Raw genomic sequence first — 124352 nt, 5'->3', positions numbered from 1 at the left:
CATGGGTCATAACGTGCATAACATTGAATATTTTACTTGTGAACGATGAGTCACTTCTAGATAATGACTATGGCAATAAGACCTTAAACCTATGAGATGGTTCCAGGACAATTAGTAGTTATATCAATTTCTCTCCTTGACCACACATTGGCTACATGTGTGCACGTGATGTCATTCGCTATTGTATTTGTGTGGGACATTGCATGTCAAACCATCCTCATTCGATGATAGTTATAGTTAGCAATTGTAGATGGTTTCAGGGCAATTAGTAGTTATATCAATTTCTCTCCTTAACCACACATTGGATCAATGTGTGCACGTGATGTCATTCACAACTGTATTTGTGTTGGACATTGCATGTCAATCCATGCTCATTCGATGATAGTTATAATTGTTAGCATTTGTATGTGATATTGCAGTGTTATATTTATTATTATGTGAGATGTATATATAGTTTAGAACTAGAATTCAAACCATTGTGCAATTTTTAATTAAAATTTTCAGGTTCTTACACAGTAGATTTTAACCCATGTGATATGTAAACAACTCTATATATTAAAATAATATTTTAAAATAGTTAGATGGAAGTTGGCATCTGAAACTACTATTAGTTAAAATTTCAAAATATGAAAATCTTTAGAAGTTTTTAAGATATATATGTATATAGGTGTCATATCTATATTTGCTCTTAATTATCTCATTAAAAATTATGCCATGCAAAAATATTTAAATGCAAAATCAAATACTTCATCATTTTTTAAATTTTTAATTCACCTAAACAATAAACATTAAAGATTAAACCAATTCAAATGCTCTTCATGCTGAATTAATTATTATTTCTAATATTTATTGATTTTTTCCAACATTTATTATCAATAGTTTATGCAAATTATTTATTTCAATATGTTGCAACCAAATTGCTATTTGATTTTAACATTTAAATAGATGTTCAGTCTAGTGGGTATAGATTTTGCATGCATCCGTCTAAATTTTTTTCATGTTAAAGTTGCACTTTATCATTTTTTTTATCTCACCCTTGTTGACTCCCCTGCTTTATCATTCTTTTATTGTTGTTTTTTGCTTAGCAGTTGCCTAAGAGATTGTCACATTGTCATTGTTGGAACCATGCCATAAGGGCCAGGAAGGAGAATATTTAGGATAGAAGTATTACTATACAATTTTATTTAGAGTAAGATATAATTATTAACTAAAGAATCCAAGAGATGCTCCTTTCGATTTGCTTACATAGTGCAAGGAAAAATATTTGTTGTTTTGACTGTAACACAATTTTGATAAATACTAATGGTTTGTGATGCTTTAATATGAAAAAGTATCAAATTGTTGTTATTTTCATTCTTAAGGTATTATTTATACATTCTCAGCGCACAGAGTTTAATGAAGGCATGCAAAATATATAGCCAATCCAAAATAGTTGGGACACATACAGCTTACTGAAGATGATGATGAACCAATCTAGGATTATCCATTTCCAAGCGTATTAAAACTTTTTAAAGATCATGAGTTGTTTAGGAGGTAGATGATATCTATTCCTTGATAGTTTGTCTAGAAACTTAACCAAATATTGGGGTTATATGTCTATGAAAATCATGATATTTTGGTTCATTGAAAGCATTATGATTGCTTCATAATATTTTATCAATACAATTTAGTGTGAATAACATCATCATATTAGGGACCAATTTTAAAACTCAGTCACTAATAATATAGTAGAAAATTAAAAATAAAACAAAATTCCCATGTTCGAGCATTATCTAATAACAACCCATCATTATCTAATAACTTCATTCAATCGTTAATTAAAATTTGATTAGTTACAAATTCCCATGTTTCTGGGAGAGTTAAAACTATTGATAACCAACCCCTTATATTATGTCATCTAAATTTTGAGCCAAAGTAAATTCATAAAGAATTTTCACAAAACAATTTAAGATCTTTATATGAACATTTTCTTTTTCATATTTCTAATTACTTTCTTAATCCATTATATCCACTCACTTTCTAAATTCACAGTCAACTTTTTCCCAACTGCCATATATATACAAGTAATCCTTTGAGGCTTATAATCTGTTGTAATTAACAGTTTAATAAATTAATTAATCTAGCAAACCAAACGCATCCTAATTAAATCACTCTTTTACTTTAGTTTGTTAAAGAGTTAACAAAATTCTTAAATTTAACAAATAACTCATAACAAAATGCCTCTATACTCAATGGAAAAGACCATTGATGGAAACACAAGAAAACACAAATTCATAAGTTTTGCTTTTCTACTTCCTTTTAGACAATCTTTTTGCATTATTTTCCCCCTTAATTGCTCTTCTAATTCGATAGCTCGCAAGCATCAAGATGGACCCTGATATAGGACGTATTTTACTCATTCTATTTGGAATACTAGGTAATTAATTAAATACGAATCATCCACTTAATCTTGGTTTTCAATATTTTCTTTATTTCTTTTATCATGGATTTCTTTTAAATGCTCCCTATTATTACGGGCAACATCACCTCTTTCTTGGTTTATCTTTCCCCAATGTAAGTACACACCAAATTTTCTCAACTAATTAATTAATTAGTTAATTATGACAATTATATAAGTTAATCACTAATTAATGACTGCAGCCCTACTTTTATCAAAATCTACTGCACCAAATCAGCATGAGGAGTCCAGTCGTTGCCTTGAAAAGAAGGAAAGTCATTTATAAATAGATAGAAGAAAACCTGAAAAACTTACAAAAACGTTTCTTCCGGAGTATTTGGATCCTCTACATAAGGAACCTGTAAAAACAATGAACTGTCAAAATCAAAACAAAACAAAAAAAAAATCAGCATACTCGCAACAAAATAGCAGGGCCAGGCCGTGCAGGGCCACGTGCGGCCCATTGCACACCAGAACGTGCAGGGTAACGGCCCATCGCACAAAGGAACGGGCAAGGACCGCACCCCATAGGGCTACGAAGACCAGGCCGCCAGATCTCCCCGGCTGCACCAGGCTGCACACGGCAGATCCAGTGGCCCGCCGGATCTGCACGACCACATAGGGCTGCGTAGGCCACACATCCGGCGGCTGGGCCGCTGGATCTGCTCGGCTGGACCAAGCTGCGAAAGGTAGACCGCCGGATCTGCCCTCTAGCACGCCGGAGCTGTGCAGGCTACAGATCCGGCGGCTGGGCCGCCGGATCTGCCCGGCTGGACCAGGCTGCGCGCCGGATCTGCCCACTAGCAGACACCGGAGCGAGAGATCTGGCCTCTAGGTCATAGATCCGGCGGCCCAGCCGTCGGATCTACAATCACCGGAGAGAGAAAGAGAAATACCCTTCCCACCCAACCTTCCTTCGCACCCGAGCCGCCGGATCTACAACCACCGGAGAGAGAGAGAAAGAGAAATACCCTTGGCACCCAACCTTCCTTCGCACCCGAGCCGCCGGATCTTCAACCACCGGAGAGAGACCCTTCGCACCGGCCTTCCTTCGGACACGGCAACAAAACCCTTGCCACCCAGCCTACCTTCGCACACGGCAACCCTAAACATAGGATTATTCGCGGTCGTCGCGGAATTCGTGGCAACATTGCAACGGATACATTTAGCAACGAAAATTCGTGAACTTAACAATTTTATTATTAATTTTGTGATGAATTTATCTAATTTTGTTATTGATTTTTGATTATTTACTAATTTTATTATAGATTTATAATGAATTTTTTTCGTGGTTAAATGGATTTTTTTATGAATTTTTTTGTTATGGATTTTTTTTATTATTTTCTTATTTTTCATTATTGCTCTATGAAATAATTTAGATGAAAGAAAAATTCTTAATCACAATGTTAATCCTCATGTTCACAACACTTTGGTTCCACTTATTTGCTTCAACTCCTTCATGCAAATATCATTACCTAATTATTCCTCAGATTTTTTTAGGTACAAAAAGTCTAAAAATAAGTATATTTTCTCTTAAATTCAGCATTTTAAATTAGAATCGAGTATATTTTCTATTAAAATTTGCCCTCATATTTTTTAGATTAAAAAAGTTTAAAAATTGATATAATTCCGATTAAATTCAGCACTTTAAATTAGAGTCGAGTATATTTTCAATCAAATTGAGCACGACTTTCTAATTGCCCCTCAGATTTTTTAGGTATAAAAAATATAAAAATGAGTATAATTACTCTTAAATTTAACACTTTAAATTAGAATCGAGTATATCAAAATTGCCCCTCATATTTTTTAAGTACAAAGAGTCTAAAAATGAGTATAATTCCTATTAAATTCAGCACTTTAAACTAGAATCTAGTATATTTTCTATCAAATTGAGTACGACTTTTTCCTACTTACTATAATTTTTCCTAAATTCAAGATCATTTAAATAAGATCTAGTATATTTTTATCAAATCGAGCATCATTTAAAAAAAATCTAGTATATTTTACATCCAATTGAGGTGGAAAAAAACTCATGCTCATTTTTTTAGAAAATATATTAAAATCTAGTTTGATGTACCAAATTTAAGAATAAATATACTTATTTTTTACTTTTTATACCTAAAAATATCAGGGGTAGTTAGGTAAATTAGTATCCACTATATTTGACTGGGGAGTGAAAATAAAAATTTTTATCAATGGGGACTGCATGCAAAATTTTGTTTCTGATTAAGGGCTGCATGTAAATTTTCCCAAATAAGAGCACAATGTCAAAATCTAAAAGAATATTTTTCTTAGGAAGTTGCATTAATGGTAGCGATAGTTTTTGAACATACCTCTTGAAGGTAGGTTAGTGCACAATAATCATCTTCTCGATAACACTCAAAATTTGCATCTGCTTTGGTAACATGGGATCTTATATCATCAAGTTGTTCAGTGAGTCTTCTTAATATCTACATCAGTTCTCTTCCTTTATAAACATTCTCATGCCTCATTTCCTTCATGTCATTTTCGAGTTTCTGTATCTACATTTTGAGCTGCTCGACATCAATTTGAATCCAGAAGTACCCTAAAACTCCATCCCAAACGATTTTTTTTCATGTTTCGTATTTAGGACTAGTTTGCTCGAGCCATGCTGGTCCTCATGGAAATTGTTAGCTTTGGTCTTCCATTGGGTTTCTAAATGAAACTCCAGTAAATTTGTTTGTTTCAAAATACTGTTATTAAAAGTTCACTCAAAGATAATACTTTAAAAGTATTGTCGTTTTTTTGTAAAGATAATATTTTTGTAACACTTTAAAAATATTGTTATTTTTGATAAAGACAATACTTTTGTAATATTTTGAAAGCGTTATTTTTTTTTAAATAAAAAAATCATATTTAATTTCCTATTTACAAAATCATTCTTTTTATATTTACAAAATCATTATTTTTATTTGACCTTGCTATAGAAACAAAATTATGATCAACCTAAACTACTATTATTTTCTATTTACATAATTCCTAAAAGGATGGTACTACTGTCAACATGATTAAAAAAATCGAAGATAATTGATATGTCTATATTCAAATTTGACATAATAATAGTTAATCAGCTAAGCTAAATTCATACAAAAATGATAGAATTCAGTTACAAAGTAGATATTCGTATATAATCATACGATGCAAGAGAAAACAAAGTAAAAATCAAAGACTAGACTAGTCTATAAGAATAAATCAACAGATGATGGAAATAGATTTTTTGGGTTACGACGAGATCCATTAGATGTATCTGATTTTCGGGGTTGGAACATTACAATTTACTTGAAAGAAGTGCAGTGTAGCATAGCTTCTAATATTCCTTGTAGGATATTTTGCATCCAGGGTCTAGTAGATGGCAGACGAGTACTTGGTGTTGATGGGAATCTGCAAGAATATCAAAAGAATTGTAGTTTTTTTATAAAAAAATTGATATACTCAATGAATAAATGAGTTATAACTACAACTGAGAACAAGGGTCATTAACAAAAAGTTAAATAGATAAAGTTAATCATATTCATAAGAAAATATAATTCAAAGAAAATTTACAATCACATAATGATAAAAGAGCCTTAGATACTGACAATTAAATAATTAAATAACTATGATGATTTGAAATCTCAGATTTAAAAAGTTAGTTTAAAAAACTCAAATCTCACATAATGATAAAGTTGGGTTTTTTTTAAAAAAAATGTCATCCCATGTCATGCCAATGCATACATAAAGTTAAGCTAATATTTTTTAAAAAAAGAAGGATGTCACCCATGAGTGCTCTCTTCAAAGTCCATATTGCATCAAGAAAATCAAACTTCAATTTAAACAAGGATGGTAATCTGTCAACATAGCTTACGACATCATGCAACAACTTCATATCACAAGCATGCCATGGAACCTCCTTGACAAGATTCCTAAGATACTTTAGCATTCTCAGGCTAAAAGACAGTTTCAAAGTAAATTTCACATTATTCTTCTGTTGATCTCAGGAAGTTGGTGGGTAAAACAACCTTTCACACAGTGTGAGGAGGCAAAGTAGCCTCTCACACACTTCAAGTAAACACAATGAAGTGTTTTAATTTGCTATAGAGATAATGTTGTCTGGAGTTCGCAAGTCAACTATTGAAGTGAACAGAGTGGCAACACAATCTGGTTGAACAGATTATGAAAATAAAGATCACCTCCTATGAAAATAAAGGTAAGCTATTGAAGTGAACAGAGTGGCAACACAATCTGGTTTCACATTATTCCCTTCCTTATTCTTCGTTCCAAATCCATAACTCCCATGTATTCTCTCATATTCCTCATTTTTCACTCCGACATGTTCATTTAGATCACCTCCTATTAAAATCATTTCATTTGATGGAATATTTTGTAATATTTTATCTAAGTCCTCCTAAAATCTTAATTTGGTAGCTTCATCTAATCCTACTTGTAGTGCATATATGCTAATTATGTTCATAGTTTATTTTGCCACTATTATTTTAAGGGATATAATTCTATCTCCTTTTTTAACTACTTCTACAACTTTATCTTTTAACAAACTATCTACAATAATACCTACTCCATTTCTTGCTTTACTCTTTCCAGTATATCATAACTTAAAACCCGAGTTCTCTATCATCTTTGCCTTCTCACCTGTCCATTTTGTCTCTTGTACACACAAAATACTAATTTTTCTCCTAATCATCATATCTACTACCTCCATTGATTTACCAGTGAGAATTCCTATGTTCCATGTTCCAAATCTTAGATTATTAGTTTTCTTATCATATTTGTTCTTATCTAACTTATGGTGTGAGAACTCTTGCCTATTTAACACTACACCCAAGTTCTCATAGAGATGTAGCGGTCCTTGCTGAGACGTTACAGTCGGACCCTGTAACGCGAACTCTTGCATATTTATCACAACACCCAAGTTCTAAAGATGTAGCGGTCATTGCCAAGACGTTACAGTCGGACCCTGCAACACGTTCCTTCCGGGGAACAACCTAACATTAGCACAATAGTTTAATGAATTCATTCATTAAACATTTGTCATAGTTTAACGTTGGCTAGCAACCTAATGCAACCCTCCTCTTTTATCCGGGCTTGGGACCGGCCATGACCGGTCATCATGGGCGGCCATGACCGGTCATCATGGGCTTGGGTCGCTGCCTATATATCAACTCTGATAGTTCTCAATACTCTCAAACTTTTTTTGTTTGAACTATATGTGATTATGGACCCCTATTATGATTCTTATCTTTAATCTTTCAGAAATTAGAAGAGCTACAAAAACTGGGACTGAAAATTAAACATCATGAGGACAACCTGAAATTTCTCAAGGCTCAGATTGATGGAATTGATGAATCGATTCTAGATTTGCAAGGTGGAATATCTATCTTCCTTTAGCACTAGAACCAAATAAAATAACAATGTTTCTTATTCTATGTCCATCGATAAAACTTCTTCTCTTTGATGATTGCACTCTGATAGTTGAATTGTTCTTTTTTGATACTGTTGCATAATGTTTTGTTGTAGTCCTGTAGTCCTGTGCCCTGATAAAGGAATTTTCCACAGTTGAACTTGGCCAATATCATTCTAGAGCTCTGGAAACTGAAAACAGCATTGTATCTCTTGAGAAATCTGAAAATCGTACTGTTGAAAACATACTAAGCAAGATCGAAGTGTGGCTGCACTACAAGAAAAAAGCTAATAGACAACGCTTTAAAAGCGTTGTCTATGTGGCTGAAAAAGCGTTGTTAAAAGTACTGTTGTTAAAAGTCTGCTCAAAGACAACGCTTTAAAAGCGTTGTCGTTTGTAGCAAAGACAACGTTTTTGCAACGCTTTAAAAGCGTTGTGTATTTTTTGCAAAAACATCATTATTGCAACGCTTTAAAAGCGTTGTTGTTTTTGGCAAAGACAACACTTGTGCAACGCTTTAAAAGCGTTGTCTTTTTAAAATAAAAAAAAAATCTATTTACAAAATTATTTTTTTATATTTACAAGACTATTAATTTTCTTTTACCATGTCTAGATTCAAATTTGACATATAAAATAACATTAATTAGCGCGGCTAATGATTTCAAACTCGTACCAAAACAATAGAATTCAATTACAAAGTATTAGTATTTACAGGAGAATTCAACTATACACAAAGACTAAATAGTTATGCGATATGCATGCTTACTTCTACTAGATATACTGATCAAAAAGGATTGTCGGCTTGAGACTGGGACAAAACACCTACCACTGTGTATCTGCCACAGAAAATAATACCATCAGTATTATGCAAAAGAAATTTTCACTCTTAAAGTTGAAAACAAAGGTCACAGTTCACATCATACAGTAATGAGAAAATTTGGATTGAGAAAGAACAAAGAAATGGATCTTTGGCAGGTAAATTAGTGCACCTAGTGCCCACAAAGGTACTTCGCTAGTTTTTTGTCGTCTTAACAAATGGAATAACTTATCATAATGAACAAATCTGCAAAAGATAACTAGACAATAGGGTTCATTGTTCGCATGCATGGGATCTTTATGCTTTTCAAGAATAAGATATTGGCCAAGTTCAACTGTGGAAAATTCCTTTATCAGGGCACAGGACTACAACAAAACATTATGCAACAGAAACAAAAAAGAACAATTCAACTATCAGAGTACAATCATCAAAGAGAAGAAGTTTTATCGATGGACATAGAATAAGAAACATTGTTATTTTATTTGGTTCTATTTCTTTAGGAAGATAGATATTAACTTGTAAATCTAGAATATTCTTCATTCCATTAATCTGATCCTTGAGAAATTTCATTGTCAAGATAATAAGTAGTTCTCGTCTATTGAAAAAACAACAGTAAGATATATCTACAAATTGTATTATTTGTCATTCATTGCATATCATTCTTTGTTTGGCAAATCATATAGCATAAAACACATTAACTCCGCCCATGATGGGATTGGTCATGGCCGGTCCCAAGCCCGGATAAAAGAGGAGGGTTGCATTAGGTTGCTAGCCAACGTTAAACTATGACAAATGTTTAATGAATGAATTCATTAAACTATTGTGCTAATGTTAGGTTGTTCCCCGGAAGGAACGTGTTGCAGGGTCCGACTGTAACGTCTTGGCAATGACCGCTACATCTTTAGAACTTGGGTGTTGTGATAAATATGCAAGAGTTCGCGTTACAGGGTCCGACTGTAACGTCTCAGCAAGGACCGCTACATCTCTATGAGAACTTGGGTGTAGTGTTAAATAGGCAAGAGTTCTCACACCATAAGTTAGATAAGAACAAATATGATAAGAAAACTAATAATCTAAGATTTGGAACATGGAACATAGGAATTCTCACTGGTAAATCAATGGAGGTAGTAGATATGATGATTAGGAGAAAAATTAGTATTTTGTGTGTACAAGAGACAAAATGGACAGGTGAGAAGGCAAAGATGATAGAGAACTCGGGTTTTAAGTTATGATATACTGGAAAGAGTAAAGCAAGAAATGGAGTAGGTATTATTGTAGATAGTTTGTTAAAAGATAAAGTTGTAGAAGTAGTTAAAAAAGGAGATAGAATTATATCCCTTAAAATAATAGTGGCAAAATAAACTATGAACATAATTAGCATATATGCACTACAAGTAGGATTAGATGAAGCTACCAAATTAAGATTTTAGGAGGACTTAGATAAAATATTACAAAATATTCCATCAAATGAAATGATTTTAATAGGAGGTGATCTAAATGAACATGTCGGAGTGAAAAATGAGGAATATGAGAGAATACATGGGAGTTATGGATTTGGAACGAAGAATAAGGAAGGGAATAATGTGAAACCAGATTGTGTTGCCACTCTGTTCACTTCAATAGTTTACCTTTATTTTCATAGGAGGTGATCTTTATTTTCATAATCTGTTCAACCAGATTGTGTTGCCACTCTGTTCACTTCAATAGTTGACTTGCGAACTCCAGACAACATTATCTCTATAGCAAATTAAAACACTTCATTGTGTTTACTTGAAGTGTGTGAGAGGCTACTTTGCCTCCTCACACTGTGTGAAAGGTTGTTTTACCCACCAACTTCCTGAGATCAACAGAAGAATAATGTGAAATTTACTTTGAAACTGTCTTTTAGCCTGAGAATGCTAAAGTATCTTAGGAATCTTGTCAAGGAGGTTCCATGGCATGCTTGTGATATGAAGTTGTTGCATGATGTCGTAAGCTATGTTGACAGATTACCATCCTTGTTTAAATTGAAGTTTGATTTTCTTGATGCAATATGGACTTTGAAGAGAGCACTCATGGGTGACATCCTTCTTTTTTTTTAAAAAAAATATTAGCTTAACTTTATGTATGCATTGGCATGACATGGGATGACATTTTTTTAAAAAAAAACCCAACTTTATCATTATGTGAGATTTGAGTTTTTTAAACTAACTTTTTAAATCTGAGATTTCAAATCATCATAGTTATTTAATTATTTAATTGTCAGTATCTAAGGCTCTTTTATCATTATGTGATTGTAAATTTTCTTTGAATTATATTTTCTTATGAATATGATTAACTTTATCTATTTAACTTTTTGTTAATGACCCTTGTTCTCAGTTGTAGTTATAACTCATTTATTCATTGAGTATATCAATTTTTTTATAAAAAAACTACAATTCTTTTGATATTCTTGCAGATTCCCATCAACACCAAGTACTCGTCTGCCATCTACTAGACCCTGGATGCAAAATATCCTACAAGGAATATTAGAAGCTATGCTACACTGCACTTCTTTCAAGTAAATTGTAATGTTCCAACCCCGAAAATCAGATACATCTAATGGATCTCGTCGTAACCCAAAAAATCTATTTCCATCATCTGTTGATTTATTCTTATAGACTAGTCTAGTCTTTGATTTTTTACTTTGTTTTCTCTTGCATCGTATGATTATATACGAATATCTACTTTGTAACTGAATTCTATCATTTTTGTATGAATTTAGCTTAGCTGATTAACTATTATTATGTCAAATTTGAATATAGACATATCAATTATCTTCGATTTTTTTAATCATGTTGACAGTAGTACCATCCTTTTAGGAATTATGTAAATAGAAAATAATAGTAGTTTAGGTTGATCATAATTTTGTTTCTATAGCAAGGTCAAATAAAAATAATGATTTTGTAAATATAAAAAGAATGATTTTGTAAATAGGAAATTAAATATGATTTTTTTTATTTAAAAAAAAATAACGCTTTCAAAATATTACAAAAGTATTGTCTTTATCAAAAATAACAATATTTTTAAAGTGTTACAAAAATATTATCTTTACAAAAAAACGACAATACTTTTAAAGTATTATCTTTGAGTGAACTTTTAATAACAGTATTTTGAAACAAACAAATTTACTGGAGTTTCATTTAGAAACCCAATGGAAGACCAAAGCTAACAATTTCCATGAGGACCAGCATGGCTCGAGCAAACTAGTCCTAAATACGAAACATGAAAAAAAATCGTTTGGGATGGAGTTTTAGGGTACTTCTGGATTCAAATTGATGTCGAGCAGCTCAAAATGTAGATACAGAAACTCGAAAATGACATGAAGGAAATGAGGCATGAGAATGTTTATAAAGGAAGAGAACTGATGTAGATGTTAAGAAGACTCACTGAACAACTTGATGATATAAGATCCCATGTTACCAAAGCATATGCAAATTTTGAGTGTTATCGAGAAGATGATTATTGTGCACTAACCTACCTTCAAGAGGTATGTTCAAAAACTATCGCTACCATTAATGCAACTTCCTAAGAAAAATATTCTTTTAGATTTTGACATTGTGCTCTTATTTGGGAAAATTTACATGCAGCCCTTAATCAGAAACAAAATTTTGCATGCAGTCCCCATTGATAAAAATTTTTATTTTCACTCCCCAGTCAAATATAGTGGATACTAATTTACCTAACTACCCCTGATATTTTTAGGTATAAAAAGTAAAAAATAAGTATATTTATTCTTAAATTTGGTACATCAAACTAGATTTTAATATATTTTCTAAAAAAATGAGCATGAGTTTTTTTCCACCTCAATTGGATGTAAAATATACTAGATTTTTTTTTAAATGATGCTCAATTTGATAAAAAATATACTAGATCTTATTTAAATGATACTGAATTTAGGAAAAATTATAGTAAGTAGGAAAAAAGTCGTACTCAATTTGATAGAAAATATACTAGATTCTAGTTTAAAGTGCTGAATTTAATAGGAATTATACTCATTTTTAGACTCTTTGTACTTAAAAAATATGAGGGGCAATTTTGATATACTCGATTCTAATTTAAAGTGTTAAATTTAAGAGTAATTATACTCATTTTTATATTTTTTATACCTAAAAAATCTGAGGGGCAATTAGAAAGTCGTGCTCAATTTGATTGAAAATATACTCGACTCTAATTTAAAGTGCTGAATTTAATCGGAATTATATCAATTTTTAAACTTTTTGAATCTAAAAAATATGAGGGCAAATTTTAATAGAAAATATACTCGATTCTAATTTAAAATGCTGAATTTAAGAGAAAATATACTTATTTTTAGACTTTTTGTACCTAAAAAAATCTGAGGAATAATTAGGTAATGATATTTGCATGAAGGAGTTGAAGCAAATAAGTGGAACCAAAGTGTTGTGAACATGAGGATTAACATTGTGATTAAGAATTTTTCTTTCATCTAAATTATTTCATAGAGCAATAATGAAAAATAAGAAAATAATAAAAAAAATCCATAACAAAAAAATTCATAAAAAAATCCATTTAACCACGAAAAAAATTCATTATAAATCTATAATAAAATTAGTAAATAATCAAAAATCAATAACAAAATTAGATAAATTCATCACAAAATTAATAATAAAATTGTTAAGTTCACGAATTTTCGTTGCTAAATGTATCCGTTGCAATGTTGCCACGAATTCCGCGACGACCGCGAATAATCCTATGTTTAGGGTTGCCGTGTGCGAAGGTAGGCTGGGTGGCAAGGGTTTTGTTGCCGTGTCCGAAGGAAGGCCGGTGCGAAGGGTCTCTCTCCGGTGGTTGAAGATCCGGCGGCTCGGGTGCGAAGGAAGGTTGGGTGCCAAGGGTATTTCTCTTTCTCTCTCTCTCCGGTGGTTGTAGATCCGGCGGCTCGGGTGCGAAGGAAGGTTGGGTGCCAAGGGTATTTCTCTTTCTCTCTCCGGTGATTGTAGATCCGATGGCTGGGCCGCCGGATCTATGACCTAGAGGCCAGATCTCTCGCTCCGGTGTCTGCTAGTGGGCAGATCCGGCGCGCAGCCTGGTCCAGCCGGGCAGATCCGGCGGCCCAGCCGCCGGATCTGTAGCCTGCACAGCTCCGGCGTGCTAGAGGGCAGATCCGGCGGTCTACCTTTCGCAGCTTGGTCCAGCCGAGCAGATCCAGCGGCCCAGCCGCCGGATGTGTGGCCTGCGCAGCCCTATGTGGTCGTGCAGATCCGGCGGGCCACTGGATCTGCCGTGTGCAGCCTGGTGCAGCCGGGGAGATCTGGCGGCCTGGTCTTCGTAGCCCTATGGGGTGCGGTCCTTGCCCGTTCCTTTGTGCGATGGGCCGTTACCCTGCACGTTCTGGTGTGCAATGGGCCGCACGTGGCCCTGCACGGCCTGGCCCTGCTATTTTGTTGCGAGTATGCTGATTTTTTTTTTTGTTTTGTTTTGATTTTGACAGTTCATTGTTTTTACAGGTTCCTTATGTAGAGGATCCAAATACTCCGGAAGAAACGTTTTTGTAAGTTTTTCAGGTTTTCTTCTATCTATTTATAAATGACTTTCCTTCTTTTCAAGGCAACGACTGGACTCCTCATGCTGATTTGGTGCAGTAGATTTTGATAAAAGTAGGGCTGCAGTCATTAATTAGTGATTAACTTATATAATTGTCATAATTAACTAATTAATTAATTAGTTGAGAAAATTTGGTGTGTACTTACATTGGGGAAAGATAAACCAAGAAAGAGGTGATGTTGCCCGTAATAATAGGGAGCATTTAAAAGAAATCCATGATAAAAGAAATAAAGAAAATATTGAAAACCAAGATTAAGTGGATGATTCGTATTTAATTAATTACCTAGTATTCCAAATAGAATGAGTAAAATACGTCCTATATCAGGGTCCATCTTGATGCTTGCGAGCTATCGAATTAGAAGAGCAATTAAGGGGGAAAATAATGCAAAAAGATTGTCTAAAAGGAAGTAGAAAAGCAAAACTTATGAATTTGTGTTTTCTTGTGTTTCCATCAATGGTCTTTTCCATTGAGTATAGAGGCATTTTGTTATGAGTTATTTGTTAAATTTAAGAATTTTGTTAACTCTTTAACAAACTAAAGTAAAAGAGTGATTTAATTAGGATGCGTTTGGTTTGCTAGATTAATTAATTTATTAAACTGTTAATTACAACAGATTATAAGCCTCAAAGGATTACTTGTATATATATGGCAGTTGGAAAAAAGTTGACTGTGAATTTAGAAAGTGAGTGGATATAATGGATTAAGAAAGTAATTAGAAATATGAAAAAGAAAATGTTCATATAAAGATCTTAAATTGTTTTGTGAAAATTCTTTATGAATTTACTTTGGCTCAAAATTTAGATGACATAATATAAGGGGTTGGTTATCAATAGTTTTAACTCTCCCAGAAACATGGGAATTTGTAACTAATCAAATTTTAATTAACGATTGAATGAAGTTATTAGATAATGATGGGTTGTTATTAGATAATGCTCGAACATGGGAATTTTGTTTTATTTTTAATTTTCTACTATATTATTAGTGACTGAGTTTTAAAATTGGTCCCTAATATGATGATGTTATTCACACTAAATTGTATTGATAAAATATTATGAAGCAATCATAATGCTTTCAATGAACCAAAATATCATGATTTTCATAGACATATAACCCCAATATTTGGTTAAGTTTCTAGACAAACTATCAAGGAATAGATATCATCTACATCCTAAACAACTCATGATCTTTAAAAAGTTTTAATACGCTTGGAAATGGATAATCCTAGATTGGTTCATCATCATCTTCAGTAAGCTGTATGTGTCCCAACTATTTTGGATTGGCTATATATTTTGCATGCCTTCATTAAACTCTGTGCGCTGAGAATGTATAAATAATACCTTAAGAATGAAAATAACAACAATTTGATACTTTTTCATATTAAAGCATCACAAACCATTAGTATTTATCAAAATTGTGTTACAGTCAAAACAACAAATATTTTTCCTTGCACTATGTAAGCAAATCGAAAGGAGCATCTCTTGGATTCTTTAGTTAATAATTATATCTTACTCTAAATAAAATTGTATAGTAATACTTCTATCCTAAATATTCTCCTTCCTGGCCCTTATGGCATGGTTCCAACAATGACAATGTGACAATCTCTTAGGCAACTGCTAAGCAAAAAACAACAATAAAAGAATGATAAAGCAGGGGAGTCAACAAGGGTGAGATAAAAAAAATGATAAAGTGCAACTTTAACATGAAAAAAATTTAGACGGATGCATGCAAAATCTATACCCACTAGACTGAACATCTATTTAAATGTTAAAATCAAATAGCAATTTGGTTGCAACATATTGAAATAAATAATTTGCATAAACTATTGATAATAAATGTTGGAAAAAATCAATAAATATTAGAAATAATAATTAATTCAGCATGAAGAGCATTTGAATTGGTTTAATCTTTAATGTTTATTGTTTAGGTGAATTAAAAATTTAAAAAATGATGAAGTATTTGATTTTGCATTTAAATATTTTTGCATGGCATAATTTTTAATGAGATAATTAAGAGCAAATATAGATATGACACCTATATACATATATATCTTAAAAACTTCTAAAGATTTTCATATTTTGAAATTTTAACTAATAGTAGTTTCAGATGCCAACTTCCATCTAACTATTTTAAAATATTATTTTAATATATAGAGTTGTTTACATATCACATGGGTTAAAATCTACTGTGTAAGAACCTGAAAATTTTAATTAAAAATTGCACAATGGTTTGAATTCTAGTTCTAAACTATATATACATCTCACATAATAATAAATATAACACTACAATATCACATACAAATGCTAACAATTATAACTATCATCGAATGAGCATGGATTGACATGCAATGTCCAACACAAATACAGTTGTGAATGACATCACGTGCACACATTGATCCAATGTGTGGTTAAGGAGAGAAATTGATATAACTACTAATTGCCCTGAAACCATCTACAATTGCTAACTATAACTATCATCGAATGAGGATGGTTTGACATGCAATGTCCCACACAAATACAATAGCGAATGACATCACGTGCACACATGTAGCCAATGTGTGGTCAAGGAGAGAAATTGATATAACTACTAATTGTCCTGGAACCATCTCATAGGTTTAAGGTCTTATTGCCATAGTCATTATCTAGAAGTGACTCATCGTTCACAAGTAAAATATTCAATGTTATGCACGTTATGACCCATGTTCATCATATCCTAATCTGAGAATGAGTTTAACTTTCTATCATAGTAAAAGTGTGCCAACATTAATGATAATAAAAAGACTTAATCATTTCATATGTCAAAAACAATTGGATCATACTGTATTATTGTCTATCAATCCAATGAAATGATATCTACTTATAAAATTGTGCATCTGTGTTTCAGGAATCAGCTTTTATGTAATACATAAAGCATAAGAAAAATTTAAAATCTATCCTAGTAAACTAGAGTGGTCAAATTAACAATGAGCGCCACTTGTAAGAATGAATTTGCATAGAGAATTCATGTAACGACCACCCTTCTTACTACTACTACTACTCTCTAAGAGTGACCGTTACTTAACTACTAACTCTACTTAACCGGTATAATTAAAAACCACGAGGAATTCCTACCGAAAAATTTCGACAGAATCTCCCCTGTACCGGTGACCAAACCAACAATACAAACAAACTATACTCAGCCACAGGCGGCTGGAACATATATTTCACAACCACGCAGTATACTATCACAAATAAAAGAAGGAAACTACTCTAGCAATAGCAAACAACTATATCACTCCATCAATAGAACTCAACTACAAGTGCGGAATAAACTTAATTACAATCTCAACTCATAATAACATTTAAAGAAAACTAAAAGAACTCAATACAGAAAAGTCTTGACAATTCCTTAGTAAACTCTTGATCTCCCCATAGTCCAGCCATCACACACCTTCATCACCACCATCTTGTCGCCTTCCTTGCTAAATCTTTTCCTTTCCTTTATCTGCAGTAGGAGGAAGTGCAGTCTATAAGCATAAAGCTTAGTGAGCGCTATCTACTCACAAAAACTCGATATGCATGTATATAAATAAAAACATGCAAAACTGAATGCTAACATATAAAACTACTCATGCTCATATATAGCAAAGGAATTATGCTATCTGAAATACTAAACATGTATAGCTAATCATGCTCATAAACCAATAAAAGAAGCATACTAAACATGTAAAGCTACTAAACATGTAAAACTACTAAACATGCTGAACAATCTAGTAGCAAGAAACAAATAAAACTACTACTGCATGCTTCAAATAACAAGAAACTAAACTTTCTAATTCTAAACAGATTTGAAGCTCGTTTCATTTGTTTAAAAAAAACTTATACTTTAATACTTCAAAATAATAATAAACTTCTTTTGGGCCCGGCATTGTACCACTTAGCGCGCATTCTTAATAAGAATCGAGGTAGCTAATCCCGAAACTACTAAGATACTTCTAGGCCTTGTGCCTAGGGGCATCTTGGAGCCCATCCCTTGGACCTTGTGTCCGGTACATGCCCTTTAAAAGTAAAATACTTTCTTTTTAACTATAACTTCTTTATACTTGCCCTTACTTGGCATTTAAGCAAACACCTTGTGTGCGCTTTTGATATTCAATATTCTGGAATTGAAATCAAGTCTAAACCTTAGTCTTTCTTGCTTATAGTTCTTAAAGATAGAAACTCAGGCTTATGTAATAGCAAAGAAACTAATAACTGCATGCTCAAGATATTCTAATAGCAAAAGAGACTAAAAAGTATCACCGTGCACATCTAGTGGCAAAGGGAACTGATCATGCTTAATTAATAGCAAATGAATTCTACTGATGTTCAACTAATAGCAATGAAGACTGTTAAGGCTACTGGTGTTCACACAAAGCTACTATTAAGATTGTCCATGTTCACTTGATAACAAACAAAGCTACTGTTATTTAGTAATAGCATGGAAGGGCTGTACACATAAATGTGATAACAAATAAAAGCTACTGTTAAAAGGCTTAAACTACAATGCTATATATGTGATCCAACCTCACAAGCTACTTGATATACAGAAGTGCACATCAAAGGCTCACGCTTTAAGAGATACAACGTTTACAATTTCATGCCCTCATTAAACCCGAATCCATCTATACTTCCTTGAACATGACAAACAAAAATCACTTGTTTCAGACCCAAGCTAAGAATAAATTCCAAAGCTCCATTCCGTGGGGACATAATAATACCAGAAAAAGTAATAAAAGAAGTAGATCTAAGCAAAGGTCTAAACAACATGCCTACCCATTCAAATTCCTACTCCTCTTCTTTAACAAACTCATGACATCAAAGGTAAGAGAATTATCATTGATAACCTAGATTCGAATCTGTTCTTCATGCCTAACCTAAACTATCCTTCTGTTCTTTCTTTTTGGATTCACGGCAGCAACAAAGAAAAAATACAAGCTTCATGAAACATGCTCCGAAATCAACACAAGGACTAGCATAAATCCGAAACAAAAAGACATGCTGTGGATGATAAGGAATGAAATCGAATTCCGAAATCAAAAGGAAAAGAAGATCAATGTCGCGGAACTACTCCTACTGCAGGTGAGAAGCAACTCACCCCTTGTTCTTGCACTTACAACCGACGGAGACGACCTCTAGGGCTTCGGAGGTGTGGCTGTTTCGGCGAGCCCTTGACACCCGTGTACTCTCCTCGACGACGTGACCACCACCGTGTGAAGATCTCACAAAAAGATGCTCGGCCGATCGTCGAAATCGATGCCCTAGGCTCGGCGTTGTTTCCGCCCGAGCACAGGAACGCCGTCGCGCGTGAAGGATCGGGAATTATGAAAGAAAATTTTAGGTTTTCGAAATAAGATTTAAATCTTATACTTTAGGTTATTTTCGTTTCTAACTTTACCTTATATACTTGTCGTTGCATATCTGATCAGCAAAGACCGCTGGCGCAGTTGGTCCGTTGAGTTTTGCTCGAAGCCACAGGTCTGGGCTTCGATTCTCAGCCGCGCCCCTTTTATTTCCAATTTATTTTACTGTTCCTAACTACTAGTTAAATATATATCGCTCCATATATGATTAACAAAAATCGTGTAGCTCAGCTGGTTGGGCTGGTTTTGCTTGGGTCAGTCCGACCCGAGATCGTGGGTTCGAATCTCACCTTCAACATTTTTTTTTAAAAAACTTCTTTCTTTTTGTAACCCTACTAAACGAAAATAGGGAAAATTGGGTCGTTACAATTCCCCATACCTTATAAAAAGTTCGTCCTCGAACTTAGAATAGCTCTGGATACTTCTGTCTCATACTGTCCTCCCGCTCCCAAGTGACTTCCTCGTGCTTCTGGTTCTGCCAGATAACCTTCACTAGTGGCACTTCTTTATTTCTTAGTCTCTTGACCGCTCTGTCCACTATCTGTGTAGGTCTGCTCTCATAACTAAGATCCTCTTGGATCTGCACTGACTGAGGCTGAATCATTTGACTCGGGTCATGGAGACACTTCTTTAGCATGGAGACATGAAATACATTGTGTATTGCTGACATGTCTTGTGGTAAATCCAGCTTGTAAACTACTTTCCCAATCCTTTCTATGATCAGGTAAGGTCCTACATAACGAGGACTTAATTTGCCCTTCTTGCCAAATCTCATCACTCCCTTCATAGGAGCGACCTTGAGAAAGACTGAATTCTCTACTTGGAATTCAAGTGGCCTACGACGTGTGTCAGCATAACTCTTCTGTCTACTCTGGGCAGTCTCAATTCTCTGTCTGATCTTCACTTTGCTCTGTCTGTATGCCCAGTTCCACTTCCATCTCTCTTCTTTCACCTACTTCTTGTCAGCAAATGGGTGATCTGCACTTCCTGCCATACAACGCTTCATATGGTGCCATTTTGATGGTGGCATGATAGCTATTGTTGTAGGCAAATTCAGCTAAGCACAGATACTTGCACCAACTTCCCTTGAAATCTAGTGCACAAGCTCTGAGCATATCTTCTAGAATCTGATTTACTCGCTCTGTCTGTCCATCAGTCTGTGGATGGAAAGCTGTGCTGAACTTGAGTTTGGTGCCTAGTGCATTCTGAACACACTCCCAACAGTGAGAGGTGAAGCGCCCATCTCTATCAGAAACAATAGATTTAGGAACTCCGTGAAGTCTGATCACCTCTAAGTCTTAGAGATGAGTGTCTCATAGAGGAAGATGTATTTCCCTTCTCGACTTGTGTAGGCCTAGCATGTGAATTAGAGGTCATGGATGCAATGTTTTTTCCTCTAGTACAATATGCAGGCTCTTCATCTCCACTAGCCCTAGCAACGACATCCCATGTCAAGTCATCACCTTCAAAAACCAACTCATCTTCTTCATTATCACTTTCTCCATCCATTTTATCCATTAACCATTCATTACTATCATTAATATCTGTCAAATAGATGAGGTCAATCTTATCACGTGCATCATACCGAAGTTTTAAGGCACGATTGTATTTCTCAAATACCAAATCATTTAAACACTGCTGAGCTAGCCTATTCCTTTTTTTTGCTGTGAATCTACAAAATGTCAAAAATCATAATAAGTATAATAAAATAGCAAAAAATATTTTCTACTTATAAAAGTAACATACTAATAGTATTATACATTTATATTTATTACATACCTGCTCAAATACACTCCAATTGCGCTCACAGCCGGAAACACTACAAGTGAGGCTAAGCACTTTAATAGCAAACTTTTACAATTCTGGGGTATTTACTTTGTAGCATTCACACCATTCTGTTGGAGATAATGCTCTTCTATGTCTAATTGTCACATTCCTCTCAAATAGCCCTTTTGCATTTCGATATATAGAGAGCTGAGTAGTGATTTTATCTTGCTCAATAGCGCTTGAAACCAATCTCTCCATAGTTTCAAACAAACCATTCACCGCTTCTCCATAGATATTTGAATCTGTGTATGAATAAAAATATTCTGGATTCAAATAATGTCCTGCAACAAGCAGAGACCGATGAAGTTGACATTTCCATCTTTTATCAATGATCTCAAACACTTCTTTGTATTTCTCTTCTTTCTCCTTAAAGACCTTCATAATTGTTTCTTTTGTCCTATCCATAGCCTCATAAATATAACCCATTGTAGGTTTTCTTTCACCATCAACTAGTCTCAGAACACGGACTAAAGGGCCATATACATTTAAAATATGCACAACACTGCTCCAAAATCTAAATGTTATGATGATTTTAGTTACCTTCTTCCCCGCCGCTTCTTTTGCCCATTTACTCTCTGTCCAATCCTTTGAAATGAATGTTTTTCTTAAATTTTACTTGTGTGGGTGCATCCTTTCAAGAGTGAGAAAAGAAATAGCAAATCTTGTGACACCCGCCCGACAAAGCTCTTTTTGTCTTGTGTATTGCCTCAACATATTTACCATGCCTAGGCAAACATAAATGTAAGCATTCACACTTATTGTCTTCTTTTGTTTTAAAATCAGGCAATTTCCCAATATCTTCTAAGATCAAGTCAACGTAGTGAACAGCACAAGGAGTCCAATATAGGTGTCGCCTTTTTGCTTCTAATAATTTTCCTACAAAAAAAATTAGAAAACTAGATAAGTTTAACATAAATAAGAAAAAACATATTGATAAAAAAGAATTAAATAGATTCTTACCAGCAAGTACATTGTTACTTGCACTATCCATAACAACTTGAACAATATTTGCTTCTCCTACACGCTCCACAAATCGATCAAGCAACTGAAATATTTTCTCTCCAGTCTTTGCATAATTAGAAGCATCAACCGATTCGATGAAAACTGAACATTTAGGAGAATTCGTTAAAAAATTAATCAATGTCCTCTGCCTTTTGTTTGTCCACCATCTGCCATCAAACTACAACCATACTTGGCGCATTCTGTTTTGCACGACTTAATGTAATCATTTGTCACACTATCAATAGTTTTTTTTAGAAAAGGAACCCGCACCTTATGATAACTAGGTCTTTTTTATTCCTACACCATATAAGCCAACCAGGTCCAACATCCTTTTCAAGCTTGAATAGTTAATGACATTAAATGAAATTGTCGTATCATACATCCACTTAGTTATGACCATACAAGTTTTTTCCCTCAATTCTTTTTGTATGCCTCATTTATTGTAATTTGCCTCTACTTTCAACATTAGGAGCAAAATACATATCAGACCTATTTGTCTTGGCCTTTTTTTGCATATTCACTGATCTAGAACTTGTACTTGTACTTATAGGTAACACAACATTAGCTCCAATATCATCCATATTAATATCATCACCAAGAGGGTCTACATCCTCAAAGTCCAATGTCCCAAGTTTAGAAAGATTACTTTTCTCCGTCTTTTTCTCCATGAAATTTTTTATTTCTTCACGTACATGAGGCGGACATTTTTTACAAGTTGTAGTATTTCGAAACCCCCAACAAGATGTTGTTTTGCACGATAGATACTCCTTTTGTAACTTTTTGACAAAAGTTACAAATTAAACCATTTTTATTATTCGGATTAACTCTTTGAAAATAATTTCATGTCAGATCTTTTGATATATATGTTGAAGTATCGCTACTATCTTCCATGATAATTGAACAAGAAAATAACTTGAAAAATTAAAAACAAAATAAAATTAACACTGTACCAGCAGGCAACAATAGAAAAATACTGTACCAGCAATAGAAAAACATGACAAAAACAAAAAAGGAAAACAGAAAAAAAAATGGAAAAATAGGACAAAAAAAAAGTAAAATCAGACAGCAACAAGAACACTGAACACGAAACAACAAATTATGCTTTTGATTGAAAAATCTTTAGTTCACAAAATATGCTTCTATAAGTGAAAATAAAGAAACATTATTTTTCTGTATAAATGGTAAACTAAAAAAGGATGGATTAGTAAAACAATTTGTACATAGGGAAAATTTTCAGTTGCAGCCCAAACAATGTGAAAACAAAGAAACATTACTTTCCAGTATGAGCAAATAATAACCAAGTAAAATAGACAAATTTTTCATACCTCTCGCTTATCAACAGATGCTCTTTAAAATAATCAAGAACCAACCTTACCTCCATGCATAAATTCTATGATTTCTTATGTAGATTTTGAAGTTTCACGTTGTTACCTTATTCTATAATTTTATTTTATTTTTTTTGTGGCATCTGCAATCCTAAGGAAAATTGAACCTTCTACCACATACGACAATAGGCCTTCACATCCTTCTTTTAAAAGTCCTTCATTTCTGTTTTTCTTTTATCTTTCAACATATCCCATCGCTACAAGATCCAGAGTTCTTGAAAGATAAAGGTCTTTCTCTTGATATATATATTATATATATATATATATATATATAATTCTGATTATTGAAGATGGGCTCCAAATATTGAGACAAATTCAGCATACTCTTATTCCCATTTTTGGCTATGCGTACAACTTCAGCTCCACATGATCCACTTTCGTCAGTAGCAACCTCATCTTAGCTCTCATACCACAATGTTGGTATGAAAAATATATGGGAAAAGAATAATACAATTTGAAATAAGATGAAGTAGCAAAGAAGAGACAAAACCAGTTCAGTTTCCTGCTAAGTATATATATATATATATATATATATATATATATATAGGTAAAAGGATGAAAGCGGGGACTACATGGACCCACTTTCTCCAAAAGAGGCTACTCACTTTAATTGTGGTGAGTACATCTTGACCAAGTAACACTACATTTACTGCTAAAAAATAGACACTACTCCTTTATCCACATAATCAAGTGGAGTGGATAGGTTAGTTAGCAACCACTAAATATTTTTGCATCAATTGTTTGCAAGTTACAATAAGTTTCTTTATAAATTTCATTGATTTCGACATTAGGGATGCTAATTGCGCACCGATTGACCTTACTCAAACTTCTAAGGTTTAGTTTGACTAATGATAATTGAGCATGAACTAAAATTTGATACAATTCAAGCCCAAATTTGGGTCATTTATATTCATTGGGCTTGAGCTTTGTTGAGGGTCTTTTACTCAGGAAATGAGCTTCACTTTAGGCTGAGCTTATTCTTGATTTATTTTGAAATTTAACTCGATCAAGCTTGCACCCGACCTTACAATCCCAACTTTGATACTCTATCGAAATCGTACATGTTAGTACAGAGGTTCGCATATGTCCATCGAGCTTGTAGGCTTATAATATTGATAGTGAGTGCAAAGGGCTATTTATAACCATACATCTGAGATTATTTGAGTTATATACGAGCTTACATATGAGTTTGTTCGAATGAATGTATTCACTGTCTTATAAAGAAGCTGGTTTATCATTTTCTTTGTGGATAGTAATATAAGAGATTTGTCCACCAACTTAAATGATTAATTTTCAAGTTCTGCTCGTTTAGAATAGTAAGATAAGAAGCTCTAATTTAGCCACTGCAGTACTAAATGAGCTTGAACAAGCATTGTCAGATTATTCAACGACACATTCAAGGAGCTTCATACATCTCCTGCATTAGTCAACACTCAGCAACTGAAACGTATTGTTCCATTTTGTTCGAGAAATTGTTTTCGTTGTCTGCATGCTTCTCTCCTTTAAACAAATTTTCCTGAATGTCTATCCTTATCGTATTTCTGGAACCAATAAATTACAGTCTACTTCTAAAAAAAAAAAAAAAAAAGACAGAAAATTTACGCATATCATACACCATAATCTGATTAACAAGTAAAAATTAAAATTCCATTCATAAAATTGCATGTAAAAAATAAGTGTTAGTAAAACTTGCCATTTGGATTTTGATCGTGCCTATTTTCTAAATGCTGGCAACATAATTTTCAAAATTGTGAAGTTTTGCAAAATGGTAATTTATCAATTTTATGTCTAATTTATATGATCTGCACTAATGGCTAAATTATCATTTTGTAGTGACTTTATATTCGTGCTAAAATCTCGCAATGGAAACACAAAAACCACCATCCGAAAAGCCACGTTCAGTTGATCCAGCCATGACTTCATGCAGAAAGAAGAAATCAGATGATGCTGGCTTTTTAGAGGATCTGAGAGATCATATTGATGAATTCATTCACGCATCGATGGATGAGCACAAGAATTGCTTTCAGAAGACGATTAAAAAGGTCAGTGGAGAAAACACATCACACAACTTGTATTTTGGATTGGTAGTACTCTGAGCTTCTTCTGTTGCATGTTTCAGATGTTCGGAATGTCGAGGGCAGTCACACAGAGAAACGAAGAAATTAAAGAAGCCGACAGCCTTTTGCCTCTTCAGACAACCGTCAGCCAGGAGTCGTCCTAGTTGCAGCTAAGTACTACTGCAACTGATGTTGAACAAATAAATAGCAAGACTTTAATTTAAACACTGTTGTTTCTTTCGTGCTACAGGCCATGATATTTGAATGCTGAGTCCAAACACTTATCGTTTAATGTTTTCTTATTTCTTTTGCGTTCACTGTTGTTGATATGGTTTTGTTTGTGGAGTCGAAGAATTCTAGATACGAAAGTGTTGAATTTTGGTGATCCGGATGACTCCGCTGTATGAATTCACTGGTAATGAAGTTTTGTCGATCGATCAAATAAGATTAGCCATTTCACTCGGAGATGAGTCGCTTAGGAGAATCAGGATCATGAACTTCATCGTGGTGGACGTCCTCTTAGCTTACAACATCATCCTAGGATGATTGACCCTTAACGAGTTCAGGGCAGCAATCTCTATCTATTGTCAGAAAATTAAGTTCCTGATAGATGACCGGGTTGGAAAAGTCAAGGGCAACCAGTTTGCCGCTCGGTGTTATTACATCGAGATGGTCAAAACCGATGCCAAAGCCGCTCGGAAGAATCCGCGACTCGAGGTAAACACTATTTTGAAAAACTTCCTACCCTCGTGTACGAGGAAAAAGAGGAAGTCCAGAACCATCCTTGCCGAGCGAAGGCCACTACTTCCGTGGCTGCCGACTTAGAGGCTAAGCAGAAGACAGAATTGGTTGCTTGCCTCCAGCGGAACCATGACGTGTTTGCATGGTCAACTCATGAGTTGCCCGACATCTCTCCAAGTGTAGCTCAGCATGAGCTACATGTCCGATCGGACGCTCGTCTAGTAAAGCAACACAAAAGGGTTTTCAGCGTCGAGCAGAACTTGATTATCCGGGCGGAGGTAGAAAAGCTGTCGCAAGCCAGACACGTGAGGGAAGTTCAGTTCCCAAGCTGGCTCGCCAATGTTGTCCTCGTCTCCAAATTGGACAACAAGTGGCGAGTCTGTATCGACTTTCGTGACCTGAACAAGGCATGTCCGAAGGACTCTTACCCGCTACCTCGGATCGACCAGATGGTGGACTCCACTACGGGATGTGAGCTGATCTACATGCTAGATGTCTACCAGGGTTATCATCAAGTGTCGCTCGCCCGCGAAGATCAAGAAAAGGTCAGCTTCATTACGACCGACGGTACGTACTGCTATAACGTCATGCCGTTCAGACTCAAGAATGTTGGAGCCACTTATCAAAGATTAATGAACAAAGTATTCCGACGGTAAATCGACCGTAACATGGAGATATACGTAGATGATATCCTGATAAAATTCCTCCGAGTGGCTGACCTATGTGCGGATATTTAGGAGACCTGCCGGACACTCAGGACTTATGGGATAAAGCTGAACCCAAACAAGTATCTGTTCGGTGTAAAGAGTGGGTGCTTCCTCGGCTACATCGTAACCCGAGTGGGGCATCGAGGCAAACCCAGTCAAAGTGAAAGCCTTGGAAGACATGCCCCCGCCCCGCAACTTGAAGGAAGCTCAGCGATTGTCGGTCGAATCACAACACTATCCAGATTCATTTCCAAGTCATCCGATCGGAGCTTGCCATTCTTCAAAGTACTAGCCGGACGACAAAATTTCAATGGGACGAGGAGTGCAACAAGGCATTCGAAGAGCTCAAAGAATACCTCAACTCCCTGCCTGTCCTAGCCAAGCCATGTGTTGACGAGCCGCTCTGGATCTACTTGTCGTCTACAGAGCATGCGGTCGGTTTGACATTAATTAGACAAAGCCGCGAGGAACAACAAGTGTACTTTTTAAGCCACATATTAAAAGATGCTGAGTCTCGCTACACTATTCTTGAGAAGTTGGCTTATGCTTTAGTGCTCACCTCTCGGAGGTTTCGTCCGTACTTCCTCGCTCATTCTATAATCGTGATAACTAACAACCCCTTGGGGAGAGTACTTCTCAATTCTGAGGCGTCCAAAAGGCTAATCAAATGGACAACGAAGTTCAGCAAGTCGACATCCAGTATCAACCCCGAACTGCCATCAAAGCACAGTCCTTGGCGGATTTCATCACCGAGGTATAGAGCCCAGAGCCAGAGGCCATTTGGAGGATATACGTGGATGATTCGTCCACTCGACAGGGGAGCGACATCGACATACTTCTCATCTCCCTGTAAAAAGATCGAATGCAGTTGACTGTTCGGCTAGACTACAAGGCAACCAACAACGAGGCCGAGTACGAGGTGCTAATAGCCGGCTTACAAGCCGCTCGGCACGTCGGAGCAGTCAAAGTCTTGATCCATTCGGATTCTCAGTTGACCGCTCAGCAGCTGTCCGGAGCGTTCGAGATAAGCAACGTCCGACTCAAGCTCTATGCAAAGGCCTTTGAAAAACTGAAGTCCAACTTTCAAGAGGTCGTCATACAGAAAATCTCCCGATCGGAAAGTCAGGTTGCAGATGAATTGGCCAAGTTAGCTAGTTCACTGTCGTCGATTGTCATAGCACAACCGATCGAGAAACCCTCTTTGGTGGCACACATCGATCAAATGGAAGGGCTCACTTTCCTAAACGATTGGAGGGCAGCAATGATAGAATTCTTGCGGTCGGGAGTTATCCCGTCTGATCAGGAGGAAGCTTGGTTATTCAGAAAAAGAGTCGGGCGATTCACTCTGATCAGGGATCAGTTGTATAAGAAAGTCATCTCCCGACCTTTGCTCAAGTGCGTCGGGTCAGAAGACGCCGACTACATACTACTAGAAGTGCATCAGGGATCCTGCGGAGGACATCCGGGCGGTCGATCATTGGCAAGGAAGATAGTACTGGCCAGATATTTTTGGGCAACCCTCCAGCAGGACGCCGCTTGGACGGTGGCCATGTGCCCGTCTTATCAAAAGTATCACAACATCTCACACTGACCCACCGAGGAGATGAAAGCGTCCACAGTCTCTTGTCCGTTCGACCAATGGGGCATGAACATCGTCGGACCTTTCCCTATGGCAACTGGTCAGCGGAAGTTCCTGCTCGTCGCGGTGGACTACTTCTCTAAATGAGTCGAAGTCGAGTCCCTAGCCAAGATAACTGAGCAAATGGTCATGAAGTTCGTATAGCAGAACATCATTTGTCGGGCGACGACATTAAACGTGTGTCTCTACCAACGGTGGAGCTACGACCTTAAACTCGGGTCTTCACCAAATCGTCGAGCGGCGACGTTAAACGCGTGTCTCCACCAACGGTTGAGTGACGACCATAAACTTGAGTCTTCACCAAATCGTCGAGCGGTGACGTTAAACGTGTGTCTCCACCAACGGTCGAACGACGACCTTAAACTCGAGTCTTCACCAAATCATCGAACGGCGCCGTTAAACGTGTGTCTCCACCAATGATCGAGCAACGACCTTAAACTCTCTTTTGATGAAGGGTAAATTATATCATCAAAGAAAATATACAATCTACATGTCCTAAGATATCCAGTCGGCTCTGACGAAGTGTCAGATCCGGGTGGCTATCCAAGGTATGGCCTCTAAGAAGTCCATGTACATGCGATGTACTCTCACTGTACCATCCTCTCAAAATACATCCAGGCACACATGCGCTCACTATACCATCCACCAAGATACAATCAATGTCCTGCACTCCATGGCGCTAGTCTCTGAAGATACCATGAAGACTCCAATAACGTAGTGCTCAACCTCCATGTATCTGGTCTCGTCAGTCTCAGCACTATGCAAAAGGTGTCCCAGCATTGGCCGCATCCTGCATCTCAATCATACAAGGCCCACTAGTGGCTGCATCAAGAGTGTATCCGACCCTAGACACAGCTCATCCTCCACCTCATCCACTGGCATCCTCCCATCTGCAACAACCACCCGTAATTGCATCCGTCTGCTATAGTGTGCAGTCCATCCCCTGTAATGACTCTACTAGCCCCACAAGCTCACCATACCAAGGATGTCATCCTGCAAAGTGTCGTCGCCCCACTTTTAGCAAGTGGTCAGCTATCAACAGATTTGGCGTGTCTTTACCGCGAGCCATTTGCTGCGAACTAAATAGATCTTTCTGGTCGATCTATGAATCCTCTTGGGCTTTTTGGCAAAGCCCCAGCCATCAACGGATTTGATATTATCCTTACCGCGAGTCGTTTGTTGCGGACTAGATAGATCATTATGATGGATCTATTCACCATCCTCGCCCTCACCCCATACCCCGCTCAATGACCAATATACGATTACACTGCCCTCATTCTCATTGGCCCCTCTCTGTACAACCTCCCTAAATGCCCATATGATATCTCTCACACTCATACATAAATGGTCTCACCTCACTTTCTCAATTTATAAGGTCCTCACCATCTCATACTTGCACTGTCATCCACTACTTTGCTCACTTGTTGCATCTCCACCACCCGCCACCTCCAGCACTGTCGTCAACTGCACGTGTCCAAGAAAGATCTCTAGCAAGGCACCATGCGGCGGCAGGGATGAGCTTCAATTTGCCAACAATCGGAAGTGGATCACCATGTGGTGGCTCCAAATCTGGACGTAGCCAATAGCAATCACAAGTGAGGCTCCTTATGGTGGCAAGGATGAAGCTTCAATCTGCCAACAACTCAAGTGGGGTTCCATGTGGTGGCTAGGAGGAAACTTCAAATCTGCACATGCCCAAGAGCACAAATCTGCACATGGCTGATAACCATGATTTTGGCTATATTATCTTGATTCATAATGCATGTTTTAATGATATTTTTATAGCTTAATCTCACATTTTACATCATATCTCAATATTGCATTTGATTTTGGACCTAATTACAAATTAGCTAATTTTCATGGTATTTGATGCTAATATTTGATTCTTATTTTGTAGGCATCAAAAGGGTCATGGACCCAATCAAATCAGACCGTATTTGGGCTTAAATCAAGGGCTTAATGAGGATCTCTAGCTTACGACGATCTCTAGCTTACGACGATCTCTAATATTTCTTCACCAACGACGATCTCTAGCTTACGACGTCCATCTTCCGAGTTCGGAGAGTGCCAGAGGGAGGTTTCTCTGCGCGATTTTAGTTCTGTTTCACTGCCGCGATACTCTTCAAGGGAGTTTTCTTGAACGGCGATCTTCGTGCCCAACTGAGCCCAGAGGGAGGTTTCTCTGAGTCTCAGATCTTCTTCCGATTCTTATTCTGCAGCTAAATTGGTGTGATCTGATCAATCGCATGAGTTTGGGAATTAACAGATCCATGCTCTGTTCTTCGACTGTTTGGGGTTACCAGATGATTGTGAGTTTGAGGGGAGGTTTCCAAGAGCTGTGAGCGATCCCTGGTAATAGAAGGAAGCTTGGTGATCGTTGTTGAATGCTTGAGGAGAGGTTTCCGATGACATTTCTGTTGCACAGCAGATTGATGAGATTTGTTCCCGGATTGGGTTTGTGGAATGCTTAGGGTTTATGTTTTCTTTACCTTTGTCTTTGAATTGTCTCAAACTTGCTCAGATCTAATGATCTGATGTCTTTGTGTTGCAATTTCAATTCTGATTTCCTACTTGCAATTTTGATTTTGATTAATTTCTGCAATCAAACCATGTTTAGCTTTAACTTAGTTTGCAATTCTTTTTGTTCTGTTTTGAATTAGAAAGATCTGATTACGACATGTTTATTTAGTTTTGGTTATGTATCTAGCTAATCTTTGCTCTCGGAATTTGATTGGTATTGATTGAGATGGAGTTTAAATGTGGAATGCTTACTTAAGCTTTTAATTGTTACCCAAATTGTATGTTGATGGACATGTATGAGATTGGATAATTTGTTCGTTGAAGAGCTTGAGTGAATGATGATAGTTTGATGAAATGAAGGAGATCATCTTTTGAGAAGAACCATACTTCTTGAATCTGTTTTTGATTTTATCAGATGAGATTAATTTGAATTGCAAATTAAAGGGAAGTGCTAGGTTGACATTGTTGATGTAATAACTCAATTTGAATTAATTCTAAGATATGCACACATTTATTAGTTACCCTTGGAAAAATACGACTTGGGACTCCTTACTACACGTGTTTCATTTAGTTTATTTGAGTTCCTGATTTTTTTTAATTTGATGTGCCACGTGACATGAAAATGGCCAACACTAAATTTTGGCGCCGTTACCGAGGAACAACTAACTAGTAGTGTGTGTTTAATTTTAGATTATGCATTGAACATTGATTGATTTATTTTGTTAGCATGTTGATTGATTTGATTGTCTATTCTTTTTGTATTTTCATGTTGATTTGTTCTTGAATTATTAAATGCTTTTACTGTTCATGTTTTCATGTGATTGAAACTTTATGCTCTTGAGTCTTCTAACATTGATTTCTAGTGTTCTAGTGAAGAACAGGAGATTTCTTTAGCATGGATCCATATTTTCAGAATTTTGGAGGTAGAATGGAGAATTCTCAGTGTTTTCAACCTGAGTATCAGTTTTACCCTAGCATGGATCAATAAAATAGGTATGAGTCATTTTCAAATGATTTTAATGCTAATTGGGTGGATAATTTATGTTTCAGGTATGAAAGTGCACAAGGACCATTTATTGAGCCATATCCTACCTACCAGAGATCATATGGGTTCCAAGAAGTTTCAACATATTTTATGCCACAATCTTTTCAACAAAATGACCCTCAGTTGGATGAGTCAACATGGAAACTCAAGGAGATCATGCAACAAATGAATGAACATCAAGAGGAGCAATTCTCAAGGATACAGAACATACAGATTCAGATAGATCAGATTGCATCATCCATCAATCAGTTGCAAGCACAAAACTCCAGTGGAGAGATGGAAAGTAGCGATTCTGTCAGGCCTGACCCTACTCCCATTAATTCACATGATTTTTCTAATATTTTTTGTGATGATTATATAATTATGCAAATTTCTGATCCTAATGATTTTGTTGTTGAAGATGTTGTTAGTGATTCAGGTTTTGAACATGTTTTTGAAGATGATTTAAGTGTAGGAGAGTGCTTACTGGAAGCATTCTTCAAGAATCACCAAGAGTTAAAGATGTAAGTGTAGGGACTTGTGCTATGGAGCCAAGCACCCAAGAATCACTACATGAGGATGAACATTCACAAGAACAAGAGCTTGAGTCATATCATGATGAAGAAGAGGTAACAATCACCACTCCAGGTACCGTTCAAAATGATAAGGTGAGTATTTTTTGTGATTCATCAGAAAATTCAATAGAGGTATCATTTGTTGATTTCATTAGTTGTGATTCATTCCTTGCTAAATTTTCTACCCACACTAATATTCACCTATTTTCTTACCCTACATACGTGTGGGAGGGATTCTCCTTTATTGATGTGGTAGGAGAACATAAGCTTCCGGAGTGGATGCTTACACTGAACCGCCTCAGACCTCCAGAAAGAATTTGCAATGGAAAAATGGTCAATAAAAAGAAATTGGTTGCAACCAAAAGTACTCCATTCCCGGTGTGGATTTTGTTACTAAATCTTCTTCGACCACCGGAATTAAAGGGGAGTTGGTTCTAATTTCACTTTCTTTTGCATTTTAATTCATGCTTTGTTAATAAATTCTTTTTATACATTCCTTTAGTTTCATTTTCCTATATTTGCATTTTACTTCACACTTTACTTTCATACTTTTCATTTTGTTTAGTATATAGCATGTTAGTTGAATAAAAGTCTTCATGGGAATTTTCTAAGTAATATCTTTAAGATGGTAAAATCTTCTTAATTTTATCAACAATTTAGATCATTTGACATGATTGGATGCTTTTCTCACATGATATTGGTTAATTTAGTAGTGGATTCCAATTTGATTAGTTGAGCTTGTTGCATGAATATTACCTAGTGAGGGCCACTTTAAGCCTTTACCTAATTATTTTCTCTTGTGTGGCATGCACTCATAGCAAATTAAACTCTAGAACTTGCTTAGTTTCTTTTCAAAGTCACAATAGCATATGTGTGCATGAAAATTGAGGATTTTGTCAATTTTATTTCCCTTCATTCTTTCCAATTCCTTTCCTCACAATTTTCTTTATACATTCTCATCTAGCATTCTAAATTTTGATTGCCTTCGCTTGAAATTTTTTTTTTCATGGAGAGTTTGGATGAATTGCGTGATGAGGAAGGATGGCCAATATTTTAAGTGTGGGGGAGGGAGTTTTCTTGATAAGTTGATTTGAGATGATTTGGCGAGTTATTGGTGCTGGAATTGAGGTGTAAAAATAGTGAAGAAGTTTTGGAATCAAAATACTTGCTATGTGCCAATATTTAAAAGTTGATAAGGATCAGTGATACATTCTGGAACAAAAGCAGCAAGAGCAGAATTCACTTTTGTGATAACTTTTGGAAAAGTTTCTGAGCAACATTGTGTAGAATTCGATCTCCTGTTTATTTAGGGCTAAATGAAGTGCACTTACAGGCTTAATTCTTTAATCCGCAAGCCAAGATTATTTTGAATTCCCAAGTTGATACTGAAATCTGGAAATCAAATTTCAGAATTCAGAATCAGCATTAATACTTTGTTTAGTTTTGATTTGCATCTGTTGTGAATAAAAGGACGTCCTGATTTTCTGAGCATTTGTGATACACATCAAGCTAGGAAATGTAGAGTTTTGATCCACTGATTTGGTTGTAAACTTGTGGGACTGACACAGAATGTATATCAAGTTGAAACTGAACACTGATATTCTGTCTTCGCCTGTAGCTGCTGTTGAGGAAGTTGTTTCAGTTCTAAGTGCTCTTACAAGTTCCTGGATTTGAAGCTGTTATTTGAAGCTGAGTTAATGGAGGTTGTTCTTCAGAGCAACTACTTCAATTGAGCAGAAAGTTGAATGTTCTATTTAATCAAATAGTTGGCTCATAATTTTGTGAGAGGCAATTGGTGTTCTATCAATGTAATAGGAATGCAAATCTCAAGTTAAATGGAAAGGAGTATCAATTGAATAAAAAGCAAAATCAGAACATCAAACTTATCATAATCTGAATTCCGAAAAGCTATTCTATGGAGTTGAATTATGAAATCTAGAGAAGATGGTACTGCAGAATTTAGGAACTGATGTAGAAGCAGGCCATAAAAGATGTGAAGAGTTTTGAAGATTAACAAAATGTTGAGATGCTGGAATACAGAACAGAGAAAGAAAAGGAAGGAAATCTACAGAACATAGAAGTGCAAAACAGTTTGGTGCCATAGGAATGTTTAGTTTTGTTTGTTGAGTTGCTGCACGTGTGAACTTAGGGAAATCACATTTCAGTACCAAGATTCCATTTCCTTCACAGTTGATTCTTGATACTACACCTGTAATAGTAGTGGCTTTTGATACTTTCTAATTTAGAAGTTGGAAACTTCTTAAGAGGGCATAATTTAGATACTGCATAATTTAGATCTTCGTGTCCAACTGAGCCCAGAGGGAGGTTTCTCTGAGTCTCAGATCTTCTTCTGATTCTTATTCCGCAGCTAAATTGGTGTGATCTGATCAATCGCATGAGTTTGGGAATTAACATATCCATGCTCTATTCTTCGACTGTTTGGGGTTACCAGATGATTGTGAGTTTGAGGGGAGGTTTCCAAGAGCTGTGAGCGATCCCTGGTAATAGAAGGAAGCTTGGTGATCGTTGTTGAATGCTTGAGGGGAGGTTTCCGATGGCATTTCTGTTGCACAGCAGATTGATGAGATTTGTTCCCGGATTGGGTTTGTGGGGGTGCTTGGATGCCCAAAGAAAACTCCAACATAAGCTATATATGCGCTCCACAACTTCGATCGGCAAAGGCAATATCGACATCCAATAGCACTCCACCCCCTGCAAGACAGACTAAATCAACTATGCTCTCCCTACATAGGACAACGTGAGCTTCGGCCATGCTGTGAGCCTCCTCCGCAGAGCATCAATCAGGGGGTTATAATCTGCTATCTTCAACTTCTCTGAGGCCAAGGGAATTCCTAGGTATCTGTACGGCATTTGTCCCTCTCAGAATCCCGTGATAGCAAGTAAGTCCTGTCTCACATCCTCCGCTAACCCGACCATGTAGATATAGGATTTGCTGAGGTTCGGCCGCAAGCCTGCCATCATCCCAAAATTCTCCAAACAACCCATGAGAATGCTGGCGGAGGACTGGTCGCCCCTAGAAAATAATAAGAGGTCATCAGCATATGCAAGGTGGGCTATGCGGAGTTCGTGACATTTAGGGTGAAAATGAAAGTCCGCACACCGTGTCTGCTGACTGAGCATCCGAGCTAAGTATTTCATGCAAATCTCAAAAAGCTATGGGGAGAGAGGATCCCCCTACCATAACCCTCTAGCGCCTTGAAAATGGCCATATATACCACCATAAAGGGATAAGGAGAAACTGGTAGTAGTGATGTACTCCCGTATCCAATCAACATAAGGTGGGAACTGCAGTCCTGCTAGTGCCTTTAATAAAAAGTCCCAATGCACTGTATCAAATTCCTTCTGAAGGTCTACTTTCATGATGGTTCTGGGAGATATCCGCTTCCTTGTGTAGTTATGCATAAGTTCCTGTGCTAAATGTATATTATCCATGATGGTTCGCCCTTTAACAAATGCAGCTTGTGCTAGATGAAGAATGTGGCCCGCAACTTCAGCAAGTCGGGAGGCTAGTAGCTTCGAAATGATTTTGTAAAAAACCGTGCAACATGATATGAGTCAGAAATCCGCAAGTCTACTAGCCAGGGATACCTTTGGCACCAAGGATATAAGTGTATGATTTCATTGCTTGAGAAGTTTCCCATGTCTAAGGAACTCATGTACCACAGCCACCAAGTCTCCTTTGATAGTGTCCCAAGAGTGCTTGAAGAACTTCGATCCATACCCATCCGACCCCGGGCTTTTTGGTCTTCAATGCTAAATAAGGTTCTCTTGACGTCCTCTTCCGTAGGCATGAATATCAAAGTTGCTTACTATTCAGAATTCAAAGTTTTTCCAAATGTAAGGCACTTAGCTTGAAGTGGTGTCCTTGTGATGCTAGTGCCAAGAAGCCCCTTGTATGTATCCAAAAATTTAGTTACAATCTCATCCAAACTAGTAGTGGTACCCCCATCACTTTTCTCTAGCACTACTATTTCCCTCCTCCTATTAGTTCTTTTGACTAAGGCATGGAAGTATGTTGTATTCCGGTCCACTTCATGAAAATATCGACACTTAGCCTTTTGGACATAGAATAGAAACTTGGCTCGGCTTAGTTGGTCTGCATGCCTGCGTGTTGCTTGGTAATTCTCTTCAAAAGCTCCAATAGTATAGCCTAATTGTTACATTTGTTGAAGCTCCTCTTGTGCCCGCTGTGATCTTTCTTTGATGTGCTGGAAGTGGAGCTTGTTGAATTGTTTAAATGTGGCCTTCAACCTTTGCAACTTTTGTTTGAGCCGGAACTGCGTTGTACCTTCCCTCGGACTCGAACCTAGACTATTCCATTGCTCCTCTACCACACTATTATAGGTGTCATGGGCGGTCCACATGTTGAAATATTTTAAAGGCTTGTTGATGTGGTCCATGATGCCCATGAAGGTGACCAAACAGGGTGTATGATCAGAAATGTAATCGGGTGGGGGAAATTTAGGTATCCCTCTTGTGTCCTTCTCTAACCACTTCTTGTTGACCAAGCATCTGTCCAACTTACAAAAGACCTCATTATTGGTCCACGTGTATGTGCAACCCACATGATGAAGATCCTCTATTCCATTTTGCATGACACAATTTTGGAAATCTACGACTTGATAAGATGTGATTGGCATATCACCTCTTTTGTCCTCAACTGTTAAAGGTGAGTTAAAGTCCCCAAACAATATCCAAGGTGCATCCATGTCACAACCAAGCATATTGAGTCCCTTTCATAACCTCCTTCTTTTCCGGATGTTAAGCTGTCCATATACGAAGGTAAGAATAAAAAATTTCTGTGTAGCTAGACAAGTGATCCTCCCATGTATGTATTGTTCATGCCATTCCAATATGTCAAAGGTAATCTTGCCCGGATCCTAAAGGACCAGTATTCTGCTTCTTTGAGAGCCCTCCTCAATGTGATGTACCAATTCAAGATTCCGAAACCTTCTTAATTTCATCCCTTGGAACACTGCCTCTGTCAGTTTTGTCTCCAAGATGCCCATTATCGCTAATCTGTGCTTCAGAAAGAAGTTCTGTACTTCCCTCTGTTTGGAGGCATGGTTGAAGCCCCTCACATTCCATGATGCAATCTTCATGTGGAGGTAGACGTCCTGAGCCGCCTTGCCGCTTGATTTCTAGTTTGTAATCTATCATCCATACCATCCGCTGCACTACTTATCAAAAGGCCAACCTTTTTGTTTGTTGCAGTCTCTTGCTATTTGCCAAGCAAAAATCTATTTTTCCTCTGCTCAGTGTGCCCCTTTGCCCTCTGATGGGGAGCAGATTGTTGTTTGTTACTGCGTTGTTGCCTGCTATCCTTTCCCTTGGTGGAAGCATACTGTTGTTTGTCTGCAGTTTACTGAATTGTAGTTTCTGTGTGCTGTGTATGCAGATTTTGATGATATCCAGCTGCTGGTAATGCTGAAACCAACTCTATTTCCTACTCGGATACCACACTAACATGTACTTGGTTTGCATACATCTGTCTTTTTGTTGATTTGACTATAGTTTGCACTGCCCACTGTGTCTCTGGAGGTGTATCCATTTTTGTGCCAGTTTCTGTGCCACCAGAATTACTGCTGCCATAACTGGTATCCGGTGATTCCTGCCTTGGTGATGAGCAATCACTGTCTTCAACTCAAGTTTATGGTCGTCACTCAACCGTTGGTGGAGACACGCGTTTAACGTCGCCGCTCGACGATTTGGTGAAGACCCGAGTTTAAGGTCGTAGCTCGACCGTTGGTAGAGACACGCGTTTAATGTCTTCGCTTGACGATTTGGTGAAGACTCGAGTTTAAGGTCGCCACTTGACCGTTGGTGGAGACACGCGTTTAATGTCGTCGCTCGACAATTTGGTGAAGACTCGAGTTTAAGGTAGTCGCTCGACTATTGGTGGAGACACGCGTTTAACGTCGCCGCTCGACGATTTGGTGAAGACTCGAGTTTAAGGTCATCGCTCGACCGTTGGTGGAGACACACGTTTAACGTCGTCGTTCGAAGATTTGATGTGTCGTTCGGCATATAGTTTAGAAATATTTTATTTTGACCCTGCATTCAGAGAGGACATATAAAAATGTATAAATACACTTCTACACCACCTCTCATCCGACCCGATAGGGTTGGAGATGGTTTGCGCTCTATGGTCGTTCGAGTCGCCTTCCATGCCAATGGTCGTTCGAGTCCCCGATAGGGTCCAAGCGGCGTCCTGCTGGAGGGTTGCCCAAAAATATCTGGCCAGTACTATCTTCCTTGCCAATGATCGACCGCCCGGATGTCCTCCGCAGGATCCCTGATGCAGTTCTTGTAGTATGTAGTCGAAGTCTTCTGACCCGACGCCCTTGAGCAAAGGTCGGGAGAAGACTTTCTTATACAACTGATTCCTGATCAGAGTGAATCGCCCGACTCTTTTTCTGAATAACCAAGCTTCCTCCTGATCAGACGGGATAACTCCCGACCGCAAGAATTCTATCATTGCTGCCCTCCAATCGTTTAGGAAAGTGAGCCCTTCCATTTGATCGATGTGTGCCACCAAAGAGGGTTTCTCGATCGATTGTGCTATGACAATCGACGACAGTGAACTAGCCAACTTGGCCAATTCATCTGCAACCTGACTTTTCGATCGGGAGATTTTCTGTATGACGACCTCTTGAAAGTTGGACCTCAGTTTTTTAAAGGCCTTTGCATAGAGCTTGAGTCGGACGTTGCTTATCTCGAACGCTCCGGACAGCTGCTGAGCGATCAACTGAGAATCTGAATGGATCAAGACTTTGACTGCTCCGACGTGCCGAGCGGCTTGTAAGCCGGCTATTAACACCTCGTACTCGGCCTCGTTGTTGGTGGCCTTGTAGTCTAGCCGAATAGTCAACTGCATTCGATCTTTTTACAGGTAGAAGAGTAGTATGTCGATGTCGCTCCCCTGTCGAGTGGACGAATCATCCACGTATATCCTCCAAATGGCCTCTGGCTCTGGGCTCTATACCTCGGTGATGAAATCCGCCAAGTACTGTGCTTTGATGGCAGTTCGGGGTTGATACTGGATGTCGACTTGCTGAACTTCGTTGTCCATTTGATTAGCCTTTTGGACGCCTCAGAATTGAGAAGTACTCTCCCCAAGAGGCTGTTGGTTATCACGATTATAGAATGAGCGAGGAAGTACGGGCGAAACCTCCGAGAGGTGAGCACTAAAGCATAAGCCAACTTCTCAAGAATAGTATAGCGAGACTCAGCATCGTTTAATATGTGGCTTAAAAAGTACACTGGTTGTTCCTCGCGGCTTTGTCTAATTAATGTCAAACCGACTGCATGCTCTGTAGACGACAAGTAGATCCAGAGCGGCTCGTCAACACATGGCTTGGCTAGGACAGACAGGGAGTTGAGATATTCTTTGAGCTCTTCGAATGCTTTGTTGCACTCCTCGTCCCATTGAAATTTTTTCATCCGGCTAGTATTTTGAAGAATGGCAAGCTCCGATCGGATGACTTGGAGATGAATCTGGATAGTGTTGTGATTCGACCGACAATCGCTGAGCTTCCTTCAAGTTGCGGGGCGGGGGCATGTCTTCCAACGCTTTCACTTTGACTGGGTTTGCCTCGATGCCCCACTCGGGTTACGATGTAGCCGAGGAAGCACCCACTCTTTACACCGAACAGATACTTGTTTGGGTTCAGCTTTATCCCATAAGTCCTGAGTGTCCGGCAGGTCTCCTAAATATCCACACATAGGTCAGCCACTCGGAGGAATTTTATCAGGATATCATCTACGTATACCTCCAAGTTACGGTCGATTTGCCGGCGGAATACTTTGTTCATTAATCTTTGATAAGTGGCTCCAACATTCTTGAGTCTGAACGGCATGACTTTATAGCAGTACGTACCGTCGGTCGTAATGAAGCTGACCTTTTCTTGATCTTCGCGGGCGAGCCACACTTGATGATAACCCTGGTAGACATCTAGCATGTAGATCAGCTCACATCCCGTAGTGGAGTCCACCATCTGGTCGATCCGAGGTAGCGGGTAGGAGTCCTTCGGACATGCCTTGTTCAGGTCACGAAAGTCGATACAGACTCGCCACTTGTTGTCCAATTTGGAGACGAGGACAACATTGGCGAGCCAGCTTGGGAACTGAACTTCCCTCACGTGTCTGGCTTGCGACAGCTTTTCTACCTCCGCCCGGATAATCAAGTTCTGCTCGACGCTGAAAACCCTTTTGCGTTGCTTTACTAGACGAGCGTCCGATCGGACATGTAGCTCATGCTGAGCTACACTTGGAGAGATGTCGGGCAACTCATGTGTTGACCATGCAAACACGTCATGGTTCCGCTGGAGGCAAGCAACCAATTCTGTCTTCTGCTTAGCCTCTAAGTCGGCAACCACGGAAGTAGTGGCCTTCGCTCGGCAAGGATGGATCTGGACTTCCTCTTTTTCCTCGTACACAAGGGCAGGAAGTTTTTCAATAATAGTGTTTACCTCGAGTCGCGGATTCTTCCGAGCGGCTTTGGCATCGGTTTTGACCATCTCGATGTAATAACACCGAGCGGCAAACTGATTGCCCTTGACTTTTCCAACCCGGTCATCTATCAGGAACTTAATTTTCTGACAATAGATAGAGATTGCTGCCCTGAACTCGTTAAGGGTCAATCATCCTAGGATGATGTTGTAAGCTGAGAGGACGTCCACCACGATGAAGTTCATGATCCTGATTCTCCTAAGCGACTCATCTCCGAGTGAAATGGCTAATCTTATTTGATCGATCGACAAAACTTCATTACCAGTGAATTCATACAGCGGAGTCATCCGGATCACCTAAATTCAACACTTTCGTATCTAGAATTCTTCGACTCCACAAACAAAACCATATCAACAACAGTGAACGCAAAAGAAATAAGAAAACATTAAACGATAAGTGTTTGGACTCAGCATTCAAATATCATGGCCTGTAGCACGAAAGAAACAACAGTGTTTAAATTAAAGTCTTGCTATTTATTTGTTCAACATCAGTTGCAGTAGTACTTAGCTGCAACTAGGACGACTCCTGACTGACGATTGTCTGAAGAGGCAAAAGGCTGTCGGCTTCTTTAATTTCTTCGTTTCTCTGTGCGACTGCCCTCGACATTCCGAACATCTGAAACATGCAACAGAAGAAGCTCAGAGTACTATCAATCCAAAATACAAGTTGTGTGATGTGTTTTCTCCACTGACCTTTTTAATCGTCTTCTGAAAGCAATTCTTGTGCTCATCCATCGATGCGTGAATGAATTCATCAATATGATCTCTCAGATCCTCTAAAAAGTCAGCATCATCTGATTTCTTCTTTCTGCATGAAGTCATGGCTGGATCAACTGAACGTGGCTTTTCGGATGGTGATTTTTGTGTTTCCATTGCGAGATTTTAGCACGAATATAAAGTCACTACAAAATGATAATTTAGCCATTAGTGCAGATCATATAAATTAGACATAAAATTGATAAATTACCATTTTGCAAAACTTCACAATTTTGAAAATTATATTGCCAGCATTTAGAAAATAGGCACGATCAAAATCCAAATGGCAAGTTTTACTAATACTTATTTTTTACATGCTATTTTATGAATGGAACTTTAATTTTTACTTGTTAATCAGATTATGGTGTATGATATGCGTAAATTTTCTGTCTTTTTTTTTTTTTTTTTGCAAGTAGACTGTAATTTATTGGTTCCAGAAATACGATAAGGATAGACATTCAGGAAAATTTGTTTAAAGGAGAGAAGCATGCAGACAACGAAAACAATTACCAGAACAAAATGGAACAATACGTTTCAGTTGCTGAGTGTTGACTAATGCAGAAGATGTATGAAGCTCCTTGAATGTGTCGTTGAATAATCTGACAAAGCTTGTTCAAGCTCATTTAGTACTGCAGTGGCTAAATTAGAGCTTCTTATCTTACTATTCTAAACGAGCAGAACTTGAAAATTAATCATTTAAGTTGGTGGACAAATCTCTTATATTACTATCCACAAAGAAAATGGTAAACCAGCTTCTTTATAAGACAGTGAATACATTCATTCGAATAAACTAATATGTAAGCTCGTATATAACTCAAATAATCTCAGATGTATTGTTATAAATAGCCCTTTGAACTCACTATCAATATTATAAGCCTACAAGCTCGATGGACATATGCAAACCTCTGTACTAACATGTACGATTTCGATAGAGTATCAAAGTTGGGATTGTAAGGTCGGGTGCAAGCTTGATCGAGTTAAATTTCAAAATAAATCAAGAATAAGCTCAGCCTAAAGTGAAGCTCATTTCCTGAGTAAAAGACCCTCAACAAAGCTCAAGCCCAATGAATATAAATGACCCAAATTTGGGCTTGAATTGTATCAAATTTTAGCTCATGCTCAATTATCATTAGTCAAACTAAACCTTAGAAGTTTGAGTAAGGTCAATCGGTGCGCAATTAGCATCCCTAATGTCGAAATCAATGAAATTTATAAAAAAACTTATTGTAACTTGCAAACAATTGATGCAAAAATATTTAGTGGTTGCTAACTAACCTATCCACTCCACTTGATTATGTGGATAAAGGAGTAGTGTCTATTTTTTAGCAGTAAATGTAGTGTTACTTGGTCAAGATGTACTCACCACAATTAAAGTGAGTAGCCACTTTTGGAGAAAGTGGGTCCATGTAGTCCCCGCTTTCATCCTTTTACCTATAAATATATATATATACTTGAGCAGGAAACTGAACTGGTTTTGTCTCTTCTTTGCTACTTCATCTTATTTCAAATTGTATTATTCTTTTCCCATATATTTTTCATACCAACATTGTGGTATGAGAGCTAAGATGAGGTTGCTACTGACGAAAGTGGATCATGTGGAGCTGAAGTTGTACGCATAGCCAAAAATGGGAATAAGAGTATGCTGAATTTGTCTCAATATTTGGAGCCCATCTTCAATAATCAGAATTATATATATATATATATATATATATATATATATATAGTATATATCAAGATGAAGACCTTTATCTTTCAAGAGCTCTGGATCTTGTAGCGATGGGATATGTTGAAAGATAGAAGAAAAACAGAAATGAAGGACTTTTAAAAGAAGGATGTGAAGGCCTATTGTCGTATGTGGTAGAAGGTTCAATTTTCCTTAGGATTGCAGATGCCACAAAAAAAATAAAATAAAATTATAGAACAAGGTAACAGCGTGAAACTTCAAACTCTACATAAGAAATCATAGAATTTATGCATGGAGGTAAGGTTGGTTCTTGATTATTTTAAAGAGCATCTGTTGATAAGCGAGAGGTATGAAAAATTTGTCTATTTTACTTGGTTATTACTTGCTCATACTGGAAAGTAATGTTTCTTTGTTTTCACATTGTTTGGGCTGCAACTGAAAATTTTCCCTATGTACAAATTGTTTTACTAATCCATCCTTTTTTAGTTTACCATTTATACAGAAAAGTAATGTTTCTTTATTTTCACTTATAGAAGCATATTTTGCGAACTAAAGATTTTTCAATCAAAAGCATAATTTGTTGTTTCGTGTTCAGTGTTCTTGTTGCTGTCCGATTTTACTTTTTTTTTGTCCTATTTTTCCATTTTTTTCTGTTTTCCTTTTTTGTTTTTGTCAAGTTTTTCTATTGATGGTACAGTATTTTTCTATTGCTGCCTGCTAGTATAGTGTTAATTTTATTTTGTTTTTAATTTTTCAAGTTATTTCCTTGTTCAATTATCATGGAAGATAGTAGCGATACTTCAACATATATATCAAAAGATCTGACATGAAATTATTTTCAAAGAGTTAATCCGAATAATAAAAATGGTTTAATTTGTAACTTTTGTCAAAAAGTTACAAAAGGAGTATCTATCGTGCAAAACAACATCTTGTTGGGAGTTTCGAAATACTACAACTTGTAAAAAATGCCCGCCTCATGTACGTGAAGAAATAAAAAATTTCATGGAGAAAAAGACGGAGAAAAGTAATCTTTCTAAACTTGGGACATTGGACTTTGAGGATGTAGACCCTCTTGGTGATGATATTAATATGGATGATATTGGAGCTAAAGTTGTGTTGCCTATAAGTACAAGTACAAGTTCTGGATCAGTGAATATGCAAAAAAAGGCCAAGTCAAATAGGTCTGATATGTATTTTGCTCCTAATGTTGAAAGTAGAGGCAAACTACAATAAATGAGGCATACAAAAAGAATTGAGGGAAAAAACTTGTATGGTCATAACTAAGTGGATGTATGATACGGCAATTCCTTTTAATGTCATTAACTATTCAAGCTTGAAAAGGATGTTGGACTTGGTTGGCTTTTATGGTGTACTAATAAAAAAGACCTAGTTATCATAAGATGCGGGTTCCTTTTCTAAAAAAAACTGTTGATAGTGTGACAAATGATTACATTAAGTCGTGCAAAACAGAATGCGCCAAGTATGGTTGTAGTTTGATGGCAGATGGTGGACAAACAAAAGGCAGAGGACATTGATTAATTTTTTAGCGAATTCTCCTAAATGTTCAATTTTCATCGAATCGGTTGATGCTTCAAATTATGCAAAGACTGGAGAGAAAATATTTCAGTTGCTTGATCGATTTGTGGAGCGTGTAGGAGAAGCAAATATTGTTCAAGTTGTTATGGATAGTGCAAGTAACAATGTACTTGCTGGTAAGAATCTATTTAATTCTTTTTTATCAATATGTTTTTTCTTATTTATGTTAAACTTATCTAGTTTTCTAACTTTTTTTGTAGGAAAATTATTAGAAGCAAAAAGGCCACACCTATATTGGACTCCTTGTGCTGTTCACTACGTTGACTTGATCTTAGAAGATATTGGGATATTGCCTGATTTTAAAACAAAAGAAGACAATAAGTGTGAATGCTTACATTTATGTTTGCCTAGGCATGGTAAAAATGTTGAGGCAATACACAAGACAAAAAGAGCTTTGTCGGGCGGGTGTCACAAGATTTGCTATTTCTTTTCTCACTCTTGAAAGGATGCACCTACACAAGTAAAATTTAAGAAAAACATTCATTTCAAAGGATTGGACAGAGAGTAACTGGACAAAAGAAGCGGCGGGGAAGAAGGTAACTAAAATCATCATAACATTTAGATTTTGGAGCAGTGTTGTGCATATTTTAAAGGTATATGGCCCTTTAGTCCGTGTTCTGAGACTAGTTGATGGTGAAAGAAAACCTGGAATGGGTTATATTTATGAGGCTATGGATACGACAAAAGAAACAATTATGAATGTCTTTAAAGAGAAAGAAGAGAAATACAAAGAAGTGTTTGAGATCATTGATAAAAGATGGAAATGTCAACTTCATCGGCCTCTACTTGCTGCAGGACATTATTTGAATCCAGAATATCTTTATTCATACACAGATTCAAATATCTATGGAGAAGCGGTGAATGGTTTGTTTGAAACTATGGAGAGATTGGTTTCAAGCGCTATTGAGCAAGATAAAATCACTACTCAGCTCTCTATATATCGAAATGCAAAAGGGCTATTTGAGAGGAATGTGACAATTAGACATAGAAGAGCATTATCTCCAACAGAATGGAGGGAATGCTACAAAGCAAATACCCCAGAATTGCAAAAGTTTGCTATTAAAGTGCTTAGCCTCACTTGTAGTGCTTCCGGCTGTGAGCGCAATTGGAGTGTATTTGAGCAGTTATGTAATAAATATAAATGTATAATACTATTAGTATGTTACTTTTAAAAGTAGAAAATATTCTTTGCTATTTTATTATACTTATTGTGATTTTTGACATTTTGTAGATTCACAGCAAAAAAAAAAAATAGGCTATCTCAGCAGTGTTTAAATGATTTGGTATTTGAGAAATACAATCGTGCCTTAAAACTTCGGTATGATGCACGTGATAAGATTGACCTCATCTATTTGACAGATGTTAATGATAGTAATGAATGGTTAATGGATAAAATGGATGGAGAAAGTGATAATGAAGAAGATGAGTTGATTTTTGAAGGTGATGACTTGACATGGGATGCCGTTGCTAGGGCTAGTGGAGATAAAGAGCCTGCATATTGTACTAGAGGAAAAAACATTACATCCATGACCTCTACTTCACATGCTAGGCCTACACAAGTCGAGAAGGGAAATACATCTTCCTCTATGAGACACTCATCTCTAAGACTTAGAGATGAAGACGAAGAAGAAATTGAATTTGAAGAAGATGAAGATAGAGAAGAAGAAGAAGAAGAATACAATGAGGATGATCTTGAGCTTGATGATTAATTTGACTTATTACTCTTATTTTGATGAACTTTGTTAGTTTAGATTAGAAAGTTGAAACTTGAAAGTTTGAAACTTTTATTAATTGTATCATGGTGTTGTTTTGCTTGTCATATTTTGTGTTTTATGGCTAGTGATTTGATATTTGTGTGTGCGGAATATTAATAGTTATGATATTTAACATATTATATGAGTGTGTCAGTAGTTTAGTAAATAACCTCATGTTCAAGAGGCGCACACCTCGGGGGCACCTCGCGCCACGAGCGCACCTCGCGCCTCGGGCTCTAGGAGCCCTTTGCGTCTCGGTGCGCCTCACGCCTCTAACAACACAGTCTAACATAAATAATCTCATATCTCTAGAACCAAAATTCCACGAAATAAAGGTTATACTTGTTCTTTATTAATTTACTTGAGAAGTTGCATGCTTTTTACAAACATTGGGCCAAGCCCTCTCAAAATTTTCAATTATAGGAATTATATTGATGAAATTATTTATGATATCGGTCCACTTAATTTTTTTCTCATAATAATTCAAGTTATCCTTTGTAAGTTTCATCAATAAATTTTGATATGGTATAATATTACTGTTTTACAACAATCAAAAGGAAATTATTGATCAAATAGTTTTATCAACTTGATAAGATTTCATCTTCTCTACTGCTTAGAATCTAAAAAACATACGTAATGAAAAAGAATGGATAAAATGTATAAATCTAAAAAAAGATGGATGCAATCAACATAACTCAGCTCTGGTTGTAGTTTTACAAAACATACGTAATGAAATAAAAAATCATATGAATAATAAAATTGAATACTGGAACATTATGTTATACTGATAAGGGAAGCAAATAAGAAAACTTAAATAGGTATTTAAGTAGAAATTAAGTTCGAATAAAAGGGATCAAGCAAACTAATTGAGTAATCTAAATCATTTTCTATTTAATCATGCATGAAGGTAAATCAACAGGATAAAGCAAGAAAACTCCACCTAAATCGAAGGTTCTAAGCGCGTGCACTACCGTGTAGCCTCGGTGGCGCAACGGCGGCGAGACGACGACGGCGCTGGAAATCACGATATGAAGAGGCGACAGCGGCGGCTACAGCGTGGGCGACGGCAGTGGCAACTACAACAGTGGGCGGCGACGACGAATGATTTGAAGGTGAGAAAAGGTAATATTTTGAAAGATTTTAGGGTTTGGGTTGGGTTGAATAAGAGAAAGACGAAGAAAACAGCCGAACACGTCGTGGAAGAGGGTTGCTGCCTTTTAGACGCGCTTTTGCGAAAAAGTCCAACAACTTTCAAAAATTACAACTAAACACTTTTTTTAGAATAAAATTCCTCCACTGACATAGCAACAAGCGTATGGGAAAACCAAGTCAGGTGTCGAAAAATCAAGTGATGTGCATATAGAAAACTTTGTCTATAGTTGGCTTAGCACGAAGAAGTTAAAATAGGATTTATGTGGCTAAAAGGTAATTCGTTTCCTCCAGTATTTCTATTAATATGTTTCTAGATTAATATTAATACAGATGAAAGGCATGAAGGGAGGTATGATTGAATACGTCAAGTTTTGATCCCAAACATATTCGATACGTGGAATTTTGATTTCAAGAATTTATATGATAACACCTCATATTTTAATTATTCGCATCGTCCTGAGAGAGGACAAGGTAAAAAGGATTTATGATTGCATTTGATGATGGTGTGTGTAAAATTAAGTGCAGAAAATCTTATAAAGTGTGGTGTCGATCAATGGAGCTCAAAGAAATTAAAAACACAGACACACACACAACTTTGTTTTGTCATCTTATAAAGTAGAGTATTATTGCTTAAAATTAAGGAACGACGACTTACAAATCTCGAAAGTAGATGGAGAGCAGAAATGCACCTAAAAGATGGTCCAACGCAGATGATGAAGATGAGCCTGCGAAGAGAACAAGGAACAAACAAAAAGAAAGATTTCCCGGATCGGCCTAAATTTATATCAGCGGCAACGACGAAGGCTTTTCTTGAGGAACAAGGCAAAGGGCAAAAGCCAGGGTTTTGGATGGAAAATAGTATCGTGTTATCCGCAGGGACCACTTTGAGATTTATTTTTATATTTTTGTTACCGGGTTAAGTTTTTTATTTAATAGATTCATTGTTAAATTTAATATTGGATAAATCGACACAAAATTTTTAACGTTAATAATATAATGACAATACAAAATTCTTTACTTTATTTTATATATATATATATATATATATATATATAATTCTTATTGGTGAGGTTCGAATTTAATCCAAAGTTGTTATGTGTGCCTTTTTTTATTACTAATTAAAGGATTGAGGATTTATTGGACATTGTATTCCTAACCAAGTACCACTGCCTGAATGGAGTTTTTTCTGGGGGTTTTTTTTTTGCCCTATAAATTTTTTTTTAAAAAAAGGAGAGAGATTAAAAACTAGGTTCGAAATTTCAAACCCAGCTTTTTAATTTCCATTGACACGTCAGTAAAGAGAAACCGAAGGAGCTAAACTCTCAAAAGCTCTATTGGAGATGTCGTTTGACCAGAGTGGCCATCACATCGCGATCTGAGTCCTCCTTTGTATTGTTGCTCCCCTCGTGTCTTCCTTCGTCTACGATAACGGCAGCAGGGAACGGAGGAACAAGGAGGCTTCTGATCTTCGCTCCAGGTACGTTTTCCCTCTCCTCGTGCTGTTATGTAAGGTTGGCTTTTCTGATATGGTTGGATTTTGTCGCGCAAAGCTCTGGGTTATCTGATTTAAGGGGCTTTGGACCTTCATTATGGTTTCTTGCTCCTTTTTTTTTCAACTTCCTTGATTGTTAATTTGTTTTCCTTCTCGTGTTATTTTTCCTATCTCGCTTATAGAGATGTAAATATACCATGTCTCAAGGTGATTCATGCTATTCTTTGCCTGCAATTTTGAGAAGATTTGGTGTTTTCGTTCATTCGAAGGAAATTTTAACTTGTTCTTTGCAGGATTATGATAAGATTTCTTGATTGTTTTAGTAGTTTTTTTTTCATTTGAAAAAAAAAAAATTTAGTATATGTTATTCCCCTTTATTTGAAAAAAAAAACTAATCGGATGGACCTTGTTGTCTACTAGATATAATTTGTTTGGATTGTGGCATTTTTATCTGCGCTGAAATCTTAATTGTTTTTCAAGAAGGAAAAAAGGATCTGGAAGTTGATCGACAACACTACCATCTTGTTCTAATTGATGCGATCGGATGTTTTGATTTGGTCTTAAGGTTCCTATTTGTACCCGTGGATAGGCATTGCAAGGTTGAGGGATCCCCCGACGACGGTCGCCATGTTGAGGCAGGTATCCAATAGGAACCAGAGGGGAAAAGGGAGTCATAAGATGAAGACTGTTCTTCACATGTGTCTTTTGATTGCCATCTGCGTCTGGTTGCTCTGTCGAATGAATCACTCCCATGACAAGAAGGAAACATTTGAAGAGAGGAGGGAGAAGGGTGACGAGAGGTGGTTCAACATTAGAAGATTTGGGAGGGAGGATCTGCCTCACATAGCTGAAGTAGTGGACAGGGGTGAGAACAAGGGTGTCGATGAGGTGAAAAAAGATTCTATTGCAGTAGGACATGGAATTAGGCAGGAAGAAGTCATGGATGAAGGTGGATCTGATGTGGAACTTGAGGATGAAGAAGAAGCTGGCCTTGAAGAAGAAAAGGAGGATCAATCAAAGGAATGGGATGGGATTGATGACCATGAACACAATGAGGCAGTTCATAAGGCTCGTGAAATAAGTTTCAAAGGAGACGATTTGTCCAGTGAAGTAGTCCATACCATTCAAGAAGTGGACCATAAAGAAGCATCTCAGGCAGCACAAGAAAGAAGTTTTAAGGCCGATGATGCTTCTAGTGCTGTAGCTCATGTGGTCCAAGCGATTGAATTTGAACCTGAATTTGAAAATGAAGCAATGAAGAACCTTGACAGAAATAAGTCAGATGATAAGAAGAGGAAAGGAGAGACTGGAGACGTGCCTGAAGGAAACCAAAGATATGAATCTAAAAATGGAGCAGTGGAGAAACTTGGTGAGAATGATCCCCATGGTAAGGAGAACAAAGAGGAGGCTCAGCATGTGCTAAAAGAAAAGCTAGATTCTGAATCTGAACGCCGAGCAAAAAAGAACATTGACAAAAATGAATCAGATGTTAGAAAGGAAGAAAATTCATTTGCCTCCATGCTACAAGACAATACCAGAGGGAACAATTCAAGTATTAATCACCAAGGAAGTTTGACTGCAAATAATGCTACATTTGCCAGTAGATCTGAAACTCCAATCCTAGACAAGATGTCTCTCCAAGATATGACTGTAGTTGAATCCAAAAATGAAGGTCAACAACCTGATATGAGAATTTCAAGCGACGTCCACAATCAAACCAGCAAAGAGACACAATTGTCAACAGATGCAGGCGAATTGCTAGCAAATTCCTCATATTTTTTGAATCATAAGATCTATTTTCAGAAGAACTCTACTACTGTATACATAGAGTTGGTTGAATCTCCAGTTAACCTGATAATGAAACCGGATCCAGCAAATTCCACAGTTTCTCAAAATCAAACAACTATTGTTCATGAAGAAATGAATAAAACAAAGATGCAATCTCAAGGCAAGGAAAAGCCTAAGTTGAAGAATGAACTGACGGAGCAGAAGATTGAGGCAGTATCCATACCATTGGAATCAAAGGAGCCCCACAACAATTCATCATCTGGAAATGGTAACGGAGAAGTTGTTCAATTGGAAAAGACTTGTAGATAGTAAATGTGTGTGTGAGCGGAAAAATATTTTTTCCATTTTTTATTTATTAATAAATATATTTTTTTTATTATTATCTCTTTCATCTCTCTCTCCTTCCCTCTTACCGAGGAGAGAGAAAGAAGATACGGGCCAGGAGAGAGAGGTGGTCTGACTCATCCTAAACGTTATTATTATTATTATTATTAAAATTATTTATTATATTATTTTTATTAGTTTTATTATTTTATTATATTCTCTTCCCTTCTCTCTCTACCTAGGAAGGGGAATATATGTCAGAAATAAAGAGGATGATAGACCTTATTATTATTAAATTATTAATTTTATTACTATTTTATTATTTTATTATTATTATTTATAATAATAATATTATTATTATTATTATTATTATTATTTATATTATTATTATTAATATTACTATTATCTCGGACATTTTCTCTCTCTAAGAGTATGAAAAGAAAATTAAATGAAATAATAATTGCGAGAGAAGTTGGATGTTTATATCCCCTTCTGTCTTCACGAGGAAAGAGAATGTCAATGAAAATGAGAAAGAGAATACGACCTGCCTTTATTAACTTATTATTATTATCATCATTTACTTATTATTATTATTAATTCTATTATATTATTATTATTAATTTTATTATTTTATTATTATCTCTCACAACCTCTCTCTCTCCCTCTCTGTTGATGAGGAGCATGAAGATGCGCAGACAAGGGGAGAGAGGTGGCCTGCACCATCTTATTATTATTATTATTATTATTATTATTAATTCTTTTATTTTATTATTATAACTATAAATTTAGGACACTATATGCTAAAGTCAAATACAAGAAAATGAAATCATAATGTAATACAATAGAAATTGAATAACCAATTACTACTTCCAGTGACAAGTTTAAATAATATACCACTTCCACAAAAGGCGTCATCCATTTCAATCAGATATGACTATATGCTTTAGTGTGATGAAAAATAAAATAAAATAAATGAAAAAATATATCAAGACTTTTTCACACATTGTAGCTAGTAGTTAGTCATTCCACTGCTCTTCATCTAAAGAAATCTCTGCCAATAAAATATGGTTGAGATGCGTAGATTTTCTGGTTAGGAAATTATTATGTACAGATTTGTGAATAAAAACAAAGATGACATATATATCAGTAAGAAGATGTAATTGATTCTCTAGATCTTCGAGTCTATCCATGGAATCTCAAAGCATATGTGATTCTTTGTTAATGTACAAGTATCCAACACGTGCATTAACATGGAAGAACAAAAAGGAAATCAAGGATTCTGAGTATACGGATGCACATAGAAAAGATTCAATATTTGAACACCGAGATAAAGCAAACACCATTGACACTTTTTACTGAAATTTATCTATCCTATGTGTAAATGCCAAGAAAATTGATATTAATGCAACTGCAAGAATATTTGCATATTATTGCAATCGTTACCACATTTGTAGTTGCTTCAAATAGGCGAATGCAAGTGCAAAGGCTCCTTAACTTACACAGTCCAGTTATCAAAATAAGAATATGAATCTTTTTTATCAAATATTAGAATCACATATACCTGTAAAGACTTGAAACAAGCAGACATGTAAGAAACCAAACACTGAACCATTGTGCAAAGTCATCAGAAGAATACCTCCAGTTTGAGCAGCATGCAGCATCAAATTCCTTTTGCAAACGCTCAAATATTATCTTATCAGAGTCCTTGTGAGAAATAAGAAAATCATCACTAAACAATAGCAAAATGGTTATGAAAAAAAATAAGAAAAGTTATATTGTAATTATCGACTGAATGAAACTTTAGAGGTGGGTTTTGTGTAGATTTGAAATTTGGTTCAATTTTCTGCAATTGATGGTTGATATATGAGAACAAAAATTTTTAAAAAAAAAACAAAGCCTGACACTATTAGAGAAATAAGATTAAGACAAGGAACTACTTCATTAGTTAAGGTTACAATGTGGCATACAGATCATTAACCTAAAAAAGTGTTCACCGCAAAGTGTACAATTTGAATCAGAGTATGGTGTAAAACTACAAAGTACATATCTACAGTTCTATAACCACTAATTCTGACCTCAAAAAAAAAAACTCAACACCTAAGTAATTAAGTTTAGTGTACCTTAATAGTGGAGTATCAGCAGAGTATGCTTATAAATTATTATTTAACACTTGCCAACAAATATACAATATGGGTGTGGATCCAAGTACCCAACAAAGCTGTTTCTAGAATTTTTACATGGCCAATACAGGAATGTAGGATGTCCACTCAAAGTGCAAATGTCATACACAGATAAGAAGGGGAAAAGATGAATAGTAAATAACATAATTAATAAATGCACCCAATAGTCTATATAGCATAGCAATACTAAAATTCGGTTGGAAGATTAGAAAATGATTGTTCAGGCATGTCTGTATCAATAAGCTACACAAAATGAATCAGAGAGCCTTTACCTCTTCAAGAAAGATGGATAAGCAAGATGAGAATTTCCATTAAATTAATATTGGAGCAAAGGTGTAACCGCCACCTTAGGGGCCCCTACAGGGCGCACCCACACTTTCTGGAAAGGGAAAAATCACAGTGGACATTTGCCCTAGCACAGCGACCCCTTTGCATGGAGGAGGTCAAGCACGCTGCGAGGCATTTTGCACCCGTTGAGCATTGACATCAAGACCTATTGGAGTAACTACGCCAACCCGTGGGGGCTCCATTGAATTAATATTGAATTCTGGATAAGTGGAAAATAATGATGGTTATGTCTTATCATTAATGTATTTCCATGACTCAATTTCTAGTCACTTGCAACACAAAAGAAAAACCATACAAGCAAGGAGGACAAAAAGTGGCACAATTTGCAGTAAAAACCTAGAAAAGAGAAGAGAGTACAGCAAACAAGTGGTTATCTGATCAATTCAAGCAATCAAAGATTCAACAGATATAGCCACAGTGCATACATAATGAGCTCCCCTCATCGTGTTAATTGACTTATCATAAAGATTAGTAAAAATTTGAGACCACCATAAACTTTCTCATTTTTTAATAGATAAATATATCCACAACAACTCAAAAAGAAAAGACCAAACTAAGTGTTTGTACTCGCTGGTTAGAAAAGGCAATTTCAATCAATGGTGCTCTTCTTTATAAACCAACTAATTATTATCATAATGAATAAACAAAACAAATAATTGTCAAAATCAAATCGTGATCAATTATTGATTGTCAAAACAAATATTAGATTAAAAAAAACTAGCAACCTGCATTAGTTATTGAAACTATTGAACTATATTACACTAAAGAAGCATTGGTAAAAATATTAAAACAAGGAAAAATAAAAACTAAAAGAGAGTCAAGTTATCCAAGTTTTTCTTTTTCCATGTTATAATATTTTTATCAATAGAAGTTTTCTTATTTTGTTTTAAGAGTACCAATGCTTCTTTAGAGTAATTTAGTTTCTACTTCTCATGATCTCATCTATGCGATGCGGGATTGCCACATGGCTAGGTGAGGCGGGGAATGTGGATTCTCTATGCAAATTCATTCTTACAAGTGGCGCTCATTGTTAATTTGACCACTCTAGTTTACTAGGATAGATTTTAAATTTTTCTTATGCTTTATGTATTACATAAAAGCTGATTCCTGAAACACAGATGCACAATTTTATAAGTAGATATCATTTCATTGGATTGATAGACAATAATACAGTATGATCCAATTGTTTTTGACATATGAAATGATTAAGTCTTTTTATTATCATTAATGTTGGCACACTTTTACTATGATAGAAAGTTAAACTCATTCTCAGATTAGGATATGATGAACATGGGCCATAACGTACATAACATTGAATATTTTACTTGTGAACGATGAGTCACTTCTAGATAATGACTATGGCAATAGACCTTAAACCTATGAGATGGTTCCAGGACAATTAGTAGTTATATCAATTTCTCTCCTTGACCACACATTGGCTACATGTGTGCACGTGATGTCATTCGCTATTGTATTTGTGTGGGACATTGCATGTCAAACCATCCTCATTCGATGATAGTTATAGTTGTTAGCAATTGTAGATGGTTTCAGGGCAATTAGTAGTTATATCAATTTCTCTCCTTAACCACACATTGGATCAATGTGTGCACGTGATGTCATTCACAACTGTATTTGTGTTGGACATTGCATGTCAATCCATGCTCATTCGATGATAGTTATAATTGTTAGCATTTGTATGTGATATTGCAGTGTTATATTTATTATTATGTGAGATGTATATATAGTTTAGAACTAGAATTCAAACCATTGTGCAATTTTTAATTAAAATTTTCAGGTTCTTACACAGTAGATTTTAACCCATGTGATATGTAAACAACTCTATATATTAAAATAATATTTTAAAATAGTTAGATGGAAGTTGGCATCTGAAACTACTATTAGTTAAAATTTCAAAATATGAAAATCTTTAGAAGTTTTTAAGATATATATGTATATAGGTGTCATATCTATATTTGCTCTTAATTATCTCATTAAAAATTATGCCATGCAAAAATATTTAACTGCAAAATCAAATACTTCATCATTTTTTAAATTTTTAATTCACCTAAACAATAAACATTAAAGATTAAACCAATTCAAATGCTCTTCATGCTGAATTAATTATTATTTCTAATATTTATTGATTTTTTCCAACATTTATTATCAATAGTTTATGCAAATTATTTATTTCAATATGTTGCAACCAAATTGCTATTTGATTTTAACATTTAAATAGATGTTCAGTCTAGTGGGTATAGATTTTGCATGCATCCGTCTAAATTTTTTTCATGTTAAAGTTGCACTTTATCATTTTTTTTATCTCACCCTTGTTGACTCCCCTGCTTTATCATTCTTTTATTGTTGTTTTTTGCTTAGCAGTTGCCTAAGAGATTGTCACATTGTCATTGTTGGAACCATGCCATAAGGGCCAGGAAGGAGAATATTTAGGATAGAAGTATTACTATACAATTTTATTTAGAGTAAGATATAATTATTAACTAAAGAATCCAAGAGATGCTCCTTTCGATTTGCTTACATAGTGCAAGGAAAAATATTTGTTGTTTTGACTGTAACACAATTTTGATAAATACTAATGGTTTGTGATGCTTTAATATGAAAAAGTATCAAATTGTTGTTATTTTCATTCTTAAGGTATTATTTATACATTCTCAGCGCACAGAGTTTAATGAAGGCATGCAAAATATATAGCCAATCCAAAATAGTTGGGACACATACAGCTTACTGAAGATGATGATGAACCAATCTAGGATTATCCATTTCCAAGCGTATTAAAACTTTTTAAAGATCATGAGTTGTTTAGGATGTAGATGATATCTATTCCTTGATAGTTTGTCTAGAAACTTAACCAAATATTGGGGTTATATGTCTATGAAAATCATGATATTTTGGTTCATTGAAAGCATTATGATTGCTTCATAATATTTTATCAATACAATTTAGTGTGAATAACATCATCATATTAGGGACCAATTTTAAAACTCAGTCACTAATAATATAGTAGAAAATTAAAAATAAAACAAAATTCCCATGTTCGAGCATTATCTAATAACAACCCATCATTATCTAATAACTTCATTCAATCGTTAATTAAAATTTGATTAGTTACAAATTCCCATGTTTCTGGGAGAGTTAATACTATTGATAACCAACCCCTTATATTATGTCATCTAAATTTTGAGCCAAAGTAAATTCATAAAGAATTTTCACAAAACAATTTAAGATCTTTATATGAACATTTTCTTTTTCATATTTCTAATTACTTTCTTAATCCATTATATCCACTCACTTTCTAAATTCACAGTCAACTTTTTTCCAACTGCCATATATATACAAGTAATCCTTTGAGGCTTATAATCTGTTGTAATTAACAGTTTAATAAATTAATTAATCTAGCAAACCAAACGCATCCTAATTAAATCACTCTTTTACTTTAGTTTGTTAAAGAGTTAACAAAATTCTTAAATTTAACAAATAACTCATAACAAAATGCCTCTATACTCAATGGAAAAGACCATTGATGGAAACACAAGAAAACACAAATTCATAAGTTTTGCTTTTCTACTTCCTTTTAGACAATCTTTTTGCATTATTTTCCCCCTTAATTGCTCTTCTAATTCGATAGCTCGCAAGCATCAAGATGGACCCTGATATAGGACGTATTTTACTCATTCTATTTGGAATACTAGGTAATTAATTAAATACGAATCATCCACTTAATCTTGGTTTTCAATATTTTCTTTATTTCTTTTATCATGGATTTCTTTTAAATGCTCCCTATTATTACGGGCAACATCACCTCTTTCTTGGTTTATCTTTCCCCAATGTAAGTACACACCAAATTTTCTCAACTAATTAATTAATTAGTTAATTATGACAATTATATAAGTTAATCACTAATTAATGACTGCAGCCCTACTTTTATCAAAATCTACTGCACCAAATCAGCATGAGGAGTCCAGTCGTTGCCTTGAAAAGAAGGAAAGTCATTTATAAATAGATAGAAGAAAACCTGAAAAACTTACAAAAACGTTTCTTCCGGAGTATTTGGATCCTCTACATAAGGAACCTGTAAAAACAATGAACTGTCAAAATCAAAACAAAAAAAAAAAAATCAGCATACTCGCAACAAAATAGCAGGGCCAGGCCGTGCAGGGCCACGTGCGGCCCATTGCACACCAGAACGTGCAGGGTAACGGCCCATCGCACAAAGGAACGGGCAAGGACCGCACCCCATAGGGCTACGAAGACCAGGCCGCCAGATCTCCCCGGCTGCACCAGGCTGCACACGGCAGATCCAGTGGCCCGCCGGATCTGCACGACCACATAGGGCTGCGCAGGCCACACATCCGGCGGCTGGGCCGCTGGATCTGCTCGGCTGGACCAAGCTGCGAAAGGTAGACCGCCGGATCTGCCCTCTAGCACGCCGGAGCTGTGCAGGCTACAGATCCGGCGGCTGGGCCGCCGGATCTGCCCGGCTGGACCAGGCTGCGCGCCGGATCTGCCCTCTAGCAGACACCGGAGCGAGAGATCTGGCCTCTAGGTCATAGATCCGGCGGCCCAGCCGTCGGATCTACAATCACCGGAGAGAGAAAGAGAAATACCCTTCCCACCCAACCTTCCTTCGCACCCCGCCGGATCTACAACCACCGGAGAGAGAGAGAAAGAGAAATACCCTTGGCACCCAACCTTCCTTCGCACCCGAGCCGCCGGATCTTCAACCACCGGAGAGAGACCCTTCGCACCGGCCTTCCTTCGGACACGGCAACAAAACCCTTGCCACCCAGCCTACCTTCGCACACGGCAACCCTAAACATAGGATTATTCGCGGTCGTCGCGGAATTCGTGGCAACATTGCAACGGATACATTTAGCAACGAAAATTCGTGAACTTAACAATTTTATTATTAATTTTGTGATGAATTTATCTAATTTTGTTATTGATTTTTGATTATTTACTAATTTTATTATAGATTTATAATGAATTTTTTTCGTGGTTAAATGGATTTTTTTATGAATTTTTTTGTTATGGATTTTTTTTTATTATTTTCTTATTTTTCATTATTGCTCTATGAAATAATTTAGATGAAAGAAAAATTCTTAATCACAATGTTAATCCTCATGTTCACAACACTTTGGTTCCACTTATTTGCTTCAACTCCTTCATGCAAATATCATTACCTAATTATTCCTCAGATTTTTTTAGGTACAAAAAGTCTAAAAATAAGTATATTTTCTCTTAAATTCAGCATTTTAAATTAGAATCGAGTATATTTTCTATTAAAATTTGCCCTCATATTTTTTAGATTCAAAAAGTTTAAAAATTGATATAATTCCGATTAAATTCAGCACTTTAAATTAGAGTCGAGTATATTTTCAATCAAATTGAGCACGACTTTCTAATTGCCCCTCAGATTTTTTAGGTATAAAAAATATAAAAATGAGTATAATTACTCTTAAATTTAACACTTTAAATTAGAATCGAGTATATCAAAATTGCCCCTCATATTTTTTAAGTACAAAGAGTCTAAAAATGAGTATAATTCCTATTAAATTCAGCACTTTAAACTAGAATCTAGTATATTTTCTATCAAATTGAGTACGACTTTTTTCCTACTTACTATAATTTTTCCTAAATTCAGTATCATTTAAATAAGATCTAGTATATTTTTTATCAAATTGAGCATCATTTTAAAAAAAAATCTAGTATATTTTACATCCAATTGAGGTGGAAAAAAACTCATGCTCATTTTTTTAGAAAATATATTAAAATCTAGTTTGATGTACCAAATTTAAGAATAAATATACTTATTTTTTACTTTTTATACCTAAAAATATCAGGGGTAGTTAGGTAAATTAGTATCCACTATATTTGACTGGGGAGTGAAAATAAAAATTTTTATCAATGGGGACTGCATGCAAAATTTTGTTTCTGATTAGGGACTGCATGCAAATTTTCCCAAATAAGAATACAATGTCAAAATCTAAAAGAACATTTTTCTTATGAAGTTGCATTAATGGTAGCGATAGTTTTTTAACATACCTCTTGAAGATAGATTAGTGCGCAATAATCATCTTCTCGATGACACTCAAAATTTGTGTCTACTTTGGTATCATGGGATTTTATATCATCAAGTTGTTCAGTGAGTCTTCCTAACATCTGCATCAGTTATCTTCCTTTATAAACATTCTCATGCCTTATTTCCTTCATGTCATTTTCGAGTTTCTGCATCTACATTTTGAACTGCTCGACATCAGTTTGAGTCTAGAAGTACCCTAAAACTCCATCCCAAACGATTTCTTTTCATGTTTCGCATTTAGGACTAGTTTGCTCGAGCCATGCTGGTCCTCATGGAGATTGTTAGCTTTGGTCTTCCATTGGGTTTCTAAATGAAACTCCAGTAAATTTGTTTGTTTCAAAATACTGTTATTAAAAGTTCACTCAAAGATAATACTTTAAAAGTATTGTCGTTTTTTTGTAAAGATAATATTTTTGTAACACTTTAAAAATATTGTTATTTTTGATAAAGACAATACTTTTATAATATTTTGAAAGCGTTATTTTTTTTAAATAAAAAAAATCATATTTAATTTCCTATTTACAAAATCATTCTTTTTATATTTACAAAATCATTCTTTTTATTTGACCTTGCTATAGAAACAAAATTATGATCAACCTAAACTACTATTATTTTCTATTTACATAATTCCTAAAATGATGGTACTACTGTCAACATGATTAAAAAAAATCGAAGATAATTGATATGTCTATATTCAAATTTGACATAATAATAGTTAATCAGCTAAGCTAAATTCATACAAAAATGATAGAATTCAGTTACAAAGTAGATATTCGTATATAATCATACGATGCAAGAGAAAACAAAGTAAAAAATCAAAGACTAGACTAGTCTATAAGAATAAATCAACAGATGATGGAAATAGATTTTTTGGGTTACGACGAGATCCATTAGATGTATCTGATTTTCGGGGTTGGAACATTACAATTTACTTGAAAGAAGTGCAGTGTAGCATAGCTTCTAATATTCCTTGTAGGATATTTTGCATCCAGGGTCTAGTAGATGGCAGACGAGTACTTGGTGTTGATGGGAATCTGCAAGAATATCAAAAGAATTGTAGTTTTTTATAAAAAAATTGATATACTCAATGAATAAATGAGTTATAACTACAACTGAGAACAAGGGTCATTAACAAAAAGTTAAATAGATAAAGTTAATCATATTCATAAGAAAATATAATTCAAAGAAAATTTACAATCACATAATGATAAAAGAGCCTTAGATACTGACAATTAAATAATTAAATAACTATGGTGATTTGAAATCTCAGATTTAAAAAGTTGGTTTAAAAAACTCAAATCTCACATAATGATAAAGTTGGGTTTTTTTAAAAAAAAATGTCATCCCATATCATGCCAATGCATACATAAAGTTAAGCTAATATTTTTTTTTAAAAAAAAAGAAGGATGTCACCCATGAGTGCTCTCTTCAAAGTCCATATTGCATCAAGAAAATCAAACTTCAATTTAAACAAGGATGGTAATCTGTCAACATAGCTTACGACGTCATGCAACAACTTCATATCACAAGCATGCCATGGAACCTCCTTGACAAGATTCCTAAGATACTTTAGCATTCTCAGGCTAAAAGACAGTTTCAAAGTAAATTTCACATTATTCTTCTGTTGATCTCAGGAAGTTGGTGGGTAAAACAACCTTTCACACAGTGTGAGGAGGCAAAGTAGCCTCTCACACACTTCAAGTAAACACAATGAAGTGTTTTAATTTGCTATAGAGATAATGTTGTCTGGAGTTCGCAAGTCAACTATTGAAGTGAACAGAGTGGCAACACAATCTGGTTGAACAGATTATGAAAATAAAGATCACCTCCTATGAAAATAAAGGTAAACTATTGAAGTGAACAGAGTGGCAACACAATCTGGTTTCACATTATTCCCTTCCTTATTCTTCGTTCCAAATCCATAACTCCCATGTATTCTCTCATATTCCTCATTTTTCACTCCGACATGTCCATTTAGATCACCTCCTATTAAAATCATTTCATTTGATGGAATATTTTATAATATTTTATCTAAGTCCTCCTAAAATCTTAATTTGGTAGCTTCATCTAATCCTACTTGTAGTGCATATATGCTAATTATGTTCATAGTTTATTTTGCCACTATTATTTTAAGGGATATAATTCTATCTCCTTTTCTAACTACTTCTACAACTTTATCTTTTAACAAACTATCTACAATAATACCCACTCCATTTCTTGCTTTACTCTTTCCAGTATACCATAACTTAAAACCCGAGTTCTCTATCATCTTTGCCTTCTCACCTGTCCATTTTGTCTCTTGTACACACAAAATACTAATTTTTCTCCTAATCATCATATCTACTACCTCCATTGATTTACCAGTGAGAATTCCTATGTTCCATGTTCCAAATCTTAGATTATTAGTTTTCTTATCATATTTGTTCTTATCTAACTTATGGTGTGAGAACTCTTGCCTATTTAACACTACACCCAAGTTCTCATAGAGATGTAGCGGTCCTTGCTGAGACGTTACAGTCGGTGTAACGACCCGCCTTCTAACTACTAGGCTATAAGGCGAATCGCTACAGTTTACTGTGCTACTGTAGCTAAATTACTAATGCGGAAACTGGGCTGAATAAAATTTTTCTTTTACTAAACTATTGTGGTTGCCTCTGTTAACTCTGTGAGAGTGAGATTTCATGTCCCACTACCTTCTAGATGTTTATAGCTAGGCTGAGGAGGCGAAATTGGAGCTTTGGATCGGTCCGTGGAACGATCCCTCGACCCCCACGCGAACACTGGCTGGATCGGTCTGGGGACTGATCCAGTAGAGGCTGGATCGGTCGGTAGACCGATCCAGGAACCTGCAGAATCCTGGGTTCGCTACTGTCCCGTGATGGATCGGTCGGCAGACCGATCCAGGTATGTCTGGATCGGTCGGCTGACCGATCCAGGTATGTCTGGATCGGTCAGCTGACCGATCCTGTATCTCACTGGATCGGTCGGCTGACCAATCCAGTGGCACAGCTCAGACCCTGATCGGTCTGGAGACCGATCAGAGTCTGATTTCACCCGGAAGTTCTGATTTCAGCACTTTGGCGTGCCAAAACCTCACACAGCAGTTCTAAATCAATTGAAGCTACTTCTAACATGCATCAACAAGCATTCCCAGAAATGACTACTAACAATCTAACTCGTTCTTTCATAGTTTAGTATGTTCCAAAACTAAAGGTGCATAAAGATGAAAGTACTAAACCATAAACTGTAAAGTGCTAAGGTAAACATGCTAAAAAGTCTAATGTTCATCCTGCTAAGTCCCCTAAGGACCTTTGATTCCAGTTCTACACACACACCATCTTCGCATTGTCCTCCAGCCTCCACTGCTAGTCCATTTTCCTTTTACCTGTATCTGCAGTATAAGGAAAATAGTATCTGTAAGCTAAGAGCTTAGTAAGAAACCATCTACCTCACTAAATCATGCATACGATGCAAATATGCTTTTAAATCATGCTTTTGAAAAACATACTGAAGATGCAAGCATGGCATGGCATGGTATCATACAAGCATGGTATATCTAATACTGAGCATATAAAGTGAACTTAAAACTAGCATAGAAACTGAACTGAAACAACATGCTGAGCTAAGCTATCTAAACTGAAGCTGCAATCAAACTCAACTAGCATAACTGTTTTTGAGTTTTGAAAACTAATACATAATAAGTGAAAATAATAAACATGCTGTTGGGCCCGGCAACCGTACTTGCTGTGCGCGCATCCCTACTAGACCCGGGTTTGCAAGTCCCGAATTTGGTAGGGATAACTAGGTTATCTAAACCTAGGGACCGACTATGGGAGCCCAGCCCAATGGATATCTAATCCAGTACGGTGCCAACTGAAAGTAAAATACTGAAGTAGCTAATACTGTTTTGCTGAAACTAGGTTATCTGGACCTAGAGGCGACTATGGGAGCCCACCCATTGGATATCTAATCCATATCGGCTATAATAACTGAGTATACTGAATAGATACTTCTAATGTATCTAACTGAGCTGTTGAAGATGCCTAGGGTGCATTTTTACTAAACTAGCTATTTTACCGAACACCTAGCGTGCCCTAACTCGCCTCTCTATTAGGGAGACCACCTCTAGGCACCCGACAACGTCTAACCTCCTATCTGAAGAGGGAAGACATGCCCGGCCCATCTAAAGGTGTTCAACTAAGACCCTAATCTGAAAAGAGAGTTAAATACACCCTAGATATCGATAAAACAATCTGCATACATCCTACTAAAGCATAAAACTCAAACGGAGCTATTATACTGCAGGTGAGGGGTTTCTTACCTCAATCGTAAGGTTTTCTTACGATTCTATCCGCTAGGTTTTCCGATCCTCTCGACGATCCGTTCACGTCTTCGCGTTCCTCTCGCGGAGATGAACCTTTTTCGTGTTGGAGTCGTCGCCGGAAAGTGATCCGAGAGCCTTGGGGCTTGGGCGCCGAGAGAGGGAGAGGAGAAGGGGTGTTCGGCGGTGAGGGTTTGGAGAGGGAAAAGTGGCGTGAGGTGAGGAGGTGCCGAACCAAAACTTCAAAATAAACCAAACCCCAACTTAAGTTTTCTATTTATACTTAGTGATAAGTTCCGCCCAAATCCCACTTAACTAGGATTGTTCCCCTTTCCTTTCAGCACAGCCCTGCTGGGTCCACTGGTTACTAGCCTTGTCCACTAAACCATAGGTCTCGGGTTCAATCCCCGCCTAGGCCGTTTTACGCTTATATTTATTTTTTTGCCACTTCCGCTACTCGGAAAATTCCGGAAAAATATCTAAAAATTCCAGAAAAATCATAGAATAATTCTAATGCAAGTTTGAGAATTTTCGGGCGTTACAATCCCCCATACCTTATAAAAAGTTCGTCCTCGAACTTAGAACAATTCTGGGTACTTCTGTCTCATGCTGACTTCTGTCTCCCAAGTCGCCTCTGCTGCTGTGTGATTTTGCCAGCTGACTTTGACTAATGGTACTTCCTTGTTCCGTAATTTCTTTACTGCTCGGTCTATTATCTGAATAGGCCGACTGTCATAGCTGAGATCGTCACGGACCTGTACCAACTGGGGCTCAATCACCTGGGTGGCGTCTGGAATATGCTTCTTCAGCATGGAGACATGAAATACGTTGTGGACAGCTGACATCTCCTGAGGTAGCTCTAGCTCATATGCTACCTTGCCCACTCTCTTCGTGATAAGGTATGGTCCCACATATCTGGGAGCTAGCTTGCCCTTCTTCTAAAATGAATTCGGGAATTTTTCGGGCTTTACAATCCCCCATACCTTATAAAAAGTTCGTCCCCGAACTTAAAACAATTCTGGGTACTTCTGTCTCATGCTGGCCTCTGTCTCCCAAGTCGCCTCTGCTGCTGTGTGATTTTGCCAACTGACTTTGACTAATGGTACTTCCTTGTTCCGTAATTTCTTTCTTGCTCCTATTATCCGAATAGGTTGTCATCTTGAGATCATCACGGACTGTACCAGTGGGGCTCGATCACAGGTGGCGTCGGAATATGCTTCTTGACATGGAGACATGAAATCGTTATGGACGGTGACATCTCTGAGGTAGCTCTAGCTCGTATGCTACCTTGCCCACTCTCTTCGTGATAAGGTATGGTCCCACATATCGGGAGCTAGCTTGCCCTTCTTCCCCAAATGACTCCTTCATGGGAGCTACTCGAGGCTGTATCCCCGAGAACTCTAGGGTGCAGGCGTGTCGGCATAGCTCTTCGGCTGTCTTTGTCTCTATCCTCTGGCGAATCTGTTGTATGGCTGTTGTGGTAGCTGCTACTAGATCTGTCTCAAGCTCTGGTTCCTGTTCACCACTCTCATACCAGTAGATTGGTGATCTGCACCTCCGCCCATGGAGTGCCTCATAAGGTGCCATGCAGATAGTGGCACGATAGCTATTGTTGTATGCAAATTCTGCTAAGCTCGGATATTTGCACCAACCTCCTTGAAATCTAGGGCCAAGTTCGGAGCATATCTTGAGTATCGATTTACTCGCTCAAATCGACCATCATGTCGAGGATGGAATCTTGTCTTGAATTTTAACCGTGCCCAATCTTGTTGTACACTCCCGAAGTGTGATGTGAATCTCTGTCTCATGCGAAATGATGGTTCGTGGGACTCCATGTAGTCTAACGATCTCACGGAGATCTGAGCTAGCTTCTCCATGGAATAGGATACCTTGATAGCTAAGAAGTGGGTGATTTAGTCAACCTGTCGACTATTACCCGATGACGTCAAAACCATTCGTGGTTGGGTAGTCCCACTATGAAATCCATGGAGATATCCTCCCACTTCCATTCGGGAATCTGTATAGGTGCAGAACTCCTGATGTTACGCCTTGACCCTCGGACGGTGAGGCGGATGCTAACATATCTGGCGATGTCTCGCTTCATCCGGGCCACCAAACGTTTCTTGGTCTTGATACATTTTGGTGGAGCATGGATGCATCGCATAGAGTCTGTGAGCCTCATCTAAAATCTGTCTCCGTAGCTCCTCGATCGGAAACACAGAGTCTGTCACCCGCTGTCGGACACTCTGAATTCTCCACTTTCGATTCTGCTAGCCCTTGCTTGATTTTACGTATTTCGGGTCCCGATCTGAGTGAATATCACCAAGCAAGGTAGACTCTAAGGTCGTAGTAGAGAGCTGTCCCGATGAGCTCGAGGCCAAAATCCACGATCTCCTTCAGGGGCGGCGACATGGGTGTAAGAGATAATAAGGTAGCTGGATTTCTGCTAAGTGCATCTGCTACCTTATTGGCTTTCCTGGATGGTAGAGGATGTCTATATCGTAGTCCTTGACCGGTTCAAGCCATCTGTTGTCGCGTATTTAGATCCTACGAGTGAAGAAGTACTTGAGACTCGATGATCTGTATACACTCTGACCGAGCTCCATATAAGTAATGTCTCCAAATTTTGAGAGAGAACACGACTGCTGCAAGCTCAAGGTCATGAGTAGGGTAATTCTTCTCATAATCCTTGAGTTGTGCGGAGGCATAGGCAATCACCTTGCCGTTTTGCATCAATCTTGCTCCTAGTCCCAACTTAGAGCATCACTATAGATGTCAAAGCTGCTGGTGTCATCGGGTAGAGCCAAAATAGGAGCTGGTCAATCTCCTTTTAGCTCATTGTTCTCGATCCTCATCCGGAATTTCTGTTCTTTACGGTAAGAGCCGGTGGGAGGCTACCTGGAGAAATCCTCTACAAACTTCTGTAATATCCTGCTAATCCCGGAAATGATTTCCTTGGCGTTCTTGGTCCTTCCAGTTACTTACTGCTTCTATCTTGCTGGGATCCACCATAATACCATCCTTTGAGATGATGTGACCCAGGAAGGACACCTGATCTAGCCAAAATTCACATTTCGTGAACTTGGCGTAAAGCTGGTTTTGCTGAAGTGTCTGCAATACTAGTTTCAGGTGCTCTGCATGTTCCTCCTGAGTTCCTGAGTAGATAAGAATGTCATCGATAAACACAATAACAAACTTATCTAAATACTCCCTGAATACTCTGTTCATGAGATCCATGAATGTAGCTGGAGCATTGGTCACGCCAAAGGGCATGACCACGAACTCGTAGTGTCCGTATCTGGTTCTGAATGTTGTCTTTGGTATATCCCCTTCTTTAACCTTTACCTGATGATAACCTGATCTGAGATCTACCTTAGAGAACACTGATGCCCCCTTCAGCTGATCAAATAGGTCATCTATTCTGGGAAGAGGATACCTATTTTTGATTGTGACCTGGTTCAGTGATCTGTAGTCTATGCACAGTCGCATGCTTCCATCCTTCTTCTTCACGAACAACACAGGCGCTCCCCATGGTGAGTGACTCGGGCGTATGAAACCCTTGTCAAGAAGCTCCTGTAATTGCTCCTGAAGTTCCTTCAGTTCTGCTGGAGCCATGCGGTATGGTGCCTTGGAAATTGGATTTGTGCCGGGAATAAGCTCTATCTCAAATTCAATCTCACATGTCCACGTTTTTGTTCTGCCCCTTTGTTGACTATAAATGCTAGGCTTCTATGTCTAGAGGTAGATCTTTGAATCCCCCTAGATGTAATAATTGTTGGATAAGCATCTTGCATTCTTCATTTCCCAATTGGTATATTTTAATTCTTAGGCTTTATTGAGGTCTTGGTTAATAATTTCCAGTTTGCAGTATACTTGTCCCTATCCCAGTATTCGAGTCGATTTTCACCAATAATGTCATATCATTTCTAGCACTATCGATCAGAAAAGAGCTCCCTGTCTGCTATAATGACCGACACTGCTCTAAGCCAGTGCGTGGACGCCATGATCTCTCCTGAAGGTAGCGTCGTCAAAAACTGACCGCTGAGTATCTCTGGAGGTACCTCTAATTTTTCGGAGAACATCCTGGCTATATATGAATGGGTTGCCCCAGTATCAAATAGAACAGTAGCACTATACTGAAAAATGCTAATCTGACCTGTGACAACTGTCGAGGCATTGGCTACGTCCTCTCTGGTGAGTGCGTAGATCCTCGCATTCGCTAAAGCTGGAGGGGCTTCTAATCTGCCCTGGCTGATAAGTGGACCTTCTAGAGCGGCCTGCATCTGATGTAACTGAGCTGGCTGGCCTGAATCTGCTGTGGCTGAGGAAGACTGGTCTTGTTCGGGCACTGTTTGGCCATGTGCCCTTCCTGTCCACATTCAAAGCATCCTCGGGCGCCCTTGCGACAAACTCCTGGGTGGAATTTCCCACAAGTAGCACACTTTGGATAACTGGGTCGCTTGCTAGATGGTCCTCCTTTTGAGTCACTCCCTGATTTGCGCTTGCTGTTGGAGTTCCCTTTCCAGTTGGAGCTGTGGCCTTGCTGTTTCTGAGTGTGAGAGCTTCCTTGGCCTTTGGACTCTGAGGAGACTTGCTTCTGTTGCTTCATGCTGTTCTGGTAATGCTCTGTGGTCAAGGCACTGCTCACTAGCTCCTCCGTGGTCTGTGGCCTATGAATGCCACCAGCCACGTTCACTGCAATCTCGGGCCTCAGCATCTTGAGCATCAACCGGACTCGTTCCTTCTCTGTGCTGACTAACTCTGGACATAGACGAGCCAACCTGTTGAATTTCTTCACGGCTTCCTCCACTGAAAGGTTGCCCTGACGAAACTCCGTGAACTCGTCGTAGTGGCGGTTTGTAACCCGCATGTGAAAGAACTCCTCGAAGAATTCCTTCTCGAAGTCAGCCCATAACATCTGGTTCACTGGGCGCTTCGTTCTGATCCTTTCCCACCACATGCGTGCGTCTCCTGTCAGGCAGAAGGAGGCACATTTCACCTTCTCCTGTTCTGGCCAGTCCAGAAGCTCCATCGTGCTTTCCAGTATTTTGAACCAGGCTTGCGCATCCCATGATTCACTAGTGCCTGAGAAGTTCTCTGGCTTGACTCGCTGCCACTGGATCAGATAGGCTTCCTTCCTTGGCTCAGCTGCTGGGACTGCTGGTGCTGGGGCTGGTGCTGCCGGCTGAGCTGGTGGAACCTCTAAGACTACTGGAGTCGTCAGATTTGGCTCCGGGGTGACTGTGGGGGTATGGCTATCTCCTGTTGCTGTTCAGCTAGCTGCTGCTGTAACTGAGCCACTAATGCTGTAAGATCTGGAGGAGGCACTGAACTGCCTGCCTCTTGCTGGGGCTCAGTGGCTAGTGCCCTTTTAGCTGGGCGTCCTCGTGCCATTTCTAATGACATAGAGAACATATGTATAACTAATACTATCACAGTTATATAATTTCTAATATCATGTTTAATCTACCATGTACTAACAAGCAACAAGCATGTAACATGAACTGTAACTATAAGCAAGAAGCATATAATATGAACTGTAACTATAAATCAGAACAATAAAGAGAGTAGAGGTATCCTTACTTGGAAGCTGCAGGTACAATGCTGATGTGTGTAGGAAGCATGAAACACTGCTCCGATACCACTCTGTAACGACCCGCCTTCTAACTACTAGGCTATAAGGCGAATCGCTACAGTTTACTGTGCTACTGTAGCTAAATTACTAATGCGGAAACTGGGCTGAATAAAATTTTTCTTTTACTAAACTATTGTGGTTGTCTCTGTTAACTCTGTGAGAGTGAGATTTCATGTCCCACTACCTTCTAGATGTTTATAGCTAGGCTGAGGAGGCGAAATTGGAGCTTTGGATCGGTCCGTGGAACGATCCCTCGACCCCCACGCGAACACTGGCTGGATCGGTCTGGGGACCGATCCAGTAGAGGCTGGATCGGTCGGTAGACCGATCCAGGAACCTGCAGAATCCTGGGTTCGCTACTGTCCCGTGATGGATCGGTCGGCAGACCGATCCAGGTATGTCTGGATCGGTCGGCTGACCGATCCAGGCACCTGGAATACCTGGGATCACTACTGTATCGCGCTGGATCGGTCGGCTGACCGATCCAGGAGGATACAGTAGCATACTGTATCGGTCTGGCGGTGGCACAGCTCAGACCCTGATCGGTCTGGAGACCGATCAGAGTCTGATTTCACCCGGAAGTTCTGATTTCAGCACTTTGGCGTGCCAAAACCTCACACAGCAGTTCTAAATCAATTGAAGCTACTTCTAACATGCATCAACAAGCATTTCCAGAAATGACTACTAACAATCTAACTCGTTCTTTCATAGTTTAGTATGTTCCAAAACTAAAGGTGCATAAAGATGAAAGTACTAAACCATAAACTGTAAAGTGCTAAGGTAAACATGCTAAAAAGTCTAATGTTCATCCTGCTAAGTCCCCTAAGGACCTTTGATTCCAGTTCCACACACACACCATCTTCGCATTGTCCTCCAGCCTCCACTGCTAGTCCATTTTCCTTTTACCTGTATCTGCAGTATAAGGAAAATAGTATCTGTAAGCTAAGAGCTTAGTAAGAAACCATCTACCTCACTAAATCATGCATACGATGCAAATATGCTTTTAAATCATGCTTTTGAAAAACATACTGAAGATGCAAGCATGGCATGGCATGGTATCATACAAGCATGGCATATCTAATACTGAGCATATAAAGTGAACTTAAAACTAGCATAGAAACTGAACTGAAACAACATGCTGAGCTAAGCTATCTAAACTGAAGCTGCAATCAAACTCAACTAGCATAACTGTTTTTGAGTTTTGAAAACTAATACATAATAAGTGAAAATAATAAACATGCTGTTGGGCCCGGCAACCGTACTTGCTGTGCGCGCATCCCTACTAGACCCGGGTTTGCAAGTCCCGAATTTGGTAGGGATAACTAGGTTATCTAAACCTAGGGACCGACTATGGGAGCCCAGCCCAATGGATATCTAATCCAGTACGGTGCCAACTGAAAGTAAAATACTGAAGTAGCTAATACTGTTTTGCTGAAACTAGGTTATCTGGACCTAGAGGCGACTATGGGAGCCCACCCATTGGATATCTAATCCATATCGGCTATAATAACTGAGTATACTGAATAGATACTTCTAATGTATCTAACTGAGCTGTTGAAGATGCCTAGGGTGCATTTTTACTAAACTAGCTATTTTACCGAACACCTAGCGTGCCCTAACTCGCCTCTCTATTAGGGAGACCACCTCTAGGCACCCGACAACGTCTAACCTCCTATCTGAAGAGGGAAGACATGCCCGGCCCATCTAAAGGTGTTCAACTAAGACCCTAATCTGAAAAGAGAGTTAAATACACCCTAGATATCGATAAAACAATCTGCATACATCCTACTAAAGCATAAAACTCAAACGGAGCTATTATACTGCAGGTGAGGGGTTTCTTACCTCAATCGTAAGGTTTTCTTACGATTCTATCCGCTAGGTTTTCCGGAAAACTGATCCTCTCGACGATCCGTTCACGTCTTCGCGTTCCTCTCGCGGAGATGAACCTTTTTCGTGTTGGAGTCGTCGCCGGAAAGTGATCCGAGAGCCTTGGGGCTTGGGCGCCGAGAGAGGGAGAGGAGAAGGGGTGTTCGGCGGTGAGGGTTTGGAGAGGGAAAAGTGGCGTGAGGTGAGGAGGTGCCGAACCAAAACTTCAAAATAAACCAAACCCCAACTTAAGTTTTCTATTTATACTTAGTGATAAGTTCCGCCCAAATCCCACTTAACTAGGATTGTTCCCCTTTCCTTTCAGCACAGCCCTGCTGGGTCCACTGGTTACTAGCCTTGTCCACTAAACCATAGGTCTCGGGTTCAATCCCCGCCTAGGCCGTTTTACGCTTATATTTATTTTTTTGCCACTTCCGCTACTCGGAAAATTCCGGAAAAATATCTAAAAATTCCAGAAAAATCGTAGAATAATTCTAATGCAAGTTTGAGAATTTTCGGGCGTTATAGTCGGACCCTGTAACGCGAACTCTTACATATTTATCACAACACCCAAGTTCTAAAGATGTAGCGGTCATTGCCAAGACGTTACAGTCGGACCCTGCAACACGTTCCTTCCGGGGAACAACCTAACATTAGCATAATAGTTTAATGAATTCATTCATTAAACATTTGCCATAGTTTAACGTTGGCTAGCAACCTAATGCAACCCTCCTCTTTTATCCGGGCTTGGGACCGGCCATGACCGGTCATCATGGGCGGAGTTAATTCCATATTATTTTTTTCCTACTTTAGTAAAAATGTTAAACATGGTAAACATGGCCGCGTTTTAAATAAATAAATAACAAATCCTTTGCCTCCTCACTTCGGACGACGAGTTTCTATCATCTTCTGTAAGCAGATCCCACCGAATCGTTACCCCCAATTTGCTTCCCTTCTTTACCTTTGTCCCGCTTCCCGTTGATTCTTCTGCAATCTCGGATCGGTCTTCGTCTTTCTCGTTAGTTCTTACTGGACGAAGCATGATATTTGATGAGGGAAGATTTTTGATCGACCGTTGCGCCTTCGGGAAGAAACCGAGGTCATTGCTTGCTTTCGCCTTCTGAAAGTTCAAACCCATCGTATTATTTTAGGTTTTGTGAATTTTAGGGATGCAGCGCAGGTTGACGATTTCCGCCTCATATGAAACTTATAGAATGCTTTAGCGTCGCGATTTGTGTCTAGGGCTATAACTTTTCTTGAACTACGTTTTATTTTCATAAGTGGTGGTGCTCTTTCTGAGCGCAAGAAGAGAGATCTGCTGCTGGAACTTTGTTGGTTCATGCAATGCCGGAGAAAGAGATCCGTGAAGATGATTTCCTAAACATGGACACCATAATGAGCCATTCGCAGGTTAGCAATGTCTAAACTTTGAATTGTTGTTTTGTTCTACTTGCATTATAATATGGGCTTGTTTCTGAATATATCTTCTTATACTTCTTCTAGATGTTGATTTTTTTCTGGTTCGCTGCCTATATATCAACTCTGATAGTTCTCAATACTCTCAAACTTTTTTTGTTTGAACTATATGTGATTATGGACCCCTATTATGATTCTTATCTTTAATCTTTCAGAAATTAGAAGAAGAGCTACAAAAACTGGGACTGAAAATTAAACATCATGAGGACAACCTGAAATTTCTCAAGGCTCAGATTGATGGAATTGATGAATCGATTCTAGATTTGCAAGGTGGAATATCTATCTTCCTTTAGCACTAGAACCAAATAAAATAACAATGTTTCTTATTCTATGTCCATCGAAACTTCTTCTCTTTGATGATTGCACTCTGATAGTTGAATTGTTCTTTTTTGATACTGTTGCATAATGTTTTGTTGTAGTCCTGTGCCCTGATAAAGGAATTTTCCACAGTTGAACTTGGCCAATATCATTCTAGAGCACTGGAAACTGAAAACAGCATTGTATCTCTTGAGAAATCTGAAAATCGTACTGTTGAAAACATACTAAGCAAGATCGAAGTGTGGCTGGTATTATAAAACTTGATCATTGTCCACTAGCAGCAAAGTTACCATTGACGAAGGATGTGCTAGGTGTAGTAGCAACACTTGGGAAAGTGCATGACGATAACCTTAGTAGGTCAAGTGATTTAGTCAATCCTCAGGTTAATTTTGTTGACTGACCACTAGCCATCTGGGAGCATATTACAAGAGATTTCTGATAGCATGTTCCTTATGTAACTCTCTGCAGGATTTTATCAGAGTACTTAGGCTTGGAGAATATGATGGCTGTAGTTTGCAAGACATATGAAGGTGTTATGGCTCTTGAGAAATATAATAAGGATGGCATGATAGAGAGAAGATCTGGTCTTAATGGACTTGGTCTCTCTGTTGCACGAAATATACAAGCAAGATATCTCGTCTATTGTATTGAGAATTTGAGGCAAGTATTTATAAATTGAATTAATCATACCCTACCACCTTTTCCTGGTTAAAATGTATTGCATAGGATTTGAATTTTGATTTCCTTTTCTCTTTTTCCAGACCTTATGTTGGTGAATTTATACCTGAGGATCTATAGAGGAGACTTGCTTTGCTGAAGCCAAGACTAGCTAATGGGGAAACTCCACCTGAATTTATAGGTTTTGCTGTTAATATGACTGATCTGGACCGTATGCACTTGGCTTACATCACACCTAATGGACTTGGCCTTCGTGAGACTCTCTTTTATAGCTTATTTTCTCTCTTGCAAGTGTATAAAACCAGATCTGGTATGCAATGTGCTATGCCTTATATAAGTGATGGAGCTATCTCCCTAGATGGGGATATAATGAAAAACAATGGCGTATTTTACCTTGGTGACAGGTATTATATCTTACATTGTAAATAGATAGCGTCTTTTTCATTAAGCAGAAGCACTTCTATTTTATAGGCTTTGCAAGAATCAAAATTTCCAATCAACTCTTTTAGTTATGATTCATATTTTTTCTTAACCTTCAAAGGAATTGTTTGCAGCCAAAAAGGAAGAGAGCATAAACTACCTTAAAGAGACTGCACTGAATTGGAAACAAGTTTCTCCCTATATATGTAGACAGAATATACGGCCTTTATTATGGTATAGGATTTACACAGATATTTTAACAGTCAACAAAGAATAACTTCAATGTCTTCTAGATATTCCAAATGCCAATTAATCCATGAGCATGAAACAAAATCCTCTCATAGAACATTTTTTTAAAAAAATAAATAAATAAATAAAGGTTTGTTTTTGAAGATGGTGCTTTTGACATCAAATAGGCTCCATTTTTTTCCACAGTTTTCGTATTTTATTGGTTTTTCTTTCCATGCAATATGATCTTTGCTGCTAACTATGGTTTCCATGTAAGTTGATCTTTAATGCATTTTTGCTATTGCAGGGCGTGGAAAATAAATATAACTACTTTCAAAGGAGGTGAAGAGATCCAATGAACAAAAACCAAAGAAAAATAATTATAACTAGTTTCCAAGGAGGCGAAGCGATGGCCCCTACTCCCGAGCTTATTACTGTTTAGTAGATGTCATATGTCCACACAAGTTTTGTCAACAGGGTAAATAGACTTAGACTTTAACGTTTTAGCAATTGCGAGGGTAACCAAAAAAAAAAAGGAAGGTGTAGCAGCAACTACTGCCTAATTGCTACAGCGGACAGTAATAAGGTAAAAATCAATTTTTACCCAGTTGATGTACAGGCGCACATAAAATGTTTAGGGGCAATATCTTATAGAAAATGAAGATACTTGATCCGGCGGTAAGAACAGGGGACCCCATCCAGCGAAGTCAACGCCACGGGGAAATCAAAGTGGTAGGTGTCCGTCCGGAGATGGATGGGTCCGACCGGCTGACCGGCCGTCCGGAGTCTGGCTGATGGTTAAAGGCGCCCTGTCGGAAGGCAGGGTTCCGGCGCTCAGTGGAAAAGATCGCAGAGCCGAGCGGACCGCACGTTCGGTCAAAGCCACAAGGTGACATACTGCTAATAGTCCCCACAAAAGTACGTGATCTCCAAGTAAGCCATCGCATACGTCCGGCCGGATGTCGCGGAAGCTAGCCGGCCGGCCGGACTCTCTCCAGGGAGTAAGGACAAAAGGACCAGTGACATCTTTTTCTGACAACAGATATGTTTCGCATGTAAGTCATACTCCGAATCTTATCACAAGGGGTTCCGTTGTCTCATCGAAGACGTGCTTGGACTGTAGCGGTATGGGGTCAGGTAAGCTCACTGACAGGCCCTTACCAGGGTATGGGCTGAGGACACTTGCACACTTCGAGACGTGTGCACTCGCTTCTCCGCTGGCCTATATAAAGGCCCTCATCCTTCGCCGGAGGTACGCACTCTACGAGTTTTGGAGCCACTTTTTCTCTATTGAGCTTTGCCAGACTTGAGCGTCGGAGGGTCGCCGCCGGGAACCCCTTCCCGGCCCGACTTCTGTGCAGGTCCGCCAGAGGTTCGTGCAACCAGTCGAAGATCCACGTCAGCCGCCGAGAGCGCCACGTGCCCAGCGTCCGTTGATTCAGCGTTCAGACATGATCAATACTAATATGATGACTTATCATGTAGCTGCTACACGTTATAGCAGCTTCATGGACAGGTAGCTGCTACAGCCGTGTAGTGATTAAATGTTGATGTAGCTACTATAACTTATAGCGTCCTTACATTTGGTTGATATCACTACACTTTTTCTTTCTCCATCTTCTCCTGCACCTTCTCTGTCTTCATCCTTTCCTGCACTTTATAGTCAAGAGGTATGAATTCAAATTTTGAACAAGCTTGGCCTCAACTATTATCCGAGAAAGAGTGATCCCTAGTAGAGGCGACGCAAGCTCTGGATCTTCATCGCTCACATCAGGGTGACCTTAAGTTGCGTCTCTTTGCTACTCATTCCTAGATTCAAGCCGAGGTCGCCTTAAAGGAAAAAGCCTATTTGGACTTAAAGCAAAGGACCGTCGAACTAGATGAACTAGGATTGAAGCATGCTTCAGCGATCACCATCCTCACAAAGAAGATTCAAGCAGATGGTCGACTAATATCGCAACAACAGCAAGTTTTGGAGCAGCAAGCAGGTCAAATAAAGTCATTGCAATATGAATTAAACCGAGCTAAGTCGAAGATAGGCTCTATTTCCCAGACCAGGGAAGGTAAGTCTAATAAACGTAGTCGGATGGAGCAAGCGTCGCATCTTTATCCAGCGTGTTATTCAGTCACACGACCTTATCTAGGGTGGGAGGAACAATCCGGTCCCTCCTCGAGGCACCGAAACACCTATTAACGCGACCATCCATTTGTTGGAAAACATGAAATTTCAGGTTGTGTACGTTGTATTGTAAATCATAATAGTATACAATTTTATTCATGTATATCAAATCCAAATATAGTCTCCGAGTCTTTCTTCGCTTACGCTCAATAAGATGTTAGTCTGTCTGTTGATCTCAGTTTTTTATTTAGATCACCTACATTGAGCTTCTACACGGTTTATCAGATAACGTATAACTCACTTACAAGCTGCTAGATGCTGTAGCATTTACTGCAACACCTTACAGCAGGTAGTTGTCAGATGCGACTACAACATGTATCAGCTTCTCAAGAATAGATGCTAAACTGTGCAGCAGTTACTATGGATTAGCTGCTATACATTTTCGAAGTAATCACACAGACACGTGAGCTGCCATATCGTGTAGCAGTTACTGTGGTTAGCTACTACATATTGTAGCAGCTGCTCCCGATATGTGTGCTACCACAACGTGTAGCAGTTACTGCGAATTAGATGCTTCCCTTTATAGCAGATACTCCACAGTTGTGAGCTGCGACAATATGTTACAGAAATCAGAATAATCACAACAGCTAGTTGGCAGTAGTTCATAGATAATGTAGCAGCTACTTATAAGAAAACAGTGTAGTAGCTATAATTACATTTATTCCTTTATTGACAATATTGTGAATACAATTACATTTCGATTACATCATAAGTTTAATATAAACAGTGGTCAGAAGGCCTAGGAGTGCTCACATTGTTCTCACCGATTATATCATTTTCGTAATGGTCGAGTTGCATCCACAGTAATCTCCATGAACGATCACCCTTGATCAACGTACTCAGTGTACTGAACACAATACACCATGTTGTTATTTTCCATGTCCCTCATGTCACTTGGTCGAGGATGGGTAAAATCCGAGGAGGAGAGAATCCTACTCCATGAGGATTCCTCAGGGCGACGAAGAAGCCCTTTGTCGTGCACACACGATTTAAGGCAGAAGTGAGACCTTTGCCTGAGTAGCCGACCATCATTCGCGTATGTTGATGGGAGCTAGACAATGGTGTTCGCATTAAGGAAATACATTTACGAGTATGGAACCATACTCTAGAGGGTGGAAGGCTAGTTGACCACTTTGGCTTTCCCGATTTGGGACCTTGATACATTTCAAGATTTATAGAGGATGACATGAAAGGAATGACGAAGATGGTGGCGAGAAAATGTGGCCAATCCATGAATCTGTTGCTCGTTTTCCTTTGTGACATTCATGGACGTTGCGACCCTCTATTATATAGGGAAATCAGGTATAGTCACGATCCCACACATACCTTTCTGACAAAGCAACATAAAAGACAACTAGTCACGGGTCATGATTTATGACAGCTATGTGTAGTCATATGTGTGATGGCTGCTCTGAGTGATCATTCTAGGGTTGATGCCGGTTATGAGTGGTCATTCTAGGGACACTCAAAGATTTATGCTACAATGTACATATCCTAAATACGACACGCTATTAAAGCAACTTGGACCCTAACATGCTACAACGTGGAGCAGATACGTGGAAATTATGCTGCTATAACGTGTAGCAGCTAATTAGATAGTAAACTGCTACAATATAGAGCAGTTACTTGGTAATTCATTTTAATATAAGTTTTATTTCCAATCTTATCTTACTATATTCTTTTTGGGGGTGAATATAAATGATCTATTTGATTAGGATATGGAAAAGCAAATTAATTGGTTTAGTTGTGGCTGGTTTAATTATACTAATTAAAGAGAACAAACAAAACAAATTTACACAGAAGACAAGAATTTTACCGAGGAGCCATCGCAAAATATATTTAGAAATGACGACCTCGGTTGATTCGCAACAGCATATTAACCGCAGAACGAAGTAAATTTTAATTTTAATCACTCTCGAAATAAAGCTCGGAAGGAGCCTTGATGAAAGTGAGAATTTTGTGGTGCAAATGGAGGGGGCGCCCCTACCCCCCTATATATAGGGGGCTTTGGGCGCCCGGGGTCAAGTAGGGTGGGGCGCCCGGAGTCCCTTCCGGGCGCCCCGGGTCAGTATACCAGGGGCGCTAGGCCCTAGTTTTTTACTCCGGTTTTGATTTTTTTTTAATTAAAGTTATTTAAGTTAAAAGGAAAAAAAAAATTTTAAAAAGTTTTTAAGTTTAATAACAATTTTTAAATTAAAGAAAAATTAAGTTTAATAAATTTTAAAGTAAAAAAATTAATTTTAAAATAAAATTTTTAGTTAAAAAAATAAGTTTAATTTTAAAATAGATTTTTAAGTTTAAAAATTTGAGTTTAATTTTAAAATAAATTTTTAAGTTAAAAAAATTTAAGTTAAAATTTTAAAATAAATTTTTAAGTAAAAGTTATTTAAGTTTAATTTTTAAAATAAATTTTTAAGTTAAAAAAAATTTAAGTTTAATTTTTTTAAAAAAAAAATTAAGTTAAAAAAAATTAATTTAAGTTTAATTTTTAAAATAATTTTTTTAGTAAAAAAATTAATTTAAGTTTAATTTTTTTTTTTAAATAAATTTTTTAAAAAAATTTAAGTTTAATTTTAAAAATAAAGTTTTAAGTTAAAAAAAATTAATTTTAAAGTAAAATTTTTAAGTTAAAAAAAAAAATTTTAAAGTAAAATTTTTAAGTTAAAAAAAAAAATTTTAAAGTAAAATTTTTAAGTTAAAAAAATTAATTTTAATGTAAATTTTTTAAGTTAAAAAAAAAATTAAATTTTAAAATGTTAATTTAATTTAATTGATTTAATTTAATTAATCTAAATTTAATTTAATTTAATTTAATTTAATTTTAATTTTAATTAATTTAATTTAAATTTTAATTAATTTAATTTTAAATTAATTCCATTTCATTTTTGGTTTTTAGTCATTTCACTCGATCTATGTTTTCAATTAAGGAATCCTATAATTTTGTGAGATGAATTAGTTTCAATTTTAGGGTTTGTTTTTAAACTGTGTTAGATTCAGGTTTAACTTTAGGTTCAACAAATAGACATTCTCTGGATAAACTTCTGGGCTATGGTGAGTCACTCGGACATCATTAAAGTAACTATACTTTCTAGGTTTTCCAAATAATTTTATCCACTGGACTTAGTACAATACCTTGGTCTAACTGGTTAGGATCCATAAAGGGTAGCTTCGGTCAGTTCCACTTAGCCAAATGCACCAGGTCGAAGTCATATCTTCCTAGACATGCATAGACTAAGCTTCCCTAACGTACTATCATCCAAAACTTCACCAGTACCATTTTTCAAGTTAAACTTAAACCCTTTTTAACTAGCCCTAGTTACTCTATCGGGTAGGTTGGTTAAGATTACCCTGTCGGGTAGGTTGGTTAGGGTTACCCTATCGGGTAGGTTAGTTTTGGAGGTGCCAGCTATTCTGGAGCCTCTCCCTGAATTATTGGCCTTTAATTTAATTTTTTAGTTCTAGGTTTATGTCTATTTCTTTTATAGTTATAATTTACTTGGTGATAGTCCAAGTTTTGGTGAGTTTTAAAATATTTAGATTTTGAATTTTTGTGTTTAGGTTTGTATTCTGGTTTTTTAGCTGGGTTTAGATCGTCGTTAGACAGGTTAGTTTTACCCTACTGATGATCGCGCCAGTGCCATGATAGTAATTCAACCTAGTACGAGATGAACCGTTGATTCACACAATTGCTCATCACGATTGGTTGAAAAACTAGTGGCGCGAAGCTACCATGTGCTGGATAATGACAGAATACCTAAGTCAGAATCTTAGCTAGTAAGTAGTGCCTTTGTCCACCGTTGGCATCTTGACCTTTCGTAGGGGCATTCGCCCCCACGGGCATGTGTCTTAGATGCAACCCTCGTGGTGGATATACCGCGAAACGGTTGCCTTTGATTACAACTCCGCGTTACGGTGGATAGAATCTTTTGCAGACGACTTATAAGTGACGCGACATTGTAAGTGATAAAGTGGTCTTGCTGCCACGATCCACTGAGATCTAGCCTTTCGTCGGTCGAATTTGCCCCCCCCCCCCTCCCCCCACACACACACACCCCATTGTAAGCGCCATCGGCCAGTGGGCTCCCCATTCGACCCGTATTGAAACATGGACCAAGGACTCTGACATGCGTGCGAGTCGGTGAGTTTGGAAACTCTAATGGCGCAAGAAAGATGATTTGCGGGAGTCCCTCTCTGCGGGCGGTGCATCGCCGACCGACCTAGATCTTCTGTGAAGGGTTTGTGTTGGAGCATGCCTGTCGGGACCCGAAAGATGGTGAACTATGCTTGAGCGAGGCAAAGCTAAAGGAAACTCTAGCGGAGGCTCGAAGTGATACTGATGTGCAAATCGTTCCTCTGACTTGGGTACAAGGGCGAAAGACTAATCGAACCATCTAGTAGCTGGTTCCCTCTGAAGTTTCCCTCAAGATAGCTGGAGCTCGAGCGTGCGAGTTCTATTGGGTAAAGCTAATGATTAGAGGGAATATGATTTATAGATACAGAATCCATAACTTTCGAAAGGATGCTAAAATGATTCTCTTGAGTGTTGATTCTAGCATTGAATAGTTTGAGCACTCTAATTCATAATTAGATTTTGAATTAATTGTTCACTAGTAAATCAATGGTAATTAAGGTTTTAGATACAACCAAAAAAAGTAAAACGGTAATTTCACATAGCTCTATTTGTAGTGGCAAAAGGCGAATACGCTCGCTTCCAGCGCCCTCGCCAATCCGTCCCAGGGTCAACGCGGAGGAGGTAAATCACGAGCGGCTACTAGCCTTTGGAATAGTGACTAATACATAAGGGAGGTATTTATCTCGGCTTTGCCGAGATTCGAACCCCAGACCTCATGGTGGCAACACATAGCTCTATTTGTGAACTATGTATGGAGGGTTGGTCGATTATATCAATGAACTGTTCAAATCTTTTGAGTAAGCATATTCTATAATTCTCAAGAGTGCAATTCCAGATTTTAGTGGAATAATCTTGGAGTTAATAAATTAGATAATTAATTAAAAAGTTTAATTAATTTTATCTAAATTTATTGGGGGCACTCTTAAATAAATAATTAAATTAATTATTATTAAATAATAAAATTATTTATTATTTAAACTAGAAGGAATATTTTATTTATAATGTGATTACAGATAAAATATAAAAAAGAGAAATTAAATATTTGATAATATTATAAATATTCTCACAAAATGTATAATACACCTCTTTGTTTCTCCGACTTTATATTATACATTCCCTCTTTCTTTCCAACTTTATAATATATGTTTTCCTTTCTCTTATGCTATATAATACATGTCTTTCTCTCAAAAGAGAATTTTGATGAAAAATTCTGTAATTGATTTGTGAGAAAAGTTAGGAGAGTAAGTTCACACTTTTATCCATCAGTTGATTCGAAAAATTGATGAGGAAGATCGTATTGTTGAAAGAATTCCAGTAACCTATGAACCTTAGACACGAATTCAAGATACAAAAGATAAAAAAAAAGGCAGCCCAGTGCACGAAGTTTCTGTAGTGTGAGGGCCCGGGGAAGGATTCATTGTACGCAATGTTACCCTATTTTTTACAAGAGGCTATTTCCAGAATTCGAACCCGTGACATTTTAGTCACATGACAATAACTTTATCGTTGCGCCAAAATTCTCAAGCTAAATTTGAGATACAAAAGATATTCGGTAATAATTCTAATTTTTTTATATAATTATAAATAAAATATTATAATATTTGCATCCTGAATTATAATAAAATTTATTAAAAAATTTATAATTAAATAAGATCATTTGTATCTCTTGTATCTTACCACATTATCCGTTGATTGAGCAAGTGATCGACCAAATTGCTACTACGGTTAACTAACTCGAATAACTTTTAAGATTGAATCTTATGATTGATCGTTTCGTCAGCTGCTTATCGAGCAAGTGGTTGACTAACTCTAAACATGTGGTCAATGAAATTTTCAGTTTTATTCGTTGACTTATTCTTTACTAATTCGAACTATGATAAAATTTAAAACATATATTTTTTATTGTTCAAAATTTATTGATGGGAGCAGGGTAAAATCATCATTTTATCGGTCTTATACTAGAATTGCCAGTCTTATACTCTTATCGGTCTTATATTTTCTGAAAGGAGATAAATCATAGGATTATTTACTTTAATACAATGATCTTTTACATAGGAGGTTAAGCATTCAACGAATTATTTTATACCGGTTAAGAATTGACTTTAAAACCTATTAAAGCAACCACTACGTACCAACTATCCCAACCTGTGTGGACATTCAACATCTATTGATTGGTAGCAAAAAGATAAAATTACCATCTCAACAACCCCTCCATCGTGACCTCTTACGATTTAGTAGAGAGGTAAATCATGGAGGGTTGTCCAGCAACAATAGTGCATGTAAAGAGGGGTTGAGACGACCAACAGAACATTCCACACTCACTGGAAAGCTTATTAGCAACAATATCCTTGCATGAACCAATTGCGCTAGCTCGTGGGAGCATTCAAAATCTATTGATTATAGTAAAATGTCATATGTTAACCCTGAGCGCTCCACACGGCTAGTCCCACAACCATCTAGAGAGGTAAATAAAAAAATATGACAGGCCACCATATGAGAGGGAGGGCGTAACTTAGCCATGCCTTGAGGGTCGTTCAAAATCTATTAATTTCTACAACTCATCGCCCTGATCACCCCTTACGATTACCCTATATTATTAAGAGAGAGTAAATTAAACGATTACCCTATATCATTAAGAGAGAGTAAATTAAGGGTGCTATGTCTAGTAGACTACTTCAGTAAATTTGATAAATCAACTCTTGATAAATATGAATAATTTGATTTGAATTTATATCGATTAATTCCTTAAAAAAAAACATCACCCCTAAAAATATGGCTTAAATGAAAATTGTAGGGGTCATAACCCATAAGCCCTATAGTATATACACGTCAGTTCTAGAGGTATGGTGTAGCGGTAGGATATTTAAGTTGTCACTCAAATACCTATAGTTCTATCCCTAGTTATGACGAATTTATAAGAATTTTTCCTCCAAATGAGGTACGCAAATACTGAGCTTCTTGACTGCCCGCTATGAACACTTCTGGATTTACCCTGATGACCGGTGAAAAAATTTCATAGAGTTAAATTGATCATCTTAAATTCGACATTACCTAGTCTGATTAATTATTTTTTATAATATATACAGTCTAAAATCATATCAGGGTAAGCATTACATAAAATTAATATTAATATTAGATCATACAATTTTTAAGAATTATTATTTTAAAATTATTATATAGTTTTATATTAAATTAAATAATATAATATCTCAATTACTTAATTAATACGTCGTATCATACAAAGTATCACCCTTAAAAATATGGTTCAATATATAATAAAAAAATTAAGGGTTCGAATTTATCTTTCTGATTCATTTATACGATAAATTCAAAGAACATTTTAAACATTATTGAGGTCGATTTTTAAAATCATGAGGTATAGAAGACTATAAATGAAATTAGGATAAATCATGAATAAATTTAGTATTTGACACGATAAAAATTTATTTACGTTCTATCAATTCATTCAATGTACATCAAATTAAGTAAATAAATAAATTTAAATAACTCCTCATTAAATAAGTCATCAAATCGGTCATCTCAATAAAATTAATTGAGATCATCAAAATTTTTTATTAAATAAGTCATCAAGAAATATAATATTACTGCTCTAAATGAAACGATGATATAATATTTTATATAATTCAGAATGGATTAAAAAAAATTCTACGTGGATTTGGTCGGTTCAATGAACATGTGCACACCTTAATTATTTTCCTTTTTCTTAAAAAGAAATGATACCGTATTGATAATATTAATGGAGCCGGCGTAGCCAACTAAGTATAGGAACCTACTTATTGGTACCCTTTATTGAAGTGTGTGGACAAATTTATTTATCAGTATTTGATTTGATAATTAATACAGTGCATGTTCGTGAGGTCGGTAAAATGATGTGATTAGAAGTTAAGATCATAAAAGGATCAGAAGTCAAGCCTCCGTGGTCGGTCAGAAATCAAGCTGACGTGGAGATCAGGGAGATCAAAAGTCAAGTCTCCGTGGCCGGTCAGAAGTCAAGCTGACGTGGAGATCAGGGAGGTCAGAAGTCAAGCCTACGTGGTCGGTCAGAAGTCAAGCTGACGTAGAGATCAGGGAGGTCATAAGTCAAGCTTACGTGGCCAGGGTCAAAGTCTCAGCTGACGGGACGGTCAAAGAATGGGATTATAAGCCGAACAAGGACCAGCCCTGATAGCGGTCAAGGATCGGGCCCACGGGCCAGGTATAGCTGAGGACTGAGCCCACAAGCCAAGTAAAGGCAAAGGAAAGAAGGCTCCTAGCGTAGAACAAACTCAACGAACAGACCTAGCGTGCAGGTCGGGACACAGACTGGGCGTGCAGGTCGGAACGTACAGACCATGGATAATAGTGAACAGAAGCAGGTCAGAATACAGACCTAGCATGCAGGTCGAGACGTACAAGTCATGGATAATAGTGGATAGAAGCAGGTCGGGACACATACCTGGCGTGCAGCTCGGAACGTACATGCCATGGATAATAGTAAACAAAAGCAGGTCAGGATACAGACCTAGCGTGCAGGTCGGGACATACAGGCCATGGATAATAGTGAACAGAAGCAGGTCAGAATACTTACCTAGCGTACAGGTCGGGACGTACAAGCCATAGATAACAGTGGATAGAAGCAGGTCGTGACACAGACCTGGCGTGCAGGTCGGAACGTACAAGCCATGGATAATAGTAAACAGAAGCAGGTCAGGATACAGACCTAGCGTACAGGTCTGGACGTACAAGCCATGGATAACAGTGAATAGAAGCAGGTCGGGACACAGACCTGGCGTGCAGGTCGGAAGGTACAGGCCATGGATAATAGTAAACAGAAGCAGGTCAGGATATATACCTAGCGTGTAGATCGGGACGTACAAGTCATGAATAACAATAGATAGAAGCAGGTCAGGAAGTGCCAGCCATGGATAACAGTGGATAGAAGCAGGTCGGGACACAGACTGGGCGTGCAGGTTGAAACGTACAGGCCATGGATAATAGTAAATAGAAGTATGTCGGGATACAGCTCTGGCGTACAGGTAGATAACAGTAGAAGCAGGTCAGGATACAGACCCAGCGTCGAGGCACTATAGGACAAACAAGCCGAAGAATCATAACCGCTTGTCAGAAAGTGTCAGAGAATAATCAATATGTCAAGGAATATGCTAACAGTCGAGGCTCACTACGCCTTTGGTTTGGCCGCCGGCCTATTAAGAAGTTCCACGTGTCCATCAGAATCAATATTTTTTTGAGGTGTACAAGAGACAAAATGGACAGGTGAGAAGGCAAAGATGATAGAGAACTCGGGTTTTAAGTTATAATATACTGGAAAGAGTAAAGCAAGAAATGGAGTGGGTATTATTGTAGATAGTTTGTTAAAAGATAAAGTTGTAGAAGTAGTTAAAAAAGGAAATAGAATTATATCCCTTAAAATAATAGTGGCAAAATAAACTATGAACATAATTAGCATATATGCACTACAAGTAGGATTAGATGAAGCTACCAAATTAAGATTTTAGGAGGACTTAGATAAAATATTACAAAATATTCCATCAAATGAAATGATTTTAATAGGAGGTGATCTAAATGGACATGTCGGAGTGAAAAATGAGGAATATGAGAGAATACATGAGAGTTATGGATTTGGAACGAAGAATAAGGAAGGGAATAATGTGAAACCAGATTGTGTTGCCACTCTGTTCACTTCAATAGTTTACCTTTATTTTCATAGGAGGTGATCTTTATTTTCATAATCTGTTCAACCAGATTGTGTTGCCACTCTGTTCACTTCAATAGTTGACTTGCGAACTCCAGACAACATTATCTCTATAGCAAATTAAAACACTTCATTGTGTTTACTTGAAGTGTGTGAGAGGCTACTTTGCCTCCTCACACTGTGTGAAAGGTTGTTTTACCCACCAACTTCCTGAGATCAACAGAAGAATAATGTGAAATTTACTTTGAAACTGTCTTTTAGCCTGAGAATGCTAAAGTATCTTAGGAATCTTGTCAAGGAGGTTCCATGGCATGCTTGTGATATGAAGTTGTTGCATGATGTCGTAAGCTATGTTGACAGATTACCATCCTTGTTTAAATTGAAGTTTGATTTTCTTGATGTAATATGGACTTTGAAGAGAGCACTCATGGGTGACATCCTTCTTTTTTTTTAAAAAAAATATTAGCTTAACTTTATGTATGTATTGGCATGACATGGGATGACATTTTTTTTTAAAAAACCCCAACTTTATCATTATGTGAGATTTGAGTTTTTTAAACAAACTTTTTAAATCTGAGATTTCAAATCACCATAGTTATTTAATTATTTAATTGTCAGTATCTAAGGCTCTTTTATCATTATGTGATTGTAAATTTTCTTTGAATTATATTTTCTTATGAATATGATTAACTTTATCTATTTAACTTTTTGTTAATGACCCTTGTTCTCAGTTGTAGTTATAACTCATTTATTCATTGAGTATATCAATTTTTTTATAAAAAAACTACAATTCTTTTGATATTCTTGCAGATTCCCATCAACACCAAGTACTCGTCTGCCATCTACTAGACCCTGGATGCAAAATATCCTACAAGGAATATTAGAAGCTACGCTACACTGCACTTCTTTCAAGTAAATTGTAATGTTCCAACCCCGAAAATCAGATACATCTAATGGATCTCGTCGTAACCCAAAAAATCTATTTCCATCATCTGTTGATTTATTCTTATAGACTAGTTTAGTCTTTGATTTTTTACTTTGTTTTCTCTTGCATCGTATGATTATATACGAATATCTACTTTGTAACTGAATTCTATCATTTTTGTATGAATTTAACTTAGCTGATTAACTATTATTATGTCAAATTTGAATATAGACATATCAATTATCTTCGATTTTTTTTAATCATGTTGACAGTAGTACCATCATTTTAGGAATTATGTAAATAGAAAATAATAGTAGTTTAGGTTGATCATAATTTTGTTTCTATAGCAAGGTCAAATAAAAATAATGATTTTGTAAATATAAAAAGAATGATTTTGTAAATAGGAAATTAAATATGATTTTTTTATTTAAAAAAAATAACGCTTTCAAAATATTACAAAAGTATTGTCTTTATCAAAAATAACAATATTTTTAAAGTGTTACAAAAATATTATCTTTACAAAAAAACGACAATACTTTTAAAGTATTATCTTTGAGTGAACTTTTAATAACAGTATTTTGAAACAAACAAATTTACTGGAGTTTCATTTAGAAACCCAATGGAAGACCAAAGCTAACAATTTCCATGAGGACCAGCATGGCTCGAGCAAACTAGTCCTAAATACGAAACATGAAAAGAAATCGTTTGGGATGGAGTTTTAGGGTACTTCTGGATTCAAATTGATGTCGAGCAGCTCAAAATGTAGATACAGAAACTCGAAAATGACATGAAGGAAATGAGGCATGAGAATGTTTATAAAGGAAGAGAACTGATGTAGATGTTAAGAAGACTCACTGAACAACTTGATGATATAAAATCCCATGTTACCAAAGCAGATGCAAATTTTGAGTGTTATCGAGAAGATGATTATTGTGCACTAACCTACCTTCAAGAGGTATGTTCAAAAACTATCGCTACCATTAATGCAACTTCCTAAGAAAAATATTCTTTTAGATTTTGACATTGTGCTCTTATTTGGGAAAATTTACATGCAGCCCTTAATCAGAAACAAAATTTTGCATGCAGTCTCCATTGATAAAAATTTTTATTTTCACTCCCCAGTCAAATATAGTGGATACTAATTTACCTAACTACCCCTGATATTTTTAGGTATAAAAAGTAAAAAATAAGTATATTTATTCTTAAATTCGGTACATCAAACTAGAATTTAATATATTTTCTATAAAAATAAGCATGAATTTTTTTCCACCTCAATTGAATGTAAAATATACTAGATTTTTTTAAAATGATGCTCAATTGGATAAAAAATATACTAGATCTTATTTAAATGATACTGAATTTAGGAAATATTATAGTAAGTAGGAAAAAAGTCGTAATCAATTTGATAGAAAATATACTAGATTCTAGTTTAAAGTGCTGAATTTAATAGGAATTATACTCATTTTTAGACTCTTTGTACTTAAAAAATATGAGGGGCAATTTTGATATACTCGATTCTAATTTCAAGTGTTAAATTTATGAGTAATTATACTCCTTTTTATATTTTTTATACCTAAAAAATCTGAAGGGCAATTAGGAAGTCAAATTAAATATGATTTTTTTATTTAAAAAAAATAACGCTTTCAAAATATTACAAAAGTATTGTCTTTATCAAAAATAACAATATTTTTAAAGTGTTACAAAAATATTATCTTTACAAAAAAACGACAATACTTTTAAAGTATTATCTTTGAGTGAACTTTTAATAACAGTATTTTGAAACAAACAAATTTACTGGAGTTTCATTTAGAAACCCAATGGAAGACCAAAGCTAACAATTTCCATGAGGACCAGCATGGCTCGAGCAAACTAGTCCTAAATACGAAACATGAAAAGAAATCGTTTGGGATGGAGTTTTAGGGTACTTCTGGATTCAAATTGATGTCGAGCAGCTCAAAATGTAGATACAGAAACTCGAAAATGACATGAAGGAAATGAGGCATGAGAATGTTTATAAAGGAAGAGAACTGATGTAGATGTTAAGAAGACTCACTGAACAACTTGATGATATAAAATCCCATGTTACCAAAGCAGATGCAAATTTTGAGTGTTATCGAGAAGATGATTATTGTGCACTAACCTACCTTCAAGAGGTATGTTCAAAAACTATCGCTACCATTAATGCAACTTCCTAAGAAAAATATTCTTTTAGATTTTGACATTGTGCTCTTATTTGGGAAAATTTACATGCAACCCTTAATCAGAAACAAAATTTTGCATGCAGTCTCCATTGATAAAAATTTTTATTTTCACTCCCCAGTCAAATATAGTGGATACTAATTTACCTAACTACCCCTGATATTTTTAGGTATAAAAAGTAAAAAATAAGTATATTTATTCTTAAATTCGGTACATCAAACTAGAATTTAATATATTTTCTATAAAAATAAGCATGAATTTTTTTCCACCTCAATTGAATGTAAAATATACTAGATTTTTTTAAAATGATGCTCAATTGGATAAAAAATATACTAGATCTTATTTAAATGATACTGAATTTAGGAAATATTATAGTAAGTAGGAAAAAAGTCGTAATCAATTTGATAGAAAATATACTAGATTCTAGTTTAAAGTGCTGAATTTAATAGGAATTATACTCATTTTTAGACTCTTTGTACTTAAAAAATATGAGGGGCAATTTTGATATACTCGATTCTAATTTCAAGTGTTAAATTTATGAGTAATTATACTCCTTTTTATATTTTTTATACCTAAAAAATCTGAAGGGCAATTAGGAAGTCGTGCTCAATTTGATTGAAAATATACTCGACTCTAATTTAAAGTGCTGAATTTAATCGGAATTATATCAATTTTTAAACTTTTTGAATCTAAAAAATATGAGGGCAAATTTTGATAGAAAATATACTCGATTCTAATTTAAAATGTTGAATTTGAGAGAAAATATATTTATTTTTAGACTTCTTGTACCTAAAAAAATCTGAGGGATAATTAGGTAATGATATTTGCATGAAGGAGTTGAAGCAAATAAGTGGAACCAAAGTGTTGTGAACATGAGGATTAACATTGTGATTAAGAATTTTTCTTTCATCTAAATTATTTCATAGAGCAATAATGAAAAATAAGTAAATAATAAAAAAAATCCATAAAAAAAAATTCATAAAAAAATCCATTTAACCACGAAAAAAATTCATTATAAATCTATAATAAAATTAGTAAATAATCAAAAATCAATAACAAAATTAGATAAATTCATCACAAAATTAATAATAAAATTGTTAAGTTCACGAATTTTCGTTGCTAAATGTATCCGTTGCAATGTTGCCACGAATTCTGCGACGACCGCGAATAATCCTATGTTTAGGGTTGCCGTGTGCGAAGGTAGGCTGGGTGGCAAGGGTTTTGTTGCCGTGTCCGAAGGAAGGCCGGTGCGAAGGGTTTCTCTCCGGTGGTTGAAGATCCGGCGGCTCGGGTGCGAAGGAAGGTTGGGTGCCAAGGGTATTTCTCTTTCTCTCTCTCCGGTGGTTGTAGATCCGGCGGCTCGGGTGCGAAGGAAGGTTGGGTGGGAAGGGTATTTCTCTTTCTCTCTCCGGTGATTGTAGATCCGACGGCTGGGCCGCCGGATCTATGACCTAGAGGCCAGATCTCTCGCTCCGGTGTCTGCTAGTGGGCAGATCCGGCGCGCAGCCTGGTCCAGCCGGGCAGATCCGGCGGCCCAGCCGCCGGATCTGTAGCCTGCACAGCTCCGGCGTGCTAGAGGGCAGATCCGGCGGTCTACCTTTCGCAGCTTGGTCCAGCCGAGCAGATCCAGCGGCCCAGCCGCCGGATGTGTGGCCTGCGCAGCCCTATGTGGTCGTGCAGATCCGGCGGGCCACTGGATCTGCCGTGTGCAGCCTGGTGCAGCCGGGGAGATCTGGCGGCCTGGTCTTCGTAGCCCTATGGGGTGCGGTCCTTGCCCGTTCCTTTGTGCGATGGGCCGTTACCCTGCACGTTCTGGTGTGCAATGGGCCGCACGTGGCCCTGCACGGCCTGGCCCTGCTATTTTGTTGCGAGTATGCTGATTTTTTTTTTTTTGTTTTGATTTTGACAGTTCATTGTTTTTACAGGTTCCTTATGTAGAGGATCCAAATACTCCGGAAGAAACGTTTTGTAAGTTTTTCAGGTTTTCTTCTATCTATTTATAAATGACTTTCCTTCTTTTCAAGGCAACGACTGGACTCCTCATGCTGATTTGGTGCAGTAGATTTTGATAAAAGTAGGGCTGCAGTCATTAATTAGTGATTAACTTATATAATTGTCATAATTAACTAATTAATTAATTAGTTGAGAAAATTTGGTGTGTACTTACATTGGGGAAAGATAAACCAAGAAAGAGGTGATGTTGCCCGTAATAATAGGGAGCATTTAAAAGAAATCCATGATAAAAGAAATAAAGAAAATATTGAAAACCAAGATTAAGTGGATGATTCGTATTTAATTAATTACCTAGTATTCCAAATAGAATGAGTAAAATATGTCCTATATCAGGGTCCATCTTGATGCTTGCGAGCTATCGAATTAGAAGAGCAATTAAGGGGGAAAATAATGCAAAAAGATTGTCTAAAAGGAAGTAGAAAAGCAAAACTTATGAATTTGTGTTTTCTTGTGTTTCCATCAATGGTCTTTTCCATTGAGTATAGAGGCATTTTGTTATGAGTTATTTGTTAAATTTAAGAATTTTGTTAACTCTTTAACAAACTAAAGTAAAAGAGTGATTTAATTAGGATGCGTTTGGTTTGCTAGATTAATTAATTTATTAAACTGTTAATTACAACAGATTATAAGCCTCAAAGGATTACTTGTATATATATGGCAGTTGGAAAAAAGTTGACTGTGAATTTAGAAAGTGAGTGGATATAATGGATTAAGAAAGTAATTAGAAATATGAAAAAGAAAATGTTCATATAAAGATCTTAAATTGTTTTGTGAAAATTCTTTATGAATTTACTTTGGCTCAAAATTTAGATGACATAATATAAGGGGTTGGTTATCAATAGTATTAACTCTCCCAGAAACATGGGAATTTGTAACTAATCAAATTTTAATTAACGATTGAATGAAGTTATTAGATAATGATGGGTTGTTATTAGATAATGCTCGAACATGGGAATTTTGTTTTATTTTTAATTTTCTACTATATTATTAGTGACTGAGTTTTAAAATTGGTCCCTAATATGATGATGTTATTCACACTAAATTGTATTGATAAAATATTATGAAGCAATCATAATGCTTTCAATGAACCAAAATATCATGATTTTCATAGACATATAACCCCAATATTTGGTTAAGTTTCTAGACAAACTATCAAGGAATAGATATCATCTACATCCTAAACAACTCATGATCTTTAAAAAGTTTTAATACGCTTGGAAATGGATAATCTTAGATTGGTTCATCATCATCTTCAGTAAGCTGTATGTGTCCCAACTATTTTGGATTGGCTATATATTTTGCATGCCTTCATTAAACTCTGTGCGCTGAGAATGTATAAATAATACCTTAAGAATGAAAATAACAACAATTTGATACTTTTTCATATTAAAGCATCACAAACCATTAGTATTTATCAAAATTGTGTTACAGTCAAAACAACAAATATTTTTCCTTGCACTATGTAAGCAAATCGAAAGGAGCATCTCTTGGATTCTTTAGTTAATAATTATATCTTACTCTAAATAAAATTGTATAGTAATACTTCTATCCTAAATATTCTCCTTCCTGGCCCTTATGGCATGGTTCCAACAATGACAATGTGACAATCTCTTAGGCAACTGCTAAGCAAAAAACAACAATAAAAGAATGATAAAGCAGGGGAGTCAACAAGGGTGAGATAAAAAAAATGATAAAGTGCAACTTTAACATGAAAAAAATTTAGACGGATGCATGCAAAATCTATACCCACTAGACTGAACATCTATTTAAATGTTAAAATCAAATAGCAATTTGGTTGCAACATATTGAAATAAATAATTTGCATAAACTATTGATAATAAATGTTGGAAAAAATCAATAAATATTAGAAATAATAATTAATTCAGCATGAAGAGCATTTGAATTGGTTTAATCTTTAATGTTTATTGTTTAGGTGAATTAAAAATTTAAAAAATGATGAAGTATTTGATTTTGCAGTTAAATATTTTTGCATGGCATAATTTTTAATGAGATAATTAAGAGCAAATATAGATATGACACCTATATACATATATATCTTAAAAACTTCTAAAGATTTTCATATTTTGAAATTTTAACTAATAGTAGTTTCAGATGCCAACTTCCATCTAACTATTTTAAAATATTATTTTAATATATAGAGTTGTTTACATATCACATGGGTTAAAATCTACTGTGTAAGAACCTGAAAATTTTAATTAAAAATTGCACAATGGTTTGAATTCTAGTTCTAAACTATATATACATCTCACATAATAATAAATATAACACTGCAATATCACATACAAATGCTAACAATTATAACTATCATCGAATGAGCATGGATTGACATGCAATGTCCAACACAAATACAGTTGTGAATGACATCACGTGCACACATTGATCCAATGTGTGGTTAAGGAGAGAAATTGATATAACTACTAATTGCCCTGAAACCATCTACAATTGCTAACAACTATAACTATCATCGAATGAGGATGGTTTGACATGCAATGTCCCACACAAATACAATAGCGAATGACATCACGTGCACACATGTAGCCAATGTGTGGTCAAGGAGAGAAATTGATATAACTACTAATTGTCCTGGAACCATCTCATAGGTTTAAGGTCTTATTGCCATAGTCATTATCTAGAAGTGACTCATCGTTCACAAGTAAAATATTCAATGTTATGTACGTTATGGCCCATGTTCATCATATCCTAATCTGAGAATGAGTTTAACTTTCTATCATAGTAAAAGTGTGCCAACATTAATGATAATAAAAAGACTTAATCATTTCATATGTCAAAAACAATTGGATCATACTGTATTATTGTCTATCAATCCAATGAAATGATATCTACTTATAAAATTGTGCATCTGTGTTTCAGGAATCAGCTTTTATGTAATACATAAAGCATAAGAAAAATTTAAAATCTATCCTAGTAAACTAGAGTGGTCAAATTAACAATGAGCGCCACTTGTAAGAATGAATTTGCATAGAGAATCCACATTCCCCGCCTCACCTAGCCATGTGACAATCCCGCATCGCATAGATGAGATCATGAGAAGTAGAAACTAAATTACTCTAAAGAAGCATTGGTACTCTTAAAACAAAATAAGAAAACTTCTATTGATAAAAATATTATAACATGGAAAAAGAAAAACTTGGATAACTTGACTCTCTTTTAGTTTTTATTTTTCCTTGTTTTAATATTTTTACCAATGCTTCTTTAGTGTAATATAGTTCAATAGTTTCAATAACTAATGCAGGTTGCTAGTTTTTTTTAATCTAATATTTGTTTTGACAATCAATAATTGATCACGATTTGATTTTGACAATTATTTGTTTTGTTTATTCATTATGATAATAATTAGTTGGTTTATAAAGAAGAGCACCATTGATTGAAATTGCCTTTTCTAACCAGCGAGTACAAACACTTAGTTTGGTCTTTTCTTTTTGAGTTGTTGTGGATATATTTATCTATTAAAAAATGAGAAAGTTTATGGTGGTCTCAAATTTTTACTAATCTTTATGATAAGTCAATTAACACGATGAGGGGAGCTCATTATGTGTGCACTGTGGCTATATCTGTTGAATCTTTGATTGCTTGAATTGATCAGATAACCACTTGTTTGCTGTACTCTCTTCTCTTTTCTAGGTTTTTACTGCAAATTGTGCCACTTTTTGTCCTCCTTGCTTGTATGGTTTTTCTTTTGTGTTGCAAGTGACTAGAAATTGAGTCATGGAAATACATTAATGATAAGACATAACCATCATTATTTTCCACTTATCCAGAATTCAATATTAATTCAATGGAGCCCCCACGGGTTGGCGTAGTTACTCCAATAGGTCTTGATGTCAATGCTCAACGGGTGCAAAATGCCTCGCAGCGTGCTTGACCTCCTCCATGCAAAGGGGTCGCTGTGCTAGGGCAAATGTCCACTGTGATTTTTCCCTTTCCAGAAAGTGTGGGTGCGCCCTGTAGGGGCCCCTAAGGTGGCGGTTACACCTTTGCTCCAATATTAATTTAATGGAAATTCTCATCTTGCTTATCCATCTTTCTTGAAGAGGTAAAGGCTCTCTGATTCATTTTGTGTAGCTTATTGATACAGACATGCCTGAACAATCATTTTCTAATCTTCCAACCGAATTTTAGTATTGCTATGCTATATAGACTATTGGGTGCATTTATTAATTATGTTATTTACTATTCATCTTTTCCCCTTCTTATCTGTGTATGACATTTGCACTTTGAGTGGACATCCTACATTCCTGTATTGGCCATGTAAAAATTCTAGAAACAGCTTTGTTGGGTACTTGGATCCACACCCATATTGTATATTTGTTGGCAAGTGTTAAATAATAATTTATAAGCATACTCTGCTGATACTCCACTATTAAGGTACACTAAACTTAATTACTTAGGTGTTGAGTTTTTTTTTTTGAGGTCAGAATTAGTGGTTATAGAACTGTAGATATGTACTTTGTAGTTTTACACCATACTCTGATTCAAATTGTACACTTTGCGGTGAACACTTTTTTAGGTTAATGATCTGTATGCCACATTGTAACCTTAACTAATGAAGTAGTTCCTTGTCTTAATCTTATTTCTCTAATAGTGTCAGGCTTTGTTTTTTTTTTTTAAAATTTTTGTTCTCATATATCAACCATCAATTGCAGAAAATTTAACCAAATTTCAAATCTACACAAAACCCACCTCTAAAGTTTCATTCAGTCGATAATTACAATATAACTTTTCTTATTTTTTTTCATAACCATTTTGCTATTGTTTAGTGATGATTTTCTTATTTCTCACAAGGACTCTGATAAGATAATATTTGAGCGTTTGCAAAAGGAATTTGATGCTGCATGCTGCTCAAACTGGAGGTATTCTTCTGATGACTTTGCACAATGGTTCAGTGTTTGGTTTCTTACATGTCTGCTTGTTTCAAGTCTTTACAGGTATATGTGATTCTAATATTTGATAAAAAAGATTCATATTCTTATTTTGATAACTGGACTGTGTAAGTTAAGGAGCCTTTGCACTTGCATTCGCCTATTTGAAGCAACTACAAATGTGGTAACGATTGCAATAATATGCAAATATTCTTGCAGTTGCATTAATATCAATTTTCTTGGCATTTACACATAGGATAGATAAATTTCAGTAAAAAGTGTCAATGGTGTTTGCTTTATCTCGGTGTTCAAATATTGAATCTTTTCTATGTGCATCCGTATACTCAGAATCCTTGATTTCCTTTTTGTTCTTCCATGTTAATGCACGTGTTGGATACTTGTACATTAACAAAGAATCACATATGCTTTGAGATTCCATGGATAGACTCGAAGATCTAGAGAATCAATTACATCTTCTTACTGATATATATGTCATCTTTGTTTTTATTCACAAATCTGTACATAATAACTTCCTAACCAGAAAATCTACGCATCTCAACCATATTTTATTGGCAGAGATTTCTTTAGATGAAGAGCAGTGGAATGACTAACTACTAGCTACAATGTGTGAAAAAGTCTTGATATATTTTTTCATTTATTTTATTTTATTTTTCATCACACTAAAGCATATAGTCATATCTGATTGAAATGGATGACGCCTTTTGTGGAAGTGGTATATTATTTAAACTTGTCACTGGAAGTAGTAATTGGTTATTCAATTTCTATTGTATTACATTATGATTTCATTTTCTTGTATTTGACTTTAGCATATAGTGTCCTAAATTTATAGTTATAATAATAAAATAAAAGAATTAATAATAATAATAATAATAATAATAATAATAATAAGATGGTGCAGACCATCTCTCTCCCCTTGTCTGCGCATCTTCATGCTCCTCATCAACAGAGAAGGAGAGAGAGAGGTTGTGAGAGATAATAATAAAATAATAAAATTAATAATAATAATATAATAGAATTAATAATAATAATAAGTAAATGATGATAATAATAATAAGTTAATAAAGGCAGGTCGTATTCTCTTTCTCATTTTCGTTGACATTCTCTTTCCTCGTGAAGACAGAAGGGGATATAAACATCCAACTTCTCTCGCAATTATTATTTCATTTAATTTTCTTTTCATACTCTTAGAGAGAGAAAATGTCCGAGATAATAGTAATATTAATAATAATAATATAAATAATAATAATAATAATATTATTATTATAAATAATAATAATAAAATAATAAAATAGTAATAAAATTAATAATTTAATAATAATAAGGTCTATCATCCTCTTTATTTCTGACATATATTCCCCTTCCTAGGTAGAGAGAGAAGGGAAGAGAATATAATAAAATAATAAAACTAATAAAAATAATATAATAAATAATTTTAATAATAATAATAATAATAACGTTTAGGATGAGTCAGACCACCTCTCTCTCCTGGCCCGTATCTTCTTTCTCTCTCCTCGGTAAGAGGGAAGGAGAGAGAGATGAAAGAGATAATAATAAAAAAAATATATTTATTAATAAATAAAAAATGGAAAAAATATTTTTCCGCTCACACACACATTTACTATCTACAAGTCTTTTCCAATTGAACAACTTCTCCGTTACCATTTCCAGATGATGAATTGTTGTGGGGCTCCTTTGATTCCAATGGTATGGATACTGCCTCAATCTTCTGCTCCGTCAGTTCATTCTTCAACTTAGGCTTTTCCTTGCCTTGAGATTGCATCTTTGTTTTATTCATTTCTTCATGAACAATAGTTGTTTGATTTTGAGAAACTGTGGAATTTGCTGGATCCGGTTTCATTATCAGGTTAACTGGAGATTCAACCAACTCTATGTATACAGTAGTAGAGTTCTTCTGAAAATAGATCTTATGATTCAAAAAATATGAGGAATTTGCTAGCAATTCGCCTGCATCTGTTGACAATTGTGTCTCTTTGCTGGTTTGATTGTGGACGTCGCTTGAAATTCTCATATCAGGTTGTTGACCTTCATTTTTGGATTCAACTACAGTCATATCTTGGAGAGACATCTTGTCTAGGATTGGAGTTTCAGATCTACTGGCAAATGTAGCATTATTTGCAGTCAAACTTCCTTGGTGATTAATACTTGAATTGTTCCCTCTGGTATTGTCTTGTAGCATGGAGGCAAATGAATTTTCTTCCTTTCTAACATCTGATTCATTTTTGTCAATGTTCTTTTTTGCTCGGCGTTCAGATTCAGAATCTAGCTTTTCTTTTAGCACATGCTGAGCCTCCTCTTTGTTCTCCTTACCATGGGGATCATTCTCACCAAGTTTCTCCACTGCTCCATTTTTAGATTCATATCTTTGGTTTCCTTCAGGCACGTCTCCAGTCTCTCCTTTCCTCTTCTTATCATCTGACTTATTTCTGTCAAGGTTCTTCATTGCTTCATTTTCAAATTCAGGTTCAAATTCAATCGCTTGGACCACATGAGCTACAGCACTAGAAGCATCATCGGCCTTAAAACTTCTTTCTTGTGCTGCCTGAGATGCTTCTTTATGGTCCACTTCTTGAATGGTATGGACTACTTCACTGGACAAATCGTCTCCTTTGAAACTTATTTCACGAGCCTTATGAACTGCCTCATTGTGTTCATGGTCATCAATCCCATCCCATTCCTTTGATTGATCCTCCTTTTCTTCTTCAAGGCCAGCTTCTTCTTCATCCTCAAGTTCCACATCAGATCCACCTTCATCCATGACTTCTTCCTGCCTAATTCCATGTCCTACTGCAATAGAATCTTTTTTCACCTCATCGACACCCTTGTTCTCACCCCTGTCCACTACTTCAGCTATGTGAGGCAGATCCTCCCTCCCAAATCTTCTAATGTTGAACCACCTCTCGTCACCCTTCTCCCTCCTCTCTACAAATGTTTCCTTCTTGTCATGGGAGTGATTCATTCGACAGAGCAACCAGACGCAGATGGCAATCAAAAGACACATGTGAAGAACAGTCTTCATCTTATGACTCCCTTTTCCCCTCTGGTTCCTATTGGATACCTGCCTCAACATGGCGACCGTCGTCGGGGGATCCCTCAACCTTGCAATGCCTATCCACGGGTACAAATAGGAACCTTAAGACCAAATCAAAACATCCGATCGCATCAATTAGAACAAGATGGTAGTGTTGTCGATCAACTTCCAGATCCTTTTTTCCTTCTTGAAAAACAATTAAGATTTCAGCGCAGATAAAAATGCCACAATCCAAACAAATTATATCTAGTAGACAACAAGGTCCATCCGATTAATTTTTTTTTTCAAATAAAGGGGAATAACATATACTAAATTTTTTTTTTTCAAATGAAAAAAAAACTGCTAAAACAATCAAGAAATCTTATCATAATCCTGCAAAGAACAAGTTAAAATTTCCTTCGAATGAACGAAAACACCAAATCTTCTCAAAATTGCAGGCAAAGAATAGCATGAATCACCTTGAGACATGGTATATTTACATCTCTATAAGCGAGATAGGAAAAATAACACGAGAAGGAAAACAAATTAACAATCAAGGAAGTTGAAAAAAAAAGGAGCAAGAAACCATAATGAAGGTCCAAAGCCCCTTAAATCAGATAACCCAGAGCTTTGCGCGACAAAATCCAACCATATCAGAAAAGCCAACCTTACATAACAGCACGAGGAGAGGGAAAACGTACCTGGAGCGAAGATCAGAAGCCTCCTTGTTCCTCCGTTCCCTGCTGTCGTTATCGTAGACGAAGGAAGACTCGAGGGGAGCAACAATACAAAGGAGGAGGACTCAGATCGCGATGTGATGGCCACTCCGGTCAAACGACATCTCCAATAGAGTTTTTGAGAGTTTAGCTCCTTCGGTTTCTCTTTACTGACGTGTCAATGGAAATTAAAAAGCTGGGTTTGAAATTTCGAACCTAGTTTTTAATCTCTCTCCTTTTTTTAAAAAAAAATTTATAGGGCAAAAAAAAAAAACCCCCAGAAAAAACTCCATTCAGGCAGTGGTACTTGGTTAGGAATACAATGTCCAATAAATCCTCAATCCTTTAATTAGTAATAAAAAAAGGCACACAACAACTTTGGATTAAATTCGAACCTCACCAATAAGAATTATATATATATATATATATATAAAATAAAGTAAAGAATTTTGTATTGTCATTATATTATTAACGTTAAAAATTTAGTGTCGATTTATCCAATATTAAATTTAGCAATGAATCTATTAAATAAAAACCTTAACCCGGTAACAAAAATATAAAAATAAATCTCAAAGTGGTCCCTGTGGATAACACGGTACTGTTTTCCATCCAAAACCCTGGCTTTTGCCCTTTGCCTTGTTCCTCAAGAAAAGCCTTCGTCGTTGCCGCTGATATAAATTTAGGCCGATCCGGGAAATCTTCCTTTTTGTTTGTTCCTTGTTCTCTTCGCAGGCTCATCTTCATCATCTGCGTTGGACCATCTTTTAGGTGCATTTCTGCTCTCCATCTACTTTCGAGATTTGTAAGTCGTCGTTCCTTAATTTTAAGCAATAATACTCTACTTTATAAGATGACAAAACAAAGTTGTGTGTGTGTCTGTGTTTTTAATTTCTTTGAGCTCCATTGATCGACACCACACTTTATAAGATTTTCTGCACTTAATTTTACACACACCATCATCAAATGCAATCATAAATCCTTTTTACCTTGTCCTCTCTCAGGACGATGCGAATAATTAAAATATGAGGTGTTATCATATAAATTCTTGAAATCAAAATTCCACGTATCAAATATGTTTGGGATCAAAACTTGACGTATTCAATCATACCTCCCTTCATGCCTTTCATCTGTATTAATATTAATCTAGAAACATATTAATAGAAATACTGGAGGAAACGAATTACCTTTTAGCCACATAAATCCTATTTTAACTTCTTCGTGCTAAGCCAACTATAGACAAAGTTATCTATATGCACATCACTTGATTTTTCGACACCTGACTTGGTTTTCCCATACGCTTGTTGCTATGTCAGTGGAGGAATTTTATTCTAAAAAAAGTGTTTAGTTGTAATTTTTGAAAGTTGTTGGACTTTTTCGCAAAAGCGCGTCTAAAAGGCAGCAACCCTCTTCCACGACGTGTTCGGCTGTTTTCTTCGTCTTTCTCTTATTCAACCCAACCCAAACCCTAAAATCTTTCAAAATATTACCTTTTCTCACCTTCAAATCATTCGTCGTCGCCGCCCACTGTTGTAGTTGCCACTGCCGTCGCCCACGCTGTAGCCGCTCCAGCGCCGTCGCCGTCGTGCCACCGCGGCTACACGGTAGTGCACGCGCTTAGAACCTTCGATTTAGGTGGAGTTTTCTTGCTTTATCCTGTTGATTTACCTTCATGCATGATTAAATAGAAAATGATTTAGATTACTCAATTAGTTTGCTTGATCCCTTTTATTCGAACTTAATTTCTACTTAAATACCTATTTAAGTTTTCTTATTTGCTTCCCTTATCAGTATAACATAATGTTCCAGTATTCAATTTTATTATTCATATGATTTTTTATTTCATTACGTATGTTTTGTAAAACTACAACCAGAGCTGAGTTATGTTGATTGCATTCATCTTTTTTTAGATTTATACATTTTATCCATTCTTTTTCTCTTTTGTTCTAAGCAGTAGAGAATATGAAATCTTATCAAGTTGATAAAACTATTTGATCAATAATTTCCTTTTGATTGTTGTAAAACAGTAATATTATACCATATCAAAATTTATTGATGAAACTTACAAGGGATAACTTGAATTATTATGAGAAAAAAATTAAGTGGACCGATATCATAAATAATTTCATCAATATAATTCCTATAACTGAAAAATTTGAGAGGGCTTGGCCCAATGTTTGTAAAAAGCATGCAACTTCTCAAGTAAATTAATAAAGAACAAGTATAACCTTTATTTCGTGGAATTTTGGTTCTAGAGATATGAGATTATTTATGTTAGACTGTGTTGTTAGAGGCGTGAGGTGCACCGAGACGCAAAGGGCTCCTAGAGCCCGAGGCGCGAGGTGCGCTCGTGGCGCGAGGTGCCCCCGAGGTGTGCGCCTCTTGAACATGAGGTTATTTACTAAACTACTGACACTCATATAATATGTTAAATATCATAACTATTAATATTCCGCACACACAAATATCAAATCACTAGCCATAAAACACAAAATATGACAAGCAAAACAACACCATGATACAATTAATAAAAGTTTCAAACTTTCAAGTTTCAACTTTCTAATCTAAACTAACAAAGTTCATCAAAACAAGAGTAATAAGTCAAATTAATCATCAAGCTCAAGATCATCCTCATTATATTCTTCTTCTTCTTCTTCTCTATCTTCATCTTCTTCAAATTCAATTTCTTCTTCGTCTTCATCTCTAAGTCTTAGAGATGAGTGTCTCATAGAGGAAGATGTATTTCCCTTCTCGACTTGTGTAGGCCTAGCATGTGAACTAGAGGTCATGGATGCAATGTTTTTTCCTCTAGTACAATATGCAGGCTCTTCATCTCCACTAGCCCTAGCAACGGCATCCCATGTCAAGTCATCACCTTCAAAAACCAACTCATCTTCTTCATTATCACTTTCTCCATCCATTTTATCCATTAACCATTCATTACTATCATTAACATCTGTCAAATAGATGAGGTCAATCTTATCACGTGCATCATACCGAAGTTTTAAGGCACGATTGTATTTCTCAAATACCAAATCATTTAAACACTGCTGAGATAGCCTATTTTTTTTTTTTGCTGTGAATCTACAAAATGTCAAAAATCACAATAAGTATAATAAAATAGCAAAGAATATTTTCTACTTATAAAAGTAACATACTAATAGTATTATACATTTATATTTATTACATAACTGCTCAAATACACTCCAATTGCGCTCACAGCCGGAAGCACTACAAGTGAGGCTAAGCACTTTAATAGCAAACTTTTGCAATTCTGGGGTATTTGCTTTGTAGCATTCCCACCATTCTGTTGGAGATAATGCTCTTCTATGTCTAATTGTCACATTCCTCTCAAATAGCCCTTTTGCATTTCGATATATAGAGAGCTGAGTAGTGATTTTATCTTGCTCAATAGCGCTTGAAACCAATCTCTCCATAGTTTCAAACAAACCATTCACCGCTTCTCCATAGATATTTGAATCTGTGTATGAATAAAGATATTCTGGATTCAAATAATGTCCTGCAGCAAGTAGAGGCCGATGAAGTTGACATTTCCATCTTTTATCAATGATCTCAAACACTTCTTTGTATTTCTCTTCTTTCTCTTTAAAGACATTCATAATTGTTTCTTTTGTCCTATCCATAGCCTCATAAATATAACACATTGCAGGTTTTCTTTCACCATCAACTAGTCTCAGAACACGGACTAAAGGGCCATATACCTTTAAAATATGCACAACACTGCTCCAAAATCTAAATGTTATGATGATTTTAATTACCTTCTTCCCCGCCGCTTCTTTTGCCCATTTACTCTCTGTCCAATCCTTTGAAATGAATGTTTTTCTTAAATTTTACTTGTGTGGGTGCATCCTTTCAAGAGTGAGAAAAGAAATAGCAAATCTTGTGACACCCGCCCGACAAAGCTCTTTTTGTCTTGTGTATTGCCTCAATATATTTACCATGCCTAGGCAAACATAAATGTAAACATTCACACTTATTGTCTTCTTTTGTTTTAAAATCAGGCAATATCCCAATATCTTCTAAGATCAAGTCAACGTAGTGAACAGCACAAGGAGTCCAATATAGGTGTGGCCTTTTTGCTTCTAATAATTTTCCTACAAAAAAAAAGTTAGAAAACTAGATAAGTTTAACATAAATAAGAAAAAACATATTGATAAAAAAGAATTAAATAGATTCTTACCAGCAAGTACATTGTTACTTGCACTATCCATAACAACTTGAACAATATTTGTTTCTCCTACACGCTCCACAAATCGATCAACTGAAATATTTTCTCTCCAGTCTTTGCATAATTTGAAGCATCAACCGATTCGATGAAAACTGAACATTTAGGAGAATTCGCTAAAAAATTAATCAATGTCCTCTGCCTTTTGTTTGTCCACCATCTGCCATCAAACTACAATCATATTTGGCGCATTCTGATTTGCACGACTTAATGTAATCATTTGTCACACTATCAACAGTTTTTTTTTAGAAAAGGAACCCGCACCTTATGATAACTAGGTCTTTTTTATTAGTATACCATATAAGCCAACCAAGTCCAACATCCTTTTCAAGCTTGAATAGTTAATGACATTAAAAGGAATTGCCGTATCATACATCCACTTAGTTATGACCATACAAGTTTTTTCCCTCAATTCTTTTTGTATGCCTCATTTATTGTAGTTTGCCTCTACTTTCAACATTAGGAGCAAAATACATATCAGACCTATTTGACTTGGTCTTTTTTTGCATATTCACTGATCTAGAACTTATACTTGTACTTATAGGCAACACAACTTTAGCTCCAATATCATCCATATTAATATCATCACCAAGAGGGTCTACATCCTCAAAGTCCAATGTCCCAAGTTTAGAAAGATTACTTTTCTCCGTCTTTTTCTCCATGAAATTTTTTATTTCTTCACGTACATGAGGCGGACATTTTTTACAAGTTGTAGTATTTCGAAACTCCCAACAAGATGTTGTTTTGCACGATAGATACTCCTTTTGTAACTTTTTGACAAAAGTTACAAATTAAATCATTTTTATTATTCGGATTAACTCTTTGAAAATAATTTCATGTCAGATCTTTTGATATATATGTTGAAGTATCGCTACTATCTTCCATGATAATTGAACAAGAAAATAACTTGAAAAATTAAAAACAAAATAAAATTAACACTGTACCAGCAGGCAGCAATAGAAAAATACTATACCAGCAATAGAAAAACATGACAAAAACAAAAAAGGAAAACAGAAAAAAATGGAAAAATAGGACAAAAAAAAAAGTAAAATCGGACAGCAACAAGAACACTGAACACGAAACAACAAATTATGCTTTTGATTGAAAAATCTTTAGTTCGCAAAATATGCTTCTATAAGTGAAAATAAAGAAACATTACTTTTCTGTATAAATGGTAAACTAAAAAAGGATGGATTAGTAAAACAATTTGTACATAGGGAAAATTTTCAGTTGCAGCTCAAACAATGTGAAAACAAAGAAACATTACTTTCCAGTATGAGCAAGTAATAACCAAGTAAAATAGACAAATTTTTCATACCTCTCGCTTATCAACAGATGCTCTTTAAAATAATCAAGAACCAACCTTACCTCCATGCATAAATTCTATGATTTCTTATGTAGAGTTTGAAGTTTCACGTTGTTACCTTATTCTATAATTTTATTTTATTTTTTTTGTGGCATCTGCAATCCTAAGGAAAATTGAACCTTCTACCACATACGACAATAGGCCTTCACATCCTTCTTTTAAAAGTCCTTCATTTATGTTTTTCTTCTATCTTTCAACATATCCCATCGCTACAAGATCCAGAGCTCTTGAAAGATAAAGGTCTTCATCTTGATATATATATAAAATTCTGATTATCAAAGATGGGCTCCAAATATTGAGACAAATTCAGCATACTCTTATTCCCATTTTTGGCTATGCGTACAACTTCAGTTCCACATGATCCACTTTCGTCAGTAGCAACCTCATCTTAGCTCTCATACCACAATGTTGGTATGAAAAATATATGGGAAAAGAATAATACAATTTGAAATAAGATGAAGTAGCAAAGAAGAGATAAAATCAGTTCAGTTTCCTGCTCAAGTATATATATATATATATATAGGTAAAAGGATGAAAGCGGGGACTACATGGACCCACTTTCTCCAAAAGAGGCTACTCACTTTAATTGTGGTGAGTACATCTTGACCAAGTAACACTACATTTACTGCTAAAAAATAGACACTACTCCTTTATCCACATAATCAAGTGGAGTGGATAGGTTAGTTAGCAACCACTAAATATTTTTGCATCAATTGTTTGCAAGTTACAATAAGTTTTTTTATAAATTTCATTGATTTCGACATTAGGGAGGCTAATTGCGCACCGATTGACCTTACTCAAACTTCTAAGGTTTAGCTTGACTAATGATAATTGAGCATGAGCTAAAATTTGATACAATTCAAGCCCAAATTTGGGTCATTTATATTCATTGGGCTTGAGCTTTGTTGAGGGTCTTTTACTCAGGAAATGAGCTTCACTTTAGGCTGAGCTTATTCTTGATTTATTTTGAAATTTAACTCGATCAAGCTTGCACCCGACCTTACAATCCCAACTTTGATACTCTATCGAAATCGTACATGTTAGTACAGAGGTTTGCATATGTCCATCGAGCTTGTAGGCTTATAATATTGATAGTGAGTGCAAAGGGCTATTTATAACCATACATCTGAGATTATTTGAATTATATACGAGCTTACATATGAGTTTATTCTAATGAATGTATTCACTGTCTTATAAAGAAGCTGGTTTACCATTTTCTTTGTGGATAGTAATATAAGAGATTTGTCCACCAACTTAAATGATTAATTTTCAAGTTCTGCTCGTTTAGAATAGTAAGATAAGAAGCTCTAATTTAGCCACTGCAGTACTAAATGAGCTTGAACAAGCTTTGTCAGATTATTCAACGACACATTCAAGGAGCTTCATACATCTCCTGCATTAGTCAACACTCAGCAACTGAAACGTATTGTTCCATTTTGTTCTGGTAATTGTTTTCGTTGTTTGCATGCTTCTCTCCTTTAAACAAATTTTCCTGAATGTCTATCCTTATCGTATTTCTGGAACCAATAAATTACAGTCTACTTGCAAAAAAAAAAAAAAAAGACAGAAAATTTACGCATATCATACTCCATAATCTGATTAACAAGTAAAAATTAAAGTTCCATTCATAAAATAGCATGTAAAAAATAAGTATTAGTAAAACTTGCCATTTGGATTTTGATCGTGCCTATTTTCTAAATGCTGGCAACATAATTTTTAAAATTGTGAAGTTTTGCAAAATGGTAATTTATCAATTTTATGTCTAATTTATATGATCTGCACAAATGGCTAAATTATCATTTTGTAGTGACTTTATATTCGTGCTAAAATCTCGCAATGGAAACACAAAATCCACCATTCGAAAAGCCACGTTCAGTTGATCCAGCCATGACTTCATGCAGAAAGAAGAAATCAGATGATGCTGACTTTTTAGAGGATCTGAGAGATCATATTGATGAATTCATTCACGCATCGATGGATGAGCACAAGAATTGCTTTCAGAAGACGATTAAAAAGGTCAGTGGAGAAAACACATCACACAACTTGTATTTTGGATTGATAGTACTCTGAGCTTCTTCTGTTGCATGTTTCAGATGTTCGGAATGTCGAGGGCAGTCGCACAGAGAAATGAAGAAATTAAAGAAGCCGACAGTCTTTTGCCTCTTCAGATAACCGTCAGCCAGGAGTCGTCCTAGTTGCAGCTAAGTACTACTGCAACTGATGTTGAACAAATAAATAACAAGACTTTAATTTAAACACTGTTGTTTCTTTCGTGCTACAGGCCATGATATTTGAATGCTGAGTCCAAACACTTATCGTTTAATGTTTTCTTATTTCTTTTGCGTTCACTATTGTTGATATGGTTTTGTTTGTGGAGACGAAGAATTTTAGATACGAAAGTGTTGAATTTTGGTGATCCGAATAACTCCGCTGTATGAATTCACTGGTAATGAAGTTTTGTCGATCGATCAAATAAGATTAGCCATTTCATTCGGAGATGAGTCGCTTAGGAGAATCAGGATCATGAACTTCATCGTGGTGGACGTCCTCTAAGCTTACAACATCATCCTAGGATGATTGACCCTTAAACGAGTTCAGGGCAGCAATCTCTATCTATTGTCAGAAAATTAAGTTCCTGATAGATGACCGGGTTGGAAAAGTCAAGGGCAACCAGTTTGCCGCTCGGTGTTATTACATCGAGATGGTCAAAACCGATGCCAAAGCCGCTCAGAAGAATCCGCGACTCGAGGTAAACACTATTATTAAAAAACTTCCTGCCCTCGTGTACGAGGAAAAAGAGGAAGTCCATATCCATCCTTGCCGAGCGAAGGCCACTACTTCCGTGGCTGCCGACTTAGAGGCTAAGCAGAAGACAGAATTGGTTGCTTGCCTCCAGCGGAAACATGACGTGTTTGCATGGTCAACGCCTGAGTGCCCGACATCTCTCCAAGTGTAGCTCAGCATGAGCTACATGTCCGATCGGACGCTCGTCTAGTAAAGCAACGCAAAAGGGTTTTCAGTGTCGAGCAGAACTTGATCATCCGGGCGGAGGTAGAAAAGCTGTCGCAAGCCAGACACGTGAGGGAAGTTCAGTTCCCAAGCTGGCTCGCCAATGTTGTCCTCGTCTCCAAATCGGGCAACAAGTGGCGAGTCTGTATCGACTTTCGTGACCTGAACAAGGCATGCCAGAAGGACTCCTACCCGCTACCTCGGATCGACCAGATGGTGGACTCCACTGCGGGATGTGAGCTGATCTACATGCTAGATGTCTACCAGGGTTATCATCAAGTGTCGCTCGCCCGCGAAGATCAAGAAAAGGTCAGCTTCATTACGACCGACGGTACGTACTGCTATAACGTCATGCCGTTCAGACTCAAGAATGTTGGAGCCACTTATCAAAGATTAATGAACAATGTATTCCGACGGCAAATCGACCGTAACATGGAGGTATACGTAGATGATATCCTGATAAAATTCCTCCGAGTGGCTGACCTATGTGCGGATATTTAGGAGACCTGCCGGACACTCAGGACTTATGGGATAAAGCTGAACCCAAACAAGTATCTGTTCGGTGTAAAGAGTGGGTGCTTCCTCGGCTACATCGTAACCCGAGTGGGGCATCGAGGCAAACCCAGTCAAAGTGAAAGCGTTGGAAGACATGCCCCCGCCCCGCAACTTGAAGGAAGCTCAGCGATTGTCGGTCGAATCACAACACTATCCAGATTCATCTCCAAGTCATCCGATCGGAGCTTGCCATTCTTCAAAATACTTGCCGGACGACAAAATTTCAATGGGACGAGGAGTGCAACAAGGCATTCGAAGAGCTCAAAGAATACCTCAACTCCCTGCCTGTCCTAGCCAAGTCATGTGTTGACGAGCCGCTCTGGATCTACTTGTCGTCTACAGAGCATGCGGTCGGTTTGACATTAATTAGACAAAGCCGCGAGGAACAACAAGTGTACTTTTTAAGCCACATATTAAAAGATGCTGAGTCTCGCTACACTATTCTTGAAAAGTTGGCTTATGCTTTAGTGCTCACCTCTCGGAGGTTTCGCCCGTACTTCCTCGCTCATTCTATAATCGTGATAACCAACAGCCCCTTGAGGAGAGTACTTCTCAATTCTGAGGCGTCCAAAAGGCTAATCAAATGGACAACGAAGTTCAGCAAGTCGACATCCAGTATCAACCCCGAACTGCCATCAAAGCGCAGTCCTTGGCGGATTTCATCACCGAGGTATAGAGCCCAGAGCCAGAGGCCATTTGGAGGATATACGTGGATGATTCGTCCACTCGACAGGGGAGCGACATCGACATACTACTCATCTCCCTGTAAAAAGATCGAATGCAGTTGACTGTTCGGCTAGACTACAAGGCAACCAACAACGAGGCCGAGTACGAGGTGCTAATAGCCGGCTTACAAGCCGCTCGGCACGTCGGAGCAGTCAAAGTCTTGATCCATTCGGATTCTCAGTTGACCGCTCAGCAGCTGTCCGGAGCGTTCGAGATAAGCAACGTCCGACTCAAGCTCTATGCAAAGGCCTTTGAAAAACTGAAGTCCAACTTTCAAGAGGTTGTCATACAGAAAATCTCCCGATCGGAAAGTCAGGTTGCAGATGAATTGGCCAAGTTAGCTAATTCACTGTCGTCGATTGTCATAGCACAACCGATCGAGAAACCCTCTTTGGTGGCACACATCGATCAAATGGAAGGGCTCACTTTCCTAAACGATTGGAGGGCAGCAATGATAGAATTCTTGCGGTCGGGAGTTATCCCGTCTGATCAGGAGGAAGCTTGGTTATTCAGAAAAAGAGTCGGGCGATTCACTCTGATCAGGGATCAGTTGTATAAGAAAGTCTTCTCCCGACCTTTGCTCAAGTGCGTCGGGTCAGAAGACGCCGACTACATACTACAAGAAGTGCATTAGGGATCCTGCGGAGGACATCCGGGCGGTCGATCATTGGCAAGGAAGATACTACTGGCCAGATATTTTTGGGCAACCCTCCAGCAGGACGCCGCTTGGACCCTATCGGGAACTCGAACGACCATTGGCAAGGAAGGCGATTCGAACGACCATGGAGCGCAAACCATCTCCAAACCTATCGGGTCGGATGAGAGGTGCGCAAGTGTAGAAGCGTATTTATACATTTTTATTTGTCCTCTCTGAATGCAGGGTCAAAATAAAATATTTCTAAGCTATATGCCGAACGACACATCAAATCATCGAACGACGACGTTAAACGTGTGTCTCCACCAACGGTCGAGCGATGACCTTAAACTCGAGTCTTTACCAAATCGTCGAGCGGCGACGTTAAACGCGTGTCTCCACCAACAGTCGAGCAGCTACCTTAAACTCGAGTCTTCACCAAATTGTCGAGCGACGACATTAAACGCGTGTCTCCACCAACGGTCAAGTGGCGACCTTAAACTCGAGTCTTCACCAAATCGGCGAGCGAAGACATTAAACGCGTGTCTCTACCAACGGTCGAGCTACGACCTTAAACTCGGATCTTTACCAAATCGTCGAGCGGCGACGTTAAACGCGTGTCTCCACCAACGGTTGAGTGACGACCATAAACTTGAGTTGAAGACAGTGATTGCTCATCACCAAGGCAGGAATCACCGGATACCAGTTATGGCAGCAGTAATTCTGGTGGCACAGAAACTGGCACAAAAATGGATACACCTCCAGAGACACAGTGGGCAGTGCAAACTAGAGCCAAATCAACAAAAAGACAGATGTATGCAAACCAAGTACATGTTAGTGTGGTATCCGAGTAGGAAATAGAGTTGGTTTCAGCATTACCAGCAGCTGGATATCATCAAAATCTGCATACACAGCACACAGAAACAACAATTCAGTAAACTGCAGACAAACAACAGTATGCTTCCACCAAGGGAAAGGATAGCAGGCAACAGCGCAGTAACAAACAACAATCTGCTCCCCATCAGAGGGCAAAGGGGCACACTGAGCAGAGGAAAAATAGATTTTTGCTTGGCAAATAACAAGAGACTGCAGCAAACAAAAAGGTTGGCCTTTTGATAAGTAGTGCAGCGGATGGTATGGATGATATATTACAAATTAGAAATCAAGCGGCAAGGCGGCTCAGGACGTCTACCTCCACATGAAGATTGCATCATGGAATGTGAGGGGCTTCAACCAAGCCTCCAAACAGAGGGAAGTACAGAACTTCTTTCTGAAGCACAGATTAGTGATAATGGGCATCTTGGAGACAAAACTGACAGAGGCAGTGTTCCAAGGGATGAAATTAAGAAGGTTTCGAAATCTTGAATTGGTACATCACATTGAGGAGGGCTCTCAAAGAAGCAGAATACTGGTCCTTTAGGATCCGGGCAAGATTACCTTTGACATATTGGAATGGCATGAACAATACATACATGGGAGGATCACTTGTCTAGCTACACAGAAATTTTTTATGCTTACCTTCGTATATGGACAGCTTAACATCCGGAAAAGAAGGAGGTTATGAAAGGGACTCAATATGCTTGGTGTGACATGGATGCACCTTGGATATTGTTTGGGGACTTTAACTCACCTTTAACAGTTGAGGATAAAAGAGGTGATATGCCAATCACATCTTATCAAGTCGTAGATTTCCAAAATTGTGTCATGCAAAATGGAATAGAGGATCTTCATCATGTGAGTTGCACATACACGTGGACCAATAATGAGGTCTTTTGTAAGTTGGACAGATGCTTGGTCAACAAGAAGTGGTTAGAGAAGGACACAAGAGGGATACCTAAATTTCCCCCACCCGATTACATTTCTGATCATACACCCTGTTTGGTCACCTTCATGGGCATCATGGACCACATCAACAAGCCTTTCAAATATTTCAACATGTGGACCGCCCATGACACCTATAATAGTGTGGTAGAGGAGCAATGGAATAGTCTAGGTTCGAGTCCGAGGGAAGGTACAACGCAGTTCCGGCTCAAACAAAAGTTGCAAAGGTTGAAGGCCACATTTAAACAATTCAACAAGCTCCACTTCCAGCACATCAAAGAAAGATCACAGCGGGCACAAGAGGAGCTTCAACAAATGTAACAATTAGGCTATACTCTTGGAGCTTTTGAAGAGAATTACCAAGCAACACGCAGGCATGCAGACCAACTAAGCCGAGCCAAGTTTCTATTCTATGTCCAAAAGGCTAAGTGTCGATATTTCCATGAAGTGGACCGGAATACAACATACTTCCATGCCTTAGTCAAAAGAACTAATAGGAGGAGGGAAATAGTAGTGCTAGAGAAAAGTGATGGGGGTACCACTACTAGTTTGGATGAGATTGTAACTGAATTTTTGGATACATACAAGGGGCTTCTTGGCACTAGCATCACAAGGACACCACTTCAAGCTAAGTGCCTTACATTTGGAAAAACTTTGAATTCTGAATAGCAAGCAGCTTTGATATTCATGCCTACGGAAGAGGACGTCAAGAGAGCCTTATTTAGCATTGGAGACCAAAAAGCCCGGGGTCGGATGGGTATGGATCCAAGTTCTTCAAGCACTCTTGGGACACTATCAAAGGAGACTTGGTGGCTGTGGTACATGAGTTCCTTAGACATGGGAAACTTCTCAAGCAATGAAATCATACACTTATATCCTTGGTGCCAAAGGTATCCCTGGCTAGTAGACTTGCGGATTTCTGGCTAGCACAGGAACTTATGCATAACTACACAAGGAAGCGGATATCTCCCAAAACCATCATGAAAATAGACCTTCAGAAGGCATTTGATACAGTGCATTGGGACTTTTTATTAAAGGCACTAGCAGGACTGCAGTTCCCACCTTCTTATGTTGATTGGATACGGGAGTGCATCACTACTACCAGTTTCTCCTTATCCCTTAATGGTGGTATATATGGTCATTTTCAAGGCGCTAGAGGGTTATGGTAGGGGGATCCTCTCTCCCCATAGCTTTTTGAGATTTGCATGGAATACTTAGCTCGGATGCTCAGTCAGAAGACACGGTGTGCGGACTTTCATTTTCACCCTAAATGTCATGAACTCCGCATAGCTCACCTTGCATATGCTGATGATCTCTTATTATTTTCCAGGGGTGACAGATCTTCCACCAGCATTCTCATGGGTTGCTTGGAGAATTTTGGGATGATGGCAGGCTTGCGACCTAACCTCAGCAAATCTTGTATTTACATGGCCGGGTTAGAGCAGGATGTGAGACAGGAATTACTCACCATCACCGGATTTCAGGAGGGACAGATGCCGTACAGATACCTAGGAATTCCCTTGGCTTCAGAGAAGTTGAAAATAGCAGATTATGACACTCTGATTGATGCTCTGCGGAGGAGGCTCACAGCATGGCCGAAGCTCACATTGTCTTATGCGGGGAGGGCCCAGTTGATCCAGTCTGTCCTGCAGGGGGTGGAGTGCTATTGGATGTCGATATTGCCTTTGCCGATCGGAGTTGTGGAGCGCATCTATAGCTTATGTCGGAGTTTCCTTTGGACATCCAAGCACCCCCCCAAACCCAATCCGGGAACAAATCTCATCAATCTGCTGTGCAACAGAAATGCCATCGGAAACCTCCCCTCAAGCATTCAACAGCGATCACCAAGCTTCCTTCTATTACCAGGGATCGCTCACAGCTCTTGGAAACCTCCCCTCAAACTCACAATCATCTGGTAACCCCAAACAGTCGAAGAACAGAGCATGGATATGTTAATTCCCAAACTCATGCGATTGATCAGATCACACCAATTTAGCTGCGGAATAAAAATCAGAAGAAGATCTGAGACTCAGAGAAACCTCCCTCTGGGCTCAGTTGGACACGAAGATCGCCGTTCAAGAAAACTCCCTTGAAGAGGATCGCGGCAGTGAAACAGAACCAAAATCGCGCAGAGAAACCTCCCTCTGGCACTCTCCGAACTCGGAAGATGGACGTCGTAAGCTAGAGATCGTCGTTGGTGAAGAAATTTACCTTTGGATCTGGAATTCTGGAATGGGAAGCTCGGCGTCGTGGCGGAGAAGAAGCAGTTACAGTAAAATTGTCACGAGCCGAGTCCAAAGAAGCACTATAGCTTCTCAAACGTTTTAAACCTCTCCTCATCTGATCGGACGGTCCAGATTGATTTGAACTGGATCAACGGTTGGATCATCTCGGATCTGAATCAAAACTTCCGGATCTTCATCAATAGACTGGATCTGCTCCTTATTAGGTCAGATGGACCAGATGCTTGACGGATGGCTCAGATCTGCTTGATTGTGGATGAACGGTCCAAATAGCTCCAAGATATAACTGCATGCAAAATTCACGGTGTTTGAGGTGTTGGTGAATTTAAATAATATTGTTTGAGGAATCAATATTTTTTTTAAATTCAAAAGTTTTTGACCAAATATTTGATCAAAGACAGATCAACTATTAATTTTATTTCGTCATAAAGTAAAGTTGACGAGATAATAAAATTAATGAATAAAATCTCCTCTTCGATTTTGTATACGTCCACACTATCGTGGCATACAAAATTCATGGGGATTTTTAAGGAGTTGATCTTGACCAAGTATTTTTGTGATTCTTAGGATTTAAAATGTTTGTCAATCCCCTAGTAGTCATACTATAGAAAAGACTTAGTAGTCTCAATTGTAATGATTGGTAATAGGACTTGGACATTAAAGTAGACTGTCTTCTTAGAACTAAGAACAATATAGGTGTATTTAATTCATTAGTTGAAACATGTTTAGTGGTGTTATCTACCAGAACCTGGAGTGTAGATACAGATGCCATCAATTATGTCCGCAATTCATTGCAGGGTTACAGGAAATCCGGCAACTAAATGAAAATTAAAACACTGTCTACATGTGCCCTACTGTAAAAATGGTAGCTGTTGTAGTGGGTAATGTTTATCTTTTGATAAGAATAAAACATGGATTTTTGAGTAATTGTCTTTACGCACCAAGTTTAGAAAGAACTAGTTTTCAGTTTCTAAACTATTCAAAGAACTTGATATTCTGCTTCTTTTAATAACAAAGTTGTTATTAAGAAAAAGAGGGAAGTTATCTGTTCTGGTACGTTGGTTGGCAATTTATAAATCCAATAACTCTCACGATACAACAAATGGAAATTAGTAACACATCTTCTAATTTTAAGAGAAAGCAACCTTCAGAAATGAACCATTAATATCTTTGGCATCTAAGGCTAGGTTATATTAATTTGAGTAGGATTCATTGGTAGCTGATGAACTTTTGGGTTCATTAGTAGTAGAAATCTTTCCAACCTGCGAGTCTTACTCGGAAGGAAAAATAACCAAGAAGTTTTTAAGTCTATGTAACGACCCAATTTTCCTCATTAAGAGTTTTAAAAGTTCTTTAAAATATTTGGAAATACTTTATGAAAATTCTAGAGATTTTTAGGAATTTATAGAGTATTTTTATGTAATTTTTGGGGTTCATTTGGTATTTTTACAAAAAGGAAGAAGTTTAAAAAAAAATAATATAAAAATTTGTTGAAGCCGGGTTTTGAACCTAAGACCCCGGACCCGAATCTGGACTTAGCCAATCAACTGGTCTGGAAACGTTTTGTTAATCATATATAGAACGAATAGTATTTAAAGAGTTGTTGGTAGCAGAAAATAATTAGAAGTAAAAAGGGGGGGGGGGGGTTTCGGCTGAGGTTCGAACCCGCAAACCCCCAACCCGGTCCAAATCTTAAGCGAAACGAGCTAGCCAAAAGACCAAGCAATTATTTCGTAAACAAATTTATAAGGAATTGGTCTTAAGCCATAACAGAATATTGGATTATAAAAGAGGAGAACTTAGGGCTTGATTAATTACCGTGACCTAAATTTTCCTTCTCCTCTCCTCGCGAGAGCTCTTCACCATTTCGGGATCCTCTCGTCGAGAGGAAGCTGTGGACGCAAGGAGGCGCCGAAGATTTCAAGTTATCCAAACCCTAGAAGCATCAGAAGATTTCTCCTTCGACTGTGAGTCAAGGAAACAAAGGTAAGTCGCTACTCACCTGCAGTAGGAGTAGTTCCGAGATCTCATCTTGTGATGTTTCCTGGATTTTCGTGTGTTAGTGCATGATCTTGTTTTGTGCCGAGTTTATGCTTGCTGGAAACTTGTGACAGATTTATAAATGCTGAAATCTCGTGTTCAGATTTATGTCTGCTAGAATTTTTTTGTGAACAACTTTAGGTAGTGCTGGAAAATTCACCATGATCACTTGTGTATGAATGGAAGCTGATTTGAGAGGGTTCATGGGTTTTGAGTTGGCTCTGAATTGGTGAATTGAGTTCGGTTGATGTCTTGCTTATTTAAACTATACTTGAATTCAGAGCATATTCAGAGACTTTAAATTGTCTTTAAAGTGATTTCCTTTTTAGTATGATAGCTGTGAATTTTGAATAGAATTAGGAAGATTGTGAATTGTTTTGTAAATACATGGTCAATTATTATGCATTATGTTGCAAGCCTAATTCTTCCAGTAGCCATGGATTTCCAGGGAAAGGAATAGGAGTAGGTGTGTAAAGCGATTTTGAAGAAGTCCTTTAGTTTACATGGGGTTTCAATTTGTCTTTTGATTCCAGATTTGGGAGGTTTCTGATTGTTTCTGACCAAAGTTGCTTTGTTCTGTCGTAGGGAATTAGATATGCTATTTTCATTCAAGTATACAGATTTGAGGTTTAGATATGTTACTTTCATTCAAGTATACAAATTTAAGGTTTAGATATGCTAGATTTTATTAAGCTTAGTATGCAGATTTTGTTAAGCTTAGTATGCAGATTTTAGATAAGCTTAGTATGCAGATTTTGTTAAGCTTAGTATGCAGATTTTAGATAAGCTTAGTATGCAGATTTTGTTAAGCTTAGTATGCAGATTTTAGATAAGCTTAGTATGGTATGCAGATTTTGTTAAGCTTAGTATGCAGATTTTAGATAAGCTTAGTATGCAGATTTTAGATAAGTTTAATATGCAGATTTTAGTTAAGTTTAATATGCAGATTTCTGTTTAAACTTGTATACAGATTTTGTCTAAACATTGCAGTGTTTGAATTTGTTTAAACATTTCAGTTTTGTAAGAAGCATTCTTTTATAAGAAAAGTATAAGAAAGATAAGGAAAAGAAAAGAAAAGGCCGAGGCCTTATGTAGATCCCAAAAGTCAAGACTTTAGGGATTTTGACACACAAGGTGCCTATTAAAATGCCGAGGCATTAAAAGAAGAAGTAATTAAGATTATAAGTATTTTACTTTTAAGAAGAGGCTAGTACCCGACTTCCGAGGTTGTAGTTAAACAAATCCAGGTGTCTAATTTCGAGGTCTTGGCCCTGGTAGACCGAGGTCTGCTCTTTTAAGATTGGTGGCTCGCTACCCCAACCTATTAGGGAACGCGCATAAGATGGTATTATGCCTGGGCCCAAGAAGAAGTTGATTATTATTTTGAAATATTAAGGTATAAGTTTTTAAGCAAGTGAAATAAGATTCAGAAAGTGTTTGAAATTCAGTAAGTTTAGTTCTTTATGCTAGCATGATTGTATAGATTTGCTTTACATGCTTAGCCCTTCAGTATGTTTCTTTTACTAGTAGATGAGCATGAGTAGATTTTCTTTTAAGCATTCAGTTTTAAATTTCAGTATATCCTCATGCATATCGAGATTTTGTGAGTTAGATAGCGCTTACTAAGCAAAATTTTGCTTATAGACTACACTTCCTCTTACTGCATATACAGGAAAGGAAAAGATATAGAAAGGAAGGCGACAAGGAGGTGTTCAAAGGATGTGTGATGCCAGGACTATGGAAGCCTTGGGACTAGGAAGAAGTTTTAATTTTAGTTCCGCATTTTAGTTATTGTAAACATTTGAGTTGTATTTTAAGTTCATGTCACTTGAGATTATTCTGTTTAGATTGCATGTAGGATGAGTTTAGTTTAATAAGTAGATAATTGTGTGTTTGATACTTATTTAACTGCGTGGTTGATTGATATGTGTTCCAGCCGCTTGTGACTGAGTATATATTGCATGTATTGTTGAATATGGTCACCGGTACAAGGGACTCTGTCGAAATTTTTCGGTAGGGTTTTCATGTGATGTTAATCATACCGGTTAAGTAGAGTTAATAGTTAAGTAACAGTCATCCTTAGAGTATAGTAGTAGTAGTAGAAGGGTGGTCGTTACAGTCTAAGGGGTATGGAGTCAAAGATATGTTGAAATTGGTTCATTCTGATTTGTGTGATCCTATGACTATCCAGACAAGAGATAGTATTGAATATTTCGTCTATTTTATAGACAACTATTCAAGATACAAATAAATTTACTTAATGTATCGCAAGACTAAGTACTTTGATTAGTTCAAATAGTACAAGGCTGATGCGGAGAAATGTTAAAGTAAAAGTCACTATGGTAATAACATAATGGCAAGTACCTCTTAGGAGAATTTAGGAGTCACTTATCAGAATTAGGGATTCAATCCCAACTAACTGCACCTGGTACACCCCAATAGAATGGTATAGAAAAAGGAAGGTATAGGACTCTTATGGAAATAAGTAGATTGATGAGTTATTTAGAATATTACCAAAATTATTTTTAGTATATACTCTGGAAACGGTAGTGAATATAGTACATTCCAAAGTCAGAACTCTCTACTCATATAGAATTGCTAAATAGGCGTAAGCCTATTTCGAAGCATATTCGGATTCGGGTAGTCCAGCACATATGCTGAAGAGAGACAATGATAAGTTGGACAGGAATTCACTTGTTTGTGGGATATCCTAGAGAAATGAAAGTAGGTTTATAGTCTTAAAAATCAGAAGGTCATTGTTAGCATCAATGACCGATTTTTAGAAAAGGACTATGTAATAAACCACGTGCCCATAAGAAAATTTGTTCTCAAGGAAATAATAAAAAACATGTCTAATCTAGTACCAATTGTACAAGATGAGATACCACAAGAAAACTGTAACACGTATCACAAATGATTTACAATTACAGAAAGTGCCTTGTCGTAGTGGAAGGGTTGTTAGGCAACCTAAAAAGATTCATGTTTTGGGAGAGTTTTTGGACTCGATCCCTGGAGGACATGAACCTGATCTCCGGACATATGACGAAGCACTCCAAGATAAAGATGTAATATCTTGGCAAAGAGTAATGAATAACAGAATTAGAATATATGTATTCTAATAAAATCTGGAAGCTTGTAGAACCACCAAATGGTGTAAAAGCCTTTAGGTATAAAAAGGTCTATAATAGGAAAAGAGGGATAGACAGGAAGATAGAAACTTTCAAAGCAAGGCTAGATGAAAAAGGAAACTTTTTCACTGGTAGCCATGCTTAAGTCTATCCGGATACTTTTTTCTATTTGGTAAGTGGATGACAAGACAACATTCCTTAATGGAAGTCTTGAAGAAAACATCCAAATAAAGCTGTTGGAATGTATACTGAAAGTCTAAGCTTTGTAAACATTCATTATGAATAAAGAATCACATTTGGTCAAATTGTCTATATTTGTTTGTAGATTGTTCATTTAATTTATATTGTATATAACATAGTATGTGGTGTCACATGCAGAAGATGATGTTATCAGTACCTTATAAATTATAAAACAGTAGCTCACGACCAAAATGGAAAAGAACAAACCATTAGATGGTCGTAGTGTAATTAGATATTAATTTATCTTAATTATATAATTACACTAGTACACTCAGAGTGTATTGAGTAGGACCATTTGAGGTCGTTTCTTTTATACTGACTTTATAAAGGAACAAAGACCTCGGTTATTATGGAAGTGTGTGCTCTTAATTCTAATATAATAACAAGCACATATATTTGATATTTATTTCTTTAATTTATCAATGGGTGAGATTTAGTTCGATGAATCAATAAGCCCGATAAGTTGGGAAATGATATCACTTATAGTGTGTGTTGTTGATTATAGAAGGAAACTGTGTCCTCGAGATACTAGGTTGATAATGTCCCCAAGAGGAGCTCATAAAGATTGTCATGCTTAAACCCTGCAGGTGGACTTAGTCCGACATGACGATAAAATTGAGTGGTACTACTCTTGGACTTAGATATTAATTAAATGAGTTGTCAGTAACTCACTTAATTAGTGGACATTCGATATCTTAAACACAGGGAGACTAACACACTCATAATAAGAAGGAGTCCAAAAAAATGTAATTTGGGATTGGTGCGGTAGTTCAATGATAGTTCTCTAGTGGAATGAATTATCATTGATAAAATTAAGTTGTGTGTTCGGGGCGAACACGGGATGCTTAATTTTATCGGGAGACCAAAACCAATTCTTTCTCTCGGTCCCTATCGTAGCCTCTTAGTAGTCATACTATACCCACCTTATACCCCAATTGAATGATTGACAATAGCTTGGGAAACAAGCTAGGGCCGACCTAGGTATAAGATTGGGTGGTCGGCCCTAGCTTGAACCCAAGCTAGTGGGGCCGGCCAAAATAAATTAAAAAGAATTTTAATTTTATTTTTTATTATGTGGAAGAAATAATTTATTAAAGAGAATTAAAATTAAATTATCTCTCTTGTAAAATTTACAAAAGATTAAAGGAAGAGATTAAATCTCTTTCCTTATTTGTAGATTGGTGAGATATTTTATTTTCTCTTTAAAAATTATTCATATGTTGATAAAATTAAAATTATAGAAATTTCTTTTATTAACCATGTAGAGATATTTAAAGAGAAATTTTAATTTTTAAAATTTCCGGAAATAAATTAGGAAGTTTTAATTATTGATTGAAACTTGTCCAATTTGTTCTCCAATGATGTGGCCGGCCAATGTAGATTTAATTAGAAAATTTTATTTTATTTTTCTCAATTAAATCATGTCAAGGAAATTAAGGAAATTTTATTGTAATTAAATTTCCTAATTTGCCTAGGTCAAGGAATATAAAAGAAGGGGTATGGGTGCCTTCAAGAGACAACCTCTATTATTTTCTCTCCCTCTTTGGTTCCTTGGTGTGACCGGTTGTAACGACCACCCTTCTTACTACTACTACTACTCTCTAAGAGTGACCGTTACTTATCTACTAACTCTACTTAACCGGTACGCTACTTAACTACGAGGAATCCCTACCGAAAAATTTCGGCAGAGTCTCCCCTGTACCGATGACCATAAACATCAATACATGCAATATAATAACCATCAGCCACATGCGGCTGGTATATTTTTTCATAACCACGCAGTAATAATGACACAACTAACAGTAGGAAATAACCCAACTAACAATGCGGAATAGACTCAATTAATCAACATAGACAAAGGAAACAACTAATACAATCTCTATCAACTTAATAACTGAAAGAAAACTCAAAAGGAGTCTTGACAGTTTCCTTAGCAAACTCATGATCTCCCCATAGTCCTGGCATCACACACCGTCACAACATCTCCTTGTCGCCTTCTTCCTTCTTATACTTTTCTTTATCTTTCTTATACTTTTCTTAAACCCAAAATACTGTTAGGGTATCTTTCGTATGCATCTATGAATGAAACTAACTATGTAACACATAATCATGCATAGAATACAAAAGAAATCTGCACACTAAGCTTAATCAAATCTGCATACAAGCTTAATCAAATCTGCTCACTTTACTAACTAACTTCTGCACTTGAAAGCCGAATAAAATTCTGCATATTAAGCTTATCTAAAATCTGCATACTAAGCTTATCTAAAATCTGCATACTAAGCTTAACAAAATCTGCATAATAAGCTTAACAAAAATCTGTTCTAAAATTAAAATTCTGCATACACGCTTATTCAAAAATCTGCATTCAAGCTTAATAGGAATCTGCATTCATGACTAGTAAAAATCTGCACACTAGTACTTAATGAAATCTACACATATTCAACAAAATATCATGCTTACTGAATAACAAAGGGGCTAAATCTGCAATGCCATTAAACAGGACTGATCATGTTTGTTAAATAGCAAAGAAAACTAATACCACATACTTAGATTAAAGGCTGTTCGTGCCCTCTAACTAGCACAAAAAGGTCTAAACAGAAAATGCTAATACATAGGGCTGTTCGTGCCCATTAATGGCACAAAACTATTAAAAACTTTGCTGGAATTCTATAAAAGAAACTAACTTTGCTTTACTTACAACAACCCATAAATCTCTAAAGGTCTACTAGACACAAACCATTTTACTGCATAATTCATTAAAGAAA

At 36.8% G+C, this 124352-nt stretch overlaps 5 protein-coding genes, 1 long non-coding RNA gene and 1 pseudogene across 18 annotated transcripts; 3 read left to right on the top strand and 4 right to left on the bottom strand.

The window, feature by feature from the left end:
- Positions 1-2681: 2681 nt before the first annotated feature.
- On the bottom strand, positions 2682-3601 carry LOC122037564. Its single transcript, XR_006127676.1, has 2 exons — positions 3409-3601; positions 2682-2796 (listed from the first exon to the last, which is right to left on the bottom strand). It is a non-coding gene; the product is annotated as an uncharacterized LOC122037564 (long non-coding RNA).
- A 9844-nt stretch (positions 3602-13445) lies between these two features.
- LOC122037569 lies at positions 13446-26219 on the top strand. 2 transcript variants are annotated; one of them, XM_042597097.1, is made up of 4 exons: positions 13446-13543; positions 14157-14200; positions 25679-25887; positions 25965-26219. In XM_042597097.1, exons 3-4 carry the CDS (start codon positions 25708-25710, stop codon positions 26064-26066), a joined length of 282 nt encoding a protein of 93 aa, XP_042453031.1. In that variant the 5' UTR covers positions 13446-13543; positions 14157-14200; positions 25679-25707; the 3' UTR covers positions 26067-26219. The 2 variants fall into 2 exon arrangements, with proteins under 2 accessions (XP_042453031.1, XP_042453030.1); XM_042597096.1 differs by having other exon boundaries at positions 13481-13618.
- Positions 26220-42000: 15781 nt separating this feature from the next.
- LOC122037567 lies at positions 42001-59595 on the bottom strand. 11 transcript variants are annotated; one of them, XM_042597086.1, is made up of 6 exons: positions 59407-59594; positions 58757-58800; positions 53822-53889; positions 42906-43033; positions 42333-42541; positions 42001-42255 (listed from the first exon to the last, which is right to left on the bottom strand). In XM_042597086.1, the coding sequence occupies exons 5-6, from the start codon at positions 42510-42512 to the stop codon at positions 42154-42156; spliced, it is 282 nt and encodes a 93-aa protein (XP_042453020.1). In that variant the 5' UTR covers positions 42513-42541; positions 42906-43033; positions 53822-53889; positions 58757-58800; positions 59407-59594; the 3' UTR covers positions 42001-42153. The 11 variants fall into 11 exon arrangements, with proteins under 11 accessions (XP_042453020.1, XP_042453019.1, XP_042453018.1 ...); XM_042597085.1 differs by having other exon boundaries at positions 42906-43024; XM_042597084.1 differs by having other exon boundaries at positions 42906-42994.
- Positions 59596-73976: 14381 nt separating this feature from the next.
- Positions 73977-76111, top strand: LOC122037577 (annotated as a pseudogene).
- A 21626-nt stretch (positions 76112-97737) lies between these two features.
- Positions 97738-109536, top strand: LOC122037568. Of its 2 annotated transcripts, none has more exons than XM_042597095.1 (3): positions 97738-97805; positions 108996-109204; positions 109282-109536. In XM_042597095.1, the coding sequence occupies exons 2-3, from the start codon at positions 109025-109027 to the stop codon at positions 109381-109383; spliced, it is 282 nt and encodes a 93-aa protein (XP_042453029.1). In that variant the 5' UTR covers positions 97738-97805; positions 108996-109024; the 3' UTR covers positions 109384-109536. The 2 variants fall into 2 exon arrangements, with proteins under 2 accessions (XP_042453029.1, XP_042453028.1); XM_042597094.1 differs by lacking the exon at positions 97738-97805 and adding an exon at positions 108544-108632.
- LOC122037576 lies at positions 99454-101210 on the bottom strand. The gene has a single exon (XM_042597102.1). It carries the CDS (start codon positions 100921-100923, stop codon positions 99454-99456), a length of 1470 nt encoding a protein of 489 aa, XP_042453036.1. The 5' UTR covers positions 100924-101210.
- On the bottom strand, positions 103084-105220 carry LOC122037575. Its single transcript, XM_042597100.1, has 3 exons — positions 104764-105220; positions 104333-104532; positions 103084-103173 (listed from the first exon to the last, which is right to left on the bottom strand). The coding sequence occupies exons 1-3, from the start codon at positions 105218-105220 to the stop codon at positions 103084-103086; spliced, it is 747 nt and encodes a 248-aa protein (XP_042453034.1).
- Positions 109537-124352: the final 14816 nt, after the last annotated feature.

This window comes from Zingiber officinale, unplaced genomic scaffold (genome assembly GCF_018446385.1).
Source record: "Zingiber officinale cultivar Zhangliang unplaced genomic scaffold, Zo_v1.1 ctg63, whole genome shotgun sequence".
Classification (NCBI taxonomy): Eukaryota; Viridiplantae; Streptophyta; class Magnoliopsida; order Zingiberales; family Zingiberaceae; genus Zingiber; species Zingiber officinale.
The sequence above is the reverse complement of the archived record's forward strand: the minus strand, read 5'-3'. Positions and strand labels throughout refer to the sequence as shown.

Bases quoted from the DNA above. Each gene is read 5' to 3' on its own strand.
- LOC122037567 (XM_042597081.1), bottom strand. From the start codon at position 59,548: ATGTTTAGGGTTGCCGTGTGCGAAGGTAGGCTGGGTGGCAAGGGTTTT. The intron at 58,801-59,406 runs GTATTTCTCTTT...TTGTTTTTACAG, and splicing joins AGGAAGGTTGGGTGCCAAGG to GTTCCTTATGTAGAGGATCC. The intron at 53,890-58,756 runs GTAAGTTTTTCA...ATTTCTCACAAG, and splicing joins ACTCCGGAAGAAACGTTTTT to GACTCTGATAAGATAATATT.
- LOC122037575 (XM_042597100.1), bottom strand. From the start codon at position 105,220: ATGGATAGGACAAAAGAAACAATTATGAATGTCTTTAAAGAGAAAGAA. The intron at 104,533-104,763 runs GTAATAAATATA...TCTATTTGACAG, and splicing joins GAGTGTATTTGAGCAGTTAT to ATGTTAATGATAGTAATGAA. The intron at 103,174-104,332 runs GTCGAGAAGGGA...ACTACCGTGTAG, and splicing joins CACATGCTAGGCCTACACAA to CCGCGGTGGCACGACGGCGA.
- LOC122037576 (XM_042597102.1), bottom strand. From the start codon at position 100,923: ATGTTGAGGCAGGTATCCAATAGGAACCAGAGGGGAAAAGGGAGTCAT.
- LOC122037568 (XM_042597095.1), top strand. From the start codon at position 109,025: ATGGAAACACAAAATCCACCATTCGAAAAGCCACGTTCAGTTGATCCA. The intron at 109,205-109,281 runs GTCAGTGGAGAA...TGCATGTTTCAG, and splicing joins TTCAGAAGACGATTAAAAAG to ATGTTCGGAATGTCGAGGGC.
- LOC122037569 (XM_042597097.1), top strand. From the start codon at position 25,708: ATGGAAACACAAAAACCACCATCCGAAAAGCCACGTTCAGTTGATCCA. The intron at 25,888-25,964 runs GTCAGTGGAGAA...TGCATGTTTCAG, and splicing joins TTCAGAAGACGATTAAAAAG to ATGTTCGGAATGTCGAGGGC.